Here is a 144,179-nt window from a genome sequence, read left to right as displayed (position 1 = left end):
GTGATCATATATATCTAGTCTTCCCCCAACTCTCCTTGTTGGTATGAATTAACATTTGGCCTGGGTACCAAGTATGCATGTGTGGGTGGGTGGGTGTCCAAGCAGGAAATGGCATCCGTCTTTCTTTGAAGGGGGGGGGGAATAGGTGGGGAAACCTCTACTGAAGAGGATAGGGTATGTTCTGTCTTTTGAAAATGGTGATAACTGCTGTATGGCTCTATAATGTCATCACTTAGAGCACAGTGCAAGTTCACTTTGCAGGAGCAGCTCTCTTTGTCAGTATGAACTGGAGATCCCTACTGCATTTCTGACCCCTGAATGTAATATTTCCTTTGTCAGCTTGAAAAAATACTAGGCAAGGCATCCACCCACCTGTAGATAGCCTGGTTAATAGTTCATTATGATACCTTCAGTTCTCATTTTGCTCTGTCATTCAAATCTCAGGGATGAGCCTGTGCTTTGGGGTCAACTTAATGGTAATGCTTCTGGGATACCCCTCGCCCCTATCCACATACTTAGTGGCTGTACTGTCATGAATCCCACTGGTGTGAGAGAGGGGATATCCCTGCGGCCTGAGGCCAGCTCCCTAGTGGCAAGCATAAAATGGTGGCTGTATCTGGCATGTTCAGCTTTAATTCTTCTGGGCACATTTCAGATCCTGTTGGAGCATACAGTTTGGGTGTTGCTCTGCTAGAATTATGCAACTGGAAGATCCCCCCCCCCTTTTAAATGAATGTTGCAAGCAAGGGGATTGTTTACATAGGTTAATAGTTGAGCTTAATATGGGAAGCAGTTTTGACTTCTCATTTAGGAACTGTAAAAGACTTCTTCAAAATTACAACCCAGTGCTAATTTAGATTGCATTTAGCCTCTAGGGTGAGGCACACCCGTAGCTATGCTGATCCACCATTACAAGTGAGGCTGCTTTGGACTAGTTGGCTGCTACACCAGAACAAGGCAGCACACTAACCCAACGTGGGACCTGCCAGATGTTTTGGACTACAACTCCTATCAGCCCTCACACATTTGGAAAAAAATGGAAGGAAAAGTTGCTTCATGACTGTTGTAAGCTTGTTACTGTCAGTTGTTTTTTTTAAAAAAATACTGCTGCTGTTGGCAAATAGCAAACTTGGGCAATCTTCTCAAAGTGGGCTGGAAGCTCTCTCTGACACACCCAGACCACCTCCGCACTGATCACACGGGGGGGGGGGGGAGATTATTCCTGGTGCTTTTATAGCTATGCTTAGTCAAGCTTCTCACAATGAAGCATCCTGCAAAGGAAGCTGCTTTAACTTGCATCAAACCATTGTCCATCTACCTCACTTATTGTCTGTACTGACTAGCAGAGGCTCTCCAGAGTTTTCAGACCTACTACTTGGCTGCGTTGGAGACTGAGCCTGGATGCTCTCCCTTTATAAAAACGTAAAGGTGCAAGGTTTTGCCTGGGATGTGAATCCAGCACCTCTTGCACCCAAAGCAAAAGGAACCCAACGCCACTAGACGCATTCTGTGGATACAAAAAATGGCAGGTCCATGGGTGCTACTGTTGTTTACGGCCGATAGGATGTTCTCCCTTCCTTCCTGAAGGCTACGAAGGTGGTCAAGGTTGTAACTGTGACAGCTTTCTAAAGTGGTCAGAATTAAAGTTGGAGGAAACCACTCTGTCAGTTTTCTGCCTTGAAGTGCAGGTGGAGATCATTCTTCTGTATATTTCCTAGAGGGACTCCCTGTTAGCCTAAAGCCTAGCCCGCCTAACCAGGTTGCTGCGACTCCTCTAAACACCACCTCCTTTGCAATTTGCAAGAACATGACACTTCTGAGTCAGCTTTCCAATTAATATCACTTAGAATCAGAGTAAGGCTCCCCCCCCCAAAAAAAATATGTTTAGGTGTTGTAACAGCTTCATACCTGTCTTGGCTTTATTCCATCTTTCTTTAGAAGCAGTCCCAATGGTGGCTGTTACACAATGGCCTATCTATATTAGGAAGGGGAAAGTGAAGTGAATTTCCTCTCTTGAATTGCCTAACTCAAGTGAGCCACCCAAATATGAAATCCTTCACTTGATGTATTTCTTAACTCTTGTCCTTACTGGCAAAGGGATAGCTCGGGCGGTAGAGCATGAGACACTAAATCTCAGGGTTGTGGTCATTGGACAGAAGAGAAGGTTGGGCCGCTGGATGAGCCTTGTGCTCCCTTCCAATTCTACAATTCCAGTTGTATAATGCATGGATGGCCACACACTTAAGCCTCGCAGGTGCAACTATTAGGGGCTGGGGTGCAGAACAGAGGCAGGGTGGACTAGATGCATATGTGGCGGTGGCATTAGGTAAATGTTCAGTAGACACACCAATGCTAGGGAATTATATATAGCAGGTGTGGTGTTTCTCTGTGCATTTTATATATAGTGGCAGCCTACGTCTGCAGCAGACAGCTTAGAAATGGCCTTAACAGACTGTGATCAATGCAGCTCATGGTCCCCCTTTTATAGTTGGCTTTCAAAAGTGGTAGGGAGGAGAGGAGAAACACTGTTTTTGCCAGCCTTCAGTCAATTATTGCTCATCCCAGATTGAAGATCCCAATCCAGATATTGCCGTGGATTGCAGCAATCTCCTAGCAGGCGTACCTGAAGAGGGGTATAAGCAACCAGTAGCTCCACATCAGCAGTTTTCAACACATTCAAATGTAAATGAGTAAGGAAAAAAATGCTTGCGGTTCTCAAGAGGAAAAAATTAGTGCACTGTGCCTACTCAAGCCAGAAAAACACTTGGCTAAGTTCACAAACCTGTTCTGGAGCCAAAAAAAAATGATGCCATGTGCGTTGGGTTGCCACCCTTTCTTCTTTCTCCAGGCAGAACTTCTGTAATAGCTGTTGGATCAGCAAAAATGGGAAGAGGCGCAGCTTTCCCCAGTGCTGAGGTGCAGCAATTGCCAGCAGATGGGAACAGCAAGCTGTACCTAATTTAATTTAGAAGGAATCCTGCTTCAATAAGTTTTTGTGTTGTTGTTTTTATAAGTCAGGAAAGTAAGGTTTATTGTCGGTTGCATACTATGGCCATGACAGCTGAGGAGGGAGGAAACATCCAAAGCAGTCTTCCATTAAGTGCAAATTTCAGCAAGCTACAGGATATTGATTGTGGTAGATGAAGAGCTCTTTGCAACTGGAAGGTCCTCTTCCCCCTTCCCTTCCCCCCCCTTTCTATGGTCAGTAGATGCACTGGAAGCAAAAGGCGTAAAGACCTACTTAATCCTTGTTGGTTCAGCATGTCTGCTACTTTTGCACTCACTGGTGCTTGTGCTGGAGCAGAAAGGGAACATGTTTATTTCTCATCGAGCAATTGAGTCAAATGCTGACTGCATGGTTTGCTAGAACGTCTTTGGAAACCTAAGAGAGCCTCCCTCCCTTTGGTTTAAAAGTTGGAGGAGCCTGGAATATATTCCCCGCTGTAGTAGCTGCAGCCCTGGAGAGGGATGAGGAGCAATAGGTGATGCACAGAGGCACACAAGTACCGGTAACCTCCATTTACTCAGTGTGTTAGAGGAGAAAGGCTTATGTATGGACCTTTGTTACAAATGTTCTCCCTTTAACACATAGCAAAAATGGGTGTGGGGAAACCTTGGGGAGGGGTAGTGTGCAAGTTCTGTGCCCTCTCGTAGGATAGGTGCTGTTTCAGTTTTAGTTCTGCCCTGTCACTTGTTGGACCGTATTCAACAGCAGGACCCATCTAGCTGCTGTTAGCACAAACCCATTGTGTCATCCCTGGCTAGGGCTGATGGGAGTTGGAGTCCAGCAGTGTCTCGAGGGTTACAGGTTCCCCATGCCTGGAGGGAATGCAATTCAGTTTTACTCAGAGTAAAACCATTGAAATTAATTAAATGTGGCAAGGTCTACTCTGACCAAAACTTAGTTGAACTCTGCTCCCTCTTTCTAGACGGCTTAATTCCTCCCATCTGGAATGTGAGCCTCTTCCTTGTTCAAGCACTTAAACTACCCTTCTGATTTGAGTGCAAAGGCTGCCAGCCTCCTGCCTGAATGGTGGTTACTTCATAATATAGCAACTATTCCAGGAAGTGCAGGTGAGCAATACATAGGATTTATTGCATTGCAGCAAAGATTCTGCATACTTAAAAAAATGTGTAGAGACCATGGGGCACCTCAACTTTAGCTTTAGGAGCATGGACAAGAATGGAATACTGTATAATGTTTTCTAAATACTGACCCAGGACTTTATTCCTCCGTGTGTGTGTGTGTGTGTGTGAATTCTCACAGATAAATGTTGCATAAAACACTGGCCTTTGTAAACATAAGTTGCTTAAGTACAAAATGAATACCAAGGCAGCAGTCCTGGTTAATTATAAGGTGATTTACAGCCTCTAATTCTCTGCTGTGCTTTAAAAGTAACAGGCAACAACCTAGTATAGGTACTAGGTTAGAAAACACACCCTACCCTAGTACGATAATGGTTTTAATGTGAGATGCCAGGGAGGAGATTAAATTACCTTTAATCTTCATAGTCTGTAGGCACAGAACGCAGGTAACATTTTTGTACCCAAGTAGCTTGACCAGAGGAATGAAAAAGCATCTCCCACCCTGAGTGGTGGAGCTGTTGGCCATGTCATTAGCTGTTGCCTTGGGAGCGCCTCTCATCCACCAGTTTTTGTGCACTTGTGACCAAGGAACTCTGAATAGGCAAGCACATGTGCTGGTAAGCAAAATGAAGTTACTGGCTGAGCCAACTGAAGTTTAAATATTGTCACCAAACCATGGACATTTGAATCTAACTTTGTAAGGCGGTAACACCCAAACATTGAGGATGAAATTGGGTACACCTTCTGTCATTCTTATCTACACACACACATACTTACACACACTTTAAAGGGAGTTAGGCATTTTGTTGCAATATGTGACTTGAAGGTTTGCTGAGAGTTTTGCATATAAATATTGGGCATGTTTGGGATACAAAACTCTGTTTTAAATCCAAGCACACTTTCCCAAGGGAACCAGGAAAGAGGAATGGTGACATCCTGTTCTATCCATCATGGGGCCATCGCGGATGAGCATTGGCTTGATTTTTGGATAGAATCATAGAGTTGGAAGAGACCACAAGGGCCATCCAGTCCAACCCCCTGCCAAGCAGGAAACATCATCAAAGCATTCCTGACAGATGGCTGTCATGTTGGGAATGAACTTGCAGTAAAGAGCTGGCTTAGCCCTTGTTCAAATAGAGCATTTTAGTACTTCCACATAAGGGTATGGTAGCAATTCATTCTTAGGGTTCGAGTGAAATCTCTTGGCTCTGAGTGGCTAAGGCCTTACTCTCGGGGATAATGGAGAGGCATAATGCATCTCTGTGTTCCGAACACACTGACAATTAAACATTGCAGTGTTTAAGCCAAGGATGTGGCTCTCTATATTCTGCTGGACTCTAACTCTTCCATCATCCAGCATGGCCAATGGTCGGGGATGATGGTGGAAGTTGTAATCCAGCAACCTCTGCAGGGCCACAGGTTCCTCATCTAAGCCCCATATGTGATACCAATCATAATGACAAACACTTTGTTAGTTTATAATAACTACAGTGGTACCTTGGTTCTCAAACTTAATCAGTTCCGGAATTCTGTTCCAAAACCAAAGTGTTCCAAAACCAAGGCGTGCTTTCCCATAGAAAGTAATGCAAAATGGATTAATTCATTCGAGATTTTTAAAAACAACCCCTAAAACAGCAATTTAACATGAAATTTACTATCTAACGGGACCATTGATCCATAAAATGAAAGCAATAAACAATGTACTGCAGTCACACAATCAACCAAGAGCTGAACTCGGTTCCACACAGTCACAGAAACAAAACAAAAAAGCCACAAAAACACAAAAAATAACAAAAACATTCAAGCTGGTGACCATTGCAACATCTTGTGGGAGCAAATGAGACTTGCATCTAGAGTTTCCTCATCTTGATACTGCCAGCTCTCCCTTTATTTTATTTTATCTTCTTCCTTTCCTCTAAGGGGCTAAAGGCAACCTTCATTGCCTCCATCCATCCTGCCCCATTTTTCACCACACAAGAAAACCTGTAAGGTAGTTCAGGCTGAGAGAGAATGACTGGCTCACAGACACCCAAGGAAGCTTTATATCTTCATGGGAATTTGAACCTGGGTCTCTTTACTCCTGGTCTGACACTCTGATCATTATTTCTCCCTGGTGCACACTCCTGCTCCCTCTGTCTATATGCAGTTTGACATGGGGGTGGGGTAGTTGCGTAAGCTTGGCGGCTTCTTTTGAGGTAGTCACTGACTTATCTCAATCCTATAGAGAACACTGTGGTAAGAATGATCCCTTGGTAGTAATCCTCCGTACTGTGGGGTAATGAGTATTGTATTTGGCAACCCAGGACCATGAAAGTGATGCTTCTTTTATTTCTTTGTAAACCTGGTGCTAGCCTGGAATGTTCTTCTTACCTTTCATCCTCTCATCTCAACTTTCGTTTTGCAGGCTCAGTATTATGGAGAGATTGGCATTGGGACACCCCCACAGAAGTTTACTGTGGTCTTCGACACTGGCTCTTCCAACCTCTGGGTGCCTTCTGTCCACTGCCACTTGTTGGACATTGCTTGCCGTAAGTAACTCTTCAGTTGACTGACTTAAGTAGCACCATCCATCAATCCTCTATCGTGTATTTATGTGATAAAAGCCTAAGCCAAGCTCTTACTTTGCATGAAAATGACTAACTTTAAAAAAAAAAATTATTTGCCATATCATTGATTGTGTACAGTGGTACCTCGGGTTACAAACGCTTCGGGTTACAAACTCCCAGAAGTAGTTGCTCTGGGTTGTGAACTGTGCCCGAGGATGAGAATGGAAATCGTGCGCCACTGGCACACCGGCAAAAGGAGGCCCCATTAGCAAAAGCACACCTCAGGTTAAGAACAGTTTTGGGTTAAGAACTGACCTCCAGAATGAATTAAGTTTGTAACCCGAGGTACCACTGTACTTCATTTTGAGAAGCCTGGTACTTCCTGTCCACTGTTTTTTTTAATGTTGCTTCCAACTTGACTCCCTACTCCTTGCTGCTTTTTAACAATACTTTGATTCAACTGACCATTGCTTGAGAGGCAAAGAAGTGTACTTCTCTCTCCTGGGATGCATGCTCTTCAGCACGTTGGAAACCGGTCAGCCAGATATATCTGTCACTGTTCTTATTTTGTTTCACCCTTTTTCCCAGAGGATCTGTCAAAGCACTTAAACAGAGTTGGTGGCAACACAGGTCTGCTGATCATTCCACCTTTTCCCCCTCTGAACACCTAAAGTGATGATAAAATATACGCCATCTCTTAACCAGTTTAAAGAGTCTCCCCTGACTATTGAATTAAATGCAGCTTGTTTCTACATGTGATGAGACCCTTGTGCACATTGGTAGAGATCACGGCGATCACGTCTTCTGAACTTACCTGTGCACAGCAACTCCGCTGGCTGAAACTGATGGGAGTTTTAAAACATCCTGGACCACTGGCCATGCTGGTGAGGGCTGATGGCGAGTTTTATTCCAGCAGTAGTTGCAGGGCTGCTTGTTAGCCACCCTTGCTTTAGGTGGAAAACGGATAATGACTTTATTAAAGGTGGTTTGAAAGAGGGAGTTCTACTCTTGTTATGCACACCCAGCTGGTTTTGCGAGCTTTTATTCTGTAAAACCCGTTTGACTAGAAATGCATGGAACAAATAAAAAGTCTGCATCATGGGAAATGAAGCCCCTCAAACCACTTTCAACCCTCTTGAAAAGTGTGTGAGCTCAGCACATGTACCCTGGTTTTTCATGTCTTGGGGATCCTCAAGAAACGAACCTGCCAGGTGTACTTGAATCCCAAAATACACTTTCCAAATCCAATTTAGCAGCCAAATTGGATCTCCACTTAATTCTCCATGTATTCGAAGAGCTTTAGAAAGTACTTGTGCTAATGCTTTCAGGTAAAGAGATGCATGTTGGCAGTCGCTCTACCCTATTCTGGAAGTCCCTTTAGTTCAAGAGGAATGAAAAATTATTCTTCCCAGCAGATGGGACTTGAAACAGGCAGAGTTTGTTGTGCTACAACCATGCCAGATCTAGCTAAGTTTTGGTAAAGACCACCTTTCTCCAGAAGCCTCTGTAGGCTATGATTTAACTGTAGTTGCTTACCTAAACATCCTCTATACCATTGTGGACATGGCATAAAAAGTTCAATTTATAGAGGAAGGCTGGGTTCATATGCTGTCTAGATGTAGAAATAGTAACTTCCTTCACTGCTTCTCCACTTAAGATGTTCAGGAGGCGATACAGCTGTGATTATTAAGTAACCATGGCCTCCATTTATAAAATGAGTCCAGTCCAGCAGTCCCTAATCTTGCACATAATTGGGATTAGCAGTAACCTTGCTACCTGCTATCAGTCAATATTTCACTCAAGCCCTTCAGAACAATTTGGCTGACCTAGAAATTAGTTCTTTTGAAATGAAACCTGTAATTTTCCATATTCTGGTTTGTTGGCTGATAAGTGACACTACAGGGTGGGTAGTGTCCATGTCTGTCCTGGGTTTCCTCTTCCAGAATAAAGACTACATCCATTCTGGGGGTTCCAGCATGAGGTCATCAAGTGCATCTCTAAGTCAGGTCTGCATCAAAGCACAGTTGCCTTTTGCTTGTTTCTTGAATGTAATGTATTTACATACAGGAATCAAGAAAACTGAACGTAATGAAAACCAATTGTTGTTTTCCCTCCAAATAATTAAATGGTGCAAAACTGGTTCCTAACACTAATTAAAAAGCTGCGAGGAAGGGGTTATGAATTGGCTTTTAGTTTCTGTTTGGTCTGGAACACAGAGTTGGTGTCTCCACAAAGATTGGTCAAGTGTTCCAAGTTGGTGAAAACTGGATTTATGTATGTGTGTGTGTTGTGTTATTTCCCCCCCTGCAGTGCTGCACCACAAATACGATTCTTCCAAGTCCAGCTCGTATGTGAAAAATGGTACAGACTTTGCCATCCATTATGGTACTGGGAGCCTGTCAGGATTTCTCAGCCAAGATCATGTAACGGTTAGTACATCACCAATAATTCACTTCTCAAATCTGTTAAACCTTTGAGTGTTTAGCAAAACAACAACAGCCTACCACCACCACCATACAAGAGTACTGAAATATTGCGGTGTGATAGGAACTCCTGGGGATAGTACCAAAAGTTCGTGAGGCATATGGGATGTGCTTTCCACAAAACATAGATTGCCTAGACAGTGATCAGCTTTTATGCTGAGCACTGTGGGTTTGTTTTGCTTCTTCAGAAAGGTAGTAAGAGCAACTCCTGATTCTTCAAGATGCAAAGCAAGTAAATGACAGCATTGTGGTATTTATATATAAACAAGGTAGGAGAAGTTAGTTTCAAATTTATTGTCCCGTGGCTGCACCTTAAAACAACTTTTCTTGTGGTGTGCTGTGAAAGGCCCCAGAGGCTCTCTTTGCCAGTCCTTTCTATGAGCCTGCCATCTTTAGTGGCCAGTTTTAAAGCCACATGTGTATGGAAAGAATTGCTTTGGTTTATTCCCAATCCTCCTAAAGTAAACTACAGCTGCTGTGGCCTTAAGGGAGCCTGTACTTGTCCAGTTTTAGTTTATGGAAGTTGCTAGACTACGGTAGGGTGATACGATTATTTTATGCAGTATTTAGCACCAAGCACTGAAACTTAGTTTCTGAAAAAGCTTCAGCCGTTGTGTCTCGTTATAAAGAAAGGGGAGCAAGGGAGACTTAACTATGATATGCATGTAATCACTGGCTGATGAAGCAACTTTTACAGGGCAAAGTTGTCTTGTCCTTTCTTATTCTTAGGAGTGTTGGCTAACAGAGCAGTAAATTCAGAATAATCATAATCATATACTAAGTTTTTGTCCTGCCCTTCCCCCCAAAGGCAATTAGGGGGGCAAACCATAAAGCAATATAACAGCACAATTAAAAAAATAAAGCATCTTTGAGAGCATCTAAAACCATATTAAAATAGCCGCATGTCCTCACATCTAATAATTTCAGGGTCGCTAGGAACAGTATCTTTCAACCATCAAATGCCTGGGTGAGCAGAGATGTTTTTAAAATTCCTCTTGAATGTTAATAGTGAGGGAGACAAACAAGAGATTAGAAAGAACAATTCTGACATACCAAACAAAATCTTTGCCAAGTCTCACAGTTTCATCATATCTGGTCATAAATTGAGTGGAGAAGAAACAGTCTAGATTAATGCATGTGAAGCCCTGGATGGTATTTCTTTCTCCTTCCCACACTCTGTGCCGCCTTTGGTCAGATCACCTGGTATTGCTCACTTTTGTGGCTCAGAAGCAAGGAAGGACAGGAGCAGAGAAAAGCAGAGCTGTTGCCACAGTCACTCTCAAGGTTTGAAAATTGCTGCCTGGGGGAAGTTCAGACCTTAACATCTCTGCGATTTCAGAGAGGTGATAAAACTTCCTCTTTTCAGCAACCGTTTGGGTCTGTGTCTAGTTCCTGTATTCTGTGTTTGTGGGCTTTTGTTACACTTGCTTTTGTTGCTCACAGCCTTGAGCTTTAGAAAAAGCAGTTTAATCACTTAAAAATTACAGAATGAATACAATAGTGAGATGATAATGGAAGTTGCATGGCTTCTAAGAAGGCAACTCCTTATCAGCATTTATGTTTTTCAAGATTGCTCTGTTTGTTCCATGTGCTTTTATATGGCATGTATTGAGAAGGGAGAGATCCTGGCACCACTTGAGCATGTTTTTAATCTTACTACCAGGGGAATGATACCATATTTGTTCAAATAATGGTGTAAATGTGTATGTTTTGGGTTCTCCCAACCTCCCCTTTTCTCTCTCACCCAGATTGGTGACCTGACTGTCCAGAATCAGTTGTTCGGTGAAGCTGTCAAGCAGCCTGGTATCACTTTCATTGCTGCAAAGTTTGATGGCATCCTTGGCCTGGCATACCCTAAGATCTCCGTGGATAAAGTGAAGCCTTTCTTTGACAATGCAATTGAGCAGCAGCTAATGGAAAAGAACATATTTTCCTTTTATCTAAACAGGTGAGAATGTAACCTTGCTTGAACTTGTGTGCCAAGGACCAAAGGGAAAGGCCTTTCCATCCCCAAAAGGAACGTCTTAATTATTTCATACATGTGGTAGGTAGTGCCTACATTTGCTACGTAAAGATAAAGCCCTTTTAAGAAGATGGAAAGATTATGTGTGGCATCCATTAGGAAAAGAGGGAATATCAGGGTGTGATGAACGGGGAAGAAGTTCCTGTTTGTCTTTTAGAAATGTCCTGATATCCTTTGACTCATTTCTGTCTTGTGACTCACACCCAATTCTTTATTCTTTAAAAAAAACCACAGTACAGTACAGTACTTTGCACACAAAAAATCAGTGCATAACATTGATTACCATATTGTGCAAATCACCTGATCATGAATAAAGAGTCCTGCAGCATCATATGAGCACGACACAGGTGCAGGCTCAGAATGGTCTGAAGGCTTGCAGTGGAGCCCTATGGGAAACCATACACAGACCAGTCTTGAGCTCTTTAGATAGACCATCATGGTGTGCGTGATAAAGGATTGCCACCTAATCTAGTGCATGTTTTACTTGGGGAGATATCTGTTGAGTTCAGTTTGGGCTTTATCACTGGTAGGATAGCAGAGCTGTTGAAATCCAGTCTTAAAGAAACATGCCGAGTACACAAAGGATGGCATTGCTTCTCTTGGATTCTGGGGGCCTTTTCCCTGTCCGGCATCACTTCTGTAACCCTGTCCTTGCGTGCTTTTTCTGCTTTACATTTCCACAGTTCATTGAGTATATTGCTCAGAAGCTATGGATCCCCCTCCGTTTTTGTACTAATGCTTTCTGTCTCCACTTGTATTCTGTGTCTTCTAGGGATCCGAAAGCAGCCACTGGAGGTGAATTGCTTTTCGGTGGCGTGGACCCACAATATTATACTGGGGACTTCACCTGGGTGAACGTCACTCGCAAAGCTTACTGGCAGATCCACATGGACAAGTGAGTTGTTTATCTTTTGTTTCACAGGTGCACAAGGGGGTCCATAGTTTATTAGCATATAAATTGCCTGCAACAAAGCGTTGTTCTATATCCCCAATGGGAGCTGTGTAACACCATGTAGGGGGTGCGGTAAACGAGGACTCCAGGGGGAAAAGAAAGAAAAACCCACTCTCCTAAAATCTTCCATGCTGTGCCATGTAGCACAGAAGGAGTTCAGTCCCCAATGCTGAGGATATTGCTTCACCCAGTTGCGCAAAGGTGGATAGAATTGAATTCTTTTTTAAAAATAATAATCTGGGAATTGTTGTCTTCTTCCAGGGTTGACGTTGGCAATGGCCTGACTGTGTGCAAAGATGGCTGTGAAGCTATTGTAGACACAGGGACCTCCCTCATTACAGGCCCAACAGACGAAATTAAGCAACTGCAGAAAGCCATTGGAGCTAAGCCAATCATTAAAGGACAGGTAACTACAAGTGGGGATGGGGTGAGGTGGTGGGTCTAATGTTGGGACGTCCGTATGTGCAGCCCGACTACTGTTTCTATCAGGGCTGGCTAGCCTGGGACCCTCCAGATGTTGTTAGACTCCAGCTCTACTCAACTCCACGCATTGGCCACACTGGGAGTCCAACATCTGAAGGGTCACAGGTTCTTTAGCAGGGCTTTTTGTATATTGGTTTTGGTCTCGATTGGGTTCAAATACAGCCAATAGCTTGGATTGCTACCTCAAAAGCAGCTCGGTTACCAGTTCAAAGCAGTTCATATGTTGGGTGACCTTTATGTTACACTACTGCAGCTCTCTCTCCCCCCCCCCCCTCACAACCAAACCTGCTTAGGAAGAATTGGCCATAATAAGTTCTGTGCGCCCTACCTTCCTTCCACCTCACCTCCACCATCAGAGGATTTTCAGGACTTCTTACAGTGTCAACATTCCACATGTTGCCCTTCACATAGGCACTTGCGCGTAATGTTAGCATGCCTGTGATCAGCAGCCTCTGCAGGTGCGCCAACGACACCCTGTCATGACATGCAAACAGACCAGTGGCTGAGGGAAGAATGCTTAAAATGTGGCTCAAGGGAGGGCTGAACCCTTAACACTCACAAAGGGCTTATTTGTAGCCTGCATGCTGTGTAAGCCGGGTCTAAGAGAACTCCCTCAGCCAATAGCATAGGAGGAGAAATTCTGCTACGTTCAGCTTCAGCTGCCGCTTCACCACTTTGAGAATTGCTGTATAATGATAAATTTCCTGTCTGTGTAGTTCTTAAAAGGTACAGCAAGGCAGGTCCACTCAAGATATGGATCTTCCATCTCTTTAACTGCCCAGATATACGGCTTTTTTGTGGGAAAGGCATCAGAATGTGGCACTAATGGAGTGTAAGAGGTAGTAGTAGTAGTAATGTTTGGGATTTTTTATAGAGAACTTAACTTTCACTGTAATTCTAACAATGAGCAGTGGCTCAGTGCTGCCCCTGTACTGCAGATGGGGGCAAGATGTTTGTTGCCAGCAGGGAAAAAATCCAAGGGGTGCCCCTGTTCGAAGAAGAAGAAGAAGAAGAAGAAGAAGAAGAAGAAGAAGAAGAAGAAGAAGAAGAAGAAGAAGAAGAAGAGGAGGAGGAGGAGCCTAAACAAGTCCCTTTTAGGGAGAAGTGTGGAGTGTAGGAGTCATTAGCTAGTTCTTGTCTACACACCTTCAGGATTCAAAATTCATAGCTCTGCCACAAGGTTCTTATACTTCCGATTTCTTTTTCTTTTTCAGTACATGCTTCCGTGTGATAAGCTGTCTTCCCTTCCCACTGTGAACTTGGTCCTGGGAGGGAAATCCTATGCCCTCACTCCAGATCAATATGCCTTGAAGGTAAGTTCAAAACTGTTTCTGAGATCATCCTAAGAATGCTCACCAACCTATCCCAGACACAGCAATTTTGGGTCCCCCGGGTGCTTTTATTGATGTGCATTCAGCATCTAGTAATAGATTTGTTATATCTGCACTGGATCCTATGCACTTCGGGGAAATGGCGAGGACTCTTAAAAGCGCAATGGACTCTGCCTTTGTGTCTTTTTACATTGTAGTTAGTTAAACATTAAGACTGAGTTCTCTCATTGCATACCAATTACTTAAGTGAAGGATTAGTGAGCAAATTCTTTCCAAACGGGGGGAGGAGCAGGAAGAGGACTGAAAACTAATAAATATTGTGGGGGACAATAAATGCTGCTTAAGTCGTCAATGAACATCTATAAAACATTGCTTGACCACTACTTTTCTACAAGGATATGTTTGGGCTTTTTTTTTTTACATTGAAGAGGGAGTGTATGCATGATCTTCTTCAACAACTGGTGGCTTTTTAGGTGCTCCTGAACACTAAACTGCAAAAGGAAGCAAACAAAATGCAACTACAGAGAAAACTAATATGCTCTCGCTCACTCACTCACCTTCTTTTCTCTCCTTGTAGGTTACTGTTCAAGGAGAAACTCTTTGCTTGAGTGGATTTTCAGGCTTGGATGTCCCACCACCTGGTGGACCTCTTTGGATCCTGGGTGATGTCTTCATCGGCCCTTATTACACCGTGTTCGATCGAGATAATGATGCCGTCGGTTTTGCAAAATGTTCCGGCAGTGCGTAAATGCAACTGACAACCACCTCCTACAGTCTCTCTCTCCAAATTCACTCACAAACACACTGGAGTTTTCTACTGTCTCTTGTAGGCATTAGGAACAAAATTAGGAAAGTTAAAAGGAAAAAAAATTGACACTTTAAAATTTAAATAAGGAGCAGAGATCTTTAAAAAATAATAATAATCTGAAAAGCTACTACGGTAGTGACCATTGAACAAACACTTCCTTCCTCGAATGACACAGGCCATAGAAAAGTTATAATAAAAACGTACCTAAGGAGCCCCAGCATTGTATGAGCTCTTCAAACATCTGGCTACTTGACATGCTATCCCTTTTTAAGCATAAGAACTATAAATACCATATTTAAATTAACACAGTTGCTTGGGATTGGACTAGGTGAACCCTTTGGTGTTCCTTCCAATCCTACGATTCTGTTATTCGCTCCAAAAGAGAAATCTTCTTAGATTCACTTGCCTAGCTGTTCCCCATTTTTAATTTATTGATATATATATATAAAGGCAACATAGAGAACAGGATCTTTCACAGTTGTTTATGGGGGGGAAGTGCTAGGTAGTTGGGAAGTTACCACGGAATTTGCATTGGGCTAATGATCCCGTAGTATTTCTTGCATTGTGGGGATGTGGGATATAGCAAAATTGTCCCGATTTGCATTTTTAAAAGAAATGTAGCAGGTCCACACCACTTTGGGTTAGGTGGGCTCCAATGAGTAGAGAGTCCTTGGGAAGTTATAACTGGAAATGGGTATTTCTATAAGGTATGATTGGGTTCTCCCATCTCATATTTTATAAACAGCCACAGTTTTGATTTTGGTCTGAGTGACCCCATTCAGGTACTGTAGTTACGCAAGACATTGTTACAACTTCTTTCTCTTGGTTTCTCAAACCTTACATAATTCCATAATTGACAAGATGCATCAACTTGTCAAATAAGGCGTCTCCCCACACCCCACTATTAAATCAAATCACAGCTACTCTGACACTCATATCTCAGTACTGCTGCCAGTACAGAAAAATCCTGTAGATAGGAAACCTTGATAAAACAGGGAACCTTGGGTGTGGGGTGGGTTCAATCTGCCCTTGCAGAAAGCAGGACTGATCTTCCTGCTCATCAGCTGACAAGCAGGGGTTTGAATCCTGCTTGGTCACACTCTCCCTCCAACCCCATGGGCCAACTTTGGCAGGTGGCCAGGATCATCCTCCTGTCAAGAGTTAACCTGTGGGTTGTGGGAAGATGAATATCTGGCACGCCGGGCCAAAAGGGTTCCCCACCGCCGTTACGAAACTTACTCTGCTATGAGAAGCTGGGTCTAGGATCCCAAATTGTATGAACAACTCTGCACAGAGAGATTCTGGTTACCTAGACTTTTATGAAAAGTGTTTTATAAAAAGAGCTGCTTCTGCATTGGTGCCTGATTTTGGCCTGGCAAGCAGAACGCATGGAGCAGCCCTTCAGGACAGGGAGGTGGAGATAAGCTAGGTAGATGTTAGTTGAGCAAACTGGAACGTCATCGTTGGCTTGGTAAATGAAGTCTTCCGGTATCTTTTTAGATAAATTTGAAATGTTCCATGATATTTTGGACCCCAGCCCTAAGGTTGCGAGACAGCACGGATAACACAGAACACAACTTTTAGATTAAACAAAGAGCTGTTCTGATGCAGAGCCAAGCACACTTCGCTGAAGATGCTTTATTTTAAACTAGATGAAATCTGGTTCAAGAAGAGCAACACAATAGAAAAGCTGGTGAACACGGGAGAGTAAAAGGCATCAGGAATTTGAACATACATTTGTGAATATGCTGCATGTCCTAGACTACAAACCAACCCCCCCCTCCTGGTTGGGTTGAATACTTTGGAATGCTGATAAGCATCAGGATATCTAGAGAAAGCTATACCTGCTTGGGAATTGCTAACAAGATGCTGCCATTCAAAAACCATGGTGTGTCTGTAAGCTTGTGAAAGATACAGAAGTATATTGGAGATGTCATTAAAACTGTCGCATCCTTCCCCAACCTGGTGCCCACCATGTTGACTGGGGCTGGTTGGAGTTGCAGTCTAAAACATCTAAAAAAAGTCTTCAACCCTGAACTAGTAATTCAAGGTCATTGAATAGCTTCTCACTGAGTAATATCAAGTACAAATACTCTAGGAACTTTCATTTCAAACTTAAGTGCCCAAAGTTCTTCTTAAGAGAAGCTGTATAGAAAGTGTCTTAAATTTTCTTTAGGTGGTCATTCATATCAGGATAAGATTGGACACAAGTCTTTTGTCTTGAAGAAATTTTATCATGAATGCCGTATATTATATATATATAAAAGTATCTCTCGCTCATTAGCACTGAGTGGGCTGATTGGCCGGTAATAGTATATGTTTCAGTCTCTTAGAGGCAACTGCTAACAGCAGCCTAACACCACCACCCCTTTCAAAGGCGTGTGATATAGTCTATAAAGGAGGAGAGCGTTCTCTGCCGACCTTTGGAAGGTCAAGTACAGGAATCCGTTTGTTTGGAATACATTTAGAGCTGCTGGATCTGTAGCTTGCTACTCTCCCCTTGTTTTTGCTTGCTTTTTCTAAATGTGTAAAATGCTCTTGTGGCTCTCCTGTTGGGCAGATGCAAGTTGTAGCTGATCTCCACTCAATTTGTCATAGAAAAATTGTAATGAAAAAATAAATTTGTCTCCTCTACATTCTATCTTGTGTCATCATTTGAGTGGTTTGGGGGGTATTTTCCCAAGGAGCCAGATTATCCGTTCAGTACAAGCAATGTCCAAACTGGCTGAAAAACCAAGACTAATCCAGAATGGCAGAGAAGGCATAGGTCATTATGTTCACAGCATAATCCTGTGCATCTTTATTTTGAAAAAAAGTTCAAGGGTGATTACATCCCCGTCCCCCTCTTGATGGAATGGCCCTGTAGTTTCCAGAGCTGCTCTACCAGTAGGTTTTGCAATGGAATTGTTGGGTTTCATGTAATTCTATTTAGGCAACAAACTAATCTTTTCCAGGCCCTCAATGCTGCTGCTGGCAACACACTCTGCAATGGCTGTACATCCCACATAGCCCATCTGCTAGGAATTGGTATATCCTTTTAAAAGAACACAATTGACCTGCAGTTGGTTTGACATTTTGTTTATTGAAACTACACCTTCCTTGAGAAGTGCATTGCTTCTTGAAAGATGAGGCGGCTGCTGCTGCTGTGCTGGAGTCTGCAAAATGTTCCTTGTTGCTGCTTAAGATGGGGAGAGCTAGCAGCAAAAGACTGACTGGAGAAGACTGAGGGAGGAGGATGGACAGAGGTGCTTTCTACTCAAGAGTAATTTGATTTATGATGCCTGATTCCCATATGGAGCAAGCAAATCAATTGCCTCTCCAAATACAGTCTTGGTTCTTAATCTAAATTTCATTAAGCCACACGTATAGCGCCACCACAGGCCCCAAACAGAATTGTTGCTTATGCCTGTGCTACAGAAGCAACTTCAAAATTTTGATAATGATAGGCTGTATCTGACTTAAGTAAAATCTGTGAACTTGACAAACTTTCAAGTTCATTGATTTCAGTGGGTCTACCCTGACGTAATTGGATACAACCCGATAGTTTGCTAAATATATGCAAGATACATATGTTGTTTAGTTGTTACAGAGAGGCTATGCTTGTCTTTAAAAAACACGGTCTCCCTACCAGAATGCAGTCACATGACCTATTTCTTCTGTGTCGTGCATGGTTTTTTGGGCCTGTCTGAAATAAATAAACACTTGACAGCCTCAGCAGGAGTACAGTACTGTTTGCTGCCATATATGCTATATCAAATCCGTGCAGTGAAATGGATTCTACTGTATTATTATTTTCTTTCTTACTTTGAATACCTGGTTGACAAATTTGCTGAACATTAGCATATGTGATAGGCACATAAAAGAAAGTGGGCAAGCAATTCTCAGCATGGAAAGAGCAGTTCCAAGGAGTGTTGCAAAACACAGAAGAGAGCAGACCCTATGCATTTAATTGCTGTAGTGTATAGTTCTGCTGCTGTTGCTTAAAGGTCCACTACTTGCCATATGATGCACTTAAAAGTAAATGGGTGAACTTGGTGAGAAGTGGAGTAACCTGAGGTTATTGATTTGCTCTACATAAGACAAGGATGGGAATTGTGTGGCACTCCAGATAATGTTGGATTAAAATGTTGATCCTTGTTCATTGGGGCTGATGGGAGCTGGGGCTGATGGGAGCTGTATTTTAACACTGTCTAGAGCAGGGGCAAGGAACCTTTTCAACCTTCCACAGAACACATCACGCCAGTGGTGAACAGGGCCAGAAGCAAATGTGGGTGTAACTAGAGTTAATTTGACCTTTTGTACAAAACCCCCTTTCTACGCAGTTGAACATCCCTCTCCCAGGCAAGGAGAGGCAAAAAAACATACATGAGGGTACAAAACAGGGCTGCTGGTGAGGGCTGGGACCTAGGGGGAGTGGGTGTGCCTTGGGAGAGTCCTGAGGACCCGAGAATGAGGACCTAATTTGGCCTCCAAGCCTTAAGTTGACTCCCTTGGCTAAGCAAGAGGACCACCAGTTCCCCCACCTCTGATAAAAGCAATGGCAACAGCCTCAAACTGAATGTTTCACCACCTACGAAAGACATTTTATTGTTTGGGAAACTATTTTTACTTGTAAAACTTCCATAAGTGCTTTCCATTTCTTCTGCTCCTTTGGTTTATTTATTATCAGTTTCCTTTGGGATGGGAAATAAAAATGAAGTGTAGTTTAAAAGCCTCTATCTAGAGAGGAGGGGTGGGGTAACACCCAGATACTTCCTGGAGGCAGCAGGCACAATCATGCCCACCTACTGATGAACAGTACAGCATTTTGAGGAGGTGGCAGAAAGGAGAGATGGATTGCTGCTGTTCTGCATTGCTTACCCCTCCATATCTGAAGGTTCTATGAAGCTGCCCTCAAGATCCCATCCTGTGACTTTTTAGAAGACAGCTGGATACTTTACATCAACAGGCATCTTTCAAATTTTCATCCAGCTTTTCCTTAAAGGCACTAAGGTTGGCATAGATGGGGTTATCGGTATCCTCAGACAATAGCTTTATGTGGTTAGAATTGGGTTGATTTAAACAGAGGCTTGCTCAAGGTCTCTATAGCCAAAAGTGGATTTAAACCAAGATCTACATGGTCAGAAATATATCACTATATGCTCACTAGCATACATATGTCTATACATCTTTCTCTCTCTCTCTTGGTAGTACTATCTTGGCTACATAATTCTACAAATCCTTCATGGTAGCCATCCACAAACCCCATGAGAAAGGTAATTGATATATAAAAAATGAACCTCTTGGCATTTATTATAAGCACTTTTTAAAGGAGACAGGCTACAATGAAACTCAGCCTGCCTATTAAATGGAACAAATCACAGCCCCAAGGCTATCAGCTGAGAGAAAATACAGTATCTCAGGAAGTCATATTGGAACTGAAGATATTTCCTGACTATCCTCCCACCCCCAGTTAAGTGGTAACTAGAGACATGGCCTTCCCTTAGTACGATAGAACTTATTCTTTGAGGCCTGCTTTACAGAGCTGTTGCAAGGGTTACTGATGTACGTGACGTGCTTTGAACTCTTTAAATGTGCTATATAAATGCAAAGTATTGTTATCTATTTAGAAGCAGACGAGTATGCCATGCAACAAGGGCACACTGAGACAGCTTCCAAAGCAGCATTTTTATTTTATTTTTTGAGATGCTCCTTACTCTATGCACAGGCTACCCAGTCAGAGCTTTCAGAATCTCAGTGTGCAGCTGAGATGATGATTCCTGGAGGAAATATTGTTAGGCGTTGGGCAATAGTTTCTTCCAAGAGAAGCTAGTCACTGCACACTTAAAATCAAAAGGCAATGTAGTGCATAGTTAAGCAATAGAATCTGTTATCAGAAAATGTGAGAATGGCTACCAATTTAGCTTTAAATGGAGATTAGACAAATCCATGGAATATAAGATTACTAATAGGTGCTAGTCATGTTAGCTACATGCTACCTTCAGAATTGGAGGCAGCATATTTCTCAATACCAATCACTGATGAATAACCCCAGGAGAAGTTGCCAGCATGTCCCCATTGTAGGCTTCCTGTCCATGTCTGGGCAGCTATTGTAAGAAAACATACTGAAATGAAACGAATCTCAAAGTTACACAAGGACATAAGAAGCCCTGCTGGATCAGGCCAAAGGTCCATCTAGTTCAACATCTTGTTCTCACAATGACCAACTAGATGCCTATGGAGGTTCATAAGTAGGACCTGCGTGCAACAATATTTTCCCCACTTGTGATTCCCAGCAAGTGGTATTCAGAGGCACGCTGTCCTCTGACACAACCAATGTGGCTCTGATAGTCTTATCCGCAAATGAAGCACAAAGAATCTGGTGGAACAGTGAAAATCAGTCAAAATACTCTTATCATGGATCTCTTAAAGTATATAGAAAGGTCAAACTGAAGGTGACATACTTCAGAGAATAAAGGGATTCTTATAGGAAACGCATTTTACAGAATCACTCTGGACAGAAATCCCAGTCTTAAAAGAGCAAACCAATAGAAGGACAACAGGACATTATCTGACCAAAACCTTGACAAGAAGTGCAAGAATTCAGGAAAATACCAGAAGCAGAAGCTGTTTAAAAAGAAAAGAAAAAAACAAGGAATGATTGGCACTGCCATCAGACTGTTTGGATATAAAAGTGATGCTTTTGTTTTGTTTTTTAAAGGAAACCCAGAATGGAGCTAGCCAAAGTTACTCCTGCCTTTTGTTTACATTTAACCCAGAATATTTGTTTCAATTCAAAATATTATGAACTTTTCATGCTAGTAATTGTTGGCAATATATGTATTCTCTTATACAGTATTCTCTCCAGTGGGGATGTCAGCGGGGTTTGCTTTGTATTTGGGCGGGTACGGAGAGTGCGCCACCCTCAAATCCCCTGAGGCCTCAACTTTTTTGTTCTCGAAAGAAAATAAAAAAAAATCCTTCCAGTAGCACCTTAGAGATCAACTAAGTTTGTTATTGGTATGAGCTTTCGTGTGCATAACTCTTTGACCTCCCTCATCTTCATCTTTCCACAGGAAACGGGTTCCAGCTCCCATTTCCCCTTCTTTTGTGAGACTTCCCCAGCTCTGTGGGCCAGCGGGGCGCTTCTGACACGGCTGTACAGATACGTGTCTGCGTGTGTCCGTCCGCCGCCCGCGCAGGCGACATTCGATCTTTATCCAATTTCGATCTCTTCCCCATGACTGGAGCGGCGCACAGAGCGCCCCTTGCCCCTCGGCGCTGGCGTCAGCAGGGCAACACCCTCCTCCCCACAGGAGACTGAAGAAGGGGACGGGGCGGGGGTGGCCACAGGAGTCCCTCAGTGCTGCTGGCCACGCACCTCCATGTTGGACGGCGTGCCCGTGTCTGCATGCGCGTCGCTCACGGAGGCCCGGACCGGGCCTGCTGCCTGAGGGACTTTCTGCACGCCCCGGACACAAGCGACCCCTCCGCTTCCCCGTTGCTTCTGAAACACCGCTGTGGACCAACTGGACGGCATTCAGCTGGCGATGCCTGCGCCTGGACGCGGGGGGCGGCCCGCGTTTCCACAAGGTAGGTGGGAGTTGAGTGGGTTTGAGATGGGATTATTACGGGTATTGGTTTCCCGCGTAGAAGGTCGACGCGTGCGCGCCCGCGCGTCCGCGAACACACACACACACACACACACACACACACACACACACACACACCGCGCGCTTGGGGCCAGAAGGGCGGCAGCAGGGGAGGAGAGAGCGCGAGAGCACACCAACGAGCGCGCCTGGCCGAGGTGAAGTGGAGCTGGGCAGTCAAGGCTCTAATCATGAGCGTGTGCGCGCGCCTTGCCCTGATTGGGAATTGAGGGGAGAGAGATGCCGCTTGACCTCTTCCCCGCTCCCCTCCCCTGCGCTCCCCTCTCCCCTTCTCCCTTCCTCCACCAACTCCAGTTGTGGAAAAAGAAGAAGAGCCGGAGGCAGTGCTGAGCTGGAGATGCAGCAACTCCCCGAGTCCCTCCTTGTGAGTAGTCTCGCCTCCTCCTCCTCCTCTGTTCCGGAGATGGATGGATGGGCGGCTAAATGGGCAGGCAGGCAAGCAAGCAAGCGTGGGGATATCAGCAGGCTGCTTTTCCCAGTTGGAAAGCGTGTGGGATAGGGAGAGAGAGGGGGGGTTCTTTCAGTCTTACACCCCCCTGCTCCTCCTCTTCTTCTCCACCCCCTCCCCTTCTCCTCCTCTACCCACAGCCACCCCTGACCGCGCGACATTGTCCAAACGGGAAAACTGCTGACAGGTGAAAGGGGGGTGGGAGGGGAAGTCAATTACATCAGGAATCCAGCAAAGATGAGGACTCAGCAAAATCGAGAGAGAGAGAGAAAGAGACCAAAAGACAGACAAGGCAGGGTTGATCTGTCGCAGCTGTGCAGCCTCTTCCCGCGACAGACTCGCTTTCCTCGCCCGCCCGGCTCCCAGCACCCGGCTTCGATCCTGGCACGGGACAGGAGAGCTCGGATGACGAGATGGACGGAGGGGAGGAGGAGAAGGGTCGCCGAGGGAGGGGGGAGGCAGCGAGGGGGACGCCAGCAGCGGATCGGTTTTGGGAACTGCCTGCTAGTCCCTGCCCAGGCTCCTCTCTTTGGAATTCTTTCTCTCTCATTTTTTTTATAAAAAAAATCCATCCTCATCCTCATTGATAGTGTCTAGGAAGCTGATGCTGAGTTGCGTGAGTGAGAAGGGGCAAGAGAGAGGGAATGACAGAGAGGAGTTGTTGTTGTCAGACAATACCGCAAAGGACTTTGGCAGGGATCAACAGAAGACAGTGGGGAATGGGGTTGGGGGGAGAAGAAGAAGAAAGAGAGAGAGAGAGAGAGAGAGAGAGAGAGAGAGAGAGAGAGAGAGAGAGAGAGAGAGAGAGAGAGAGAGAGAGAGAGAGAGAGAGAGCAGGAGACGGATGGGTCAAGCTCCCCTGCCTTTCCCGGGGTGTTGATGAACTCTGGGGCTGCTATATGTGGGAGGCGAGGGAGGGGAAGCCGAGCAGACTGCGGGAGGGAGCTGGGACACCCAGCTGCAGGGAGACCAGGAACTGTTACACTGCTGCATACATTAATGACTGCTCAGTGTGCCGGAGAAATACTCCTTGGCTGTTGGTACATGTGTGTAAACAGTCTTCTCTCTCTTCCCTCCCTGCCTGGATACGCTGTCCTCCCTCTCCTCTGCTCCTCTTTTTCTCCCCAATTGTGTGCTGCCCTTTCCTCTCCCTTAATCCTCTTCTGCCCCCTCTTCTTCTTCTTCCCTTCTGATTCCTGCATCCTTGCACTCTCTGTTTTTCTCCCACCTCTTTCTCCTTCCTGATCCTGCCTGCCTGCCTCCTTCCTCCCCGTCTTTCTCAGGGGATCACACTTTGCCGGGATATAGTTGTGTAAACTGGGGGCTGCCACCACGGAGAGACCACAGGAACCCCCCTTGGGCCCTCCATGTCTCTTTGACGGGGCCTTTTGGACTCGAAGACCCCCCCACACACCCCAGCAGGGGTGCTTTGCTTGCATCTCCAAGACGCCCCCTGCACAGCAAGGATCTCCGGTCCTGTCTCCTTCTTCTGCCGTTTGCCTCATGGAGACCAAGACCTGCAAAGGGGACAGCCTGCGGCCACCTGTCCAATGCAAACACTCTGTAGAGAAGAAGACGATGACTAACCCCACCACTGTGATTGAAATCTACCCAGACACCACCGAGGTGAATGATTACTATCTCTGGTCCATCTTCAACTTTGTATACCTCAATTTCTGCTGTCTGGGATTCATTGCCTTGGCATATTCTCTGAAAGTAAGTACCGATCTCAGACCCTTTTTAGTGAGGCTCTCTGGGGCCATAGCTGGAGAAAGTCTGTGCCCCTCCACCTGGGCTCGTTATAGTGAAGCTGATTTACTGCAGCTCTCTGATGAGAACTCCTCTTTCTTGCATGTTATCAGGCGTAATGTGTTGGGTTCAGGAGAAGAACTTTCTCGGGGGGGGCATAAATATTTTAATTTGTGGGGCACAAATGTTTTGGCTGTGGAGCATGAATATTTTGGTTTGTGAATGGCATCCAACAGAGTAAAGAAAAGGAGCATTCTAATAACCTGCAGGCATTCTTATGTGAAAATAATATAGGGATCTGGATGGGTAAGATGAGAAGAATCAGCCATTATAGATCTGAATTGGCTTTGGCTGTTGCTGAAGATTTGTGATTATCTCTCTTCTGATTTCATGGTTAATAAGGTTGGCAAATGAGTTTTACAACTGGCAGACAAAAAGCTAGCCAGGGGGAGAAATGTAATTAAAAGTATTTTGGTGAGTTAGGGATTCTTTCGTGCCATCGCCATCCCTACCGTCACCATCCATCATTGTGTCATTTTCTACATTACTTGTAATGCCCTTCATGAATAGTATTGGGTTTTTCTTTACAACAGTCCTATGAGGTAGGTTATAAATATCCCTCCTTTATTGTAGATGATAATCTGAGATTGAGAAATTGTGGTTTTCTTTGGCTTTCCAGTGAATCTATGACTGACTAGGGATTTTAACTCAGTGCTAACAGGACTGCACTAACACTCATATTCCATGAAGCATTATCTGTTCATGCAGGACTTTTAAAACTTTAATACAGCTTTTACTGAATTGTTTCCCAGTTAATAGGCTAGAATATTTTGGCACAGCTAGGTTTTAGAATGTTTGCCCCTCATGAAAGCTAGGAATGTGGTTTGGATTCTCCAAGTAGAAGTTCTGCACTTAACATACTTGAATTTGTTGCATCGGTGTTGTGTGAACATCTGGAGTCCAACTGATGGAGAAGCATGTAATAATAATGTTGCCTACAGTGGAGGGATGGTGAATATTTCTGCAAGCTGAGAATGTGGCTTAGTTTCAGCAAAGGGTAATCTTGGAAAACAATATTTTAAGAGCTCCACAGAAGAATGCTTCATAAGAATCTAATCAGAATCAGAGGGAGTCCTTTTTATGAAGTTGTGGCATTGGGATCTGACCCTCAGTGAGAAGTCTTTTTGTTTTGGGGATCTGATTGGCTCTCGATGGAAAGGAATCATTTGATGAATGCAGCAGCTGCAAACCGGAAGACCTGAGAAACCCTTGGGAAACAGCCTTAAGCACAGATGAATCGCTTGTCAGCTTCTTACTCTGCTCTTCGGGGGACCTCTAGGTCCCTTATAACCCCTGCTGTGTTAGGCCAGTTTCTTCCTTTGGCAAGTAGGAGCAGGAAGGGGGTGAAAGAAACAGCTGCTGTTCTGCTGCTGTTTAGAATACCCAGGCGAGGAGGAGGAAAGCAACTCATGCTTCACTCTCCCTTGGGCCTCGTAAATTACAAGGTCAGCAATGGAGACCTTCTAGGAGAGCAAGATTGCTGGCTGGAGTGGTGGAAGACAGAGGGGATGGTACATGTCATATGGGCAAGGAAGGTGGCTCTAGAAATGGGAGCTTTGATTTAAAAATAAAAAAGGGAAATCAGCAAACATGTAGGAGATGATGCACTCAGGCAATTGAGTTAAAGGGAACCTACAGCCAGTTAAAAGGCTATAAAAGCCTTTTGGCTTGCTTGGTCAAAACAGGAATGGAGATGGCAGGGGTGGGAGACGAAATTCTGGCCATGTAGCTTATGTAGCTTGTGTAACCTTTTCTAAGGTAACACTACCCTCTGAGCACACCAGACCTGCTGTAATTATTCCTCATAACTGCAGGGTGAATATGAGCCAGCTGGGCTCCAGGATTTCACTGCTCAGTGCAGCCAACAAGCAAATTGTGATCATCTATCAAGGAAGAATGGATGGCGACTTCCTCTTTTACATATGGGGGGAATAGCTATCTGGATGTGGGGATAAAGAAGGCCCAGGGGCTGTTGTGCAGCCTCTGATATATCTGAGATCCAGAGGGGAAAATAACGGATGTGTTCTGGCAGACAGCATTTACACTATTCAGAGGGATTTCATCACAGAAATAGATCAATTAATTGCATATAACTCCAGCGACCGTGAATTCCACAAGAGAGCAATAGGGTTGTTTCCAAGCTAGCTGCACCCTCAGTCTCTTTGGTATTACAAGCTGGCCACTAAATACCTGGCTTTGTTTCAACCAACTCCTGTGTCTCTCCACCCCACCCCCAAAAAAATATTATTTGGGGGCCGAATAACTTGCCTCCCTTCCTTGTGTTATTGTATTTCCCCATTTCACTACATGTGAAATAGGGTTGCAGGTGCCTCCCTCAGTCTCATGAAAGAGATTAGGGGAGGTTGGATGCAGTTAATGTGCTGTTGTTTGCCAACAGCTCTACAAGGGCTTTAGCAATTTTTTGGCAGGCGGCTCAAAAGTTATATGGCTCACCCCACCCCCACCTCTTCAAAACATGGCTTCAAAACTTTGAGAGCAGAGTCTCCTTTAGACATGGGAAGAAGGTCATTCTGCTCACAAAGTCCCCTTGTTGCAAGCTTAATCCTCAAGCTGTAGGGTGGGTTGTTGGGGGTTTTTTGGTACCGTTATCTGCCTTCCTCACAAGCACCTTGCAAAATGGGAAATAATGTCAGTGTGGAGCAAACTTTGGGCATAGGCAATACAATGTAGCACAATAGGCCAGCCTTCTGTGTATTCAGTGTAGCATTTGCGTGTGTGTGTGGGGGGGGGGGTAATCACATTTCAAGCTCTCATTGTAAAAGATAAAAAGTTTGAAAAATGTGCAGATCAAAACACACTATTTAATTTTTTTGTAGCCATGGGAAGTAGAGAGGTGAAGATTGAATTTGACCTCAGTTTTGTGTGCCAAGCTTCTGGGCCATACTCAGACTTCCTTCAAAGCTATCCTTACTTCAACCCACCATGGCTCAAGCCTTAGTTTCTTCCTTGCCCTGTACTGCCACGGCCCTTATCAAAATATCCCATGTTCTGCTGAAACCCAAATTGCATAAATCTTACTAATTTTCACACAATAGGGCATACCTCCACAGGTGGCATCTTGGTTTTTTGCTTTCTAGCTCTTGTGTATTTGACCTTCTCATTCCTCATTGTACCTTATTGGTTTTCTGCCCATCCAGCATGTCTTGAGTTCAGTGCTTCAGGAGTAATCTGCCTGCAAACAGGACTAACATGCGAGGGCCGTCAGAGGGCCAACTGACCAGACCTGGAGCAAAAGGAATGTTCTCTGCTCCAAGGTGCACAATGTTTGTTGCTGGGGTTGGAAGCTGAAGCCTGAAGTGCAGCACACAGAGGATACTTTGCTAACCAGGCAAGAGTCAACTAGGTCCAAGCTCCCATTGTTTACGCCAGACCTGGCCATTCCCAGATGTGTCATACTGCCAACTACGGTACTTCCAGGGGCTGATGTTGCAGATCACCACTGTCTTCCTTGATCTGAGGTCTGACCACACACAGTTGCAGCCACCTGACCAAGCCAGGCTACAGGTAGAAACCAGGCCAGGTGATAAGGTGGGGACTCAGGCCCTGGGGTCCCCCGACGCAGCACTGGTAAATGCCCCTATGGCTTTTGGTAGAACTTTTGTGAACACTTCTGCTTTTAAGCAAATTTCTAAGTGAGCAAGAACAGGGAAAATACAACACTAATTAAGAACAAGTAATTTGAATGATAGGGAGAGTAGTATAAATATGCCGAGCATTAGTTATGCGTGAAGTTCCTCAGTGATCTTTGCAGCAAATTCTTATTGCTGGCAGTCTACCATGTAGTTGCATTAGCAATACATGCTGCCATTATTATTTTTTAAGGATCAGAATCCATGGGGTGCTTCTGAAGAGGTTGCAGAAGAGTGTGTGCTATCCTGGTTGTCTATGTTTCCTTCCCTTTCCTCCCATTTCTGAGTGCCAGCCCAAACAAAATTGTTGCACAACAGCATTCAAGGGAAAGGGGGAAGCCACTGAGAATCCCTTTTTTTGTGTCCTTGGAGCATGGATAGTAGTGAGGTGGCAGATTGCAGCAGCTTCTGAAGCACCTGTTGCCTGTTTTTTATATGGCACAATTGCTAGGAAACCTGACCTTCACTTGTCACAGTGATATTAAAGAGCTGAAATTTGACAAATCTTCACACCCTTGCCCCAAAGGACAAGAAAAATCCTGATATTGGATTGATTAAGGGGAGAGGAATCAGAGGTGCAGCTGGCACCTTCAGTAGACAGCTCTTGTTGTATGCTGAAGATGCATCTCTTGCCTTGGCCTTTGACACCTGAGATGTGTGTTTTTGGGTGGCATTAATAACAGTAATACAATGGAATAATACAATGCTGTGCATGACTATCAGCACAGGGAGAGGTTCAGCAGAGGGCACTTTGCAGATGGCCACCTTAAACCTAGAGCTCACTGTGCCCTAGATGGCATCTTGTGTTTATGCAATGGGTTGGAGACAAAGGACAGAGGACTTGCCTGTGGAGGGCAAAGGGTCAGGGTTTGGGTTTTGACAGAAATGTTGAAAAAAGGTTTCTAAGGGAGAAACCAAGGAATGGGGTTATTGTGGAGATGAGTTTCTCGTTCTCTCATTATGCGTTTGTTTGTTTGTTTGTTTTTTGAAAAGAAAGTGTGAACATTTCCAAAAAAAGACTAGTTCTGGAACTCATCTGTGTGAATGTAATGCCAGGCATATGATCTGTAAGCCTTCATTCTTAGTATTTTGTGGGGCAGGGGGCTGCTGATACGCTACAGCTGTTCACTGTCAAAGGCAATGCATTGTGCTCATGGTTAGAGGCAGTTTTCTTTGCACATTCTGGGACAGCCCAAACACATTTTAGGGTTTTATTGGGATGGCTTTTCTGTGCCCAAGAGGTGTGTGTGTGTGTGTGTGTGTGTGTGTGTGTGTGTGTGTGTGTGCAGTTCCCTCACCTCATGGGAAGAAGAGGCCTCAGGAGAGCACGTAGCTTGAAGGAAAGAGAACACACATAGGCAAAGTTAAGATGGCCCATGGGATTTTGGGGTTTAAAAACCCCCTCTCGCACACACCCTGCCTTAAAGTCACAATAGCCTTGGCACCAACAGAACGGGCTAGACAGCGAGAGGAATTTGGAGACTGTGAGCCACGAAACCCAAGAAGTGGCAAGGAACCTGAGGTGGAGATGCAGAATTTTAGGTATGGAATGAAACTTTGGTGGTGAATCATACCATTATTTATTAAGATTTTTCATTATCAATAACAATAAACAATAATATGAATGAAGAAGAATTAGAAATAAAATTAGAACAACTTAGAAGTCATTTGAAGTGTTAACATAGCTATCAAGAAGAAAATAGGCTTATTAAATTGAATGATACATCCCTAGCTCCAATTCTCCACACAAGTTCTCTACACAAAAGAGTGTCTTTTCAGCAATTGCTCCACAGGCATGGTGATTCTCTCCCCAAATAGGTCTTTCTATCTTTTTTTCTTTGCCAGTTTTTCTAGAGGAAAGTTAAAGCCTTTTTTTATATAACCCCCCTAAGCAGTTTGGGAATAAGGTATTTTAGCTGCCTGTTGTTTGACACTGCTGCTTTTGTAGTTAATCTGCTGGTACTCATTGTTTTAAGCTATTTTGCTGCTCTTTTTGCATTTCTTCTGCTTGTGGTTTATTGCCAATTTTATGTTGTATTTGGTATGTTTTTATGACTTGCCTAATTAACAGGAAAAAACAAGGTAGATAGATGATGATTGTTGTGATGACAATGACAACAGTATTAATGATAAACTATTTTAACTAATTAAAAAGGTGGAACTTGAATCTGATGCACACTTGAGAGGTTGCAAAGCCTGCATCATGCACTGGGATGAGCAGTTTTTGAGGTAAGGCGGGGTGGGGTGGGGCTCCATGTTTGCATACTTTCTCCCATAGAAGTCAGTGGCAGCTATTGACTTTTACGTGGAAGAAAAGAAACAAATTCTGGTCAATAAAAAAACTGGGGTCAGGTGCCATAGAATCCACTATTGAAAGCAGAGAGTGAAGATAACGGTGGAACTTGATGGAACTGTTGCCCAGCCTCCATGCAGATAATACAGTGCCTCTCTGTGCAGAGGGTGCTGAGATGGACTGTCCCTCATAGTAGCCCAGTAAACATATACTTTCGCTTCAGAATAAAGCCTCCCTCACACATTAAGTCACGTTAAGGGAATCCACCCATTAAGGTGCCTCTGACCCAACCCCAACATAGAGCAGCTGCTAATTTCCATGTACCCCAGCAATTATTACACATGGCCTTTGTTATAAATCTGTATAGATCTATATCCCTTGAGAGATAGCTCAGCCGGTAAAGCATGAGACTCTTAATCACAGGGTCGTGGGTTCAAGCCCCACATTGGGCGAAAGATTCCTGTGTTTCAGGGGTTTGGGTTTAGATGGCCCTCACGGTCCCTTCCAGCTCTGCAATTCTATGATGATTCAATGAGCTTTCAAAATATCAGTATTCTCGAAGCATTTGATTAGGGAAATGTAAAAGTACTTTTCATTTCTGTTATTTTCAGAATGGTATGAGACATCTTAAATTGAGTTGGTAGTCATTGGGTTGGTTTGCATTTGATGCCAAATCATGGTCTGGCCACCTTCAGGTTTCACACTCCCTCTGATTCTCCCCCTCCCCCCATGCTCCTCTCATCTGTACCAATTTCCCCCACCCCTGGATCAAACTGAGCTGACTGTGGTTAATCTGCAAGTCAGAATTAGAAACCACAGTTGTCATCAGGACTGCAGATGGGATGATAGTAGATGCGTTAAGCATATCTGCAGCGCCCCCACCCCAAAGAATTACTGCTCCTTTTTGCAGCTCATGAGCTGTGAAATTGGAGATACCATTTTGGTTTCAGACCTAGTGAGACATACACATTTGGATAAACAATAGTGTTCCTTTAAAGCAGACATGTCAATTAGAAGTCCTAAGAGGTGGTAGTAAAAATAGTGAAGGGTAACTTATTACTATGTGTAGACAAGCATTAAATGAGCCTTGATTCCAATTCAATCATCTCTGGAGCCTGTTATATTTCACAAAGTTTTCTGCTTTGTGTTATGGCAAGGTGCTTTAGAAACAATTATTTTGTTTTGCTGATGTATCCTTTTAAGGATAATTGCATACAAGATTTGAAAGACCTTTGACAGAAGTTGGGAGTCCTCTGATAATATCTCCAAATTCAATAGGCCGGATTCAACTTACTAGTGGAAACCTGTGCAGGGACTTCTGCTATGGCAATGGGGCTTTCCTGCCCTTGATCCCACTCCCCAATTGGCTCTGGGACATCTTGGGGAGAAGAAAAGGCTAAGGAGTAAACCTTACACAAATCTGGAGTGGAGTCCCTAGGACAGTTGGATGGTGCCTTGTACGCCTCCTTCTGACAACTTCTGCAGCCAAGCTGGTGCCAAATGTATTGCTCTGCTTTCCTTTTGACCACATCACTGAGGCCTGGACAGCCCAGGACCTCCATACACACTGCTCAGGCTTGTGCCCCAGAAAGGACACTGGTGCTTCTAACACAGCAAAAACAATGCAGGAGGCAGCATTTACCAGTCTCTGCTGCTACAGCAGGCATTGTGATTCTCCACTGGTTTGACTTCACCCCTGCAGGTGCACTCCATTGCCAACTGGTGTGTCTTAATGGGAGTTAAGATGACCGAGGAAGGCATAGGTGATGGGCGAAAAAAATTACTTAGTCTTGTTCCTCCCACTATGGCAGGAAGAGAAGTAATGAAACTAGTGTCTGTGAAAAAGAAAAGAAAATTACAAGACTTTAAAGTTTTGAGCCAGGCAGATGAGAAGACAGAAAATTGACCTGGAGATCTGGAACATCTCAGGATGCAGCCTGTTCCACCGAAGCTGATGTAGAGACAGATGAATGTTGAGTGTCTGTTGGAGTTGTTAAGCAGAACTCTTCCATCTATGCTCACCATGTATGGCTGAAAATAAATACAAACATTACAAAATTGCTTAAGCCCCAGTGACTTCATGCCAAAGAAACACAAACCTGGGTAACTGCTCACACCTGAAATTTTGCATCGCTCAGAGAACTGGGACATTGGGGCAAGAGCAGCAATTTAATCTGATTAATGAAGAAGTTGCATGCTGAATACACAGTGCAAATCGCCCATTTGTTCATCTTAACCCATGATTTAAATACCTGGTTAATTAGAGGAATAAGTCAGTACATTGAAACAGGCAGCAAAGGGTTGGCATTGGGTTAGAAAGGAAGGTTTTCTTTAGAACATTCTTGTAGCATAGGTCTTGGAATAGCTTGTTTTCATCCTTCACCCCAATTTATTTATTGTTTTAATAAAATGGACTCTTGTGCACCATAACCGTAGTTTGAAGAATGCTTTCATCTATGGGCAAAGAGTTAAGCCAGATATTCTGAAATCTACAGCCCAATAACTACAAATGTCAGCATGAGCTAGACTTGTTCATTTCGGAGACAGAGAAAATCCTTAACAGGTGTCTTGGATGATGTGTAGTTTTCCAATTCTTACAGTCCTTATAACCTCTTATTTCCTCAAGTTTATAATCCAGGCTTTGAAGAAGAGCTAGCCAGTCAAAAGCTCCATAAAAATTTCATGCAGAAGTGCAGGCTTCAGTAAAGATGGAAGGTTGAAGGAGACACTCCATACTTTGCAGGATCAGAGCCATGCTCACTGCATGTAAATGTCATTTGGATGTAAACCCTACTGGTAAAATGTTTGGAATCCTCCAGAGGGATATAGATAGAAGAAGTCTGTTTACCAAAATTACTGAGAATCTATAGCTCCCATTGACTCTTTCGGAGCAGAGCAATTCTAAAGATCCAAGAAAATGGCTGAAATTAAGGAAAGAGAAACAAGCTGATCATTAAGGTAGTGTTGATGTCTGTCAGTCCATGGAACCACGGGTGTTTGTTATAACAGAGAAATAAACGAAATAACCTGCCTTGCGCACTGATAAGAGCAATATAAGGAATGTCAGCAGGAGCATGTGGTGGGCTAGACAGTTTCTGTATCTTCATAGCTCTCACTGCCAGAAGGGACTATTATGGTCAATTATTTTGACCTTCTGCATGGCACGGGTCAGAAGATTTTCTGTCAGTAATTCCTGCAGCAAGCCCACGGGGCTCTTCTCTCTCTTGCAGCTCTGATTTTATAGCAAGGAAGAGATGGGGAGAAATGGAAAAAAAATGCAAGCACAACATTTTTCAAAGGCACAGAAAGAGAGTAACAAAGGAGGCAGTGCCCATTGCATTTGTGGCTTATGCACAGGGGTCTGTGGAATAGATAGAGACAGAGTGTACAACAAAATGAGCACTTTGGTGAGTGATGGACGTGTTTCAGATTTCTGCTCCATCCTTTTCTCTCATGGAGAGCAGCCTGAAAAACTAAAGTGAGTGTGTATTTATATATCATTTTAAAGTTTGAATTTTAATTTTAAATATTTGTTGGAATGTATCCACTTCCTCCTTTTCTACTGTGCTAGAGTACAGTCCAGTTTTTTTTTCAAAGACTTGCAATGCTCCCACTGCCCTAATTCTATTCAGGCACTTGCTTCCTATGTTAAATCAACATGTGATGGGAGAGAATGGGGATAAAGTGCACCAACTCTGTCCTGCGGTAGTTATTTGCAGCATTGTGCTGCTTACCTGACCCCCTATCACTGTCATCACTGTGATGTACCAGGAAGGGGGAGGAGCAAGGTAGTGATGAGGTCAGCAAGGTGCCAGCACACCTGCAGCAGCACCAGATAGATTCCGTAAGTGCATATACATAATGCCCATCTCAAAGCCACCTTACTCCTTCCCCTCCTGAATTACAACAGTGACAGCAGTGATCAGGGGTCAGGCAAGCATCCCTACCTTGCCCTGATGACTGCTACTGTTGCCCTGGTCACCCTCCAGAAGCTTGCATACTTCTAGACCAGTAGAAGTTTATCTAAATCAAAAACAACAGCTAGAACTACATCTTATTTTTTATCTTTTGGGAAACCTGACAATGGTATTGAAAAGTGGAAGTAATGTCCCAATTTACTACTTACCATCCTAAGACTGATTTAACTGAACTTCAAGTGACAACTTATGTGTGGGAATCACGGATTGATCACTACAGATAACATCTTTTCATTTCGTGAGATTTCATCTCAAACACAATACGTTTCAATGATCACAGTTCAGCTGAGATTAATCAAAAGTTGATTAAAGTAGAATAAAGTGATAAGAAACTGCATAAGTGGAGATCAAGTGCTGTGCATGGCACTTGTGCATGACACAGCCCCTGGTGCTGTGTAAGCTCAGGCAATGTATATTAATTGAGAAGTAGTTTACTCCAGGCAGTACTCAGACCACAGCAGCAATTTCTGTGAAGAACTTTGGCCTACTAACATCACTGGGGCTACATGTTTGCTCAAGCAAAATTAATTGGGGCCTCAGTTGCGAATACAACTAGAGGCTGTCTCTTGAAGAAGAAGAAACCTGTTTTGTGTTAACGTAAGTTCAGAGTATTGTAGCTGAGAGGTAGCCAACATGCCGAAGGCTATAAGGTCCCCGGAGTTTGCTCTTGGAGCTTTAAATAATTTATGAACTTAAAATAATTTTTTAAAAAATATAAAATGATGTTGAATAGCTAAAATATTGCTAATAATAATAATAATAATAATAACAATAATACCGTAATAGTAATAATAATATATTATTATATGCCCATTCAGGGTCAAAGTAAACTTGACATTAAATTCATTGAATTTCAAATGCAAATAATAGCTTCAGAACAGAGAGATTTTCTTTACGACTGAAAAAAGAACGAGAAGGTTCAATTCCTCCTCACTGCTTGCTACAATCTTGATAATAATCACACGCATACCATTTGATGCTTAAAAACAGCAACCCTGAATGTCAATTGCAGAAACACAATTAGCATGAGGTTTGGCTGCCACACTCATGTACTTTCAATTGTTTCTCAACTCATAACATCCCATTCTCAAAGTCACTGAGGTCTAGTGAACATGGAACAATAGCACCATGAATGCCATTCTCAATCATTCCATGTGGCAGTTCTTGCCATGCGTCAAGCTATTTGCGTGCAGCAGCTCCACAATGATGTGGACAAATTCCTCTCTCCACCACCTCCCAGTAATGATCCACATGGTAATTTGCAGCACACAACAACTTGCCACATAAATTGGCAGCATGGAGAGCAATTTAAAACAGCACCCATGTCTCAGCCGCCAGCAGTGAGTGTTATGCCTTATGCCATTGGAATCTCAGAAGAACCTTTAAGTGATCTAATGCAACTTAGCAGCACCGGAACAGTGATCCTTTCACTGCTGCCAAGCTGATGCCTGGTCCGCTGGGCAGCAGAGATAGGTGGGCAGGGCTTCCCAGGCTACATGAAAGGTGGCCAAGGGATACATATGCCTTGTGGCATCTGTGATGGATGCTATAGTGAAGGATATTTACTGAGAAGTAAGCCTCACTTAGTTCAGCTGGACTTATGAGAACCATAGCTCTAGTGGAAGTAATTTTTGCAGTTTCTGCTCTGAAATGAAAGAGAGTGCATCTTCTGGGCTTGCTGGCTTCCTGACAGCAAGTTATCAATGAAGAAACAGGGCCATCAGATTCTCATATTTGTTTCTCTTTGAAGAGCAAGCACTTGTAAGACCTAAACAAAAAAAAATCAAGCCTGCCTCACGAATAGTCTGGCAAGTATAGGCACTCGAGTCAATTATTCACCAGAGGAGGAGGGCTGCTCATATCTTTGACAATACGGAGAATTCATGGCAGTGATCCACAAACTGATCCAACCAGACAGAAGTGGCGGTTTCAGCTTTTGGAGACCCTTTGCAACTAGGTTAAGAAAATTGACTTCAGAGGAGAAACACGTGGCCAGAGTTTTATGGGAGTGTTGCACACACACGCAGAGAGAAACGTCTGAGTGTCTCTAGTGCTATTACATGAAGATTGTAGGGCACGCTCTCACTTGTCTCAAGGACCAGAGGCATTGACCAGGCAAATCACAAACTCCTTGATCTAACTGACAGCCCTGCAATCACCCTGTCCTTTTGACCTCTAGTGCCGCTGTCCATGGTAGTGGCTGCAAATCTTTTGACTCTGATCAGCACTGATCTGACAACACTCTTCAGGGACAATCACAAAAATCAAGGAGTCAGTGTGGGTTCCATGTAGCAGGAAAATGCACAGAACTTTGTGAAATATAAGCCCCCTGCATGCCTGCAAAAACCCCACGGGTCCCAAACTGGAAGGAAATTAAGAGAAAGGGCTGAGGAGTCTATCATCAGCTGACGGGCAGAGATAAAAGTGTTGACGTCACAATGGGCCTTGAAATCAGAGACTGGTAGTTGGAGGGTAATGAATTATGAGAGCAAGCCAAGAAAGGATTTTGAAAGAGTGAACAAGTAAGCAGTCTATGTAGATGCATCTTGAAGAGCAGGAGAGACAAATTAGTTTTAACACATAATTTCTGGCTATGTTTCAGAAAAGAGGGAAGTTTGGTTATTTGCACAGCAAGCTAGCATTTAGAACACTAATTGCAACAGAACTCTAAGATCTATTCTGTGTACAGTGGGGAAGCTATTTCCACCTGGTGTTTCTTCTGTCACTAGGAATCTTATGTTGGTGAATTTCAGTAAATACGTATGTGTAATAAACATGGTGCATTCCGACCATTTCAGACTAGTAATCTGTGCAACACAGAACTAGCCTGTGGCATTCATTGCACAGTATGTAGCAATGAGCACAACTATAGATAATGTTAAAAGTGCATTGGGTGAATTTATGGAGCATAAGCCCTATCAGTAGTTTCTAAGCTAACACCAAAAGCAGAAACTCCATATTTAGAGGTAGTTCACCTCTGATCAACAGATGAGAGATAAAAGGAGATGTCCTGCTTGTGAGCTTTTCATAGGTATCTTGAGCAATCAGCCTTGAAGACAAAATGCTGGAAAATACACTTGTCCTGATCCAGCAAGGTCATTCTTATGCATTTTCTACCCTTTCACTACCTGCATGTATATGCATATTGGAGTTCTAACACATTGTTTGTACTGTACAAGCCATGGAAACAGGGAAGTATGGGGATGGGCTTGGCTTGGCTTCTATCACATTTGTCTCTTCTTTTAGAGCAGACTAGTTTTAAACTTTCTTTTTGGCACTAAAGCATTGAACTGGAAGCAAGTGAGGCTCTCATATAGATGTGCCTTTGCATTTTAAGTAGGATGTAAATTCATCAAATGAGATTTGATAGTTTTATTCTGCTTGCTGATCTCTTGAAAACCTCACACCAAAGGCTGCATAATGGAAACTGGATCCCCAGAGGTTTTACTTTAATTTATTTAATAAATGGCACCTTTTCAGAAAGTCTGGGTCTAGTTTTGAATTCTTTGCACTTACCACAATCTCGTTACAAGCTTTGGGAAACATTTGGCCTTAGGAATCTGTGTCTCAGCTCTCCATTCCATTTTCATTGCCTTATTACAAGGACAAATATATTGGAGTGGTTTTTTTTTTTTTGAGGTTTGATAAGAGTTCACCCTTAGTAGCATAACATTATTTGAAGTCATTTTGGGAAAAGGAGTGATTAAAAGAAAACATGTATCTGCACTTTTATATGCCTGTTGTCTTTGTCCATGGAGTTTTCTTGGCAGGGATACTGGAGTGGCTTGCCAGTTCCTTCTCCAGGTGGATCACTTTTAGTCAAAACTCTCCATTATGACCTGTCCATCTTGGGTGGCCCTGCATGGCTTAGCTCATAGCTTCTCTGAGTTATTCAAGCCCCTTCGCCACAACAAGGCATTGATCCATGAAGGGGCCTTAGAAAGCACTGCTAATAACAAGGCCAGTGGAAGTGATGATATTCCAGCTGAACTGTTTAAATTTTTAAAAGATGATGCTGTTAAGGTGCTGCACCCAATATGCCAGCAAGTTTGGAAAACTCAGCAATGGCCAGAGGATTGGAGAAGATCAGTCTACATCCCAATTCCAAAGAAGGGCAGTGCCAAAGAATGCTCCAACTACCGCACAATTGCGCTCATTTCACACGCTAGCAAGGTTATGCTTAAAATTCTACAAGGCAGGCTTAGGCAGTATGTGGACCGAGAACTCCCAGAAGTGCAAGCTGGATTTCGAAGGGGCAGAGGAACCAGAGACCAAATAGCAAACATGTGCTGGATTATGGAGAAAGCTAGAGAGTTCCAGAAAAATGTCTACTTCTGCTTCATTGACTATGCAAAAGCCTTTGACTGTGTCGACCACAGCAAACTATGGCAAGTTCTTAAAGAAATGGGAGTGCCTGATCACCTCATCTGTCTCCTGAGAAATCTCTATGTGGGACAAGAAGCTAAAGTTAGAACTGGATATGGAACAACTGATTGGTTCAAAATTGGGAAAGGAGTACGACAAGGTTGTATATTGTCTCCCTGCTTATTTAACTTATATGCAGAATTCATCATGCGAAAGGCTGGACTAGATGAATCCCAAGCCGGAATTAAGATTGCCGGAAGAAATATCAACAACCTCAGATATGCAGATGACACAACCTTGATGGCAGAAAGCGAGGAGGAATTAAAGAACCTTTTAATGAGGGTGAAAGAGGAGAGCGCAAAATATGGTCTGAAGCTCAACATCAAAAAAACCAAGATCGTGGCCACTGGTCCCATCACCTCCTGGCAAATAGAAGGGGAAGAAATGGAGGCAGTGAGAGATTTTACTTTCTTGGGCTCCTTGATCACTGCAGATGGTGACAGCAGTCACGAAATTAAAAGACGCCTACTTCTTGGGAGAAAAGCAATGACAAACCTAGACAGCATCTTAAAAAGCAGAGACATCACCTTGCCGACAAAGGTCCATATAGTTAAAGCTATGGTTTTCCCAGTAGTGATGTATGGAAGTGAGAGCTGGACCATAAAGAAGGCTGATCGCCAAAGAATTGATGCTTTTGAATTATGGTGCTGGAGGAGACTCTTGAGAGTCCCATGGACTGCAAGAAGATCAAACCTCTCCATCCTGAAGGAAATCAACCCTGGGTGCTCACTGGAAGGACAGATCGTGAAGCTGAGGCTCCAATATTTGGCCACCTCATGAGAAGAGAAGAATCCTTGGAAAAGACCCTGATGTTGGGAAAGATTGAGGGCACTAGGAGAAGGGGACGGCAGAGGACGAGATGGTTGGACAGTGTTCTCGAAGCTATGAACATGAGTTTGACCAAACTGCGGGAGGCAGTGCAAGACAGGAGTGCCTGGCGTGCTATGGTCCATGGGGTCACGAAGAGTCGGACACGACTAAACGACTAAACAACAACAACATCTGCACTACTCTGTGAAGCACCTGCAAATAATGAGGGGGGGGGAGAGATCAGGGATCATAGGAATGTTTGTCTCCAAACAGCAACCTCATCGTGATTTCAGTGTTTCAAGATATTTCAGGCTACAATCCTATATACACAAACTTACCTGGGAGTAAGTCCCATTGAAAGCAAACTTAACTTGGAATAGACCCATGCAGGATTGTACTATCAGTATCAAGTCAGGATGGAAGCCTGGAATCTTGTGCAAATGTTGGTTGCCATCTAATGGTTCTAGGTTGGACAGTCAATGATATTTCAGAGGCTTTAGTTCACACGCATTGCCACAGCCCACTTTCTTGCTAGGTTAGGGAGCTGGGAGTATAATATTCAACTACCGTATTGGCCCAAATATAAGCCACACCCAAATATAAGCTGCACCTTTAAAATTCAAGCGCAAAAAAGAAAAAAAGACAATACCCAAATATAAGCCGCTCCCTTAAAATTCCGCAGGCGCTCACACCCATTCCGTTTTACCATATGTCTGTTTCAGCAGCAATATTGTAAAATCCAATTTAAGCCACACTTTAACTTTTCATAGTCAGAATTTGGGGGGGGGGGAGGCCAATATGGTAATTGTCCAGCAGAGGTACTGACTACCTATTACTTTGAATTAGAGATGCTGGTTTTAATTTACAAAGTCCTTCATGACCTGGACCTGGTATATCTCAGATCATCTCTGCCCTTAGGAATCTCTTTACCTTTTAAGATCATCTAGGTGCCTCTTTATGAGAGTAGTAAGTGGTCCTACCTTCTTTGCAGTGTCCCCTTAATTCTGGATCACGCTGAGATCTGTCACCGTGCATCCCTGCTAGGGTGTTGCATGAGAGTGTTTTTTTTTGTTTAGGCAGACGTTCCCAAATATGATTTTTACTTGTGTTGCATTGGCTAATATTGTGTGTGTGCTTTGACGTATTGATTGGTTATGACTGCTGCTTTACTTATTTTTATGGTGTGATCTTATGGTTATTTATATTGTTTGATAACAACTTGAATGTAGTGAGATAAGGACTGAGATTGGGTTGTATAATTTCATTTGCATGGAACAAATCTTTGGTTTGTGCTGCATATATGTCTGGGTGGATAGGGTTATATCAGGTAGACAGAGTCATTGGACAGAAGTAGTTCACTAGAGATAATTGAGAATCTGTCAGCAGCTTACCCTGTGCCCAGTTGTGGCAGCTATTCTACTAGTAAATGCTGCAGAAACATTACGTGTGCATAACTCTCGGGACAGGATGTCTACACTGTGCCAGGAAAACCATGAATCTTCCTGGTGAGAGCACAATGCCAAGATCTCCTTTATCGATCCTTATGCAACAGCAGCTAACAGAGAGGGAAAGAACAGCAACACAAGGCTAAATGAGAACAGGGGGGGAAAGATAGTTGCACCTTGAGAAATGCTGCTGACCAGGAGTTCTGCATAATAAAAGGCACAGCTGTGAATCTATTAACCCCCACACAATCACAAACTGGCACATCACCAGAACCACATGGAAACCAGGGGGCCATTTTCCTAAATGCCTAGAATGCCACTTAATAGCAAGATGTGCATGATTAAAAATGCATTCTCTCAATATATATTTACCAAAAAAAACAACAACCACAAAATGATCATAGCAATAGTATGAAGACAGGACATCCTGGAGTGGCCAAAGGACAAAGACGTTAGGGCTCCTGTAGCTTCAAAGAGGGAATTTTACAAAGGCAGCTTTTCTCATCCCTGCAGGACCACCTGCATTTCCAGGAATTCCCTTTTCTATCCAAGCAGCTATTAAACTCACCGGAGCTTCCTCCTCCTTTGAATCTGGTCCCCTGAGGCTGTCATTCGCAACACCTGTCTGGTGCCTGGAAGGAAGCATAGATTAGCATGCATGAGGCCATGGCTAGTTAAATAGGAATCACAAGAGGTAGCAATATAGCGCAGTGCTCTGGTCCTGTGTCAGACAAAATTCAGCAGCTGCTGCTGGTGCCAGAATTGAACTCCTAATATGCTTGGGGGTTGGGGAAGAAAAGAGGATGAGAGAGACCTGTGTGAGCAGCTTTGCTGTGACAGGAGGTGGCATATAGTTCTTTAACATGGGTTGCCAGAAGGGCATGTAAAAGTACGCAAGGTATTGTCAGCTTGATTAAAGAGTGCCTGCTTTCTCTGTTATAATCCCTGCTGATACCCTGCACTATTTCATGAAGCACTAAAAGCATTCAGTGTGGTAGATAATCCATATTAATCTTCAAAACAATAGGAAGTGGGGAAAGGGAGCAATGTGAGAAAAGTGGGGGAAAGGAGGACGGGAGGGAATGACAAAGATACAGATCAAACAGAGGGAGAAAGTTCATTCTGGTGCTCCTGGGAGATGTACATCCCTAGAACACTTTCATTTAAATGCTCCTAATTATCACGAGCACCTGCAAGTCCTAAATGAGCTGCTCTTTTCATTTGTTCTTTTCTGTTATTTCATCAAAAGTGTTGTAGCCCTGCAGCTCCTAGAGACTTGTGCTGAGATTTTGTCTGCATTTCACTGCAAAAATCAGGCTGGCTACAGTTTTGGAATAGCTTCAGGGTTGGCCCCCACCCACTGCCTTGACATAGCAATCTGACAACAGAGAAGCAGATGTTAAAGGAAAGGTATAGATAGAGAATGTGGGAGAAAGAAGAACAGCAACAGGAAGAAGCATAGCTGCCAAGTTTTCCCTTTTCTCGCGAGGAAGCCTATTCAGCATAAGGTAATTTCCCTTTAAAAAAGGGAGAACTTGGCAGCTATGGGAAGAAGAGGTGTAGAAGATTCAGATAGAGAATGAGACAAAGGACCTTTTCACACAATGTGTGGCAGCAATCCTAGGTTTGCCACAAAGTATAAACTGGATAGTAAGCTGCAACCAGTTCTAGATTTCTGATAAGTGAATCTCTATGGCACATATGTTTCCAAACACACATATACATTTTTAGATGCACATTTTTAAAGGGTTTTTTTTAGATCTAAAAGAATAAATAAAGTGCAAAGAAACACATAGTGCTAGAATGTATTACTCAGACAGAGGCAACTCTATGCAAACATCTTCACTACACATGCGAATTCATTACTCAAATGATGGCTTGAATAGGTGGAATAGCCATCACAAACAGAACACCACAGACAGAGCTTTTATTTTACCTGAATCATTACACTTTTCAATGGAAGCAAATTAACCTGTTCACCTGGAAATCATTTTGGGCCCCTCCAGACGTGTGTGTGTGTGTGTGTGTGTATTCTGCAACCTATCAGTGATGCAATAGCAGTGTATTAGTGGTGGATTTATACTGGATTTATACACATTGTTCCATTTTATTAGTTGTTCTGTGATGCACCCCCAGTGTTACCACATCATTGTCATCTGGAGGGGGCAGAAAAGTGGGACCAAAAATCCTTGGGACTTTGTAGTATGAAAAGTTTGGGGGTTTCAGTGCAAAACTCTGGGACATGCACCAGCTGAAAACAACGGCGTATGTTTGACTTAAAACTTTTGCAGTACTGAAAGCAAGATCACACATATAACTGCCCCAATGCCAACCTGAACACAAATCACGATGGATGTGCAATGAAAAGGACACCTAGAGGGGCCTTCAGTGATGGTGTAGTCATGATTATAGGATTGGGTGTTGATGTGGGAAGCCCAGGTTCAAACCAGCACTCAGTTATGAAGGATCTCACAATCTCACCTATCTCAGTTTTTGAGGAGGAAACAAATGTTGTTTGGAGCTCCTTGGGGAAAGGGGCAGAATACAAATGGAACTAATAATAATTGACACTAATGCTAGCTAATACATTATTTAGGGTGTTTTTAAAATGTTTTTGCAGAGATGGCTGCCGCTACTGTGCAGTGGCTGTGAGCTGTGCACAAGAGATGCACACCGCAAACTGAAAAGGATTTAAACTCTTAGGAATTATCCCCCAATGAATTGGTTTATAACTCACCAAATGTAGGATACGATGCCATGCATTACGCTGCTATGGTTCTCCAGCAGAATTCTCACCACAATTACAATTCCCAGGGCTCTTTGTGTGAAGTCATATGATGCTCCCCCATGGAGCTTCTCCCCCCCCCCCCGCAAGGCATGATGCTACATTGGAAAGGGGGGGGGGAGGATTTGCTTCCCTCCCCAAAAAAATTGGGACTTCACCTCCTACCAGCCTCAGCCACTCAGGGATGAAAGCAGTGATGGTCTGACACCATCCTGAAGGCCACAGGTTCCCCACTTCTGCTTTAGGGATAAGTAAAAGTTATGTGATAAGGGACACAGGTGGCACTGTGGTCTAAACCACAGAGCCTAGGGCTTGCCGATCGGAAGGTCAGCGGTTTGAATCCCCGTGATGGGGTGAGCTCCCATTGTTTGGTCCCAGCTCCTGCCAACCTAGCAGTTCAAAAGCACGTCAAAGTGCAAGTAGATAAATAGGTACCGCTACAGCGGGAAGGTAAATGGTGTTTCCGTGTGCTGCTCTGGTTCTCCAGAAGCGGCTTAGTCATGCTGGCCACATGACCCGGAAGCTGTCTGTGGACAAACGCCAGCTCCCTCTGCCTATAGAGTGAGATGAGCGCCACAACCCCAGAATCGTCTGCGACTGGACCTAATGGTCAGGGGTACCTTTACCTTAAAAGTTATGTGCTGTTAGTATTTGTGCAAGAAGTACTAGTCAACAGGTGGCTCTTTCCCCATTATTGTTATCTCCATGGCAAGAAAACTTGACCTGTTGATTCAAGATTGCTTTGAGACTCTTGAAAGGATGCTCATCAAAGGTGGTGAATCTAAGGAAGACTATGGGCCAAAGCTAGAGGCAGATGAAATGGCTGGGTTTACAATTTCATTAAACAAACAAACAAACAAATAAATAAATCCAAACCCACCCAAAGCAATGCAATGGGACCATCTTTAAAGTTGTTTCCAGTGAGTTGTAGTAGTGTTTGCTTTACACTGGGGAGACCCACCCACAGCCACAAAGTTTATTAGGTGACCTTGAATCAGTCGTTGTGGCTCAGACTAACCTACCTCACAGGGTTGTTGTGAATGTAAAAAGGAGGAGGTATGTATGCCGCTGCAAACTGTTCAGAGGAAGGGTGGGGTAAACAATAAATAATCACTGATGTCTTGGTGATTAGAACCAAATTCATGTAGCCTCTTCAATAAAATAATATGATTACAGTTCAGGATAGAAGGGGGCTCACATTTGTGAAATCTCTGTGACTCTGTTAAAGTTTATCTGCAAACAAACAAAATCCCTTCACTTCTGCAGTCTTGGTCACTGTAAATACATTTTGCAAGAAAATGAGACACTGCAAGTGGAAAAAACTAAGTAATGAAAACAAATGATATGCTATTATTCTTAATATATTCAGAATGCATATTATTCATTTTCTGACTGTCAATTTTCAAAATTTAATGCAAAAACTGAAATACAGTATACTCCCCCACCTGCAGTGATGCCACCGTCCACACCATATATTTAAAGCATATGATTTTTCAAAAGAATCCCAGAAATGTGTGCAGCAAACACACATCTGGATCCCCAACAGGGAGATGCTGAGAAAGAGCACTGGGTGGGGAAAGGGTTAAACATCCATCTATTTCTCTGCTGAAAGCCAATCCTTTCTGGACCTGCTTTTTTTCTTAAAAGAAGTTGATTTAGGGAGTTAATATATGCATTTGCATAACAGGCAGTTTCTCCCTACTGCCTTTTACAGTTCAGTCAACATTAGCAATTTCTTTCAATAGCAACTGTGCCAGCAAGCAGGCAGCAGGCAGAGTCTGTGATAAGCAAGGAGTATATTTGTAAAAGAACGGCCTTGCAAGGGGAGCAAAATGGAAGATCCCATGTATTTAGAATGCACGGGATGTTGCTGCATGGCCTGAAATAAGCTGCAGGCTTTGGAAATTGGCAAGCTGGAATCACAGACCGAATATTTGAACTTGTGGCTTTTGTTATTGCCATCGTTTCATTGAGCAATGTCAAGTTCACAAGGCAGTAAACACTCAGGGAGTTATAAAGGAAATCACTTTAAAAAATGACTTGCATGAATTCATGGAAGATTTCTGGAGACACTTGGTCAATTAAAACGTTTAGCTCTTTCTAGGCAGCTCTGCTGCACTACAGCTTGGTAGGTAGGTTTGCCATACATAGTTCACCACTGACATCTGGTGTTTAGCTTGGTTCATTGCAAGTGGGCTTCAGTTTCTTACTGCAATCTTATGACCTGATGCGAGTCAGTAAGGCAGAGGTAGCTAATACTGTACTGTATAGTGTCTTCTATATGTTGAAGGCTCTAACCATCAACAGTCCAGGTTGATGGGAGTTGTAGACCACAACCTCTGAAGGGCATCACATGCCCCCCCCCGTGCACTAAAGCAGTAACTCACTGCAGTATGAATTAGCCATGTTCATGTGTTGCAGCAAAAGCAACAGTCTTGTGGCCCCTGAATGACTAACACATTTACTATGGTATAAGCTTTCTTAGACCAGAGTCCACTTCACTATATACACTTGTGTGTAGAGAGGTGTGTGTGTAAATAATGAGATCGAATGGCAATGAAGAGCCAATAGGACACTCCGTGAAAATTCAACTGAAGCTTAAAATTGTATGCAAAATAAACCCAGTGACTATTCACAAAAGCAGTAATTGGTGATACCCTAATCATTGTTAAATTAATTAATGTCTGTAGTGGGACAAGAACCCATAGTCTCTACTTATGCACAGAACTGATATAATCAACCTTCTTAATAAGTTCTAATTTAGTAGTTTCATACTGGCATCTTCTTTTAAACTTGCTGTGTAATTGAGTTTCAGGTCAGTCTCTATGCAACAACAACAACAACAACAAACAACAACAATAAACATACATACTGTATATTCCAGTGTATAAGACGACTGGACGTATAAGACGACCCCCAACTTTCCCAGTTAAAATATAGAGTTTGGGATATACTCGCTGTATAAGAAATACGACCCAGCATATAAAACGACCCCCGACTTTTGAGAAGATTTTCCTGGGTTAAAAAGTAGTCTTATACACAGGAATATACAGTATATCTGACATCAGGAATGGCAATGTTCGGAAACTCATGAGAGAACATTTCACTCTCCCAGGACTTTCTCCTAATGCTGACTTGAACATTGCTATTCTCCAACAAAGGAAGGATGATTAAGTTATCACAAATTACCGCTGTTGTAACTGATTTCATTGCTTTTTGTGCATACATTTAAACTTTAATTGTACTGTCACAAGCTGTACATTTTGGCATTTCATTGTCCATGGGACTCCATTGTCGTCGTCCCCTATCCTTCCTCTACACCAGTGGTTCTCAAAGGTGTGGCAGGAGAGGGGGGCAAGTGTGGCGGGAAGATTCAAGGTCAAAGAAACATTTAAATATTTCAGTGTAGTATAGTGTCAAAACATTTTTAAAAAAAATTTGCAGGAAACGGACAGGTATATTTTCAAAATGAGAGCAGGAACATCAAGGAATTCTGAGGACAATCCTAGTTGTGTTTTGTAATCTATTTCTTATCAGTAAAAAAATAATAATATCAGTGTGGCACAAGGAGTTTTTTATTCTGTAAGTGTGGCCCAGAGAAAAAAGTTTGAGAGCCACTGCTCTACAACCACTGAGAAATCAAGGCAATGCATCTGATGAAGGGTACTCTAATAACCCATGAAAGTACTATAGCAGAATAACATTAGCATATAGAATGTAACTATAGTCACATCAAGCTTGATCCATATGTGCACACCTGAAAGAATTGCTTAGTGATACTGCTTTTGGATCCTTTCTGTAGAGGCCACCTTCTCTCAGTCACCTATTCCAGAATACAGAGGCACCAGCGGGGCTGCTCCAGAGCATGCTGCTTTATTCTTGCAATCTTAATGGTACTAATGATGTGCATGATCTATTCTGTAGTAATGAAACCTGGAGTCTAGCTGCAGTGGCTATAGGTTAAACTGCATAGGATCTGCATAAGACCTCCATTAGCCTAACCCTATTAATATTAATATACTTACAGCTTCTTGCTGCAGTGGAATCCTATGCCAAGATTTAGTTGAAATAGGAGTGCATGACAGGGTTACGGCCCCACTCTGAACTGTATATATCCCCTGCCATAATGTGCTTTACTCAGAAGGGGCGTTGGAAATTAACCTGGCTGCAGTCACAAAGGAAGCACATAACAGAGCTGAACCTAGTGAAGTCTCAACTTAGAAGGCCACAGATTTTTGCAATTAGCTGTTAAAGAAATGAAATGTCTTAACTATGCACAAATTGTTTCTTCCAGTGCATGACACACAGCCCATGTCAACAGTTAATGCCCAAGTCATCTCCACTCCATCTTCCCCTCCCCATTATTTGCATCTCAATTTTTGCTACCAATGGATAGAGCAAAGAGGAAGCAGCTATACACATAATGCAATACTGCTCTGTGCTCTCAGGGAAAAGCCAATTAGCACTTACCTGTCATATCCACCCCCAGCTGCTGACTCACCTGCTCCCATCATCACATTTGCAGTGCTATTGTTCACCCTGCTGGAAGAAGTATAACAGTAGTACTGTCCTGATCCTTTAAAGTTAAAGGAGATAGATAGACAGAGGAAATAAATGCATATGATGCAGTAGGAACAAAAACTAGATGTTTCCACTCACATTCTTTGAAGCACCAAAAATCACTGGGCAGGTCTTGCTGTGGCTCTTGCTGTAGCCCAATTACTTGGCTTCCATTTTCGACACGTCGCCCAATGGTTGTTGTTCTTGTTTTTTCCAGGTTCGGGATAAAAAACTCCTCAATGACCTGAATGGTGCTGTCGAAGACGCCAAGACTGCCCGTCTTTTTAACATTACCAGCTCAGCACTGGCCACTTTCTGCATCATCCTTGTCTTCATCTTTCTGCGATACCCACTCACCAACTACTAGAACATGGCCAGTAGCTGCTGCCCAAATCCCCGTGCCAGAAGCCGCCATTGAGTTTCTAACAGAAGGGACGCAAACAAATAAAACGACCCCCACGCAACTCCCTCCAAATGGCAAACGCCACCCCAAACAGATCAAAGAAACAATCAGGACTCCCCTTTACACTCCTCCTCTCCCCCCACTCCCCAATATAGCCTGACTGGTATGTGAACTTCCGTAGCAGAGACTTTTACTTTTACATTTTGTACACAAAGTATTTATTTTCATGATAAAGAAATAGGATTTGATGGTGAAATGGAAACGACGCGGCTTAATCGGAGGGGACTGCAGACTGCGGTGGAGGAGGAGGAACTGAAAGAATACACCAGGGATCCCAAGATGAAGGCAACGTAACCAACCCGAGGAGAGTGCTGAACTGAGAAGATGGGGCAGGTTGCACTGTTGGGCATGGTGAAATGCAGACCTCTTTCGGGATATACCCCTAAGTCTGTACACAGTTTCAGAAGCTCAAGAGAGGGAATGGAATAATTAAAAAAAAAAAAGCTTGCTGCTAAGAGTTAGGCATGGCCTTTGCAGAACATATCAGTTGCATTCAGACTGCTTCCAAGTTCCTTCCCTCTCCGCTCCCCACTCTGTGTCCCCAACACACACACACACACCCCTTTGCCGTCTACATTTTTACCTGTTTTCATATTTATTTGATTGAAGCCCATAATAGCTTGCAAAAATGTTTATAAATCAGGAAATTTGGGTTCTAGACAGTTTACACTAGCCTCTCCTGACGAATCCTGGAGCCTTCCAGGGTAAATCCCAGAGGGGAGGGGGAAAGTAATGGTCCTCTTTGGAACCTCATGGAAACACTGAGAATGTAGACAACTTATGGAAAATTTGCATAGATCCTGTATCTCTGTCAACTTTCAATAAAAAATACCTCTAACCATCAGACACTGTATACTACAGGTTGCATGTTTCTGCCTCATAATGCCATCCACAGCAGGAGAAAGCTGGGCTTTGTTGACCAATTTAAAGATGGTAGGATTTCATTTAATATTGCTTTTAACACAAGCCGAACCATTCTTTTTAAATATTACAATATCTAGGTCAGTGTCACAGTGCAAAAGTAAATATGTGTTTTTTTTCCAACTGCCCCAAGATAGCATTGCCATTCAGCAGTTTAGTAAGCCTACAGATAATTTGTATTGTTCACTTGATAAACACTTTCTTTTCACAGGGGCCGGGGGCTGGAGTACTCTAATGGACAACAGAATTCGCCTCTTTCCCCATAGCGGAGTTGTGTTCTTCCACCAAACGAGCTTCAATAGGGCATTTAAAGAGAAATACAAAAATTGCAGCTGCTCCACTATTGTTAGGATAGTCCAAACTATTTGGATGTACTTTGGAGAAGTCAGGGGTTCCGCATCCTGAGCCCAGCCTCGCCCTCTTCTTTATAACTGTGGCTTTCCTAAGGTCCTTTTGCTTCAGTTTAAAAATATCTTTGATTCATGGGTAGTTCATTTGTTTGCCTCCATGGAAGATTTCACAGGCACTTAGCAACTGCCAGCACTATTCCAGCAGTGCTGCTGTGCCCACAAACCATGCTAAGCTCCCTGCTGTCTTGCCCCCTTCCTATTCCAGTAACCAGCAGCAATGCCTGATGTTAGAAAGCCAGCTTGGCAACACAGACCCCCCCCCTTATACCACCAGCTCCTACTGTCTGTTTCCCAAGGGTCTGGAATTAGTCATGGTCATGCTCTGCGAACATATGCATAGCCAATTGTTGGCTCCTCTTCCTTCTGTTTGCTTTCACCATTTCATGGAGCAGCCTTGGAGAAAGATAGAGCATTGATCTATCTGCCTTAGTGTTGTCTGCACACTGACTTGTGCTCTCCGAGAGAACTTTCCCATTAGGACTTAGGACCATTTGCAGGGAAACTACCAGTGAGCTCCATCCCTTTCCCAATGTATGTGCAATGTATAATTCAAGCCTAGGCAACAGCTGGCTATAGGTCAGAACACAGCCATTGACAAGTATAGGGCTTAAATAATGAGCACACAGGTCCAGCTCCGAGGACCCTCTGGTGGTTCCTTCCCTGCGAGAAGTGAGGTTACAGGGAATCATGCAGAGGGCCTTCTTGGTAGTGGCTCCCTCCCTGTGGAATGCCCTCCCATCAGATGTCAAGGAAATAAACAACTATCTGACTTTTAGAAGACATCTGAAGGCAACCCTGTATCGGGAATTTTTTTATGTCTAATGTTTTACCATATTTAATGCGCTGTGAGCCGCCCAGAGTGGCTGGGGAAATGCAGCCAGATGGGTGGGGTATAAATAATAAAATTAGTAGTGGTGGTAGAGGTGAGACCACGTCAGCAGCACCAGGAGCCACTGAGGACCATTCAACCTGGTGTGAATCCCTCTTGCACAATCTGTCCCTATAGTGAAATTTCACTGTTTACTATATAAAATGGGTAGCAGAAGGTATTATTCATGCTGGTGTTATCCCTTGGATATTTTTAACATACTTTCTCCCCCTTTTACACACCTTAAGTAAGAGGCAGCTGTGCTTGTACAAATGGAAGGAAATCAAATATATAACAGGCAGGCACAGGCAAGTCAGCAGAATGAAGAAATGGATACGCGACCAGCATACACAGTTGCATGATGAGAGGGGAAGGACAGGTTGCAGATAATAGCTCTGCAAAGACAAGGATGTCCAAATTCCGTGTTGGCAAAATGCAAGGACAGCGTGAGAGGCTGTGAGTGTCCGCATGCAACTAGTCATAGTCACGTACACATTCATATTCAGGGAGCTGAGCTGGAGAGCAGAGCAAGTGAGATTATATTCCAATCTCATTAGGTAAATATGGCATATTCACAAAGACCCTAGTTGGCTGATACTAAAATACGAATAGCTGGAACAGAATACAGAATGGTTTGCACCAAAACAGTAATGCCTACTATCCAGTACTGTATAGTCAATAGCAATTGTAAAGTCTTAATAACACACGTTTTTTCCATACAGTATAACACCTTCCCCATTCAATGCAATGGATGGGGTAGGTCTGCACATTTCTTTCCATACATAGAGCTTCCTGTCCTGCTGGAGTCAGCTGCAAGCATACAGAATCCGCCTGCATCCCACCATACACAGGTTTCTGAACCAGATGGAACCAGCTCATAAAACCTAACGCCTTTTGTATTAGGGTGTGCTACATGAGACAAATACGGTAGGCTAAACAATCATAAAAACTGGTCTCCCCCTGACGGGTTGCAGACTTTCTCCAGGGAGAAATATTCTACTGTATCCTCATAGATCTGAGAAGAGATGTACTGTAGCTGCTGCAGTTACTGTTGCTGTTGCATTTTTCTCATCCTATTGACGTGCATATTTTTGTTTTACTTATTGCTCCAGTGATCTGAGAATCTTTCATGTCTGATTGCTTGCTCCATTTGTCAGAAGGTTAGCATGTCAGAACCCGAGAAACAGCAAGATGCAGGCTTTGATTTGTGATTTCGTTGGAATATTGCTGCACACTTCCCTCTCTAGTCCTTGCCTTTTGCTCTGCAGTGAGGAGTGTCTTTGCAGCAGAAGCTGATTGTTGCTTCCAGGTTATTGATTAGCAGGGGAAATTGGGCCCACACCTCTCCTCTGTTCCTATTGCTGCTGTTGGCACCCCTGTGTAAAGAGAAGGGGAACAAGCCACTTTTTCAATATTGAAGGCAATCACAGAAATACCGGTATATTAGAAGCAGGAAGCAGAGGGGCTCAACCAATGTCGATTTTTAATTTGCATGTAATAAATATTTGCACAATGAAGGAAAATCCCAGTCCAAGGTCAGCAGAGACTGCTTTCCTTTCTCATTACAGTCTAAATATTTTACAGCCTATATATAGGACTTTGATACAGTTTATCTACTATATATTATAGTACAGTAAGCCTTCAACTTATGCACATTTAATTTGTGTGCATTCAGCTTTATGTGCTTGGCAAAATAGATAGATAGTTAGTTAGATAGATAGATAGATAGATAGATAGATAGATAGATAGATAGATAGATGATAGATAGACAGACAGACAGACAGACAGGGCAGAAAGGAAGTGAGCATGTGGGGGGAAAGACTTTGGCAATCCCACCCGCCATTGACCCCAAAGTGTTTTGATGATACACAATTTTGGCTTTAGGTGCCATCCCTAAAATGTAACCCCTGCATAGGTTTTGGACTTTCTGATGCTGAGTAATCTTTTGACCAGCTGCTTCTTCCAGGGCGAAGCATCAGTAAATTCAGGAATATGTGAAGACATAATGAAACAAACAGTCCCTAAGCATATGCAGAGTGCCTTTCCTTGATCACAAAGAAATTGCACCCTGCCTTCACACCTTTCGGTTTAAGACAGAGGGTTTTCAAGGCTTCGAAGGATGTCTTGCCCAAACATCTTTTCAGGGAGAAATTCAAGACTAAACTGCAAAACATGAAGCCATCATAATAGAATTATTAGGTTTAAAAGATAAACCCAGCAATGGGATTTTGGCAAGGTTCTCAAACCAGACAACCAAAGCATTTTAATCAAAATGTCTCCTTTAAAAAAACAAGGCACACTTAAGTCTGGTGGATTAATAAGTGAATAGCTCTGTGTTGGACTACATCCTATGTTGTTGTTTATTAGTTGTTAATTTGTTGTTAAATTTGGGGTTATTTTATTAATCCCTAATCCAGATATATGCGTTTCAAGGCCCTGTGCAAAATATAATAAAAGCAGCTTAAAAAAAACAAAACATGAAACAGTGCAGAAAATACAGTGGTACCTCGGGTTACAGATGCTTCAGGTTACAGACACTTCAGGTAACAGACTCTGCAAACCCAGAAATAGTACCCCGGGTTAAGAACTTTGCTTCAGGATAAGAACAGAAATTGCATGGCGGCGGCAGCGGGAGGCCTCATTAGCTAAAGTGGTACCTCAGGTTAAGAACAGTTTCAGGTTAAAAACAGACCTCCAGAACGAATTAAGTTCTTAACCCGAGGTACCACTGTAACAGCATATGACTTGGAAAACAATAGAAGGAGGCACAAAATGGAACATTCTGATAGGAATTTGGCCTGTCACAGTTCCTGTGGTCACTGCAAAACCTTGATGGTCAATCCAGAGGTCAATCAAGAACCAGTGGGTTCTTGATTGACCTCTGGATTGACCATCAAGGTTTTGCAGACTGGCCAGGCTAAATTTCACATTTCCACATTTATTTCCTTTTTGGCTGCAGGCTCTTAGTAATACTGTGTAACTCTACTATGTCCTAAGTATGTGATCTGATAAAACATTCCATACAAACCCTCTGCATCCCCTTCTTACAGAGCTCTTGAGGGGAGTGTCCATGTGTGTATCATGAGTAATGATGTTAATGCCAGCAACACACACACATACACACACACACACACACACATGCATACACACAAAACCACTAGAAGTACACAGCAACAATGGAAGTGGGGCAGGATCAGGGCTGTAAGTAAACTTCCTTTGCAGGTTCCTTGAAAAAGAACAATAGCTAAGGATTAGCAAGACAAGCCATTCATCCCAGTATGTTTCCGAGCACAGTTCAAAGTGTTGGTGCTGACCTTTAAAGCCCTAAATGGCCTCGGTCCAGTATACCTGAAGGAGTGTCTCCACCTCCATCATTCTGCCCAGACACTGAGGTCCAACACCGAGGGCCTTCTGGCGGTTCCCTCGTTGCGGGAAGCCAAGTTGCAGGGGACTAGGCAGAGGGCCTTCTCGGTGGTGGCGCCTGCCCTGTGGAACACCCTCCCAACAGATGTCAAAGAGGAAAAAACTACCAGACTTTTAGAAGACATCTGAAGGCAGCCCTGTTCAGGGAGGCTTTTAATGTTTAATAGATTACTGTGTTTTATTTTTCTGTTGGAAGCCGCCCAGAGTGGCTGGGGAAACCCAGCCAGATGGGCGGGGTATAAATAATTTTTTTATTATTATTATTATTATTATTATTATTATTATTATTATTATTATCATCATTATTATTATCCTTTTGTTTCAAAGGATAACACCTGAATGACCAGTCCAGCCATAAAGTTTTTGATCATTAAACAATGCATCACAGAAGTTCTACAAGATTCTGCCCTCCTTTTGCAAACACTTTCTAGAAGGTGCTGGGTTTTGTTTTTGCAATTTCTTGAAGAGATTCATGGGGTGAGTGTGGAATTGGTGAAGACTGAGAGATGGCTCGGGCACTTTGCAGGATTCCTTGCTCACAAGTAGGCCTTTTGTTCCTTGACGCCTTCCTCCCAGGATCACCAAAAACGTCTGTGTATCACATCAGCTGTGGGCTGGTCAGAAAGACAGGCATTCCTGAGGCATCATCACTTATGATCTAAACTTAGTAAAGGGGTGCAGGCAACAGTTCTTTGTCCAAGAAATGGCGATTCTGGCTCTGAACAAACACGGTGCTCATCTACACTTACCTCTTGCCCTGCACTTGCTAGGCGCAGGTATGTGCTTTAAAGTGCCATGCCAGAGTTATTTCTTTTTGTCCAGGGCTTTTCCCTGCAAAAACACGCTCTTTACTGCTGAACTGGAATAAACAACAACAATTCAGGTTTCCCACAGATTGTAGTTTGCTCCAATTCAGCGGTGCAAAGCACTGGGCCAAAAATAAAAAGTGCTCACTTTAAGACCTGTGCCTAGAAATACCCACAGCCAGGGCAGTACCTGGAAAAGAGTGGCATAGAATGGGAGAGAGAGAAACAGGCAAACTGAGGCACAGGATTGTGCGTAGGCAACAGCATGGAGAGGGTAGTGGTTGTGTATAATGGGACAAGAGAGTATATATTAAGCAGAGATACCAATTCTGCCTCTCTCTCTGAGACCTGAGGGGAGTGCAGGGCTTTACCAGTGTCTTAACACTAGAAGAAAATCCATCATGTGCTGTGGGCAGAGCTGTACATTAAACCCAGCATTTCCCTTGAACTGGGCGTGGGGGACACTTGCAAAGGAGTATTGTCAAGTGGGAGGGTGCTCACCCCTTATGAAAAGGCACGTGTCGCCGCCTATCTTGTGAGGTAGGACAGGTTGGGAAGCTCCTTGTGTGTGTGTAATTGACTGCCAGCACCTCCTGGGTTCCCCTGACTTTGAAGGCAGTGGGGTTTCAGAGCTATGGGGTTTCCTGAGACTAGGGAAGTAATGCTTATCAGGTCCACTGGTTGCCACCAGCCCAGACCCCATCCTGCTACTCCTGTTTATCCCTCCATGCAAATGAGTAGCATATAAGCTACAATAGCTTGGCACCTGAGTAAGGCCAAACCTGTGAGGTAGTGCAATACTTATTCAGTTCCTGGCCTATAATTCCAGTTGCTTATTAAATGATTCAAGATAAAAGAGTAAGAGGAATCGGAGACTGCAGAAAAAAGAAAAGAAATGGCAATTTGTTTTCTAGCTAACTTTTACACAATTTCTAAGTCAGTTAAACATTTACATAAAACTCTGCATCCTTTACAGCAGAGATGCACAGGACTCCTTCGGAGGCTCAGACAAGGAATAAGCCATATTCAGGGTGAACAGAGACAAAGACATACTCAAGCTACCTTATTTTTATGCTAGTTACAGGTAGGTAGCCGTGTTGGTCTGCCATAGTCGGAAAAAAAATATTTAAAAAAATTCCTTCCAGTAGCACCTTAGAGACCAACTAAGTTTGTCATTGGTATGAGCTTTCATCTGAAGAAGTGTGCATGCACGCAAAAGCTCATACCAATGACAAACTTAGTTGGTCTCTAAGGTGCTACTGGAAGGATTTTTTTATATGCTGTTTTCCAGAAGGGGGCTATGGGAAAGGGATGCAATCGGTAAGAGGGAACCAGGCAGAGGGCCTTCTCGGTAGTGGCACCTGCCCTGTGGAACGCCCTCCCATCAGAGGTCAGAGAGATAAACAACTACCTGACATTTAGAAAATACCTAAAGGCAGTCCTGTTTAGGGAAGTTTTTAATCTGTGATATTTTAATGTATTTTAATGTGTGTTGGAAGCCGCCCAGAGTGGCAGGGGGGACCTGGCCAGATGGGCGGGGTATAAATAATAAATTATCATCATCATCATCATCATCTTGGGGTTCACCAGTTCCAGCATAACAATACCTAACACCTTGGTAGCTCAGGGAAATAGCTTTAGGAAACTGCAAACCCAAGGCAGTCTCTCTCTCCCTTTCTTGCTAGACACTCTCTGTATGTATATGGATAGGGAATTTCTTAAAATGAGAAGACATTTCTTAAAGTGATAGGAAGGTGGCGCAATTGCCTTCATCACACAGTCTTCTCCCAGGCGCCAGCTCTTCCATGCAGATTCTCACAGGCTGTTTCTCATTAGCCACACACACACTCCTGACTCAAAATATGAAGTAAGCCGTGTGTGTGTGTGTGTGTGTGTGTGTGTGTGTGTGTGTGTGTACAGTCATGGGAAGTGCATTTTCATAACAGCAGACCTAGGAGAAGTTAAGTTCCTCTACCTCCTGCCTGCTTTTGCAAGTGTTGCCTCAGCCCCTGCATGTTTGCAACCCAGAGTCTTCACTGCCAGCATCAGGAAATTTGAGCAAATTGCTCAGTTACATCGTTTGCAATGATGCCTTCCCAGCATTCACAAGTCTGAAGCAGTCCAACACAATGTGGAGGGATATCTTCCAAATGTCACCTTGCTCAACCACCTTCAGCATGAGTGCTTTGTTATCCATTATGGCTTCGGAAGAACTTCCTATACTGTACATTCTGCCTGAGAAGACATAGTGAAACCACATCAGAAACTAACTGCTTTTTGTCCCCACCTTACCTTCAAAGATATGCCATACATCCCTCCTAGAAGATGGACTTCTTCTTCTTCTTCTTCTTCTTCTTCTTCTTCTTCTTCTTCTTCTTCTTCTTCTTCTTCTTCTTCTTCTTCTTCTTCTTCTTCTTCTTCTTCCCCCTCAAAAAATTTTTAAACATGAACAGTGCAGCTTATAAAAATCTAAGGCAACAAAATGTTAACATTTCAAAAAGTATTAAAAACCAAATGTATTCATATTCCTGCCAAAGAAGGCAAAAGGATGTCAGCGAGAGCAAAGGAAAAGAGCAGTCCCTTCTAAGGGTCCCAGGCAGGTGAAAAGCCTTACCCCTTGACTGTTCCAGGAGTCTCTCCCCTGTAGCAAGTATCAGTGAACACGGTCTGACCTGCCATAAGGCATCTACCTCCCTGTTGACCCATCTAATCCAGTGCTGCTTGCCTGGCAGTGAGTCCCCTGGGGTCTCAGGCAGACCCTCATCACCTGCTATCTGATCCTTCCACCCTGAGGAATCCAGGACCCTTTGCGTGCAAATTGTGGCTGCTTTACTGCTGAGCCAGGCCTAGGAGGTGCCAACTCCTTTCCTCATCTCCCCCACCCTGGCCTATTCATTCTTAAGTGACTTTGCCCATGGTTGCTCTGTGAGGGGCTCTGAAAGCCCCTGCCGCTCTTGGATAGAAGATGGCATGGAGGGACAAGCAAAGGAAATAACCTTATCTCCTGAATACCTGTGCATTGGGACAGTTGCCTTCTGAGCCAAAAGAGCGATGGCACCTTTGCCACTTGCGGCCAAGGCTGTCCATTTCTAGTGCCTGAGGTAAATAAAAATATGTCCAGTGACACCCCTTGTGCTAAATGAAATAAACAGGAAGTCCATAAGAACACAATGGTGGCCTATATCAAAATCAATTCGTGTATAAATGTTTTTGCCCTCACTGAACAACAACAAAACTCCCACTTGTTTCCAGACCTGACTTTAAGGTCTGCCACCTCCTTCAGGGCTGTGCTTGTAGTCGTATCCATTTGTGCTAACCGACACAACTAGTGCCTTGCACAGTGTGGGGCTTCCATAGATTCTGCCTGAGGTAGCAAAGCATTTATTGGATAGTGTTATTGATGTGGCAGGCAGAGGGCCCCCTCAGACTGTGCAATCTTTATGTAGTCGGGGAAGAAGAACCTGAAGTGGATTTGTTTACATTTTTTGCTCCCCAAACAGGCCTATGGAACACAAGCCCTCCAAATGTTTCATCTTCTCTTACATCATTTTTCATGGCCCTGGGACTAGGCTGACTCTTCATGTACTCTTCACAGGAGATTTGTCTTCTTCCCTGTCATTTGTGGATGCCACGGAGGGAGAACTTGTTAGGTGAGTGAAGAGCTTGCGTAACTGGTAGTCACTAGAATCCTGTGGCTTTTTTTTTTTTTGCTTTTTTGTAATGCTAATATAAAGATGTTTTGCCACTTTCCAAAACACATCAAGCTCTTCAGTTCTTTCTAAGCCCTTTTGCACTGAATGACCTCTCGTTGTACATGCCTGAGTGCTTGCATGTTTGACAACACACACACACACACACATCAAGATCTTCAATTATACAAATGATGTAGATGATTTTGGTGAAATATAACATCCTTTTATGAAATACTTTGCTGATAACCCTGAAGAATGGCAACCACTGAAATCACAGACTGAACTTTGGCAAACTTAAATAGACTGATCCGTCTTGGAGTGGGAGTGGGGCATAAATTGGGATTTTGATTTTGCATTTTTTCTCTTTTTATTTTATTTTATTTTAATTGCTGCTATATATTGGAAATCAATAAAACCTTTTTTAAAAGAACTCCAATGCACTGTTGGCAATGTGATTAGCATTGTCATGAAATTGAAGTTGAACTAAATGGATTTTGGGGGTTTATCCCTCTGACTGTTTGTGAAAAAAAGACTGCTGAAAGAGACACTGGGTGTACAAGCTTAGCCTGGCAGATTCTCTTTTGCTGGGAGAAAGTGTCTTTGAATGACTTCAATGTTCTTATGCAAAGGCCACCAACCTCACCACTGGTTCTTTCCCTGTCTCTTTTTCCAGGTGATCACAATGTGAGATTATGTCTTTCTGCTGGAAAAGCTGGCAACTGACACCTAAACAATTAAATCTGCTGCTACCTCCAGTGGCAATGAAAGCCACTCGGTTATTGTGGTTCACCAATTCCCCCTCCACTGCCAGTTCCCAGAAGGAATGGTAAAGAACCCCAAAAGTTACGAAGGACCATATGTGCTTCAGGCTCCAGCTGGAAAAGTGAATATGGAACCAAATGCTGGAACCTACATTAGGCCTGGAACCTACATTTCAATGCCATTCACATAAGCATAGCTGTCAAGTTCTCCCTTTTTAAAAGGGAAATTCCCTTATGCTGAATAGGCTTCCTCGCGAGAAAAGGGAAACTTGACAGCTATGCACATAAGGAACAACTGCCAGTCCCCTCCTCCATCAGCAGCTCCTACACAATCTATTCCAACCATTCCCAAGCAGGGAGTGTTGCAAAAGGAAAGGGGGTGGGAAAGTCCCATTTCATGAATGTGAGCTCCGTTCCATTCACAAAAAGGATAGTTCGAATCCAGTCCATAATCTTAAGTGTATTCGTAAATGCACCATCTGTTAAACTTGTGTTGTCATGGATACATTTGTAGGTAGCACTCCAGTGTGAATGATGGAAGCTATGTAATACCACCATTTGATTGTGACTATCACTGTGTGGAGAAAGTGGGGAAGGGCTGCAGGGGAAAGGCAGTTGGAACCCTTTTTCTGTTATCTAAAACCACTCACCCACCAGTGCTGCTATTAGCAGGAAAACACAGGCACACATAGTACTTCTGCCTCTCTCTTTTTAACCCTTGCAGAGCAAACTGCAACCCTACAATGTAGATTGGTGAAGTGGTGAAGGAGAACAGGGTTAAGACCAGTAATACAAAGCACCTGTGAGGGGCTGCTGATTAGCATTGCAAATGCAAGTAACCCTGCTCCAAGGCCTCCTGCAGCACATTTAGTTTGACCTTCAATTGATTTTAGACATTTTCTCAGCCCAAGTCAGGTCTATAGTTGTATTTAACAAATGTAGAATTCTCTAATGTTGTGGTGAGATAAATTCAGGGTGTTCTCCACAAATAGGAAGATTGGTGCCTAGTCCAAGACTCTCCTGATCTTGATAAGGATCTTGTAGACTAGAGCAAGTCTCTTCCTCTTCTTTGGCGATCACTCATAGCTGAATAAGATTGTCTTCCATAAACATGGTTTTAACAATGAGTCCGTAAGTGACTGTGGAGGCCAATTCTGGATTCACACATCCTTCCACAGTGGGGACACTGGTTTCTAGGCAGGAGCTGATCACGGTGTGGATTTGCCAAGCGTGCCTTCCTCTTAGCACGTTTCTCCCTTGCATCCTGAGATTGAGTTTCTTCAAAGCCCATGACACCTTTGGTAAAGGCTGTTCTCCAACTGGAGCGCTCGCAGACCAGTGTTTCCCAGTTGTCAGTGTTTATACTGCCTTTTTAATATTTGCCTTGAGACAGTCTTTAAATCTCTTTTGTTGACCACCAGCAAGTGGTCTCATAGAATCACAGAATCATAGAGCTGGAAGAGACCACAAGGGCCATCCAGGCCAACCCCCTGCCAAGGAAGTAGTATCAATGAAAGCTTCAGGAGAGCAATTTAAACCATCCAAGTTGGCTTTATGCTTTCAGGTCAACCCGCCCCAGGCTCATCCCCTTCCTTAAGAAATGGAAGACCTTCAAGGGACTTGCCCACTCATGAGGCAAGGCAAGATGACCACCTTGGGCAGCAGGATCCACAGAATCCAGCCTCCAAGGAATGCATCATCCCCTCCTCCTGCTGCTGCTGCTGCTGCTGCCGCAGTATCAGCAACAGTTGTTACATGCTTATTGGAGGGAGGTTCTTCTGCCTCCTTGGCGGTTGCCTCCACAATGGCCTCTCAGGGAAGAGGAGGAACTGCTGGCCTCCTCTTCCCCCTAGAGCTGCTCTTTGGGGTCTACTGGGCTCTGCAACTGCCTAGAATGATTCAGAACAGGCCCCTTCCTCCCCTGTAATGTCCTTTGATTCCCACTTCAGCCATTGGGGAAGGTTGATTTTATTCCCCACCTTTGTTCCCAATGTAGATATTTATTCCCCCTTTGCTCCTGGGTGTAGGTCTTCACAGCCCTTCTTCCCTGGCTGGGAGGGAGGTGCCATATTGTGGTTTGCCTCAGGTGCCAAATTGTATTGGGTTGGCCCTGGCCCTGTGGCTTACAGTCTACTACTCCTTCCCCTTTCCGACTCCAAGTTGAGTCATCTCCATAAATGGGTCAGCATGGAGATGCGGGTGCCTGACATAGAGGGAGACAGTTCCTGGTGGGGGGCAAGGCTTGAAGGGTATGGTGTGTGGCTCTCGTCTGGGCATGATGTTTCTGCCTGGGTTACTTTCTAGCACCTCTGGCTCCTGCACTACTGGCCTGAAGGGTCCAGTCAGGCCTACTCTTCTGAGTCGGCAGCTGGAGTGAGGACTGCTCCTCAAGATTTGGGTTCTGACAAAAACTGCTATCTAATCTAGCACTGCAAAGCTGATCCACAAATAAGTTGAGGGAGGCTTAGAGCAGTTCAAGGTCAGTTTAAACCTGCATGGGTTTTCCACTCCCTGTCTCCATTGACATACCTTTCCCTGTTTTGTTTTTTATGAATGTTGGCTACACCCACCATTTTTTCCCAGGGGAAAGGCTGGTTCCTGATAAAAGCAAGACCCTTGCCATTTTGCTTCAGCACAGCTTAAACAGTATATATTCCAGTTAAGTTGTCATGTGGATTCCATATGTATTCTCCTTGCTGAATGTGCGCACACAGACTGAGCATCAGAATTTGTAAAAAGGGTGGTCTGATGAAAGTCAGCATATTGTCTCATTGCAGAACAATCCACAATCTGCTTAAATACATACAGTACCTGACTTGCATTTCTGGATCAGAGCAAGGTCCATTTCCCCACAACTTTATATTAAATGGATTTCCACAGTAGTGACCAGCCAGATCGTCACATGGTGGATCTGGGCATAAATGTGGCAGCATCCACAGTTGTTTGCCTAGTTATGGCTGATTAGAGGAATTCTGCCTTTCCATTTAGGCCATGGGTCTAACAGCCCTGGTAGAACCATCCTATAGCAGTTATCCCAGATGGGAGAAAGCAATTCTGTGATAGGGCATGTCATATGCATGCTCAGTTTGGGAGGTGAATGGGTAAATCCACAGCCAGAGTTAAACACACCCTCTGGGTGGATCTACACACGGGGGGGGGGGGGGAGAAACGCTATGGAAAATCACAAAGACTTTTTTTGCTCTCCAGCGCCATCTGGTGTTGCATGTTTATAACGCATTCAAAACACAGTTTTTTGACTAATGTAGCCGAGTCCTTTGTGTCCCTTGAAATACTACCAGGTCTCACTAGTCACGGGTTGTGCTAGCAACAACACTCACATACTTCCCACACATGGAGGGAGCTAGTGAACCCATGACAATGAGGAGTCTCCCCATCACAAACCCCTATATCAAATCCATGCCCATCACATGCAAAGTAACACTACAGCAACCCTCCTTCCCAATCAGCTCCAGTGGCACCACCGGTAACAACCTCGGTCCTTCCACGTCCCCAGGCATCCTTCAAGCAAGGATCTCAAGTCTACTTACAATGCTCATGTGCTGTGTTTTGGAGCAAGACAAACACAAAGTGGGGAGGAAGGAGAAGACACGGAGCCTAGCACCCACACAGCTTCCTGGACAAGAGTTCTGGGGCAAAGGTTAAAGACCCACCCAGAGAGAGAGAGAGAGAGAGAGGGAGAGAGGGAGGAGAGAGAGAGAGAAAGCCAAGGGAGGGCCAAGACACTCAACAGGGGAACCACAGGCACACCTTGATGACAGCAAACACAGCCACCCCTTCCAGTGACTCACTCAGTGTCACTCTGTAGAAAAGAGGAACTGAGAAGCAGGAGAGGAGTGTTTGAGGCCCACCAGGCAGAATCTGAAAGAGAAGATGCTCCCACTCACCTTTTGAAAGCCAGGCTCAGGGGAACCAGTCATATCAAGGCAAATGGGAGCTTCTGGAACTGAAACCCTTTCTGCAGAGAAGTTCCCTACCCTTTTACCCACAGTAACAGACAGGAATCAGACAAATAAATGGGGAACTAGTCTCTCTCCCACATCCCATAGGTTGAGCACACACTCCTGTTTATTCTGCATCCAGTGTACTCCCACTACTGGTTCTGTAAGCAGTGTTCACCAGATGCTAGCCACAATCCATATCTATCCTGTTGTTTCTTAGAAAATGCAGTACTTATGAAATGCATTTCTTATGAAATGATGCATTTCCTCTCAGCTTACACATCTGAATTGAGATAAAGAATAACCGGGCCACGAGGGAAGCTGTTTCCTGGGCTGCCATTCCTCCCACTTCTGAAGGCAGTGGAACTACCGGTACCAAGAGGACTTCGTCTGCCAATATTAGAGGGTCTGAACAGAAGGAGGCAGTCCTTCAGATATTGACAAACAGTAGAGAAGAACAACACATTATCTAGCTCAGTCTCTTAACACCTTGGATTTGCTAAACTTTAGTGAATCATCGTTTTCTTGCCACTCCCAAACTGTGTTTTTCTGATTTTGATGCCTGATTAAGGAGAAGTGAGTGGTAAAGATCAAAGGCTTTCCCCCTACACCTCTTATGTTATACCGTACTTAGACCCTGTCCAAACTCATATTGCCAGCCTCTTGTGTGCAACTGTGTGTTTTACTCACTCCAAGTTAGTCCAGTAGCCTGTTTTTCTGAACTTGTGGTATTAATCTCTTCCGGGCTTTTCTGGTATCTAGCTACGTCAGGCATCCCCAAACAGTGGCCCTCCAGATGTTTTGGCCTACAATTCCCATGATCCCTAGCTAACAGGACCAGTGGTCAGGGAAGATGGGAATTGTAGTCCAAAACATCTGGAGGGCCAAAGTTTGGGGATGCCTGAGCTAGGTGCTTGAAGGCCAGTCATTTGACCTGATCCTGCATGGCAGTTTATGTGTTTATATTGCACAAGCTTGAAAAATATTTTTGTTTCAAAAGATATGGCACAGATACAGAAATATTTATTAAATATAGGGTGTGCCTGATTTGTTTTTCACATTAATAAAGCAAATGTCCCTCATCCTTACACTTTTGGAACCTACCACACAAGGATATTCCACATTCAGGGCCAGCATTTCAGGTTTCAGCTGTGCCGAAGGCAAACAGATGTTAGTCGGAAAGGATTAAGAGTCTCTGTCTAGTTTAAATATATTTCAAGATTAAATTAAGGCAAGAAGACTGTATTTTAAATTGTAGCAACATTTTTATACCTCATAGTAACTTTAACAGTGTCTTCAACATGTGTCAAAAGCTTCATTCCTTTGAAATGTGAGTCAAGAAAATAGGCCCACTTAATGGTTTATCACAGTAGTCAATCAGTATGTAGTGAGTAATCCAGAAAGGTAGGTGTTCCTGAGAAATCATTGCTTTTGACCTTATTCTGAAACAGAGGTGGGCGGATGATGTTCCCTGACTTCCCTAAATGGAGTCCCTGCCCGTTATCCCGCTTCCTGAGATCAACCCACAGCATCCTCAGCTTTCAAGGGGAGAACAGCCTTTCATCTCTGAAAATGCAATTATTCAGGAAAAACTGATGAGCTCAGAAAAGACTTTTGTCTTTAGCCAGATGGACAGAGATTGTTGATGCCACACTGGACTCTAGGGGCTATATATTTTTAAAGGGGGAAACCTTAAGGGAATTGGAAGGGGTGGGAAAAGGGCATTTTGGGCCTGAGGATTAGAAAACTTCTATTGAAGCTGTGAGCCACTGTCTATACTAGGCATCTGCTTCAACAGGACTTGGCCAGCTGCATTCACTGGGAGAAATGGAAAAAAACCCCAAGGAACCCGGCAGCAAAGGGACGTCTGGAAGTGAAGTTGGGTTGTTCCTCATGTTCTTACAATAAAATGATATTACTGAAATGGGTAACTTTGGGAGCAATATTTCAGTGTTGGGAGTCTATAATATCCCTCATCTTGCAGAAAATCCTCGATTAATCAAAGGTGTTGTGCCATTGCACCTTTAACAGGCACACCCTCATAGCAAAGGCTCTTCCCGAAACACTTGTGAAGAATTTGGGTTGGGTTGTTTTTAACTTTCCCATGTAAGATAAAGGTAAAGGTAAAAGGACCCCTGACTATTAGGTCCAGTTGCGGACGACTCTGGGGTTGCGGCGCTCATCGTGCTTTACTGGCTGAGGGAGCAGGCATACAGCTTCCGGGTCATGTGGCCAGCATGACTAAGCCGTTTCTGGTGAACCAGAGCAGCGTGCTGAAACACCGTTTACCTTCCCGCCAGAGTGGTACCTATTTATCTACTTTCACTTTGACGTGCTTTTGAACCGCTAGGTTGGCAGGAGCAGGGACCAAGCAACTGGAGCTCACCCCATTGTGGGGTTTTGTAAAGTACAGTACCCATGCTTAATAAAATTTAGATGATCGAGCTATAAAATGTACTCTTGCTTGGGGGAAAAAATTCCTACTGTGATTTGTTAGAAACATTGACAAATTAATTAAATGTTGCACATGTAGGCTACTGGGTATGCCCATGCTATTCAGTTGACAATAAAACTGAGGGAGAGGGAACTGGAAAAATTCAGCTGGACCTCTTCAGAACAGCCACAAGGGAAATTAGGGAAATGTCAAAACTCTCTCTCTCTCTCTCTCTCTCTCTCTCTCTCTCTCTCTCTCTCTCTCTCTCTCTCTCTCTGCTCTTTGTTTGGAAGAATATCACAGTTCAAAAGCCTACCAATTTATAAAGAGAAAAGTCAGGCATGCATTAAAACTTTAGTCTGAGCAAGGGAGGAATTAAGGAAGAAACTCCCCCACATTCCCTTTTCCTTATCTTACATTCCTTATGGTTTTGGATTAATAGACTTAAAGGATTATGTGTGGAAATCTCAGGTAAAACTGGCGTATCTGTGACAGAAGGGACTCTCCCTAAAGTATGTCACACCTCTTCAAGGAAAAGCAGGAGGAGCAAAATTGTGACAAATGGGGGTTTGGGTTTGGGTTAAAATTGGGGGAGGGAGTACAAGATTGGTGGTGACTAAAAAGGCCTTAAAAGGGTGACAGCATTTATGAAAGCTTGATATTCAGAAGTCAGTCCTGGATATGTTTTGCCCATATGTTGAATTTGTTTACAGCTTATGCTAAAATACATATACACCACCTTGGAAGGTTATGACTCTCCATCCTTGGAGGTTTTTAAGCAGTGGTTGGATGGCCATCTGCCATGGATGCTTTAGCTGAGATTCCTGCATTGCAGGGGTTGGACTAGATGACCCTTGGGGTCCCTTCCAACTCTACAACTCCATGATTCTATGAGAATACCTGTGTTATTACTATTAACACTGTTTACTTTGTCACACAAAATGTAAAGGCATTTTCATATGTATTGGCCTGCATGAAAAATTCCAAAATCCACACTCGGGCAATACTTCTGTTATGCCAACCAAAATGTTACAGTAGCTTAAGATACTATTTTGCGATATTTTGGTTGGCCTAATAAGTGTATTGCCCTAATATGGATTTTGGAACTGTTTCATCTTCTAAATCTATCCTTCTCTGGGTCATCAGGACCAGCATTTTGCCATATAGAAAAAGCACCGCTAAGGTTTCGATAAAAGAATGCATTTGTATTGGAGGTCATTTGGTACATCACTCCATCTGATGTGAAAATCTTAAGCCTGCTTCATTTAGCAGCCAACCAATTAAACTTTGTCTTGCCTTTGGCACAAGGGAAAAATCTTCCCCAGTTCCTCCTTCTGAGCAGCAGGGTTTATCTGTGCGTTGCTGAAATGAGCCAGCCCTCCCTTTCCCTCCTGCAACAATAAATGCCACATTGATTTAGAATGAGCGGCTTGTTTTACAGTGCTGCATCTCTGCACCAGCTTTCTCCACCGAGGCTGGGGCATTTCCCTTTTAAGTGCTTGCAAAACTGGAAGGGAACGAGGCAAAGAAGGAAAATCTAGGCCATTGCCCCTTTTAAGCTGCAATTCTGCCTGCCTGTCTCCCTTTAATCTGCACCCAAAGCCCCAGGATCAGAGGCTGACGTCATCCTGCCCCTGAGCCTCCCTCTCTGATTGGCTGAGGGTGACGTCAGGTGCTTTTTTTCAAGGCATGACCTCATCCTCAGTTCATTTTTAGTTCTAAAGTGCAACCTTCTGTCTTCCTGGATCCCTTCAGCCCTGTTAATGCTTATCTGTGCTACCTCTCCCCCCCCCCAAACTACCCTCGCCCCTTCTGCAGCTACATGCCTGCCCCTTAGATACTGGGCTGGCATTATGAGCGCATTTCAGTGTGGCTGCGCGCGTGTATTTGCAGAGGGTTAGATCTTGCATCATCAGCACTTGATCCCAGCGTTTTCAGAGCGTTTCCCACCCGACCCTTTGGTAATTGTGGTTAAATCATCCTGACGAATGTGCAGAAATCTGCAATCAGCTGGAGGGTTTAAAGGGCTTTGATCCTTGGCTGCAGAGGAAGTGCCAGGAAGGTAAGTGTTTTTAAATGTTATTAAGGATCCGCGCGAGAGTGGCGGTGGGGACTGGACTTCCACATATCGCTTAATGACCCTGCAGAATACTGCAGTACGGAAGATCCCATGCAGGTTTGAAAGCTTGTATGTGGGGGGGGGGGCGGGCGGGCAGCGGAGTGGGTACTACAACCTGCACAGGCTTTTAATACGCTTATTGGACCTTCCGCATCAAGACGCGAATGCTGCGTGTTGCTGCATTCAGCATGCGTTCCTATGGAATCATATGTGTAATGCCGGCTTCTACTAAATCTGTGACTGTGCATAAATTTAGTGCATGCATCGTAATCTTATCTGAGAGGGGAAGGCTTTGGGGATGGGGGAGTGGGGTGGTGCTATTTTTGAACGCAGAGTAGGTGCCGAAGGTTTTTGCAAGAAATAAATAAAGGTGTAATTCTAGCAGGAGGAGAACACCTCTCAAATGCTGCATACAGAAATGCGCAGTAGTCAGCCGTGCTGCAGGGAAGGGAGAGCTGCGTTCAGCGAATCGCATATTTATGACGTGTGTTTAAGTAACAGGAGGGTTTTAAGAATCTCATTACAGTATACTGGGCTCAAATAAAACAGCAGGCTCCTGCGAAGCGAAAGTCTCTGTGCTTATATATGTGTGTGCGCGCAGTTGTGAGGGGGGGGGACGTGCTTGTGTGCGTTTCTGCTAAGAGGTGGTTATGCCGCGAGACTTTTCCAGGAAGGATCAGACGAGGAGAAATGTTCAAGGCTCGCTTTGGATGCGGAGCGTGGAGTGTCATCATTCTTTTTAGGATTGCAGGGGGCGGGGGGAGAGAGACAGAGACGGAGACGGTCCATAAAGCTTCCCCCCTTTGGTTTGTGAGGTTGTTAACAGCCCTGTGGTTTCCTAATGCCGAAAGAGTTTGGTTTGCCGCCCGGTTCCTTCAGAAGCACCCAAGGAAACAAGAGTCTGCAGAGTTTCACCTTGGCTAGCGCCTTGACTTAGGAACAGCAGTGCGTGTGTGTGCTGTGATTCAGCATTTGACGGTTTGAAAACAACAACCACCTCATCCAATAGAATGGTCAGGAAGGTTTGCCCACATTTAATGTCTTCAGTTCAATCAGGAACAGAGCAGGAAGGGCCTCCCCCCCCCCTTGGTGGTGGATATGGAGGAAATAAGCACTTTTTAATTTTGTTTTTTTGCACGATACAGAATTAAGATTTGATACAGCTGTGGCCAAGAAATACTGCATGCAGACGTTCTTCTGGGGCCTTTCTGTAGGAGAGGGATTGCCGACTTGTCATAATCCATGGATTTTTTGGGTGGGTGTGAAATCACTATGCTGTCAGTTGCAAAGGTTCCAATCCAAGCTTCATTGCTTTAGGCATCACACACAAAAACACACAATATTAACAACCGGTGTCTCAGTATGATTAAAACCATAAGGACTTTTCTTAACATCTTTCATAATGAACGTAAAGAGTTGTTTCTGCCTAGCTCCTGCAAGCATCAGTTTAATAGTATGGCCATCTATAGAAACGCTTGTACAGTACTTTGGGTTACAGGGATCCTTTGTTTTGAAGCCTTCCAACAAATGACCCCCGAGATCTTGCTGCAGTTTGGCTTAATTCTGGCACAACCCAGTTGAATTATGCTAGTCAAAATGCAACAACTGCAGTGTGGAGGGACAGAAGCCCCATGTAAATTAGCAGATGCAAGCCAGAACTTACCTTTTTGTACCTTTTCTTGGTAAGGCCAGTGCAACAACCCTATGAGATAAATTGGGCTGAGAATACGTAAAGTTGAGCAGACATTGATTTGCTTTATCCAGACATTCTAGCCATTGCATCAGGCTTACCCTCTGGGCACTATTTTATAAAAGTATGGATATTTTCACTGATGACACAAAGCAGTCAGCTGAGTCTTTCGTGCCACTTGTGTACAGGTGTGAGCAGTAGGAAAGTAAGGGAAACAGCTGTTTTTAAACCGAATGTGCATTCTAATTTGTGTAGGCTTTGGAATCATATTTTGCATGCAGGGAATGCAAAAAAGAAAAGAAAAAATACTTTCTGCGTCATGGATGAAAATGCCCTTTGTCTGTAATGGAAGTCTAAGAAGGCTATGTGTGAATGGCCATTGCATCCAAGCCAGGGAAGTGTGCTGAGCAGACAGCAATACACATTTTGATAGGTCAGCTGATTAGTTTTGCATCTGAACAATAGCTGAGCTCAAGTCTGAATGAAAGGGTGTGAGCAATAAAGAGAGAAGGGTTGCTAGCTTCACTGCACGAGTGTTAGGTGTCTTCTGTTCACCTCAAACCTTGCATGGGATGATCTCTCTCTCAGTCTCTCTCTCTCTCACTCACTCTCTCTCTCTCACACACACACAGAGAGAGTTTGATCCCCCCTCCAGTTCTTTTCTTGTCATAGAAAGGGCCTAGATACCTCATCATAGGGAAGATGGACCTGCCATCCTCCAGTCCCCCCAGACAAGGCTGCCAGATTTCAACTGGGATATGTTTAACCATTCTAGAGCCGCAAAGGGATTCATCCACAGTATCCCGATCCTCTCTTTCTTCTTTGGCCCCTTTGTCCATCATCTTTCTCCAACTGCTGAGTGGTTAAAAAAATGATAATCCCTGGTGAAAATGGTTGGTCAAGGAAGCTGTGGATTCGGATTCGGAAAATTCAAAACCTCCCCTTCCTTTATGGCTGTGTGGTTGTTAAGAAGCAGCATGATCTCTGGGTTGCAATTTAGCAGCCTGACTAGCAGGCCGGTGTAGATGTTTGAGACTGTGGTGTGTCAAATGAAGAGAGCCTGCGCTTCAAAAGGGAATCCCACAAAGAAAAACGAAAAACACCCCCAAAGTCCAGGGTCATTGGCCCAATAAGATTGTGTTTGAGGAAACACTCTCCCAGTCTCAATTAGAACGACCAGTCAGATTCAGAGTACGGCCATCTGCATCTGTGCACTGATTCAGTTCTCACGAGCTGTGCTGAGTGCCACTCATTAAAATGTCGAGCAGCAGTCCGTGCAGGTGAGAGCAGTGACTGGTGGGAGTTAGGAAGTGGATTGCAAAGCAGCTTCCCGGTTGCTAGCTTGGCACGGCAGTGAAAAGCACTGTCCAGAAGCACCTTAAATAGTATATGTTTAACTCCAGTACTGAGCTGTATGCTTTGCAGAAAACAGAAGGGTCACAGCACCTTCTCCATCCTGAGCACATGCGTCCCTTGTGGCTTGACAAAAATGAAGGTGAGAAGCATAGCTTGGTACTGGAAATACCAAATATGGACAGAAAATGACTGAACCATACAACATTCAATTTCCTCATGCTCGAAAGCGGTTGTTTGTAGATGGGCTATTTCTCCACAGGGGCTTGAGGAAAACACTTGTTTGTTTGTTCACAGGTCCAGCTAGTGTGTTTCTGTAATGAGCAGGATTTTTAAAACCCACACAATTGGCTGTGCAGGATGAAAACGCCAACTCTAAAGATCAAGCAATCCAGGCAACAATTCTCCGACTGTTTAACCCTGAATATTCTCCAGTATGGCATAGTGAAGTTGCTAAGTGTGTGGATATGTTTGTACCACAGATACAGGAGAAAGTGATCTTCAGGTGATGTGGTCACAAGCCATTAAAGGCTCGGTTTAAGACCAGCACTTTAAATTGGGCCTGGAAATAGACTAGCAGCCGGTGCAGCTGACAAACCACTGGCAGAATTCAGTCAAAACCATTGGCTATATACACATTCATATAATATTGTATACTATATGAAGTTAAATGTGGTAGTAAGGTGGTCTTCAGTGAAACGTGGAAAAAGGCAACTACAGATTCACTCTTTTTTCATTATTCCATAGGAATAGCTAAAGGGGGAAAGTGGGGTGATGGTTTAGGAAGTGCTCTAAATAGGTAATGGTATGCACTGACAGAACAGGGTGGAATGAATGGAATATGGCTTGTGGAAACTTTTTATATCCCTTCATCCTGGGCTTTTAATGACACACTGTGAAATTTGCGCAGGCTTAGTGGATTCCACATCTGTGTTTGTGTGTTGTAGCAAAGAAGACAAGAGAGTCTGGCGACTTAAAAGCTGTTATTTCAGCATGAGATTTCACATCCTTGTTTAAAGAGATGGCGAAAGTATGCAGCATGTAAACAAGAGAAACACAGCACTGAGTATTTGTAAAGTATGGCCCTGTCACTGCAAGAAAGCTGCAATTTTTATCTATTTTACTTTTGTACAGTGGTCATATAAAATCCTTGCAAACTGCAGCAACCTTTCACTTTAGCAACAGGACAGAGCCATTTCAATGCTTTCTATTCTAATGAATATTAAGTTAAAAGCTAGTTCTTCATGCTCTGTGTTTTCCCCACCCCATTTTGCCAGATTATTTCATCAAATATCCATTTGGAGTAAGTTAGTCAGGGCAAGATAACACAATGGGAGAGAAGTGGGCCTGTTACTGGTTTTTCCTAAGGCTTATGAATATGATTGCACTCTAGCAGTGGGACAATAATGCCTACTTCATCATAAATTTGTGTTTAACAGCGCATTATATAGAAGGGCAAGCAGTTACTACATTTGTTTATTCATTTATTTAAAAATAGTATTTTTTTAAAAATAGTATTTTTTTCCCCTGTTTGCAATTCATTGATTTATATGTTTCAGTGTGGAATATCAGGAGAATTGGTCAGAGCTATTTTATATGAAATCAATTATGGGATAGATTAATATGGGCTTGATTTCTATTCACTGCTGACAGTTCAACCTTTGCTGCTGATCTAATAGAGACTTAGACCACATTGTGCAGTCAAATTTATACTGACATGGTTTTTTTCTTTAAATGTGGAGAAGTTGGGTGGGCCAAGATAGTTTATTTTGTAGTGAGCTAATTGAGGTTTTTTTGTAGCATTTATGCTGGTTTAACTGCTGTAAATTTATTCTCTGGCATATTAGTGAAAACTGAAAGCGAGTGCACTTGAAAAAATGCAAGTGATTCTGAAAAGTAGGCGGCTTTTGGCAATTTTCCTGTAGACACAAAGTGGTTTCTTATGGTAGTCTTAATGGACTGTTGATGGAATAAAGTACTAGAGTCTTACATCACTTGCAATCAAGCTAAAATGGGAAGCAGAGGAGAAAATACAGTGAATTAAACTCTGCAAAATTAAACACACACATGTTTATAAAATAGCATAAATGGTAAAGATACCTAAAGAGTTAATCAACGGTGCAAATATTTTTTACACTGCTATCTAAGCCATGACTGCCAATAAATCATCTTTCCTACTTTTTATGCCAACATGGCAACAATGTTGTAAAACGCTATTGCAGAGCTTATTAACTGTTTCAATTAATTAAAACTACAGGGAGCCAGTGTGGTGTAATGGATAGATGTGAGATTAGAATTGGCGGTAGGGGTGGGCTGCATAGAAATACAGTAGTAGAAATTGTGGAAGCAAGATAATTGACATTGGAAATTATTTTCTTGATGTCATTTTTATGCCTTCTGCTCATTATCTTTTTTTGGTGGAGCTGTCTATTCCAGATACCTTTTCCAGTACCTGGGGTCCTGGTCACCCCATTTTTCTTCAGATATTTCTTCTTGTTTTTTAAGCCACAAGTGAGGTGGGTTTATACATTTCCTTACTTGTCCCAGATTATGTGGAAAACACAGAAGCAAGAAAGGTAAAATATTTTAGTAGATCAACTTTGCAGGGGAAAGTCTGACCTTTCAGTTGGATTGTTAAAGTTTGCAAAACTTTCAGGACTCAGAGCCCATCTTTTGCAAAGCATTGCTCTTCTAGCAACAGTTAGCAAATGAAAAGTCCCTGTACCATATGTTGGGCTGGTCTCTCCCATCTCTTGGACCACAGTTGCTCTGTGTGTGTCAGAGAGAGAGACTGATGCTATGAGCTATAAACTATTGATCTGCATTATAGTAATTTTCCTTTCTGAGCATTGGCTTCTGTGGAGATACAGTGCTTGGACCTTCATTTGCCTCACTGTCAGCCTGGCTTTGAATTGGGCTAGCTCCAAGGTGCACTAATTTGTTACATTAAGCTGTTCAGTAGGTATGGTTCATAGACTGTGCCAATACAGTCATACCTCGGTTTAATTAAGCTTCGGTTTGAGTACTTTCAGTTTAAGTACTCCGTGGACCCATCTGGAACGAATTAATCCACTTTCCATTACTTTCAATCGGAAAGTTCGCTTCAGGTTAAGTATCCTTCAGGTTAAGTACAGACTTTCGGAACCACTTGTGTGCTTAAACCGAGGTACCAATGTATGAGGAACTCGTGCCCACCACCGAAAAATGAAAAAAGGCAATACAAGATGGACTTCTTTAGGTTCTCAGCTCATGGTCTGAAACACGAAGGCTCCCTTTGTACCTAGGTAGGAAGTGCATAAATAATTTTCTTTACCATTAATATTAAAACTCCCATTAACAACAGTAAGGTCCAAATTCAGTAGTTTCACACATCCTGGCCAGTTTATGTTGATGTGTATAGCAATATGTGCAGAATAAACAGGGGAGAAAACTACTCTGGAGTGGATGTTTACACATTTATTTGGCTACTTCTTCTTTTTTATCAGTTCTAGTGAAATACGAAAGCTAAACAGATCAGTAGCAAAATGGCGTGGGGGGAAGGATTAAGGCTGCGCATCACTGGATTGCCTCAGATCCAACCATGTTTAAACTGTGTCATGGAAAATAAGTAGGCATTGTATCTGTAGTTTTAATTCATTACTGAAACAGGGATGAATAAAACCCTTTATATGAGCATGCCTGTCCGCTTCAGAGAAACGCTTACAGGATGAATTCATGTAATGGTTAATGCATGACAAACTTGCTGTGGGGCTCCTTTCCTTTCCATTGACAAATACTATGCTAAGAGACTTGGACTGTGTTGATGGTGTATATTTATTGATTGCATTTTTATCTGGCTGCCCCTGCTATGAGCTCAGCACTGTGTGTGTTGCTCCCTCCTCCTCCTCCCAGAAGTGTGCATTTGAGCATGGGCACCTTTGAACCTAGTACAACATGAACTGACAACACAGGCAGGCAACCAGTCAGGTCTTGAAAATCCCAAATGCGCTCTCTCTCTCTCTCTTTCTGTGTGTGTGTGTGTGTGTGTGTGTGTTGGGCGGTGATCCTCAAATTTCTGTTTCTTTTGTAAAGGAAATTTGCATGGCTGTGCGCAAGATAGTGCTTAAAAATCTGGTGACAAAGAAATGACTCGATGGATGCAAGAAGCAGTTTTGTTAAGCACGGCACATTCTTTGTCCGGGGAAATGTGTGTGTGTGTGTGCGTGTGTGCGCGCGCGCACACACACACACACACACAGAGTATACTTTCCTTTTTTATTGCTCCTAAAAGGAGGCACTAATAAGGAAATGCTTGCCTTTTGCAATGCATTTTGGAGCAAGTAATAAATAAATAAATATTAAAATATATATTTCTGTGACAAAGAGCTCAACCAGGACTGGGAAACCCGTGGCCCTCCAGATGTTAGAATCATAGAATTGTAGAGTTGGAAGAGACCACAAGGGCCATCCAGTCCAACCCCCTGCCGAGCAGGAAACACCATCAAAGCATTCTTGACATATGCCTGTCAAGCCTCTGCTTAAAGACCTCCAAAGAAGGAGACTCCACCACACTCCTTGGTAGCAAATTCCACTGCCGAACAGCTCTTACTGTCAGGAAGTTCTTCCTAATGTTTAGGTGGAAGCTTCTTTCTTGTAGTTTGAATCCATTGCTCCGTGTCCGCTTCTCTGGAGCAGCAGAAAACAACCTTTCTCCCTCCTCTATATGACATGCTTTTATATATTTGAACATGGCTATCATATCACCCCTTAACCTTCTCTTCTCCAGGCTAAACATACCCAGCTCCCTAAGCCGTTCCTCATAAGGCATTGTTTCCAGGCCTTTGACCATTTTGGTTGCCCTCTTCTGGACACGTTCCAGCTTGTCAGTATCCTTCTTGAACTGTGGTGCCCAGAACTGGACACAGTACTCCAGGTGAGGTCTGACCAGAGCAGAATACAGTGGTATACAGTAATAGTACCCTTGAAGTAATAGTACTGAGCTGGAGTCCAGCTCAGATCAGCCCCAGTCATCATGGTCAGTGGTCAAGGATGATGGGAGTTATATTCCAACAGCATATGGAGGGCCGCCGGTTCCCATCCAAGAACTAAACTCAAGAAGTGCTGTTTTTTAGAATAAAAAATTGCTTGCTTCAGCGTTTGAAGCATTCCTTTTGCCTCTGGATATCCAGTGCCAGTGGCCCCAGAATTTGAGGTTGGTGCCTTAACATTTTGAATTACTTGGCCTTTAAGCAATCAAGTGATGGCTTCTGTTATGTGAGAATTGTGGTCATTTGAGTTCTTTGAATGTCTTCCCCTTTTGTTTGCTAAAAACTGAGTTATCATTTTCACGAGGCTATTCTTTTTTCAGCCTCCCTCCCTCCCCCCTTTCTTGTTCCTAGCTTTGACACCAGCATATGGTTTGATCAACTGGCCCCAAAGATGGAGATGTGGTGCCAAATTGGAAAGGGATTCAAAAGGAAGAAAATTACCCACTTGGTTCTTTCCCATGACCAGTGGGCTTTGTTGCACCTAAAAGACCAGCTGCCCTAGCTGCTTTTCATTTCCCCTTCTAAAGAACTACTGGAACCTGTGATAGGGTTGCCAGCATCCTGGCTTGACCTGCTCCTGTGTCATTAACAGCAGGCTGGTCTAAAGAAATTGGTAGCTTTTCATTGCATGGGCATGGCACGGAGCATATTGCCATCTGCTAATGATCTGTATCAGCCTTCCCTATCCCAGCTGTGCTGCCTGGAGATAACGGAGGGCACCAGGTGGAAAAGGATGGTATAGACCAGGCATCCCCCAACTTTGGCCCTCCAGATGGACTACAATTCCCACCATCCCTGACCACTGCTCCTCTTAGCTAGGGATCATGGGAGTTGTAGGCCAAAACATCTGGAGAGCTGCAGTTTGGGGGTGCCTGGTATAGACCAACCTTAAAGGTGAAGGTGCAATGGCTGATCAAATGTTTACATTCCTAACTGCTAGTAGACCAGGTTATTTACAATCCACATTATTCAGGACTGTGCACTTAAGCAGGAGCTGGAGCCAGTCTCACCTTGGAGTATACCTTCATGTTGGATGTTTCTGCAAATATTCATTGCATAAACACTTTACACTTATAGGTGCATACTGCTAAAAACTTTATAGTGCACCTTAAAACGTAATTGTGAAGTGGCCTCCTTGGGTGGGGCATGCAATCAGACAAAGGAAAGGCTTTTGATAACAAGAATGCCCTAAAAAGTATACAACTTTGGAATCCATTTTTTGAGAACAAATACTAGAATGTTCTGCCTCCCTTTTCCAGCCAAAGTGGCTAATGAGCTGACCCATTTTGCCAGCTGTTACATCAATGATCCCACTGGAGATTATCTGTGCTGGAATGCTTTCCCCCTATTCTGTAAACTGGTGCAGTGAGGAATGAGAGATTTTGTGATGCAAGAAGAAAACCATTAAGTTCCAGCAGTGAGCATTTGCTACTCTGGGTAGCTGGGCTGGATGAGGGAGGAAGAAGAACATGCATTTGGTTGATCTCTTACCCTCCCCCCAAAACACTGCATCAGCAAGCACAGCAATCCTGTTTGTAAATCGCAATTTTCAACCTAAAATTCAGGAATCACATATCTCATAGTGTTGGCCCATCATATGCATGCAGGTGTTCTTCCTCTTGGCATAAAGGTAGAGTATGTAAGTAGGACCTCTCCAAGTTCCCCGATAGTGCCACCCTATGAATCGCTTTGAGAAACTATTGTGCTTACAAGTACTGGTGCATGCAGGAAGTTGGACAGGTCTTTAACTGGATTGAACAGCTAAGGAGCGGTCACACCTATGTCAGTGTTTTGCATTACTTTTTATTATACTGGGGGACTTCTGTTAAATCATTCCCAGAGATTTGCAGCATTGTTGGAGACGATAATATGTAAAAAGTTTCCACAGTGACATTTTTAAGCATAGGAGTGATTATAACTTGGACGGTAGCTCCTGCTAATTTGTGTTCAGTATGAAGTTAAATGACTCTGAGTGCTCTTCCATTTCTCCAAATGTGACTTCAAAGAGTAGAAACTCATTGCCTGTGTGAGTGTTTACATCAGGGGTGAGATTCTGTGGCCTTCCAGATGTTGCTGGACTCTAAATCCCATCTTCCATGACAGTTCCCCACCCCACCCCGGTTTTCAAATTAATTTACAGTGGTACCTCTCCTTACGAATTGAATGCGTTCCGAACGCACATTCGTAAGTAGAAAAAAATTGTAAGTCGAATCCCATAGGAATGCATTGGGAGAAAAAAATTCGTAAGTCGAAGCAACCCTATCTAAACAGCATCCAAGATGGCGGACGCAGCTCCATTCGTAAGTAGAAACATTCGTAAGTCGAGTCATTCGTAAGTAGAGGTACCACTGTATCTTAAGGCCATTATTTCAAGGTCACTGGACATCAGAGACGGGAGTGTATTACATGCAAGGAAGGGACGTCCTTGATTAGTCTTCTTTTTCCTCCCTTCTGTTTCACTTCAGAATAATTGCACCCCCAACCCATCATGGGGTGGGCTATTGAAGTATACTCAAGCCTGTAAGCCTGTTAGGAACCATGTTAGAAGGCTGTGGAAGAAGGGACTCACATGTTGGAGTTGTTATTCGCTGCACAAACTATTTCATTGAACTCTTACTCCTAGATAATTGTGTGTGCAGAATTGCATAGCTGCCAAGTTATCCCTTTTTAAAGGGATTTTCCCTTATGCTGAATAGGCTTCCTCGCGAGAAAAGGGAAAACTTGGCAGCTATGGAATTGTAGGTTCAATAACTGTATATTTGGGGCTTCTTGGTATTGCTGAAAAACCCTTTTGAGATTTCTCTAAATAAATGGTTGTGTGGGAGCTTAGAAATGCAGAGGTCTTTCTGGAATTGCGCGTCATGGGAAGGGTACATTGTTGTCTTCTTATGTGAGTCACTCCTATGATTTGAACCACATCATTGGATAGGTTTATACATGTGCTTACCATATTTCTTGAAAAGTCATGGCTCTGCTGAGAATGCAGGAGTCCAGTGGACCATTTTTGAGTTGGGAGGCTATGGACAAGCTCCCACAAATATTAGACTTGTTTCTTATCTCTGCCTCTTCAGAGTGCAGGTAAGGCTGGCCTAATAGAATATGCTCCAGAAATCTTTCCCAAACATAGAAAACTGTATGTTCAGGGGGAAAGATTTTAGTCTAGTGTACTCCCAAGCATGCTAGTTAGTTTGTATATACAGAAAAGTATTTTGATTCATGTTCTTATTAACAGATTTTGGCTTTTCACTTGTACTTGTCACAGTGCTAAAGAGTATTACAAATGCCAATCAATTTCCGTATGGGCAGCAAGAATGAGGGCCTTCCAGGTCCGCAATGTGTGTTATTTGCAGTTCCACCAGCATATTAGGAAATGCACCTTAAACTCCACTATAAGAAGACTGGGATGTCAACAATGAATCAACTTTGTTCAGTGATTAGTCTTTAATTATTTTTTGTGTCAAATAGAGGTCCAGAACTCAGGTTATATACCAGTAGCATGCCATGCTTCTTGTAAACTATCCATGTTTCCACAGGACAGACTAAGAAAGCTGTTGTAAATACTGGAAATCAAGGCAATTCATGTGAAGTGTGTGGCATTAATTTCCAAAATATTTTTGACCATTTCATTCTTGTAAGTTGGCTTGAGGTCTTTTTTAGATAGGTAGGTTATCCTTTCTTTTTTGAATAAATAAGTAATATAAAATAAAGCTTGATTGGCATGAGCAGTGAAAATCTGCACTCATGAAAGTAACTTCTGTGCCAAACGTCTTTTAATGAGCTATGTTACAAAAATGCTAATTACGCATATGTTGTCCTATTTTTCTAATCGCACCTGTTTTCAACATTGGTTTGCTCTTCAAAAGTTAGCCAGAGCAATTACAGAAAAAAGAAGGTGTGTGTGTGGGGGGACTGGGAGTGGAATTCCACCCGATTTGAGTGGATAAGGGCCATCTCTTGAAAAAGACTTTCAAAGATGCTTTGGGGCCCCAAAGCAGACAAGGTATCTCTGCCCACACACAGTGGGCAACATCTTAACAGGGCAGGCTGTGGAGATGTTGTCCCCTGTTCCAAACTGATGTTCTGGCTGTAGGAAATTGCCTGGGCAGCAGAGAGAACCAGGCTATGCCTGAAATAGTAAGGAACCTGGTCAGCGTTTGCCTGGGCTCCAAGGTATAGCTGTTGCCTGGCATCTGTGCGGTTGCTGTGGAAACACAAGGCGCGAACTTGTTAATAGGACTCGTATCCTTGCTTGCCACTACGGCAAAAATATGAATAATAATTTGGTAATAGTCATGTGGTGTAGGGATTCCTTGTGTGGCAAGGGGGTGGGTGCTAGAGTGAGGCTTGCTAAGCACTTGGAAGAAGAAGGGGCGGGTGGAGGGGGAGGGGGTAGGGAGAGATTTTAGCTCCAGTGCCAGAATTTACATCTTAATAAGACTGTAGATAGCTGCCCAGCTTAAGCCATCCTGCCAGCATTTCAGGTACTAAGCTGACAGTTCCTTGCCTTGGTAATCCTTCCGGCAGATAATAAACTGCCATGCCTGAAGACTGAACCAAGAATTACTTTCTGTCAACCCCTTGCCCTGCACATATTTTATTCTGAAGGCTTGCACACACTGTTACCCTTTACCCTTTAATTGCTGCACCAGGAAGCAAGTGCTACATGTAGCTCTCTTCATAATGGCAACCCTGTCTCCAAGCAGTGGCTACAGAAGATTCACTAAACGGCAGCTGGAAGCCCTAGGGCTATATCTGGCCTCTTACTTGCCAGACTAGAAGCAAATGGGGTATGGAGAAAATAGCTGGGGATTCACTCAGACCATCTCACTATGTGTTTGGTGTCTGTGTGAACAGGCTTTATATGCAAATAGATGTAGATCATGGGTAGGCAAACCAAGGCCTGGGGGCCAGATCTGGCCCAATCACCTTCTCAATCCGGCCTGTGGACGGTCCAGGAATCAGCACGTTTTTACATGAGTAAAATGTGTCTTTTTATTTAAAATGTGTCTCTGGGTTATTTGTGGGGCGTAGGAATTTGTTCACCCCCCAAAAAAAATATAGTCTGGGCCCCACAAGGTCTGAGGTACAGCTGAAAAAGTTTGCTGACCCCTGATGTAGATCCTGAATGGCGCAGGATAGCCCCCACCACATGCTCCACCATTGAGGAGCACATATTCTACATTGCAATATGCGTGCAATTGTGCTGCAGCATTCTGTGCTAACCAGTTTCAGCTATGAAAAGAGCCTCGTGTCCTGTTCATGCAGTAATTTATTCATGTAGTTACTGTAGCAACACTTGAATGAAAAGATAATCCTGGTCCAGCAATGGTCATAGCTCTTATATTGGCCCAAAGTGGTCAAGGGGCTGCAGAGGCTATCTGGGCCTCCAGTAATGTAGCTGGATGCAGCAGCGCTGCCAGATTGTGTGTCTTCTCTTTCAGTGCTGACAATTGGCCAGCTTCTCAGACCCAGAAACCACTCCCCCACAGAGCCTGTCTTGCCAAGATTCTAGCTTGTTTCCCCTCAATCATTCCACCACTCCATCCAGGTATGCATCCAGGACCTGCATGGCATCTTGCTTCAGACAGAGAAATAGAGCTAAGTGTCACCAGCATACTTTTGGTAGCTTGTGTTAAATCTCCTAATGGCCACAAATAGCACTGGGCATAAAGTAGTGCTCCATAGCTTAATTGCTTGGGGACCAGAAAGCACTGTCCTCATGCTACTGACTGACTGTCCTTGGCCCAGCGGATAGGACTGGAACCACTGTAACACAGTGCCCCTGATATCCATCCCACAGAGCTAATCCAGGAGGATACCATGGCCAATAGTATCAAAAGCCTCCGAGTGATTGAGAAGAAGGAGCAAGTTCACACTCCCCTTGTCTCATTCTTGATAATGGTCATCCATCACCAAGACCAGTTGGGTTCCATGGCTAGGCCTGAAACCAGATTGGAATGCGTCTAGATCAGGGTTAGGGAACAGGATCTGGCCAGCTGGCAGGCTAGTTGCTCAGGTCCCTCAGCCCCTTGGTGCTTTATTGCAAACTCTGCTTTGGAAGGGGTTGGGTGCATTTGGGCATGGCTTGCATCTGGTGCCCAATTTAAAAGGTGCTGAATGCAAGCCCTGCTTGTCAAGGAATTATTAGAAGTACACTTTAAGTTTTCTGATTTGTTCTTTCTCAGCCATGGTTTTACTAGCAGCGCATCTGATGTCTTGTACGTTGTTGGGTGTGGGCAGGTGAGCATGGCCTATGGAAAAATAAGGGTGCATAGGTTGGAAGTTTTGGCACATAGGCCAGAAGTTTGCCATGCCTGCTTTAGAATAGCATGCTCTAAGGCAGGCATGTCCAAAGTCCTAATGGGGCCTGTTGGTCAATTCAATCTGGCCTCCTGGGGTAAAATCCTTCAATCCTAAAAAAAGCTCAACAACTTTGGTTGGCCCTCACGCATGTTGACTTCATCAAATCTGGCCCTCTTTGAAAAATAGTTTGGGCACCCCTGCTCTAAGGATTCCTGAAGTTGCATTCAAGGAGCTTAGTGCTCTCTTGGCATGACCCTACTATATCATCTCCTCCCTTCACTACAGGAGCTGCATGTTGTCCTCAGCTAGCCTGTAGTTACCCTAATAGCAATGTTAAGCTGCCCGTCTTGTCCCAAAGCTGCAGCTTGGCACTGCACCACCTCCTTTAATATTTTCATTCAGGTTAACCCTGTGCCCATTTCCTCACTAAAGTCATTCAAGAGAGATGTGGGATTAAAGGATTATGATAATGGTCTTCAGGAGCACTCAAGAAGATTGCAGTGGCTTTGATAAACTGATAAACTGTGGCCATTGTATTAAGGTAATAAGGTACCCCTCATTCCTTAATTTTACCTTATCTTCATAAAATGCCTAGATTTGCAGCTTGCTCATATGAATCGCCTCTGAAGTGTGTAAGATTGTTGCTGGGTTAATGAGGAAGGTCTATTTGTGTTAACTAGTACCTTTGTTGTTGTTGTTGTTGTTTAGTCGTTTAGTCGTGTCCGACTCTTCGTGACCCCATGGACCATAGCACGCCAGGCACTCCTGTCTTCCACTGCCTCCCACAGTTTGGTCAAACTCATGTTCGTAGCTTCGAGAACACTGTCCAACCATCTCGTCCTCTGTCGTCCCCTCCTCCTAGTGCCCTCCATCTTTCCCAACATCAAGGTCTTTTCCAAGGATTCTTCTCTTCTCATGAGGTGGCCAAAGTATTGGAGCCTCAGCTTCACGATCTGTCCTTCCAGTGAGCACTCAGGGCTGGTACCTGGGTCAAGCCAAAGGCCCATCTTGTCCCCTATCCTGTTCTCACAGTGGCCAAACCGATGCCCATGGGAAAGCAGCAAGCAGGACCTGAGTAAAATAGCACACTACCCACTTGTGATTCCCACCAACTGGTGTTTAGTGACAGTGCAGGCAGGACACAGCCAAGAAGATTGTTTTCTTGTTGGTAGTAGCTTATGCATTTGGTTTAACAGTTTTTGTGATGTAAGGCCTCTGGTCCTTAACTTGAAGAGTTTTCCGTATTTGTGGCCTCCAGTAGGATAGGATGTTTTAGACCTGCCCCTTATATGAATGGATATTATTTTAGTTTTCTATTCTCTTTTGGGGTTTTAAGTACCATATTTGGTTTTAATGTTTATACTATTCTGTAACTCAAAAAAAGAGTATTGTGGTTGTATCATTTAATATAAATAGTGTCTCCATGTGAGCCCATTAGCAGACACTGCATACATTTGAACCAATGCCACGAGTGACTCCTCCTATCTGAACTGGACCTCAGAAGACATTCTTTTTCCAAGGCCAGGTAGTGCTTCCTGGTAATATTCTTTTTTTAAAGCTGTGTGAGAGAGATAATGAATAACACAGAGCTTGAAAAATTGTAAATTTTGGTAGCTTATTAAGTTGGGGGTGGGATCAGACTAAATTATATTTTAAAATTCAGCTGTGCCAGAGTCAAGTCAAATATTTTCCCCCTCCCTGCTAGTTCCCAAGAAGATATTGTTTTCCTTTGCTTTGGCAGCCTGATAAAGAAATAGGCTAAACATTTTCAGATTCTTCCCTGGAAATTTTGTTATTTTAAAATTAATAATTAAGAGGGGTTTTGAATAACTTGGTTGAAGCCATGTTGCTTCCACTCTTCCCAGCAGCTGACCCACGAAAGTCAAATTCAGCCAACCAGTCATATCCTGTGGGCTGCAGGTAGTTGACAAATCTCTCCCCCTTTCCTTTCCTTTCCTTTCCTTTCCTTTCCTTTCCTTTCCTTTCCTTTCCTTTCCTTTCCTTTCCTTTCCTTTCCTTTCCTTTCCTTTCCTTTCCTTTCCTTTCCAAGAATTGTATTGAACCTGTGGCTTCTGACTCACTTCTTCACTAGGATGGTTTTTGCTGGCAATTGCTCCTGGGATGGGGAGTTCCTCTGGGGGGTGCAACCCAACACCTCTCAAGTTAACACTTCCCCCCCTTATTTGGGGATGTGTGCATTTCCTATGTCTTGTAACTCATGATTTCTACTTCCAGTTTGCTTTCACTGCTTTTGTGCCTTTTTGACGTGTCCTCTTTTTTTTGTTTTTCTTTGGGGCTGGCTTTGTATAGTCCATGGTTGGGAAGCTTTTGCAGGTAAATGACCACATTCCCCTGGAAGAAAATAGTGGGGTTGGGGGAGGACACATACAGGAGGCTGAAATAGAAGATGGGGGCAAGAACCAAAAATGGGCAGGAGCGCCCATCTCTCTGTCACCTCTCTCCATCCTTGTCTTTCCCTTCATTCATCTGCACCTCCCTTTTCACTCAATCTGTCCATCCCTTCACATCCCCCCATTTACATTCCTCCACACATCCTCCCTGTTTACATGCATCCTTCCTCTAATTAGGGAGAGAGAATTATCCAGGAATCACAGCACGTCTGACAAGAAATGCCTGCCTGCCCTTCTCTCGCTTTCTCTCCTTGCTGTGATCCAGTGGGGCAGGAGAGAGGAAGGGCGGGGAATTGCTGGAGGCAAGCAGGCACTTCTCCTAGGGTGGCAGCTCTGCGATTCCCCCCCCCCATGCTGACCATCCTAAGAGAAACCTTTTCCCATGTTCCATGTTCGCCTGCTTGCATTTCTTTCTCTTTTTCTTCTTGCAGCTTGATCACGGCTGGGGAAACAAGGGAGAAGAGAGCATGGCGGGAATCGGGCATGGCCATGGGGCTGGAGGCTTGACCACAGTGTGCAGTGACTAGAATGCCCTGTGGAAAGTTGCTCCAGGCTGGCTGGGCCTCTGCCCTCGCCCAGGAGGGGCCTGCCTGCCTACCTGCAGTTGTCTCCCTTTCTCTGCCTGTTCTTTACTTCAGTTTGTACTTGTGCTGCTAGAGGACAGGAAAGGCAGAGGAGAGAGAAACAGGGTGGGGGAAGTTCAGGGCCAACCGGGAGCGGATGGCAGGCCTTATGGAAAGAGCCTTTGTGGGCCAGAGCCACCACAAACCTTTTTCATCAATGAAGGCGAGGTCAGAGCACAGGCTGGCTCAGTTCCTATTCAACCCATGGATTTATTTCTTCACTACAGTTAAGCATATGCAAGGCATCTTAAAACCGTGTTTCTTTGAGCAGCTGTGATAAAGTTTTGTTTGGGGTGTGTGTGTTTGTGTGGTTTTCTTTTAAATCTCTAAGTCCTCTTTTGAAAGTCCTGGGCATTTGTCCTTCTTCATAGTCTTGGAGCGGAAGGACTCCATTTCTGTTACCTTGTCCTCAATCTTTGGCCAGCCTTTGGACCACTCCTCCATTCAGTTCTGATCTCTCTCTCATCTCTTTGTCTGTATTATCTCTGTCTCTTTAAAGAGAGCCTCTTTGTCTATCTGCTTCAATTAATCTCCTGGCTGCAATTTGGAGAAATGGAGAGAAATGTGCGGCTAGCTTTTCCCCACCAGTGGAGAGAGATGGGTTAAAATCAGGAGAGGAATGTAGGGGGAGAAAGCCAATTAATTTGCATCCTTTCTGATTACCTTCAGTTCTGTAGCTCAGGTGCAGCAGGGGACCCTCAGCAAGGCGGGAAGTGCATAATGAAGTGTGTCATAAGGGTAGCAGGAGCCTCTGTCTTCCCCCTCAGACCCCTCTTAATTGGGGCTGTTTCAGTTTTAAAAGCCTGCCCTGAAGTGCAAAAGAAAATCTAACTGTGGAGCATGAGAGGGAGAGAGAACTGAAGCTGATGGTGCAGAGGGGTTGTTATGCCAGCCGACTGCCAAAGCAACTGCTGTAATTGGTATCTTTGGCCAAACCTATGGATAAATAAATAAATAATAAATATTGTGGAGTTGAGGCATGGGAAAAGATTTAAGCAGAGAGAGTTTATTTTCTTGCCTTGGCTTCCAGTATAGTTTCCAATGTTTCTTCTACAAGGAAGAAATGAAGGCAATGCTATGATTTCTATGATTTAAGGATTACTGGGCCGTCGTCCCCTTGAATCAATATACGTAGACATTCAATTCAGTATCTTCAGGCAGAGTAGACTGGGTAAATCAGAACAAAATCCTATGCATGTCTGCACAGGAGTAAGCTCTATTAAATTCAGTGGGACTTACTCTTAAGCCTTAAGTCTGAGGTAAATATGGAAGGAAGAAGGTTCAAATGGGATCTATGCTGATTGGATTACAAACTGGGCCTGCAGTTTTTGTTTTTTTAAAAAAACAAATCATAGGGAGAGTGGGAATTGATCAGAAATGTGAAGAAAGCAGAAAATGTGTTTTCTTCTCTTTGAACTTGTTGTTTAAATGATGAGCTGGAAATGGTTTACTTTTTGTGATGGTTTTCTAAATAATTGGCAAATTAAGCCATGCCAGGTAAGATTTTCAAGTGGTTAGTTGCAACGTGCTAGATTTAAGTCATAAGGGTGAATACAGATATTGATTTCTTTACAGAGAAATCTCACTATGAAGTGATAAATTTATGTATATCTTCTCTGTTTTGTTCTCCCCCCCCCCCCCCCGTATAACCTTTACATAGGGAAAAATAGGGATACAAATTAGTATTTCTTCCAGTGTAAACTTAAACAGTACATCCCCCACCCTGTGGTTTTCATGACCTATGTCAATGGCTTTCAAAGTTTCTACTAGCAGGGACCCCTTCCCAATAGTGAGTTGTTGTTGAAAAACCGTAGCACATCGCTCTCTAGTCCAGAGCATATGGTGACCATGGCTGCTGGGTCTTTCGCATGTAAATTAATAGAGTAATCTAGAGCATATTGACTTGCAGCTACATATTACAGGGTTTGATCCGTAATGGTGAGCGTGCTTTTTTTGGTAGCTCCACCATTACAAACCTTCTTTTTTTAATGGTTCATGATGGGTTTAGAGAAGGGGAGAAAATCTGTGTTGATGGTGTTGAACTACAGCTCCCAACATCCCTGATAAATTGACTTTGCTACCTGGGAGTGACGGGAATTGGAGTACAATAGCATCTGGAAGGCCACAGGTTCCCTTTGGTGTAGAGCAGGCACCCCCAAACTGCGGCCCTCCAGATGTTTTGGCCTACAACTCCCATGATCCCTAGCTAACAGGACCAGTGGTTGGGGGAGATGGGAATTGTAGTCCAAAACATCTGGAGGGCTGAAGTTTGGGGGTGCCTGGTGTAGAGGCTCCCTGGAACATACTTTGAGAACCCTTCTCCTACACAGAACAGAGTGGGATTGAAGATCAGTGAAGCATCCAGAAAAGCTGAGGTCTTTTCTCTTTTTCTTTTTTTTAAGTTGTGCATGATGTACAGATGATACACTGATGCTCAGCATCAAGGTCAAAAGCCCCAGGCTGTATCATTTCCAGGCTGCCGTCTCTAATTTCAGGGTTTTCTTTCTCTCTTTCTCTGGATGGCTGATCCATTAAGCCATTCAGTGCACTGTGGTGCCTGCTTTAAAAGGGTTGGGGAACATGTGGCTCTTCAGATGTTTTCTTGACTCCCAGCTTCCATCATCCCCGGCCAACATGGCCAACGGTCAGGAATGATGGAAGCAGTAGTTCAGCAACATCTGGAGGATCCACCTCTGTTATAGAACTCTTATGTAGCTTTTGTCAAACCTAAGCTAGAGAAGAGCAAAATAGTACCAGTTTGGTATACGATACTTACAGCATCTGACTACGTTTTCCACCTTTCTCTTTTCTCTGTCTGTCTGTCTCTGTACTTCTCAACAGGTTTGGCACAATGACTTGCTATACAGGGCCTTAGCAACGTGGCAAAAATTGGCTGTTTTCAAGCTGCCTCCCCCCTCCCCCCTGCCCCCTTCGCTTCTGGGAGATCTGAGCTGGCTTCCCCTGCCCTGGGCATTCCTCCCCTTCTCCCACTTGCTACGGAAGGGACAAGTCTACCATGGCTGGGGACAGACTTCCACGCAAAGTGATGGATCCCAGGAAGCTTGCCAGCCTCTTGAGGAGTGGGTCCGAAAGCATGCTGGTCATTGACAGCCGCTCCTTTGTGGAGTACAACTCGTGGCATGTCCTCAGCTCCGTCAACATCTGCTGCTCCAAGCTGGTCAAGAGAAGGCTTCAGCAAGACAAAGTATCCATCACAGAGCTCATCCAGCCAGCCTCCAATATCAAGGTACTTAAGCTTGGGGCTATTGGTCACCCTTCAGTCCTGCTGTGACTCAGCATTCTTGTCTAGCCTCAAAGGGCAGTTGACATATGAAGCAATGCAATAAATGATCTGATAATGCTGTTGCATTAAGCTGGGACGTATGTTACCTAGTGGTCTTATTAGAGACCTTTTCATTTACAAATACGCACCAGCCCAGGTTGCAGTTCAAAAGGTAGGCCAGTGCAGAACCAGCAAAGAGGGGCTTCTTAATCCTCTCCCCATGCCTCTACTGAAAGTTGCCCCACACCAGATGCTTTTATCCTTATTGGAGAAATATGAGTATAAGTGGGAAAGGGTTAAGAAATTGCTCTCCTCCAGTGCCAGTGTTCTGCTTCCATCATGGTTGCATAATTCCCAATTCCATTGTGGTTAACCCCCCCCCCCAAAAAAAACATACTCAAAGAGAATACTGGGATTACATAAAATGTGTAGTTCTGCCTTTAGACCAAAACTGTTTCGGGCATAGTGGGGACCAAATAGAATTAATACAAGCATAGTATTAACTAACATATAAGGCTGCACAAAAGGGGACCCAGGTGGCGCTGTGGGTTAAACCACTGAGCCTAGGGCTTGCTGACCAGAAGGTCAGCAGTTCGAATCCCTGCAACGGGGTGAGCTCCCGTTGCTCGGTCCCAGCTCCTGCCCACCTAGCAGTTTGAAAGCACATCAAAGTGCAAGTAGATAAATAGGGACTGCTCCGGCGGGAAGGTAAACGGCGTTTCCGTGTGCTGCTCTGGTTCGCCAGAAGCAGCTTTGTCATGCTGGCCCCATGACCCGGAAGCTGGCTCCCTCGGCCTATAGAGCGAGATGAGCGCCGCAACCCCAGAGTTGGACACGACTGGACCTGATGGTCAGGGGCCCCTTTACCTTTAAGGCTGCACAAACAATGAGAATGCTGCTTGCAGTTCTCTTGCTGCATATATTCATAGGCAATGCAAAAGTGTTTTAAGATTGGTTCTACACAAGCTCTTTTCTCTGAAATTACCTACCTACTTTTTTTGCTTTGCTGTATAAAAATGAAACCAGAGGGGGGAATAAGAGGAAATATAATTAACCCCTCATCAAAAAAGAAAATTACAATAAGAGAGGCTGTTCGAGGGGTGATTAGAGGGCTGTTCATCATTAATCCCCAGGATACTCAATGGTCGGCAATAAAATAGGCTGAACCTGCAAACAGGAAGTTTTTAATTAACATTGAAAAGAGATCTTTGCTGAATAGGGTTTACTATTAAGTAAACATTGTGAAAGGCTCTTGGCCATGAAATAGCACATTGCCTGATAATATAGTGCTATTTAAGTGCTCTGAGGAAACTCTGTTTTAATTTTGTTTCCAGAGGATCACTGAAAAACCCACCAAACTCCACAGCATTAAAAATACTTGTGTGTGGAAGAAACCTCAGAGTGTCTGTAATGCAGGCAGTGTTTCCTCTATTCATTCATCGCCGCTAGTTCTAGGTCTCTCTGAACTCAGTTGCCTGATGCATAATCTATCCTCAAGAGCCATGGGTTAGCAGGGATAATCCTTTGAAGTAGGATTTATGTCAATGAAAATAATTGCATGCAGAGCAAATTGTGTGCAGAAGGGAGGAAGGAGCAGCGTTTTGCTACTGGCGAGCCATCATTCTTGATCCTTTTTCCTTACAAAGGGCAGTGAATGACACAGAGGTGGTATAACTCTGCATGCCCATTTGGCACGGTGTGTCTTCTGCTTGCCAATGTTCTGAAGCAGGAGAGGTTAACTACTGGTGCCTCTTCTTCTTCCTAGAAACTTGAGGGCAAGCAATTCAGCCTCATTATCTAAATTGTTGATCAATTCCATCAACCTGCCTTTCCAGAGTCAACCCCTGCTCACATCTACTTTGCCTTTTTACTAACAAGTTTTGTTGTACTATGCTGCTTGGGGCTGGCATGCAGCCTCCTTCATCTTGGGTGTGAAGGACACAAGAGCACAACACTAAGGTTTCCTTCAGATTTAATAGAGCACACCCAAAAGGGAACTGCCTATGTTCACCATAGAGAACACCTGATTTCACAATCAGGTGTGCAGATAGTACCCTGTGAAATGAGGCATACGTTTCCCACTGAATGAATCCCATGTTCATCACAGCCAACCAGCTGTGTGGTTCCAGTAGAGGAGCAGAATAGGCTGAAGCAGGCTGTGCAGCTGCACTAGGAGATCTAAAAATAGGTGTACGTGCAAGGCTTCACCATGCTGCCCTATAGCAAAGGCAAGCTGGAATTCATACAGCCGAGGAGAAGACAGGTGGAAGGGTAAAGGAAGGAAACTTTATAAAAATGTGTGGTTTTGCTCCACCCAGGGAATTTAGTCTCAATGCTGCTTACTCCCAGGGAAGTATACACACGTATGTGATAGCAAATCCCTCTGCATTCAGTAGGCTTTTCTCACAGATAAGTATGCATTGTATCGCAGGCCTCTGGTTGCCAGCATCTTTTGTATCGGTCATGCTTATTTGCCATCGGCGCATAGAAATTAAGCAGGTTAAGCAGCACATCAGGCCAAAGAGCACAGCTAACAGCAAGTCTGGCAACCCTTGTCAGGTATGCCTCGCTCTTTTTGACATGCTGGGTTTTAAATCGTTGGTACCAGCCTTACAAAACAGAAAAGCAAGGAGGCAAGCTTTTATCTCATGACGTATAGACCCTGTTGTCTCCCGCACAGCCTGCTGCCCTTCTTCCAAAGAGCTCAGGTACAGCCTATTCAGTTCAGCAGCCATCCTTTCACAATAGACCCTCCCCTTCGGCTCTCTATTTGTGGGTAGCCCTCAGCAGCTGGATTGCTTTTTAGTGTTTGTTCTTGCTTTCCCTTCCCCCATTTTATTATTTTGTAGCAAAGAATGGTAATTCAAGCGATTAATCAAATGCTAGGCCCAGCTGGAGCCATCTGTGGAGTCCTCATAATCTCCCTCCTCCCCTTGTGTGTGTGCACACGGCTCATTGCAATTGGCTAGCAGTGACATCACCCCTGCTTGGATGTGGGGAGCGTGGAGTGTGTGTGTGTGGGGGGGGGACACTTCTTGCCTCCAGTCTGCTTTACTGACGCTTCAAGGGAAGGTTACAGAGAATGGTTCCTGAATTGCTTTTTAAAGCACTACGAAGAACACTGGATAATATACAGCATTATCTCTTTTCATTCTTAACTGCTTGGGGAGCTGTAGGGGCGTGTGTGTGTGCGCGTGTGCGTGTGTCACTGCTGCCGTGCTTACAGCTAAGCTCAATTCTGAGAGAGCTGCTTGACCTAGAATAACTTGCTAGTTATTCCCAAATACAGGGAAATTGACTTGCCATCTGGTAACTGTTGCAAGGAGGGCAAGAAATGAGTTAAGGAGCTACTCTCAAATGAGACAGCTCAGAAGGCATCTGCAGAGATACCTGTATTCCATGATTCTGTATTCCATGCAGGTACCACATAAGCATGGGCAATGTCCTGAGAACCTTAGCTCTGCACTTAAAAAAAACAACCCAAAACCCAAACAAGCCTACAACAGGTTTCAAGCTCTTTTGATTACACATGATAGGCTTTAAATGTGCATGTGACCTGGTCAAAGGTATACAGTATGTTGAATAGGATTTTTAGTGATCAATGTAGAAAGGCAGGAAAAAATGGTATGATAAGCCAAAGTTACACACATTTCTTCATTTAGATCCTTCATGCATGTTGAAGAACTGGTCTCTTTGGGAGCCGGATTTTGGGTTACATACGTGTAGAAGTTTGATCTTGCTTTTATTTTTTAGTGGAGGGTGGCCCAAACACCCAGGCAATTAGTTGGTGATTGTGGAATGATTGCAAGCTTCTCTCCCCGCTCTCCAAAGGTGAAGAGTTGGAGTAGGGGGCCTGATTTAAATCAGGACCACTGTGCAAAACAACATCTCTCCTGTACCTCATGCCAGTGCCCTGATCCAGATTGGGCCCCCCAAAGCTGCCATTTATTTTTTAAAATCCATTCACACAATTGGTAACTGTGTGATGGCTATCTCATCTATAGAGTTTGTCCCTAAATCTTCTCCCCAGAAATTATTTTTGCCAGTTAAAATTTTTAATTAGATGGTTTAAGAAAAAAGTAACGAGTTGAAAGCCATAATTTTTTTTAATTTAAAAATATTTCTGTTTTTGCTTTATGGTTTTCAAATGCTGCAGTTTACAGGTTTTGATTTCATAGAATTACTAAAATAGCAAATATGAATATCTGCAGGGGAAAGAACTAGAGTTCAAATGCAGCAACAGTAAAGGAACTTGTGGGAATTTTCATGGTGACTTTCACAGGAACAAAACATTTATTGATTCAAATGATGTAATCAAAGACTTGCACAGGTCTTTTGTATTCATCATGCTGGATTTCTCAATGTAATAGTACTGCATACTACACCTGTTGTATTATTGATCATCATGTGTAGATATGGATATACAGTGCTTGATTTGTAGATAAATTCTGCAGCCTGAACAAACTATCCCAATCTGACAAATTTGCTTATTTTGCTTATTCTTGCATAATTTACTCTGCTTCAGAGACTCTTAGCCCTATCCTTTCTGAATCCTTTTTAAAGCTGTCTGGCCATCATCATATCATGTGAGAGTGACTTCTACAAAGTAATTATACATCATATGGGGGGGGGAATTCAATGGAATACCCACCATTGCTTTCAGTGGGAGTCAGTCAAGATTCCTCAAACCTGTGCTTAAATTCCATTGATTTCAACAAAATGTCATTAACAAGAAGTGTTGTGTAGTGGTTAGAATAGGACTTGGGAGACCAGGGTTCAAGTTGTCACTCGGCCATGAAGCTCACCTTGGGTCAGTCACTGTTTTTCAGCCTAGCCTACCTCACAGGGTTGTTGTGAGGAGAAACCAGGGGAGAATACCATGTATGCCACCTTGAGCTCCTTGGAGTAAAGGTGGGATATAAATGTAAGTGACATAAATAAATAAACTTCACATGCACAGAACAGGATTCTGTGCCAAAGTGACCCAAGTTCAGTTGTTAAAAAAAAAAAGAATTCTGCAGCAGCAATAAATTATGCACATCTAGCAAATTTGCATGCACTGCTTGTTTTCCATATTCTGCTGCTTCTGATCATGAGTATAGACTAGGAGCTAGATGCAGGATGGTGAAGCTTTGCCTTCTGATGGCTAGAAATGCCATGCAGCTACTCTCTGGCTCCTGCATCTCCTATGCTGGCCTCCTGAACCTGTCCATACCCTCACCATCGCCCTGCTGTCCACACATAGTGGCCAAAGATCAGAAGAGGGGAGCCTGCTTGACACACATAGGCACCCCCTCCCCCATGATCTACCCTGTGCTATCAGGGTTTTAAGTCCACCAGGGAGCTCCCATGCATAGAGTAGGCCCCTTTCCTCAGACCTTACTCTCAGTGCATGGACAGCAGTCGGGGCATTCAGCCGGGATAGGGTGCAGAGTCAGAAGCCTTGATCTCCTTATGCAGCTGTAATCACGCACGGGGTAAGTGCCCAAACAGGGCTTATATGTTGTCAAGAGGCTTGTAATAAAGGACACTCATATATTATAATGTAGTTGTAAGCCTTTGGGGTGCTGGGACTAAGGGGCTTTAGTTGTTGTTAGAGGTAAGTTCAGAGGTAGCGGGGGGGGGATAAGGAAATCTCTTTGAGGGTGTTGATTATTGCACCCTTATCTTCTCAGCTACTCATGTAACAACTGCACGAAATACAACTAGTTCTTCTTTAGCTTTTAAAAAATATATACCGTATATTAATTGAATATGTATTTGCTCTCCTTGTGGTCAGAGAGGAGAAACTTTGGAGGACTGTCAGCCCATTCATGAAGTTGCAGCCCTCCTCCTTTAACTTGCAACCACTGAATCAGTCCCATGTGTGGCTTCTGGTGGGTCGATGGGAGCCTGATTATGTTTAGCTCAGGTAGTATATTTACGTGAAGCATTGAGTCAGAAGAATTTGAGAGCCCTATTACATGGCTCGATCGCTCACCTGCAACCCAGGGTCACTATTCTTGGGACAATAAAAAACCCCAAACCAATTACATTTAAATTGTGAGTTTTGGCCTTCTTTTGTAACCGGTGATGCTTCTTCAAACTCTCCTGGATGGACATGTGGAGAGCAGCAGTGTTGTGAATTACCCTCATGTTATTATGTGGGGTCTTTTTGTTTCTAATGGGGGGGCAGGGGGTGAGTGGAGCTGCTGCTGAGTAGCAGATGGCAGGAAGGGTGACATCATAGACACAATTGTCCTACCCCATTATTCTTCCTGACAAGCTCCTGCCCTCCTTTTTGGTTTCCTGCTGACAGAATTTGAAATTGTGTGTGTGCTGGGAGGCAGCCAGAGGTCCTCCCAAATTCCTCCCTTTTGGGTAAATTATGTTTATCTAGTACTAGTAGTATTTTATTATCACTTCTAAAACAGTCAGGTACTGACCATAAAGACAGGCCCTCCTCCCAATTTGCAAGTGTAGGGAATGGAAAGAGTAAGAGCAGATCAGTATGGCCTATATAATTTTGGTTGGTATGTGAGACAGGAAGGTTATGTTTTTACACATGTGCGCAGGCCAGACGTGGACATGCTTTCCCAGGGTCAGGTTCCTGTGAGTTCATTGTGACTTACTTGAGATTTAGGATTGCACCCTTGGAGTTGTCAGCTCCAGGCTCTACAAGGGCCCCTGTTTCTTTATGGTTTAAGTCTAGAAGGAAGATAATGTGCTGTGTGTTATCCCACCTCCCGGCAATGGTCATTTCAGTAATGTGATGGGGAAACTGCATTGGGAAAATATGCCCTTCCCTATAGCCAAGGCTGGCATCAAGACTCTGCAATCTGCTGCTCATGCCAAGGCCTCTGCAGTATGCCTGCCTCTAACTTCTGGCCCTGGTATTGCCCCTTCTTGCTATGGCTAACTTTTCACCTTCCCCCTCTGAATGAGCAAGTTGGGGCAGGAGAAGGAGCACCATCCTCTGCCTACCTCACCCTCTGGAACAATATGCAGGTTGAGCCCACAGAAAGAGGGCAAGTGAATGGGGCATTCACTTCTTCTTTGGCGATCACTCGTAGCCGAGTAAGATTGTCTTCCATAAACACGGTTTTAAGAGGAGGTGGTCCCATTCAAAGAGATGGCTTGCTACGGCTATTTTGCCCAAGGACCCCTCCATACACACTGTAACGATACAGGAGAGTTCTCTAGTTTGGAATGTCACTCTTAGTCTGTGTCCCTTGCTACTGGGTTGGCGAATTTGCATGATGACATTTGTGGGCTGAGATCCGTTTGCTGCATTAGCAACACTAAAGGGGGGATAGGATCCTTTCATCATGGCAAACCAGTTTATACGTAGGGATTGATTTGTTACTCTGCAGCTTGAAACAAACTTGATGTGGAAGGTGATTTCCATGACATTTATATTTTCATGCAAATGTGCTTAGGATCGCAACCATTTGAATGAGGAAGAATCAAGGGGGCTCTTGAGTTAAGAAATGTTGCACATCTCTGCAGTTAAGCTTGATTATTTGATTGTGGGTTTTGCTTTGATGCTATGGCCTCATTCAGCTGCTGCTGCTGCATTGTATAACCCAGGTATGTTTGTTTAGAAGCGCATCCTTTTTTCAGTCTTTCTCACAAGTCGGGACGAGGTAGTAGGTGATGAAGCCTGAGCTGGAGACAAAGTAGAAGGTTTTGGTTATGACAAGTGGAAACTGCAGAGGTTTGGTCAGGGAAGCATTCTGGGGGCAAAGAAAGGAAGAAAGGGTTTGGGAACCCTGTGCAAGCAGGCACAAAGAGTTGAGGCTTTTAAACATAGATTCATGTCAGCCATCACTCAACACTTTTATAGTGGAAGGAAACGCCATCCCGTTTAGCCAAAATGTATTTGAAACATCCACACCCCTTCCCGCTATTCCCCAGTTCTGAACTCAGTCCAGGCAATACCATGTTTACTCGATGTGGCTTGCTTCTGTGCTGCCAGTGCTTGTCTGGGATTTCTATTGCCTGAAACCTTATAACTTTAATAAGATATAAACCGTGTCGCATCCATCTGCCGTTGCTCAGCAACCCGTCAGTAATGCCCAAAACAAAGCTCCCCGTGTGGAAGGAACACTAAATCCTACTGTGGGATAATTCTGCTTCCAAAGCTGTTGTTTCCTTCACTGCTAACAGCCCTGTCCTGGTAGCGAATCCTCCCACCTGTGGCAGCAGTGCACATTGCATGTGGGTGAGTGACTCTCCTGTCACCTTTGCCCTCGTGGCCAGGGCTGGAGGGATTACTTTGCTTGCCCTGTTGGATGTGCTTAGGTTATGTCACAAGAATAAATGCCTGCTGTTAGCTTTAAAAAACACAGGGTACTTGTATTCACATCCTGCACTAAATTTTTCAGTACAAGCCAGGAAAAATGTTGTTGTTGTTGTTGTTGTTGTTGTTGTTGTTGTTGTTGTGTTTTGTTTTTAAGTCAGAAAGGCCAATGAAGTGTATCCTTTGGTGCTTCTCAGCTAGATCAATAACTCGATTTCTCAGTATTCGTCTCAGGTGCAAAATGAAAATGATCATTGCAACACTGCATGTCACATGCATTTTCTAACCAGGTTATTCATGCTGAAACCTTGGAATTGGTGTTCGGGTTAATGTGCGTGTTGCAGGGGGAATTAAAATGGGAATGGGCCACTCTGTATCTTTTGGATTCTGATTACAGGGTTTCAGAATACTAGGGAAAATTTCAGGCAGAGAGTAAAAGATGTGGCATGTGTGAAGGTAGGATCAGCCAAAGAAGAAGGCTGCCTTCTTCTGAGAACCTCTCTGTTTAGAGCATTAAAAGGGGAATTCTCTCCCTCTCCCTTTCCAGCTGTAATATCCCACAGTCCTTCTGCTGCTTAACTCCCACCCCTCTTGAGTTTCAGATGCTACAGACAAAACCAAATATCCATTTCCACTGGAAATATTTAGTGAGGCATGACATGCTTGGCATTTATTTATGCTGCTCTCTTATAGTGGTTTGTTTTGACAGTCATAATTGAGGGCTAAATTAGCATCAATAGCATCCCTCAAGTTTCATGCTGGCAGCCAGACACGAGTCAATCAGCAAGGGATGTGTTGGAAGTTGCCAGGCAACTACACATGGTTAAACAGGTCCAGTGAACTCAAAACAACTTGGAATAGAATCTGTTTTCTCTGTGGATTTGCAAGTTGGTTTTGCACACTCTTCTATGTCCAGAGGAAGGTGCGTGGGATGTAGCTTTTTGCTCATCTTGTTTAGGCTTGCATGAGCTTCTAAACTGGCTAACATAGAATTGTAGACTTGGAAGGTTCCCCAAGGGCCATCTAGTCCAGGCATCCCCAAACTGCGGCCCTCCAGATGTTTTGGCCTACAACTCCCATGATCCCTAGCTAACAGGACCAGTGGTCAGGGAATTGTAGTCCAAAACATCTGGAGGGCCTAAGTTTGGGGATGCCTGATCTAGTCCAACCCCCTGCAATGCAGGAATCTCAACTAGATCATACATGACAGATGGCCATCCAACCTCTGCTTCAAAACCTCCAAGGAAGGAGACTGCAATTAAACAAAAATCTGATGTGACATCTAAGGATCCCTTCCCTAGCTTTTTAACTTTGAGGATGCTTTTGTTCCCCACCCCAGATTTGTTAGTACAGAGGGGAAAATTAGAGGGATTAGTGTGGCATAAAAATGGTCAGCCATAAGGGCTCCATAGGCTGCATCCAACTGAGTTAAAACAGACCTAGTGATATTAACGGATCTAATATAGCCATGTCCATTCATTTAGTGGGCCTACTCATGAAACATAGAATCATAGAATGGTAGAGTTGGAAGGGAATGAAATTAGAAGGGCAGCAGGACTCTCACAAAAGTGGTCTCATATAGGGATGGGTGGCATGGTTCCCATGGCAATTGCACACCTGGCGTGTGCTGCATGGCTGGACTCTTTCTGCCATCTGGGCTAGTGGTAGTCTGCATGGGCACTGACATGCCAGACACTTGAAAAATCATGCACAGAAGCAGCATTAGCTTCTATCCACAGATAGGTTTTCTTATTTTCATGCATCTAATTAACTAGGCTAGTGCATTTGATTTAAAAAATGCAAAGGAATTTGAAGGTAAAAAGGAAGTGAAAGGAGATTTGGAGTTATTAGCATTACAGCAAGCCCTAAAAGCTGCAGTCAGAAGTCTCTCCCATCCTGACCCAGAGATGCCAGAAATGGAGCCTGGAAACTTCTGCAAGTAAACTAGATGCTCTAACACTGAGCCATGACTCTTCTTCATATTGTGCCTGTATGCCTCCCCCCCCCCCCCCGCAACCTTTTTTGCTAATAGCAGCTCTGGAAGGGGTTAGGACAGTTCTGCGGTTTTATAAAAAGAAATTTACTGCTGCAATCACTGATCGGCTTCATGTCTATTTGAGTGCATAGGCTTGTGCCAGAGATTTAGTAACTCCCTCTCCTCAGGGCCTGAGTTAGGAATCTGAAACAAAGAATTACAGGTATTGGAGTTCTCAGGAAACTACAATTCCCAGCATTCCTTGGTCTGATACACTGAACAGCGGGACGGCAGCATATGAAAGCAAACTTGATTTTAAGTGTCTTTCAAAGCTGACCAAACACATACTACGAGACTATCTGGAATGTAATGGAAAGAGCTGTTTAGTCCTTTCCCCCATTTGGCTAGCGCCCTCTCTCTTTCTATCCATCTCTCTCTCTCTCTGGCTTCACCACAGCTGCTGCTCTCTGACAGCAGAATGATAGATGTGCTTTGCGCCAGAGGGCGGAAGGCCGCCAGCTCAGAAGGCCGGCGTATGCCACCCATCAGCCTATTCAGTGGATGCACTGAGCCGTGGCACTGTGAGGATTTTATCGGCCTTTAATGCATTAACCTTTCATTAGGCACAGCAGCCCCTGACTGTGCCTCGCACTCTCCGCCTCTGCTCCTGCCATGGCCTAGGTACTCCACGGAGGCTTGTCATCGGAGGGAAACCCCTTTTGTCCCTACTCAGGGATCAAGTAATACATTCTCGCAAACCTGGTGAACCTCATGCCTTCTTTCCTGCACATGTGCAAAGTTCCAGGCTCTGGTCTGCTTACTTGTGCTAGTGTAAAGAAAATCATTTACCTTCCTCACCGCAGCTCCCTCAACCTGAAACGAGATGAGTGCCACACCCCATAGACGCCTTTGAATGGACTTAATCATCCAGTGGTCCTTCACCTTTTTTTAAAAAATAAACTTTATCTTAGAGAAAATTGTGCTAGAGAAATCGTCCTCCGACCTTCTTCTCAGGTCTAATCTGCATGCCCCACCCCCACCCCACGTGGCATTTTGTGCCATGGAGAGATCCTGTTAGAAACCGAGAGAATGCAACTGATTGCAGGCCAGATGGCAAAGAACAGCTTATTCTGATTCTGGGAATGTGAGTAGATATGTTTCCTGCAGCCTTTGCTAACCTAGTGCCCTCCAGATGTTTTGCACTGTGACTCCCAGCCAGCATGGTCATTGGGAGTTGCAGGCAAAACACCTGGAGGGCACTGGGTTGGCAAAGGCTGCCTTAGGACGTGTGTGCTTTCTGTCCTTGTTCTGAAAGGGGGCTTAGCTTAGTTGATGAAGGCTGAAGTCTAACGCTAGCCCCCTTTTAAGGGCACCCACAAACACATGATTTCCCCTCCTTCCTGACAACTCCCACCGAACTCATCAGAAATGATACCACTGCTATTGGGGTGGATGGTTGGGAAGACTGTGGTACAGGATAGACGTATGAAAATGTGGGATGAAGAGAAAGAGTACGCATTTCTACTCTGGTTGTCCAGCTTTAATTTTGGTGGGTGGGTGGAGTTAGCATAGTGGCTTTGACCCCCCCCCCCCAAAAAAACCAACCCACTGTAGAGTGGAAGCCTCTGTTCATGCTTTGTCTGAAAAATATGTAAGGGGACTTTGCACGTCTGCTTTGCAGAGAGAGAAGTGTGAGCTCCACATAGATCTATAATTACTGTATCTCCCCACAGATGCAGTGTGCAGATTCCCACTTCACACCTTCATAGGAAGTGTGAAAGAAAGCATGGGTCATTTGTACTTCATCTGCTCCTGCTTATTGCTAACATCTGTAGTAGTCCTCAGTCTTGTGGTAGCGGTTGTGTTCTTCATAGCGCATGTATCCCTGCCCATAATTAGTTCCCTGTCCTCGTCTATCAAATGGCTCCTATTCCTTTAAAAAAAACAAAACCCAACAACCTCTGCTTTTTCTTCCTTCCCTGAAATTTCCTCCAGAGCACATATATGACACCACTTCTCCAGATCTCTCCTCTTCTTCTGTGAAGCTGCTGGCTTAGCCCAGCTTCCTCCAACCTCCAACATACTCATTAGCCATTAGTCCTTGTCTCATTTGGAAACTAAGCCTTGGTGCAATGTAACTGAAATGAATGCATATTCTTCTGCTGTGAGCTGCCTCCATTTTCTTACCCTCCCTTTTTGCCACCTCTGTTGTCAAATTTTGGGTTATAAGCTTCAGAGCAGGGATCTGACTTTCATTTTGCAAAGCGGCGCACACTTTTTAGTGTTGCTTTGTAAATAATCACTGAATGCATGGGATGCTAATAGCACAGAGACAGGGGTGGTTGATGACAAATTGGCTGAGTTAGTATTGCTGCTATAAACATCCATTAACGTTTGTGTCATTGAATGCTATTTGTTCTGCGAGGGTCCTGAGAGGACCTCTTCTCCCTCCCCTGGCCTCCACAAACTTTAGATAACTGAGCACTGCACTGTACCGTACAGTTCCTGAATACAATTTGTGCATTTTTGGAGTTTTGTTCCCTGCTCTGTTCTGGCATGGCTTGACCACAGTTTGCTAGCATAGGTGGATAACAAGAGTTTCTGTATTTTACATATGAAAGAGTAATAAATTCTGTCAACACTTTCTGCAACCACCACCAACAGCTATCTCACACGAGTCCTGCTCTCTCCTGCTTTCCTTCAAAGCATTTATAAATGAGAGATCACATGAAGGAGTGGGGCAAACCATTGTCCCCCTGGGTGGGGACAGTGAAGAGATCCACTCAGTTTTCTTTGTTTTGAAAGCTGTAGCAATTTAACATTTATGGATTATGGAATAACGTTTGTATTCTTGTGGCACTTCTCTTGCAGGTAGAAGCAGAAGAGCACCAAGATGTGGTGGTCTATGACCAGAGCACACGGGATGCCAATGGACTGGCGTCTGACAGTTTCCTCTCCATCCTCCTAGGCAAGCTGGACAGCTGCTTCCACAATGTTTCCATCCTCACAGGTAGGAATTTGTGACAGTCATAGTGAAAGGCCAAGGTTTTGCCTGTTAAGTGTATGGGGAAGAAGCATTTCAAAGGACAAAAGGTGGCGGTAGAAAGCCACAGACTACTCTGCCTTGCCATTTAGTGTTCTTTTCATGTGATTTACGTTGGACACAAGCCCCAGATGTGATGTTTGCTGTAACTAATAGGTCTGCATCGGTGGACCAATAGTGGGAACTTTACCAAGGGGTTGGATGATGTGTCATGGCATCAAGATGGATGCTAGAGTGTGAGAGAGGAATCAATGGGAAGCCTTTATTGCAATACCTTTCTAAGTCTTGATTACCTTGTGGCCTGAATAGCAACCTGTATTCCTGAAAGTGCTTTACTGCAGCCACGTCACAGTTTTTTTTTTTGTAAGTCCTCCTCTTTGATTATTATTGTTTGAACGGTAACATCTGAAGTGGAATGTGCATGCTGATATGAATTTTTAAAGAAAAATTATGTTTTTTAAAATGTTAGGCATAGTGAAAGTTGCAGAGGTGATATGCCACTGCCTGGGTGGGGAGCTTGTGACCCTCTAAATATTGTTAGACTATAAATCCCACCATTGGCCAGGCTGGCTGAGGCCTTAAACAGCTGAGGACGGCAATACCTCAAGGACTGCCTCTTTCTACATGAACCTACCTGGACCCTGGAATCCTACCTGGATCATCTTCTGAGGCCCTCCTTTGTGTGCCCCCTCCTTGAGAGGTTCAGAGGGTGGCAACACGAGAATGGGCCTTCTCTGCAGTGGCTCCCCGTGTGTGGAATGTTCTTTCCAGGGAAGTTCGCCTGGAACCTTCATTATACACCTTTAGGTGCTAGGCAAAAATGTTCCTTTTTAACCAGGCCTTTGGTTGATTCAATTTACAGCCTATGCCCTTTTAAAATGTGTTTTTTTGGGGGGGGCTCTCTTGGGTTATTTTTATTTTTATTAGGTATTTTGTGGTTTTATATCTTGATTTTATTCTGTGAAGCGCCCTGAAACCCCTGGGTATAGGCTGGCATATAAATTCAACTAATAGTAGTAGTAGTAGTAGTAGTAGTAGTAATAATAATAATAATAATAATAATAATAATAATAATAATAATAATGGGTGTTAGTCCAACAACATCTGCAGGACCACAGTCTTCCCACTCCTATGCTACTAGATACCTTGACTGCCTTGAGCAGGGATTCAACTAGGTTTCAAGAACTTGCAGACCCATGGAAGGGCTTTTTAAGTGACCATCACGCCTAATGCCTGATGCGGGTGCCTGATGATGCTTAAAGCAGGCATCCCCAAACTGTGGCCCTCCAGATGTTTTGGCCTACAACTCCCATGATCCCTAGCTAACAGGACCAGTGGTCAGGGATGATGGGAATTGTAGTCCAAAACATCTAGAGGGCTGAAGTTTGGGGATGCCTGGCTTAAAGTATCATATAGAGAAATAGACCGTGTTCCTACAAAACTCAAGCACTCATATGATTGCACCTTCTAGGGTTTCTTTGCCATATACCTTTCTTCCCAAGTTTTAGTTGCCTTGCTTAACTCTGTTAAGCTATTGTGTGTGAACAAGATTCATGGCCTTCTCTTTTGCCCTCTTATATTGGACAGGAATTGATGTTAAATATGAATATGTGTTGTGGACCCAGTTAGGGACTCTAAGGATACAGTTTGTTCCAAATCTTAAGATTATCTTACAATTTTTATTCAGTTGCTAATTGTTATGACCCTTTGGGGTTTTGTAAGACAGGAGTGCCTGGCGTGCTCTAGTCCATGGGGTCACAAAAAGTCGGACACTAGCAAACGACTAAACAACAACAAATCTGTTCCTCTACTTAGAGATGCAACATATCAGGGAATATAAAAGCCTGGGGAGAAAAATGTTTTTGAAGGTGAGGGGATTGGAAATTGAGGGAGGGGAATGGAAACTGAGGGGAAAAGAATGGAAATATACAGAATTTTTATCCAACCAAGCTTAAGTTATGAACATGAAATCCATTATGTATGTTTAGGTAGCAGGGGAAAGTGTGGTGTTTGGCATATTTATGAAATGTGAAAGTATAAGTTCTTAGTTTTAATTCAAGCAATAGTTTAAAATATTCTACTGCTGTGAGCTTTTACACCCTAATGTGCCTGAGGAATTGTCTGCCACAAAATGTTGCAATGGCCGCGATGTCAATAGCTTTACAGGGGTATAAGTCAAAGGCATAGAGAGTGTATAGGCCCATCAATGGCTAGTAGTCATGGTGGCTAGATAGAACCTCACATGTTCAGTTGTTGCGCACCTTTGAATATTGGGGAACACCATTGGAAGAGAAGGCTGCCTGATTTTGGCCATGGACTGGTTGAATAAATTGTTCTGAAGGAAGCAGGAGTAACTATAGACACATATTCTACTGTCCTGTGCCATTGACCATGGGGGAGTTCTGTATGTTGTGCTGGGGGTGGGCAGGAGAAGGATTGCTGCATAGATGCTATGTTCCCCCAATGTCAGTTTCTACAAATCCCGTTTTGCCCAGTAGAGGGGAGTGTTGCACATCTGGAGGAATAAGCCTGAGCTCCGAGCGAGCCCAGGCTTACTGAACAGGAGTGCATTGTCATGCCACTGCAAAGCTTTCTTCTTTCTGTGCCTTTCCCTCTTACCTGTGCCATAACTGCTGGTATGGATCCTGCATCTTGGCTCTTGTTTGGCGTCATTTCCATGAAACTAGTAACCAACAGATTTTGTAGAAGTGGACAATCAGAGTAGAAAAGTAGGTAGGATTTCAGGGAGTCAACAAATCTTCCCCGCTAACCTTGTTAGTATTTACAGAGTGAATGAATGAGCAGGGCTCTTTTCCAGAACACTTAAAAAAAATAATCAATGGATTCATTCGGAAAGAGGAAAAGGAGGGTGGTGGTGGGGGGTTCATTGCAATGAATCAGGGTCCCTGAGGGACTCTTATCCCAAACCACAGCCCATATGGTAAAGTGGCTAAGTAAGCATGATATTCTAATTATAGCTTTCTGCGGAGTGCATACAGTTACAGTGCTAACGAGCTCCAAAGGAAAGGCGTGTGAATGAATGAAATCTTCCAAGTGGACAAAGAAAGGAAAAGGCAGATGAAGATTAAACCCGCTTATTCATTCCATAATTCTGGGAGCCAGATCTGCTGCTTATATTGTTACCTAGCACTCTGGGCCAAGTGACACATGGCATTTACTCCATCTCTCTCTCTCTCTCTCTCTCTCTCTCTCTCTCTCTCTCTCTCTCTCTCTCTCTCTCTCTCTCTCTCTCTCCCCCTCTCTCCCCCTCTCTCTCCCTCTCTCTCTCTCCCTCTCTCTCCCTCTCTCTCCCTCTCTCTCTCTCTCTCTCACACACACACACCACAATATGGGTTCAGATCCTAGCATAGGAGTTAGGGAGCTTTAACACACACACCCTCATGCAGTGGTCCGCTTCCAGGGGAGCTTCCAATATCAATAATAAAATTTTCATCCCCCCTGTGCAAATCGCAGAAGAAAAACTTGTGATACTCAGCATGCCTTTGAAAATAACAGGCAAAACATCTGTTCCCCCCCAAAAAATAACACAGATAAGGAAATCAAGCAATCAGCACCCTCCTAAACAGGAAACACCCACAGCAACTATCCAAAGAGGCCCCCAATCTCAGTTTTAAAATCATAAAAAATTGGGAGGGGCAGGGAACCCTGGCAGATGCCAAAGGGGCTGTCTGAGATTGCCACATGCCTCGATACCCAGGGTGTCACAAAAGACACCCCCGTACTAATGTCCTTTCTCTGTTCAGCTAACTTTTTCCACATTTATGTCTGGCATTAAAGTCAAGCAAATTAGTTACAATATAGCATGTGAAATGTTTCTGTTTTAGCCCTTGCATTATAATGTGTACTGCCACCGTAGATTGAACCAGAGCTGCTGTTGGTATAGCTTTGTTTACAACTCTGCCAAACTTGTCCAACCAGAAACGTCACTCGCAGTACCAGATTTGTGCCATGATGGTTGTTTTTTGTGTGGAATGTTGCATTTATCTGGATGCCTTGAATGTATAACTGCTTTGAGCAGCGTACACATTTTATGTAAATAATATTAATTAATAATAGTAATGATGAATATGATGTCACAGGTGTGGAGAGGGGATAGAATTTCTTTAGATATGAGATCACAGGAACAAGCATGTGATGCAAGGAGAATCTCTTGAAAGCAACGTGAATAAAAATCTCAGAAATACAGTCAGGGTGTCTTCACTGCAGGATTTTAGTCCACTCCTAAGCATATACTGGATCCCTGGAGAATAGCTCTTACTATGAGCTTGCTGTATGCTATTGACAAGTTGAATAATCTTTTCTCCAACACCTATAAAATGGAGAATGCAAATGTCAGTGTCTTATCTGTGGATGCCGGAGTCCTTCTGGACAGAGACTGTTGCTCAGCAACAAACAACATTTGGCATAGCAGAGCTCTGGTGTTATATTGGCTAAAGATGCTTACTCTCGCTACAGTTTATAGCCATAAAATAATCGCTAGCTTAGGAAGATAGTATCTGTAATGATGGCTTTAGAGTCTGTTGCCCATGCCCTGCACTGCTTTAGGTTTGATTGTTGCAGAACACAAGCAGTGGGGAGAGGAGGAAGGTGGTGATTCAGCCAAGTGTATTTGCTGTGCTCTGAACAATTTTCACATGACAGCAATTCCCCATGGAAGGAGAACGGATGTAGGCAAGGCGGGACTTGCGGGCGGCAGACCGTGTGCCACGGTTGCAAGGTCACTGTGGTATAAATCAAGGACAAGCAGCCCCTGCACAAATTAAATAATTCTGGGTCTTCTGTGAGCTTGTTTAAGGTGTGGGGCTGTGCCAAGCACATCCAGAGTATTTGTAATTTACCTTGAACTCCCAGAAATCCCTTTTGCTTTCCTGGGGGTAGAGTCTGTAAAACAGTTCACTGGCCATACATTTCAGTACTGATCTCCTAGGCACAACTGCAAATAAAGAGCAGCCTTTTTACCCTGGAGTCTTGCTGCCCAAGATGTAGCTGTTTATTTCCAATCAGTATGTGAACTTCAGCCTCTCTCGTGTCCCTGCAGTCCCTGACCATGTTTGCCTTTCCTCTCTGCCCATTCTCACTGCCAGTATGTATAGGAACACAGGAAGCTGCCTTATATAGTGTCTGTCCATTCAGTTTTGTCTACACTGACCGACCAAACCATGGCTTAGCACAAACACATGGGATCCTGAAGACTGTAGCCGGAACTCTCTTCCCCCAGCCTCCCGGTACCGTTTGACTTAGTTTGTTGTCCGTACCACAAGCTGTAACCCAGGTTTGTTCTTGGGTTTGCATCTTGTGGTTTGTCTGGATGAGACAAACTGAGCCCAGATTTAGATGACACACTAGCCCAAATCATGAGGGGGGGGAGTGCAGTGGCCAGGATCTTTCTGGGAGCTTGTGGGTTCACTGTAAGCCATGGTTTGGCTTAGTTTAATGTGCAAACCAACTCGCTATCACAGTCTCCCTGTAGGTGTGGACAGGCAGGAGGCCTGCAGGATCATTTAATTTTTACTCAATGCCTGAGGTCCTCCAACCAGAGCAAGCTGCAAAATAGTGGCTCAAGGGAATAGACAGATGCAAAATGATGGCTTGGGGGCAAAGCCAGTTACTTGCGTATAAAATTAGCTTACCTACATCTGAGTTATTACTGAGACAGGATTCTAACAACCCAGTTTAACAGCAGAAGAAAGGCAGTTTTCACTGTTAAACATTTGAGAGTCAGACACCTTTGACAATCTAACTGAGAATATGCCAAGAGATCCTGATCTACTTCCATTCGCCTGACCCCAGGGTAAGAGATTGGATGTTGGGCTTGGATTTGGGATTAACAGGTTCAAATCCCCCATTAAGATCAATGTCTAGTCAAGCACACGGCAGAATTATGAGGATAAAATGAGCTGCCTTGAGCTCCTTAGAGGACAAACATGATTTAAAAAAAAACCCTCATTTTTAACTAAAAAATCAGTATAAGTGTCTTGTAAATGTTCTCTCAGTGTTCTCCAATACAATCCTTTGTGTATTTAGCAGAACTTTTGCCATTGAAGAAAAAGTGGCTTATCAGACTCCATATACGTTTCTGTTTTACATTCATATATCCTAACTCGCACATATACTCGGTTTCTCAGCCGGGTGCATGCACACACACCCCATTCCATCCCATTCAGGGAGGGGAGTGAGCCCGTTCCCAGAAGTTGCTGGTAATTTCCTTCCTGAGGTTTTGGCAAAGATTCTTATGTGTGTTTTTGCTGTGGCGTCATGAAGTGCATGCCCTGGAGCCCGCCAATTCACTAATGTCAAACACAGACCACTAATGTGCTGGGTGGAGGAGAGGAACTGAAATGTAGAACACTGGGTCACGGCTGCTGAGTTTTATGTGGAAAGCATGACTCAAAATAAGAAAAAGGCTGCTGAAAACTTAAAAGAGGAAGGCAGAGCAGATTTCTAACATGCGCGCGCACACACACAAAATTTCCTCTTTGGTCTAATATTCAGGCTATTAATTTAGACTAAATGGTTCAATGCCTGGGTGGTCTGAAGCCTACTTTGGTGTCAATTTCCAAAGGTATACCTGCACAAACATGCAGACATCTATTTTAAGATATATAACATTGTAACATACATCCATGACTACCAGAAAAGGTTCTTCACATTTGTTTCTTTATAGAAGCTTTCCTATGCAAATGTATTGTTCTTCTGTGGTCCTGTTTTCTAACATTTTATGTTTCAAGAGTGTGAGCATGTCTTATGTTGAGAAGTGGCTATAAGGGGAATATTTCATGGATTCTGTTGAAACTGTAATGGATTCATTTATTAAAATTTCAATTGAACAGCTATTATATGCTACAATTGGCATACATAGTGGTAATCCATAACCTCCTCCAGGTGTTTTCCCCTTATGTAATCAAGGTTCCAGATGAGAGGGAGAGCCGACATGCATTTGGCAGGCTTGCTGGTTGCAACCATTTTCCTGGTGAATGGGTGTTGTCCCAGTGCAAGGATGTGTGGTCTGTTAGGGTGGCCCTTTTCTCCCTCTCAAGTAATTGAATCACACGAGCAGGAATACAGGAAGGGAGCTTATTTCTCTGGTATGAGAAATGTGGGAGGATTATAGCAACCTTCACAATGAGGGAAGTAACATCCAGTACCTGCACTTACTTGACTTACACCCAAGTAATCATGCATAGGATTGTTCTGAGAGCACCCACAAATAAGTCCTACCAAACTCAGTTGGGCGTATAGGAAACATGATTAGTATTAGACAGCTAGTCTGCCAGGTAGTACCAATAATGTCAATATAGTGTAGTCATGAGTACATCAGTAATTGAACCAAGATAAAAATAATAATAATCTCAGAACTGTAACTCCAGATTTTTTAGTACTCTGGTATGAGTGCCCCCATGATGAATGCATGTGGAGACAATTGGATATGAAGGCAGCATGCATGCATTCTTCAGGTGTGCTGTTTCCATACATGTCAAGAGAGACCTGGTTTGTGCCTGACCATTGCTCACCTATATTTTAAATTCAGGTAGGTAGCCATGTTGGTCTAAAGAGGGCCATTGCTTGCATTGATGGGTGCTTCCTTCATACTGGATGGGCTGTACCTGTGCTTGGTACTTTCACTGAGCAGTCATATCTCAGTAGAAAAAGGAGGAGGAGGCCTTCAAGAATCTTTGTGCTAGCATTTCTTCTAGGGCACAAAAAAATGAAAGAAAGCCAAAGAAAGCCAAAATTGTGTTTTTAAAATCTTCTAGGTAACTTTTTATTATTACTTAAAAATCTCGTTAATCACATGCAAATGTGACTATGTTTCCATGGGCAAGAAGTAATATCCAAAGCCCAGATGGTTAAGCCCATAGATAAAGATCTGTTTCAGATAGACTAGTCTTCATACCTATATAGAAAACCAGCAGAAAGGCTGCTGGTAAGCAGCAGTATCCTCTTTTACCCTTGATATCTTGTGGTAAGGATACAAAGCACTCCCACTGGCCTCAGAAACCCCATTTGGAATTTCCCTGCCGCTGACAGCCATTAAAATCTATTGGTTTATGCAACCGGGTGAGCTTTCTGCAGTGAGAATTCCCCACTTGTAGCAAGAGTTCAATCGCTGCTACAGCTCCGCAGTCAGCAGGGCTAGGACTCCAGGCTGTCTTACCCTCGATGGTGTTGGTGCTTGCTGTGATGCCTTGGGCACACACACCTGCTGTATGGCTCTGCTTTGCTGTCTTTCATAATGCTTTTATCATACCTCATACCTCTGCATGTAGCAACTTGGTGCCAATGTTACCTGCAAGGAATACAGCAGCTCATAGTGCCAGAGGATTGACATGGGGTAGAAGGGATTCCTCCTGCAGCCCCAGCACTCAGCAAGCAGGGGGAGGTGGGAGGATGGGAGATGGGGAGGGGGAGGAGATTAAAGTTTGCTAGTTGTTCTTCTTCATTTCTCAGGCAGGAGGTAGGTTGCCAATACTGCTTTACAAGTACTTTGCAGGAGGAGCAAGCCTGTTGATTTAGATGGATTTCCTGACGTCATAAGAAGCGGAGAAAAAGTGAATGGAGCCAACATTTTTTCTGCATTACGTACCCCCCTCTCCCTCCCAGCGCTGCTATTCCTGCAGGAGCCTGACTGTTCTTTAACCTCTGCTGATTCCAGAGCAACATCTGCAGCCCCTCCCTCAACACCTCTGCGCTTTTATTATAATTGGCTTATCAAGCATGTTGCCTGAAAGTCCTCTTAAGTTCATGCTGTCAGCAAGGATGGTGTTGGGCTGGAGGAGGCAAGGGAGTCCTCACCAGCCTCTTTCCCCTTTTATGTTTGCTTACAGGAGTGGTGAAGAGTTGGCATGTGCAGGACCCAAGTGCGGACACCGCAGCTGCCTTTGGTCCTTCTGTGCAGCTCGGCAGGGGCCATCGACTCCGCTCTGGAGAGAGGACCAGGCGTGCATTGTTTGATTGCTAATAGGAATGGGAGAGACAGATTTCCTGGGGAGGGTGGGGCAGAGCTAGTCAAGAATAGGATTGTGCTTCAGCATCGGTGGCACAAATCACAACTTACGTCACTGGTGCTTGAAACAGTTTATGGAATTGGTTATTTAAAGTCTGAGTCAAGTAGCTCTTTTGAGATAGTTGGCAGCAGAGTTTTCCCTTGCTTCCTCCTCTAACAAAAAATGGGTGCTGTGAGCCAGGGTGCACTGTGATGAGGGCCAGTACCATGGGTATAGCCAGGATTTTTTTGGGGGGGACAGAACCTCAGATTTGTATTGTTTTGAATTGATTTAGGGGGGGCAGCTGCCCCCCTGCTCCCCCTTGGCTACGCCCATGGCCAGCACACTTACATAGCCATGCTAGTAGAACCATTAGCCTTATCATGTCACGCTAGCTTGAAAGATGCTCCAAATAGCGTGTGTACCCCTGGCTCTGTTAGTACCTGACACCAATGATAAATGAAACTAACAACACATGTATCTCTGTAGGACTTGTACTTCTTTACAGTTGGTCAGTGCTAAGTCAGATGTATTCGCCTCAGGTGGAGGCCCAGAAGGCCTGTTATTTAAAACAAACATTTAAAACAAAAACAAACAAGCATTTCCAACTAGAGGTCTCTTTCTGTGTTATCCTGAAGCAAGCAAACCAAATCCTGAACTTTGCCCTGAATATACAAGACAAGGTTGTGGGTGCTGAATCTGTCTGATGCTAGCAGAGGGGAAATTGGCTTGGTGGAGACCAAAAGACTTGCTGAAAGTATGACTCTACTCCCAGTTTCCCATAGCTCTGAAGTAGCTCTTGCTTGAAAATTAGGGAGCATAAGGTGGTGGTAGCCTACTTAGGACTAAAATGTACAAATCCTGGCTGGTTCTGCATCACAGGACTGTTGGGGTGGTTCTGACGGTTGGCTTTTCAAGTGCAGCATCCCTTGTGCTTTCATAGGTGCAGCCTGGGAGTGTGGAATAGCCACATCTTTCTCATTGGAGGGCACACTGCAGGCACACGAGGAGTAACCTAGGGCAATTCATGTGAGAAGCCTAAGGCAATTCACGAGAGAAGTGGATGTGTGCACAGCCTAGAAAAATAAAACAGTTAACACTAAGGGTTGCATGGAATTAGACTTTGAAGTAAAATAAAATAGAGGGCTAAATTCAGCCTGCATTTGAGCGCAGGATGAATAGTAGCAGTTCAGAACAGTTCAAGACATAGGTTATAGAGAATTCAATATTTTGCAACTGAATGAGCTACTTCTGAAGCTCTGACTGAGTCCCCACACACCCACACTCTTGGGCACCAAGCAGTGCTAGAGCCTTTTGTACCTTTTCTCAAGCCAGTAGCTTTTCATCTGACCCTGGTGTACATGTGAACTCATCAGCCATCTTCTTCCCCACTCTAGAGCTTGTACCAGTACTGTAAAGAATGTTTAGATTTTTCCATCCCTCTTTTTTTCCAAATTTAGAGCACCCATTTAACACTCATGATTTGGAAAGAATGTGGCATGGCAATAATTGATGAGTGATCTCTCCATCCCCCAGCTCTTCAGCAAACACATTGCCTTTGACAGGTCTGGCCATACTCCCAGACCACTTGCAAACCTGCAGTGCTATGGAGAGCCTGTGTCTTTCAGAGGCAGATCATACATGCCTATTTCTCCTCCACTCCTATTTCCCTAAACTCAGTAGATCCGTTTATTTTCTTTACCTCCTGTGGGATATATATATCAGGAAGGGTTGAAAGCACATTAGCAGCTGTGAAGAAATACTTCTATATTCACCTGACAAGTCAGGAGCCAATATTTGGGTCGGCCCATTTAATTCCCCCCCCCATTTGTTTATGTGGGGTTGTTTAATGGTGCCTGGTAAATGAAGCAAAACAGGGCCCCAATATTTGCAAGTATGTGCAAAGGAAATGGTCAAGCCAGTAGCATAGAAGTATATAGTTTATTTGAACTTCCTAAATGGGCCTATAGATGTCCTTCTCTGGAGTCTATTAAAAAAGGTAAGTATCATAGCGGTAAGAAGTAAAAGGTTAGTAATGGGTTAGAAATTGGCTAAGCACTAAAAAGTAAAACAGAAGAGAAGGGTCAGATCCTTAGAGCAGAAAGTTATCAGTTAATCAGGCCTGTAATTCTGATACAGCTTTCAAAAGATGTACTAATTGTTGATCACATGGCAGCACATTAAGGTAACAAAACATCTTTCCACTGCATCAAACTATACTGTTTTTGAGATGTTATTTAAAAAGAAACAAACAAAAACAGCTTTTTCAAAACCGTTCACTTTTCAGATACTTGGAAAGTTATTTTTTTTAAAAAAGTTTAGCACTGTGAAACGGTCCATTGCTGCTGTATACATGATAACTGAACATCTAAGCTTTTATCTTACCTTGGGCCAGCAATAAGTAGAATGTGACAGTGAAAGAGGTATAGACAAGGTTTTGGTATTTTTTTAACTGCAACTTTTTAATTAAATCTTAGTAAAGCTGTCAACACAAACTTGATAAACTGTTATTTCAACTGGCAGAGTCATTGTGTTGACTTGAGATGTTGGTGTTACTTTTTCATGCACTGCTTAATTGGCTAACTTGTATGTCCAGCTTTTGATCTTCCTTGCAGCCATGCTGCTTCAGGGCAGTGATACATGTTGTGTATCAGTCTTAATGGACAAGATACTTTCAAGGCAAGTGCAGGCTATGATTGAGGAGGTGGCACTCAGTACCCCATTAATGCTGGAGAGCATTGTGTTGCAAGTCCAAATATGGTGGCTGACTGTGCAGAAAGGGAGACTTTTGAAACTTGGCATCCTAATTTAATTCCATCTTGATTTAATATGCTGCCAATCCATGTTCTCTGCACTGAATTCCATTCTAGCTAATGTTTGGTGGCAGATTATATCATGCCTTTAGATATGGTTTGTTAAGGGATTTGGCATTTCCAGTTTGCTACGTTTTCCACAGGACAGGCCTGTAAGGAAACTACAGGAATGTGGACTGGGAGATTTTGAAAACATGTAAATACTGTACTCGGGAACCACAAGGCATTATTGGAAATTTTTACAGAAGAAAGCTTCTGGGCTTAGTTTGGATTTGTCTAATAAATCAGTTTCCAGCAAAAAATAGTGAAGCACGCTTTGCATAGTGAAATAGTGAACGTTCCCTATGACATAAGCTTTCATGAACAAGATCCCACTTCATCGAATGCATGATAATAGATATAAGTTCAGGGGTTTGTCAGATATGACCATTAAGGTATCAGTTTAGTTTTCTAAAGGAATTATCTTTTCTGTATCCATTTTTCACACTTACGTTAACTCTCAGGACAGGAGTGGTTCATCATTGACATGACTGCTTACTGTACTGAGATAGAAACATTAGTTTGTGCATAAATGCTGGGGAAGAGAATGGGGATATGTTCTTGGGTTGGCCCAGAAGCTGAGGTTGCAGCTGCTGTCTGCTTAGGCAGCAGCCTCCTTAAAAGCTTGTTAACAGCAGGTGTTAATGAAGTGCTAATGAAGCAGTTTGCCAGAAGCAAACCAAAGGCGCTCACTAGCCTCTTAATCTCAACAGGAACCTCAATGGTCCCCTAGTACAAACTGGTTTATTAGATGGAGTCAAATAACCTGTAACAGATGCAGCCTTTACTTCTGGAAAGTGGGTTAGCAACACATTGATCATTTGTAGTTGCCTAGCGACTCTCTCTCTCTCTCTCTCTCTCTCTCTCTCTCTCTCTCTCTCTCTCTCTCTCTCTCTCTCTCACACACACACACACACACACACACACACACACAGAGAGAGAGAGAGAGAGAGGCCCCAATGGAATACTGTCCGAAAGCAGGCGGTACTGATACTTGCGCAATTCTCTTTTCCAGTGAAATTCCAATAGAGATTCTTCCGAGGGATGTTCTTCAATATCACTGAGCATCCACAGAGAATCATAGTTGGTGGTGATGGCTTTCAGTTTAATACTGAAAGTTCAGGTGATTGCTTCCGCATTGGTCATGTACTGTCTTGTTGCTATGCTTTGTTTGCCCATTTTTTGTGGGGCATCTACATGATATCATGTACAAAAATCTCCCTGTTAGCCCTATTCATCTTTGTTCCCCCCCACAACCAAGTTCAGAAAATCTGATTGTCGTTTTTAGAGCTATGACATAGCAGCCCAATTTCCCCTTATGTACACAGCATATCATGCTCCTATGCTGTTCATTTGTGATGTATCTTTCTACTCGTGTGTGGGCGCCATTCAGCCAGTTATTTGGCATCTGTGATGGGGATTAATGTGGACCTACGGTAGCAGCACTAGTCACAGTGGCCTGGAGGTATGGCCTTTGGTCCATTGAAGCAGAGACAAGAAGTCTTCCAGAGGATACCCATATCTGTTCACAGTCAAACAACGGATTGCCTTGAACAAGCATGTGTAAGTGAAATGTTTCATTGCTGCACACCGCCCTGATATTACAGTATATAAACGGTGGCATATCATTACTTTTAAATAAAACTAAAGGTGAATTGGGTAGTACTAATTTTTGAGCAAAGCACAGCTGCCTGCCCAGCAACTTGGAAGAAGAACTAATTCTCAGCTCTGTGCAGAGAATTATTATTTTAGTGTTTTCCCCTGCTGCCCCCCTCTTTTAAAGTAAGCTCGGGAATATGCTGCAAGCTCAAGGCTTGGTAGCGTGGCCTTTTCAAGGCTAGACCCACAATGGTAGAACTCCCTTATGCCAAAAAAAAAAGGAGGAAGAAGGGGAAAAACCCCACCAGTCCCACTTGGCTGGCCTCCTTTTTTTTTAGAGCTATAAATGTTCTTCTCTTCTCTTCTCTTCTGGACACTCTCTCCAGTCAGTCGGTGGTTGGGAGTTGCCATTGTGACCTCCAATTTTACATGGAAATTGATATGAATTTCTTATATTTTTACATTCATAATTCCTTTATTCATTTGGATTAGAAATGCCATAATATTTTGTTATGCTTTGAGGATGCTTTGAGCATACATGTCAGTAAAAGCCAGTGGCTTCACAGAGGAAGCCTTAACCCATCAGGTATCAAAACGGCACATGAAAAGCCCCTGTCTTTGCCTGTCCTATTTAGGCCCCTGAAACACAGCTTGTAAACTACAGGTCCTGCATGCAGAATCTTGGAGCTCTGACAAAGACTGTTTTAGCTCCCAATCTGCCAACTCTGCTGTCTTCCCCCCACCCTCTATCCTCTTATGCTTCCTTAAACAACTCAGAGAGGGGTGCCTGTGTGAGCACACCCTGATCCATCCCTCCAAGGAAAGGAGGTGGATTAAGGCAGGCATTCCCAAACTTCAGCCCTCCAGATGTTTTGGACTACAATTCCCATCTTCCCCGACCACTGGTCCTGTTAGCTAGGGATAATGGGAGTTGTAGGCCAAAACATCTGGAGGGCTGCAGTTTGGGGGTGCCTGGATTAAGGTGAGATGAATCAGGAAGAGGGATGTCTTCCCTGGTTTTCTCTTCTTTCTTTTCTTTTCTTCTAGAAGCATCATACAGAAGATAAGAGAATGGTGGCTATGTTTGCTGCCAGGGGCTAGACAGGGGTCAGCAAACTTTTCCAGTAGGGGGATGGTCCACTGTCCATCATACCTTGTGGGGGGCCGGACTATATTTTGAAAAAAAGTATGAACCAACTCCTATGCCCCGTAAATAACCCAGAGATGCATCCTATATAATAAAGTGCAAGTGTCTCTGCGTCCAGTTGTCCCGTGTGTCCCTGGGTTACTGCGCATGTGGCCCAGGGACACAGGGATTGGACGAAGAGACTGCACGTGCGCACTCCCCCCCTCTGCCTCCTCCAACTGTCGCTTCCGGCCGGACACCGCCTCACTGCAGGGCACGTCAGGGAAGCGAGGGTGGAGGCCGGCAGAGGCCTCCTCCTCACAACCCTCCCTGGCCCGTGAGAGGAGCGGCGGCGGCGGCGAGGTAGGCGTTTGTGTCCCGCGTCCTTCCTGTCGGCGGCTGGGGGAGAGGAAGGAAGGAGGAGAAAGCAGCGCTTTCTCCTCCTCCGTTCCTGTCCCCTTGCCACCGACAACAAGGACAGATCCCAGGGTTCGGAGAAGCGCTGCGCAAGCGCTTCTCCGAACCCCAGGATGTTCTAGCGCCCGTTATTGAACGGGCTGAAATACACTAGTTTTAAATAAAAGCACACATTCTACTCATGTAAAAACACGCTGATTCCCGGACCGTCCGCGGGCTGGATTGAGAAGGCCCCTGGGCCTTAGTTTGCCTACCCATGGGCTAGCCTGTCCTTCACTCCTGTACAAAGTGCCCCCAGTGGAAGTGTAATCACCAGCCAGAATCTTAGATGTTTCTGAGTGCTTCATTCAGAGAGAGAGAGAGACTGAGCCAGGTCACATGACTGAGTGAATTGTATTCCAAGCCTGTTTTCTATAACATTCTGTTTAGCAATGTCATCATCAGAAGACTTGTTTTCCTGATTCTATAATTATTCTTTGGAATGCACTCCCACCCACTGTCTTCCCTCCCCCCACACCACCAAGACAGCTTTTGTAACAATTGGACCAAGAGCAAGAAACTCATTGCGTGGGGCTGCTTGGGGCAGGGGGTAGGAGAGGAGAAGCATTCAGCAAATTTCTACATACAAAAATGGCAAAAGTACTGTGCCATGTCATAATTCAGTGCTTGCAAATAGAAATGAGGTGTGTGTAAAACTAAGAGCCTGTTCCCTGTTAATATTTGTTTTCTTTTAAGAAAACTGCTTTTTTTTGTTTTTTCTGACAGAGCTACCTAAAGAAGCCATGCAATGGAAAGGTGGGAAGTTTCCATTGTTGTAGATCATGGGAATCCTGTGAACTGCAACTCCCAGCACTCTGAACCAGCATGGCCAATAGTCTGGGGTGGTGGAAGTTGTAGTCCAACAACTTCTGGAGTGCCAGAAGTTCCCCACCCCTGTTGTAGATGTTCCTTCTCACCAGCTGGAGCTTTTGATAAACCAAATGCTGAAGTACAAAGTGCTTTCAGTATTGCAGACACTTTTTGATTGCTTTCACAAGTTGTGTTGTGCCAGTCCGTGTCAATGTTGCAGGGAGCAGCGCTGCTGTAATGTTTGCACGGGCCCTGGTTGTCTGCATGCCAGGAGGACTTGCACTGCAAATGGGCAACAAAAGATGCTTATTTTTCTTAAAGTACCTGCAGGATTCACCCAAGTGCTAAAGAGAGAGCATAGGAAGTCCTGATAAGAAGCAGTGTCTACTGTCCAAGGGGCTTGCTCAGCTGCAACAAGCCAAGGAGTGAATTAAATAACATTAAAAGATAAGAAACTGAGCTCATACATCTCAGTGTAGTGGCTTCTCCGTTGATAAATGGTATATTTATGGTACCTTAGTTCTAGACCAGGTCTTTAAACACATTATCAACACTTTGCTTGATTGTTCGGAGGTGGACTTTTTTTTAATTGGAGGAATGTCTAATTAAAAATTGGAGGAAGGTTAATTTTGAGCAGTTCAACTGGAAAGAGAATACAACTGGGAAGAGAATACATACATAGTATGTTATAAAATATGACCTGATTTTTCATTAAGAAACTCCAGCCATAATGCAGAGGGGACATCGCCGCATATGGTACCCCCCCCCCTAAAAATAGATTCAGGAAGCAGTGTTCAGAAATAGAGTAAATAACAGGTTTGCTTGGGTAAACCTATTTTACCCAGTGAAAATGTTACTCAGTTTCAGGAAGCAGTTCAAAATACTAGGAAAGCAAATGCAATTGCCTTTAATGTTATGTTCTTCTACCCCAGTTTTGCTGCAGTACACTGGCATGATACATTGACTGGGGGTCAAGCGATATGTTCCGAGGGCTAACAGGAGCAGCATTCAGTGTACCGCCTCTGTTTAAACACTGCCCCTTTTCTCCAGTGTAGTTTCATTGTACTTCTCTAAACTCCAACCCACATATGATAATAATCAAACCCATATTTGTTACAATAACAAGTCTCATTAGAACACTGGTTCCAATCATGGAGTGGTGGGTGGGAGGGAGGGTTTATTTAATGCTGGTGACTTCATCTGGAGTGATGTCACTGTTAAGGAAAAACACTGAACTCCCATGAAACAGTTCAGCCTTGGATTCCTTGCCCTTGTAAACCATTGGCTTTAAAGAGACAAAGCATCCCATCCAGTACATCTAATCCTGGACGGTTTTCCATAGAACTAGGAACCATTCAGTCCATGAACAGACTTAGAAAGCATCAGGGCATAAAAGGCAATTAAAGAATACTGAGTATACGCTTGTCCAGTGCCCTTGTCACAGTAGAACAAGGCTGCCCCACTGCCTTATCAAGCTCTCCTCTGTCACCAGTGTGGAGTACCCTTACCATAGTCCACACAGGTTCAGGACTAGGAGCCAGGCCTCAATATCAGCTTCTTCCACTTCTCCCTTTATGATTGTTGCATTGGTGTCAAAAAGCATGAAATGTAAAGGAGAGCAGAGCAGAGTGCAAAGGCCATGGAAGCTGGATGCAGAAAGGGTGGCAGTCTGTGGAGCAGGAGATTTGGATAATGGATATGTTTAGGCCAACGGGTTAGGAAACTAGGAAGGTGCCGCACACTGAGTCAGGCCCATTGGTCCATCTAGCTCAGTATTGTCTACACTGACTGGCAGTGGCTCTCTGGGGTTTCAAATGACATTCCCAGTGCTACATGGAGGTGGCAAGGATTGAAACTGGGACGTTGTGCATGCAAACGGGGACTGGAGGGCCAGCAGTGGCAAGTGGCAAAGAGCTTACACGTTGGAGAGTTGAGCGTGCAGTGGGGTGCTGACACCACCAGGGTGTCTGGGGATGGAAGCAGTGCCATATTTTAAGAGGCAAAATGTGGAAAGGTGACACATTGGGATTTGAAAGCAAGAGGTTTTTTTCTGAATTAACCGCTGGCCTTACAAAACCTTCCTCACCCCCATAAAAATGGATAACTTTGTTGCCACAATTAATTTCATTTAAATTGTTCCCTAGCTGACTTGGAATGAATACCTGTGTGCATTCTGTTATATGCATTGTGTGGTTGGTGTTGGGATGAAGCAAAGTCTAGTTGAGCCCTGGTTCCAGCTTAACGAATGGGCAAATGTCGTAGTGCAGATTTGCTGTTAAAAGCAATGCTTTCATGATGGAGCAGAAGCTGGGCAATGACCAAAAATAAGGACAGCATGGGACTGCTGTCCAGAACAGTCTTTAATGAGATACATAGTTTTCTCCTAGGTGTGGAGGTGGTGGAGAGGTGAAGTTCAAAGAGTTGCAGGAAGAGGATGTAACGTCCTGCACTGCCACCCCTCATCACAGGGGAGATGCAATGGATTGTGCAGGAAACTGCCAGCTCAGACGTTAGCTGTTCAGGCTAGTACTCTGCCTACTATACCACACTTCCTCCTGCTTTCTGTTGGTGCTTTGGGACCAAGCCATAGAACGTGTATCAAATGGATGAGCAGGGCTGCACAGCCTTCTAAAGCTTCAGTTTGCTGTGCAGATATATTGACTTGCAAAAACAAAAGGCACCAGAGCTGTTTCTTTTACCCCTGCCGCCTGCCATTCACTAGGGTGGTTGGAGGAAGCAGGGGAAAGGGATGTTGTCCCTTTAAGCAGCTGAGTGAACCATATGCCAGTACCGTAGCCCTTGAGTTAAACTGCATGTCTGTGTGCTGAGTAAGGAATGCGGTTGCATGCCTGACCCGTTAGCTATGACTGCTCCTTAGTGGATCAGCACGGCTGTTGCTCATGTGCTGATCTCATTCAGCCTCATTGGAGCTGGCGCTGCACATACACAAGGAGTGGAGAGAGGGGGAGAATCGTTCTGCTGAGAAGGAGCAGGAATATTCCTGTCCTGCTCCCTCCCTCCCCTTTTTTATTTCTCCAAGAAGCTGGATCTAGGGGTGTTTCAGGCTCCCCTACTTTTTTTGGAAATAGGAGGCTCCCAGCCACCCACCTCCGGCAACTGTTGTTTTGCGAGGGCAGGAGGTAGCTCTTGGAGAGAGACGCAGCCCAGCTGCCTGGATGCCTTTGGATGTTATGATTGCTTCCTCTGAGGACCAGTTCTGGCCAGACATGCACAAAGAGCAGATGAAGCTGAAAATCAGGGTGAGACGGATGAAGGAGAGCAGGGAGATGCGAGGTTGGTTCTCTGGATTTCCCATCTCTTTTAGACGGGGGTGTGAATGGGGATGGGACTGGGATGTGCTTGGGGGGGGGGTGTCCGGGTGTGTGTGTGTGCAGGATGGAGGAATAGATTCTGTTGCCTGAACCATGTATCCTGCCTCCTGAGTGTGCCAAGTGGGGAGGGGGTTAGCAGCTGGCATCTTGCCATCACAGGATTGGGACAAGTTTAAAATTCTGATGGCAGGAGGGGGGGACAATGCGCATCATTTTTCCAGCCTTCGCAGATGCAGGACACAACAGGCAGCAATCTTAAGCACGGGCATGAAAATCTCATTTGTAAGACTTACTTCTGAGTCGACATGTTCAGAATTGGGCTGTTGGAATGTGACAGAACAATCAGAAAAGGTGCTGCTCTTTCAGTGTAGGTCTTCCCCCCCCTCTCTCCCTCCCTCCCTCCCTCCCTCTCTCTCTGCTGCAAGAAGATGGGCATTGGGTGGTGATTGCCTTGAGTCCCTCTGTGGTCCTACATGTGCAGTGCTGCAGCACTCATCTAGAAAAAAAGAGTTGCTTCCCCTTTAACAGGGTATGGATTTTTTTTTATTAAAAAAAGGATTGGGGGGGGACTTAATTTCACAATAAACTGGGATCATTAAAACTGGAATATAATTGGAAACTCAGAGGAGTGAGGCAGATTCTTCCTTATGTAACTCACCACATTCTTCAGGGCAGAAGGGTAGGGAGCTGTGGAAATTTCCTGGGGACATCTCCATGCATGAGAAAGCATCATGCATTCACTGCTACCTTCTTTAGAGGTCACTTTCTATCAAGTGGATGTGCAGATGGAAGGAGAGGGGGAATTACCTTCTAGACAGGCAAAATAAAAAAGAGGCATCGAGGGAAGGGGGGCACTATGCTGTCCCTAGCTTTGGATCTTGGGCATTTGCTTTGCTGCTCAATATGCCTGACTGCATTTCTCTACTGAGAACAACTCCTTTATTGAAAAGGCATCCATAGTGGTTTATTACTTGCAGGGCTAGCCCAAGAGGTGAGAAGAGAAATGAAAAGCAGCTTTAAAAAGTAGAATGACCTACTTTTACAAACGATGGAACCATGAAACTTTCCCACAGCCCTTGCACTCTTCGCAAAATCGGAATTCTCCTGCAGCGCTTGGAAGCCCTTTTATGTCATGAGATGCATAGCCCAGCGATTGTGTCATTAGTAATAAGTCATTTATGGAAATGACACATTTTTCTTTACTTAGAACCAGTAGAGCTGGTCCTGGTGAGGCACATTTACCAGAGGAAAATCTGGACTGGCAACTCATGAGGGCCGATCCTTTCAAGGGTGTTTTTGCCCAATGCTTTTAAAAAATAATAATAATATTGGTGTTAATGGTTGCTTTCCTATTTACGTAAGGTCTTGCACCTTGGAGAAATATAACAGTTGGCAAAGATTCAAAAAATGAAGCATGACTGACTTGAGGACAGGGAATGTAGAGTTTTCCCCCATTCTCCCTTATGGATTTTTCTTTCTGTTGTACACGCAACCCAAAACTGCCTGCCCAACAGATGTTAGTTACCTCAGTAAAAGCAAGAACCATACTTACCTCTATCCTCTGATACTAGTATAGACAATCAGAATTGGCTATATGCTGCATATGACATGCCTAAAACGTGGTTTTGTTTTTTTGTGGTGGGGGGAGCATAGAATGGGTAGTAGTGAGCATAAACGGTTTGGATCTTTGTATGGTGGTGCTCCGGTCCATGGGGTCACGAAGAGTCGGACACGACTAAACGACTAAACAACATGGTGGTGAACTAAGGTTCCTGTTCCTTTAGCTAGGAAGAATTTAGGTGTGATAGCCTTTCATCTGACAAATAATTGAGCTTCCTCACACAATGGTGGTGTCAAAATTGTCTGAATTGGGGGGAACAGAAATTGATCACCCCAGAGTTAAAGATACCTGATGGTGATGGTGATGATGCCACCAGCAAAAATGCCACCAGCCATGGTTACAAAGGCATGAAAACAGAGATTACTTGATGCAGCACAGGAAGATGGTGAGAGTCAATATAGCAGGGGGCTGTGAGGGGAACAGCTGTGAAGACCAACCCAAGCCCTTACACTGCAGTAATAGAATTCAAATAGGAACTTGATGAGGTAAGACCCTAAAGCCATTTAAAATGAGGGATCAGGGGAGGCAGTCTCCAGGGACCTAAGAGAGAGTGTCAATTCTCCCCCCCCTTTCAGAAAGCTGCTTTAACTGCCATTTTAGAAGCCAGTGTTTGGCTCCGGCGAAACAGCAAACGTTGCCCTTGCAAAAGGGGGCCAGTGAGGCTGCATTGAAAAAATGTGCTGAACATTCCATCCGCTTTGATACATACGAAAAGGGGCTTTATGTGGAATTGGCCAATGTCCAGCAATGGGTGAGATAATCGAGCTGATATAAGGAGTAGAACACCATTTGTTACTTGAGGAAGGAAGTCAGAACTGACTTTTGCTAATCCTAGAAGGGGTGGGGGTAGGGAACGCAGCCAAGTGTCCCTTCCTCGTAGTGAATTTCAGAGAATATTTTGCTGTTTCAGGTCTTGATATATCCCACCCACACTCTTCAGTTCTGACAGCTCTCCCTTACTTACCCTAATAAGAACAGAGGCCAAATTCCCATAGCAATAAAGCGTGATCTACCTCTGTCACTTGCTAGTTCTTCTGTTTCTCCATACTAAAAAATGCATACCTGTGCATGGGATTGAAGGTGTGAAGTAGCCCAGGAAGTGGTGCCACCGCTTTCCTCCTACTTATTTAGCTATGTTGAGAGAGTAACAATGCTCCAGTGTGACAGCTAAGCAGGGTTTTGTATGTGACCAAAACATATAACTCATGCTGGAGAACTCTGCTTTGTGCGGGAACAAAAGAACCAGAATCAGGGCTGTTGTCTTGCACGTAAAGGCAAGACAGCAGAGCAGACAGCAGAGCAGACCATCTAGCTGCAAAAAGGAAGTAATGGTTGTGAAAGCCAAGGAATTTTCTATGGCAGGACTGAGTAAGATTTTCAAGTGCTGTGATTTCATCATTGGCGAGGCTTGTAATGGAAGCCGCCCTTAAGCAAAAGTAAACCCCCCACCGCACACCCCTAATGTAAGAGATCGAAGCTGGAATGTAGGAGACTGGGATTTTCTCAGACATTTCAGGAGGAAACAAGAGAATGAAGGTGTTTTGATACAGGCACACAGTTCCCCTTTTGTGACCTATCTGTTCCTGACACTTATTTACCTGTTCATCTCTTCCATACTTATGGCACTGAGTTAACTGCTGTTGAATAAAGTGTGTGGTGAGTTGTTAATAATAATAAATAATATCAGCACTACCACTGGTTTGGTAATAGATGATTTTCACATATGGGGAGAAGTGAAAAGGACATTGAACAGTATATCTTGAATTCAGTAAGCCTTTTGACAAAGTCCCCCACGATATTACTGGGAAGAAGCTGGTAAAATATGGGCTGGACAAGGTCACTGTTAGGTGGATTTGTAGCTAACCGAACCCCAAGAGTGCTCACTAATGGTTCCTCATCATCTTGGGAAAAAGCGGCAAGTAGGGTGCTGCAGGGTTCTGTCTTAGGCCGATTGTTGTTTGGCATCCTTATAAATTACTTGGATGAATGAATTTCATGAAATTTTCAGACAACTCCAAGCTGGGAGGGGTAGCCAATGCCTCAGAAGACAGAATCAGGATTCAAGATGACCTTAATAGATTGGGAAAGTGGGCCAAAACTAACTAAATGAATTCCAATAGGGAGAAATATCAGGTTCTACACTTAGGCAGAAAGAACCATCTGCACAAATGTAAGATGGGGGGGCACCTGGCTTGCCAGTAGTACATGTAAAAAGGGATCTAGGGGTCTTAGTAGACCACAAGCTGAACATGAGTCAACAGTGTGATGCAGCAACAAAAAAGGCTAATGCTATTCTATGCTGCGTCAACAGAAGTATAGTGTCCCAATAAAGAGAATTTATAGTCCCACTCTATTCTGCCTTGGGCAGAACTGTGTCCAGTTCTGGGCACCACAATTTAAAAAGGATATTGAGGAACATGTGCAGAGGAGGGTAACCAAGATGATAAAGGGTGTGGAAACCAAGCTTTATGAGGAATGGTTGAGGGAATTGGGTATGTTTAGCCTGGAAAAGAGGAGATTAAGAGGAGATATAATGGCCATTGTCAGATATCTAAAGGGCTGTCACATAAAATATGGAACAAGTTTGTTTTCTCCTGTTCTGGAGTGTAGAACCCAAACCAATGGCTTCAAGTTACAAGAAAGGAGATTCCAACTAAACCTCAGGAAGAACTTTCTGACAGTAAGAGCTGTTTGACAGTGGAATGGACTTCCTCAGGCAGTGGTGGACTCTCCATTTAATGGTTTCAAGCAGTGGTTTGGATGACAATCTGTCATGGATGCTTTAGTTGAGATTCCTGCATTGGTGAATGTCAGGATCACTTCAGTCCTACAATTCTATGATTCGCCAGTCTGAGGTGCCTTTAGTGCTCTTCAGTATTTTATATTTTTTTCTAAAATTATATTCAAGGGCTTAACTTGGTGGAATAGTTAGAAAATTCATTTTTAAACCGATAGACTTCATTTTCTTCATTGTAGATGAGCAATTAAGGGACATATATTCTAACACAGGCATAGGCAAACTCGGCCCTCCAAATGTTTTGGGACTACAACTCCCATCATCCCTGACCACTGGTCCTGTTAGCTAGGGATGATGGGAGTTGTAGTCCCAAAACATCTGGAGGGCCGAGTTTGCCCATGCCTGCTCTAACACCACATACATAGCATGATACATACCTTTGTACTTTGTATCAGTCAATATTAAAGAATTACCACCCTGATTTCATATGTAGTATCACTAAAGTTATTTAGAATCCCCTGGGGAAAGTGCACCTTTTCACAAATCTGACTCTGACAATGGTATGGTGGTCTAAGGATTTACGGTGTCACTGAACTGAGTTCAAGTGATTTTAAGTAGATGCATTTTGTCATTCTGCCCACCTATGGCTTAAATTGTGTGTGTGTGTGTGTGTGTGCGTGATCTCAGGGTCCTAGCTAGGCAATACAGACTTAAGTAATAATGTTTAGTTTTGCCTTAGGGTAAAGGAAGATTTTCAGCAGTACTCTTGGAAGAACTTCCATGAGTACACCCAGCAGACTGCTAGTCCATTGTTGATGCTGCCAAGCGCATCAGGAATTGACACCAGCACTAAAGTGCAACTACAACTGAAAGGCTTAACAGTTTGCATTGTTTTTATGTTCATGCAAGGAAATCACTGTGGCAATAGCAAATTGTGGGACAACTGCTGCAGGATGCGGAGAAATTGAAATTACACCACAAGGTCATAGGGTGCCATTGAGATAATGTGTGTGCGTGTGCAGGCATGCACACTAGTGTGTGTGTGTGTGTGTGTGTGTGTGTGTGTGTGCGCGCGCGCGCGCGTGCGCACGCACATACACACAGTTCCATATATCCCTTGAGCATCTTTTCAAGAAGATAATTCTCTGCAGGAGCTGCAGAAAACCTGCACACCGACAGCTCTGTGGTGGGGTGGGGATGGAAGTTGAGTCTAAATCTTACCCTAGGGTAGATGCCCAAAACTCTAGTCACAGGTAGCTTTCAATGCTTTATCAACCAGACTTGCCTAGCAGATGGCTTGAAGCTCTATTGTCTGAGGAGATCACATACCTTTAAAGTACATAAGATGAAAGGTGATATACCACTATCTGCAGTTAAACAAATACAAGGCCCTGAATCATTTGACATCTGTTTATAGTTGCCCAGTCTTTGCTGTCCAAGAGAAGCCACAATATATATTATTTCTGAGCTAGCTGCTGAACCCAAAGCCAAACTTGTCTCAGCACCTGTTTGCTGGGGAGATCTTTCTCCACTCATTGATAGGCAGCTGGCTGGTTGCAGTGGCTTTTTCACCTCAAGAACGGTGTGAAAACGCATGTGCACCACATAGAAAGCTAAGGCTGCATCTGCTCCCTCCACTGCCGCTACACTGACATGACAAAAAACATGAGGGGTTTGGAGGTACATATATTGTTCTCTAGATAATGGACTGTGAAGTGCAGGCCTCATTCAAGAGTTCCATACAGATGCTGCCACAATGATTGCATCAATGGCTGAGCAAGTCTTTTGTGCAGATCCTGTGGCTTGGTTTTAAATTGGTGCAGGAGTGACGTACAATCGATCAGTGCCACAATGCAGATTGCAAGGGCTGGTTGCACATCGGCGCATAATGATGTTAAACTAACCTGCTGCTTTGTTCCTGTGTAAAAACAGCTAGAGAAAAAAAGAGATGAATTGTGAATAATCAGTGGATTTATCTTGGATGCTGTGATTGCTGGCCATTATTCCTATATTTTTAAGGGATATTTCTGACGTGTAGGCTCAATGTTAGTTCCTGGTTTCATAGACCAGGGATCCAGATACTATATGCTTTATCCAAATGAGCCCAATATATTTTAATTGTTATAGCAGCCAAATAATAATGTATGCTTGTTCAAGAAATACATTAATTCATGGTGAGTATCTTTATTTAAATCACTGATTTAAGACTGTATTTTTATTGGTGATATAATTCATGTTTTTAACAGCCTTAATTTAAATCAATCCACCTTAGGGGGGGAAGGACATTTAAACATGGAATCCAAGTGTAAAAGATTAAAGAACAGAGGGCACAGGGCAGGGGAAAGAAATGTTTAGGATTAAGGAAGCAAATATTTAAAAAACTAAGAAAGATGTTCAATCTCAAAAAAGGGAAGGAGGAGCAAGGAAAGAAAATATAACAAGAGGAGCATGAGTGAGATGAAGGAACAGGAGAAAATAAAAGAAACACATTTGTCAAAGTAGGAGCAGTTAGCAGCTGTTGCATGGCAGATAGATACCACCAAAATAGACAACATCATTAGGAGAAAGGCAAGTTGGCATGGCAGGGTTAGGAGATGAATAAAGAGAAATCATATTTGACAAAAGGTGGCAAGGATTAGATGATGAACAAAAAATTGGGGATGTGGGGAGAGAACCAGAAAGAAAAATGAATCTATTTTGTGACTAAATGTTCAAACATGACCACTGGAAACCAAGAGAAATCAAGAGCTGATGCCGAAGGAGGAGATTAGTGGACAGGTTAGAAGAAAAGTGAAAAAAAGAATGAGCTGTAAAAGAACTGACTTTTCAAGGGAACACAGAAGAATAAGAAAAAGAAATCAAGGGCAGAAGAATAGATTAGGAAGAAAAAGGGAAAAAAAGAATCCAAATCAATACAAAACTAAGCAGGAGGGTAGTTGAATTTAGAAGTAGAAATCACAGAGGTAATTAAATTGTAGTTAGGAAGAGGAAGATGGAATTGCAAAGACAGCACTGCAAAGTAATAACTAAATCAGGAGCAATCTTGGGGAACTAGGGGATTTCCATGGAACTGTAGGGAAGCCAGTATGTGCCAATATTTACAGAGGCAGACAATCTTCGCTGTAGGGGAATAATAGATTGGCTTCCGCATGATCAAACAGATGCTAAGTGCTTAAAACATAAATAGCCGCCAGGCACCAAATTATGGTAGAAACTAGTTCTTTTCCAGCAAATAGACTTTTTGATACTTTGATGATGGTGATGATATCTCTTTCACATTTCTGGTTTTCATACTATGGTTATTACAGAAGAGAAGGCTTTCTTGGTGGTCAGGCACTAACCTGGGGCTTGCAAGTCTAGCTTTGTTGACTTCAGTCTCATGGATGGAAAAGACAGCATCTGCCTGAACTCTGGGGATTTTCTTCAGAGTTTTCCCAGGCAGCTGCTACCAGCTGGGCTCACTAGGCTGAGAAAGTGATAAACCACGAATGAGTTAGTTGGGTGTTGTGTCTGGAGAAAACCTTTTCCGTGTGTTCTTTGGGAGTGCAGCCATTAGCTGCTGTGCCACAGATTTCCTGTGTGGCCTTGGAAAAACCTGCTCTGTGTAACATGCGAGATAACGGTAACATTTCCCCCTCACTCTAATGCTATGAACAGTGATATGCTCAATATTCTTACCCCTAATATTCTTAAGAGGCTCTTTTCTCCAGTCTTCAGAGAGTAGCTGGAAGTGGGGAGGCAAAAAAGGCCCTCCTTTCCTTCCACACTGCAGTTTTAATTTGAAATCTTAGGCGCAGTACTGCACCCAGAGCTCGCGCTAATGAAATTCCCTGTCACAAAATGCCCCTAGAACAATGGGAGTTTCGAACACTGCACTTGACCCGATGCAAATTGCCATAAGAAGCCTTCTTTATGTAGCTTGAGAGACAAAGTGCAAAATTTCCAACTGTACCTGTGGTCCAGCAAATTTCCAACAAATCATTTGCCATGAGCATGGTGTAGTGCAGACTTGGAGAAATGATGTTGGTTGCACAAAGAATGATTGGGTGAATCAAGCCTCTCTAATGGCCTAAGCAAGACATGGATTAAGAAAGCTGTCTTCTGTGTCATTTAAAAGCATGCTCTTATTTCTCTTGGATGGTGTGAGTTTGGATTCTTTAATGTCTCCAATATGCTTTAAGATGCTTAAATAGAGAGGTTGGTTCATAAGTAGCTTGATTGCTAAAGGTCCCAACCCTTTTCTGCTGACACCCTGGTGGTGCCCCTGTGACGTCCTAATCGCTTGTAAGAGGCCAGGTGTTCTCTCCATATTAGATCCCATATCTACTCTCAGGTTATAGGGCACTTTACTATGCAGGCAGACAGCATTTGCATTTGATGAAGCAGCACTTTCCTTCTCACAGACACTGCAGGCTGAAGGCTTGTTCGCTCACAAGTTGCTATCAGAGGTAAAATAAAGGGACTATGAGCACTCTAGTGCTTGCAAATGAGACATTTCAGGCACCCACCTGGGCCATTCAGAAAGCTGTTTGTGCAGTATCTGCAGAACTTTGAACCCCATTCATCACAGAGAGCAACCGTGTTCTTGATTATATAACTCCTAGATGAAAGAGGAGCCAGTGAAGAAAATTCTTTTTGAGCTTTCCAGTGGCCACGGATTGCTTTTCATCTCATTTCATCCATTGATATGTTTTGGGGACATGTAAACACATTCAAAGTTGATACATAGCAGGTTATTGTTATTTTTTAATTATGTATTAAATTTGTATACCACCCTATACTTGGAGGTCTCTGTTCTGGTCACCACAGTTTAAGAAGGATATTAAAAAGCTGGAAGGTGTGCAGAGGAGGATGTCCAAGATGATGAGGGGTCTGGAAACCAAGCCTTATGAGGAATGGTAGAGGGAGTTGGGTATGTTTAGCCTGGAGAAGCGTAACAAATCAGGGTGGGGTGTTCGGTCTGCACCAAATTTGTGGGGAACTTAGGCCGGTAAGGTGGTCTGTAGGGCGGCACGAAGGCTGCTGCATGTCAGGGATTGGGATTCTGTGTGGCAGGGGAGCTTGTGGGTGGCATGGTGGTTCCTGGGTGTTATGGGTGCTCTGCAGTCCCTGACATCAGCGGTTGCCCTTAAAAAAGCTCAACAACTTTGATTTCCCCCCGAAAGCTCAAAGCTGCTGCTTGCATTACCAGAGTTTGGACTAGATAGCCCTTGTGGTCCCTTCCATCTCTACAGTTATATCATTCTATGACTGGTAATCTTGTCTAAACCCTCCAGGAAATCTACAGCTCTGGCCGGCCTCAGGAGTTTTGACAGGGCAAGGTATCCTCTCTTGAAGCCTCAGCCAGATCTCCTATTGAAGAGAGCACTTATAAGTAATCTGAGAACTCTTTCCACCCACGCTGTCCCGCATACAGATGCACTCCCATTCCACTCATGCCAAGATAATACCACTCCTAGGCCATATAGCTTGACAAATAAAAGAACCACAACTGTACAAGCCCAGGGCTTTTGTTATTCCCTTACCCCCACTTGGTTTATCTGATGCTAGAAGGGCAACTAACCTGTGTTAATTGCAAAGCCAACCCGATCATCAGTCATGTCTGGAACCTTGCTGGTGGCCTTTGCATTTTTTTGCATTAAGCTACGTTGACTTCTTAAGATTAAAAGAGGTTTTAAGGCCACTATTGTGGCTGAGAGGTCTGTTCCCCCCCCTTTCTCATTCCTTTGAAGGATTGCTTAAACCCCCGTTTAGATTAAGGAAATTAACTATTTAATTGGATATTTAACCCCCACCCCTGTTCCAATGGGACTCAGGCAGACTTAATGTTTCTTTATTCTATCCCATAAATTAGCTTATACAGCCTTTGCAACATCATGCTCATAATAAGGCCTGTATCTCTGAAACAAAAGCTTGTTGGGATAGGAGGACGCGAGCCAAGAGTAATATCAGATGCTGGGCCCTCCTTCCCTCAATGAATCCCCACTGGGATTCTTAATAGACCCTGCATGCTTGCTTGCATTTTCCTGAACAAAACTAGCAGTGAATCTGCTGACAGATAAATTCCCTCCGCCTGTATTTTCTGGTAAGGCTGTTACAGATAAGAGCAGCCTGGGTCTAAGCAGGTTTCTCAGTGCCCCAATTCCTCCCAGTTGAAAATGGGCATAACAGGCAAGTAAATAAATGGCATGTTTCTCCATTTGCAAAGATTCTAAAACCTCAAGGGGGAAGTTTTTGCTGAAATGAATGGGAGCTGTGCAAGAGCTTAGCAGTGCCCAGTGGACTGAGCCCTAAGACAGAGCTACTGCTCCAACATGGCACAACCCTGCACTACATGACCTCCTTCCTATGACACCCTGCAGGATAGTGACAACTGGCAACCGCATCACTCTGCAATACAGATTACAACAGGGCAAGAAGGAACAGTGGTGCATAGCACATGTATGACCAATTCACACCACAGTACAGATTATTTAGCACATGCCCAGTGTAAAATCAACCCATAGCGTTGTACTCCAGGACACGCGACCTTGTTTCTTGGTCTCTTGCATCTATTGGGAGACAAAAAAGCAAGCAAGCAAACAAGCAAAAAAACAACAGCCCTCCTCCCTGCCTGACAGACACAATGAGTGCTGGTTATTCTTAGCTTTTCTTCTGAGTATTCAGAAAAAAACACATTAGGGAAGGAGGGAATTATGGCTCAATAGCATGCATAAGGGTGCCAGGCTCAGTTTCTGACATCTTCAGTTAAAAGATCATGAGTAGAATAGATCTGATGGCAGCAGACCTGTATGCTTAAATGTGGCTCAACCCCAACCACATGGAAGAAAGAAGGGGTTGTTTTTTGGGACAAATACATGGCAACCCAATGTTCACAGTTTCTGTGATGATTCTCTCCTCCTTTCCTTCTCAGCTAAACTCCAATAGCAGGAGTGTGCTCAGCTGAGAAAAGTGCTTGAAGAGTAAGGACCCTGTACAGGGACATAAGCTGCAAGCAAGGGGAGGATTCTGCACCCATTTTGCTGTTAAAAACAGACCATTCACTCCCTCTTTCTGCAGTTCTGTCTTGAGGGGGTTGAGTGGAGAGATCTATATCTAAATGCACAGATCTGCCACTGCCAGAGCTAGTTTGAACCTTAGCCTTGGAGAGCCTCTACCAGTCAAATTACCGTACACAATTCTGTCCTCTAGATCAGGGGTCAGCAGTGCCGGCTCTATGGCCAGGCTGGGTGGCGCAGGGCACCACGGCGCCGGCCCGCTAGGGGGGGTGCCATGCAGCTGCTCCTGCCCGCCCACTCCGCTGCGTGCTAAGCCCGCCCGCCCGCCCGTCGCGCTGGAAAACGGGGCAGCGGGGGGTGGCGGAGGGATCCGTCGCACCACGGCACCAGGGCGCCAAAGGTGCCTAAGACGGCCCTGGGGGTCAGCAACCTTTTTCAGCCATATGCCGGTCCACCGTCTCTCAAACCATGTGGTGGGCTGGACTACATTTTGGGGACGGAGGGGGCGGGGAATGAACAAATTCCTATGCCCCACAAATAACCCAGAGATGCATTTTAAATAAAAGGACACATTCTGCTAATGTAAAAACATGCTGATTCGTGGACCGTCCGCAGGCCAGATTGAGAAGGTGATTTGTCCACATCCGGCCCCCGGGCCTTAGGTTGCCTACCCCTGCTCTAGATGGACCAGTTGACTCAACTCATCATAACACTGCTTCATCCATTTTCAACAATACAACAAGCTGTGTAGAGGATTACTTCTTTTGTCTAGTCTTTCCAGATGCCCAGGTCTTGCCTCCTGAATTATTCGCCAACACCCCTCAGACCAGGAAAAAATAGAGAATTACATATACACACTTCCCAACCCCATAATTTATGCTGCATGGTGAAATTGATGCAATTGTGGTGCGGAGGTAGGGGGGTTGGGGTTGGGGTGAGGGAGGCAGCTAGGAGTAACCAGAGCTCATGTGCACCTGTGCTAATCTTGTTTCGTTCATTCTGATTTAATATCCCAGTTGAGGGGTGATGTCATGCCACAAAGAGCCACAAAGGAAGTGGTGTTGCAAAGTGCATTTAACTCCTCACATCCCAAATGGACAAGACTTGGTGAATTTTTTTATCTGGCAGCAGAAATAGTATTGTCCACCAATATTATTAGTGTTTGGGCATTGGGGTTTTGTTTGTTTACTCAGTTGCCAGATTATGCAGGGGAAAGAAAAAAGATACCCTGTGAAGCATTAGATCAGAATTAGGCCTGCCTTTATTGAAAGCAAGGCTATCTCAAGCAAGATGCTTGCATGAACTGTATGGTCAGGCTTTACCTTCTGGTGAGAGTAGCCAGGAACAGTATTTTACATAAAAGGTGGCTTTTCAGTTGTGCCTGGCACAGGGGTGGAAAACACAAGAAGTCCTTTGTAAAACTTTTTTTTTGTCAAACTGTATTATAAATGGGTGCTTAAGCAAGTATTTCCTCCTACTGAACCTTTGTAGCATTTTTTCCAATTTAGTTGTGTCAATCCAATATAAGATGTACAATTTGGAAAGTAAACTTCACAGAATCTCGCTACTAAACGTCAAGTGTTTCAGAAGAAGCCATTATCTCTGATATGCCCTTGCTGCTCAGTTTTGGGAAGCTGATCAGAACAAGAACAAGACTGAAGCTGTAAGCTAGAACAAGATCTGTTTGATTCAGGTGCTGCTTGCTATGCTATGTTCTGCAACGTCTTGGGGGGGGGGATCACTGTGATCTGTTAAGAAATTAGATCCTGCCATCTATCTCAGCCGCCCACCCAGTATATGGGCTCACTTTCCTAATTAGTATTGTACACGGGGCCGCTTTATCGGTCATCCACTCGGGCATGAAATAGAAAAGAGCTCTGTGTGCATGCGTGGGAGCCACAGAGAGAGACACAGACTACTGAAATGCTGCCTGACTTTGACGTAGGTCTGTTTCAAGTACAAAGGCCTGCAGCTATGTTAGCTGTGATTCAGCTGGAGATTACGGATGATGGACCGGGGGACAGGGATCTACCAGTAACAGACTGGCGCGGTCGAAGGATCCTGGGAGTGATTTCCTAAGCCACTGGTTTTCAGGTCATTCCAGAGGGAACACTAGAATGAGCGCTGCTTTTACCCAATATCACAGTTCTTCCCTCTGAATATGCGGCTTCAGCAAAGTCTAGGATGTGTTTGAGGTCGGTAGTCTTGAGTCTTACTAGGTCCAGGTTCTGTCTTTAAGCCCAATGTACCTTGGGGGCATGTCCCGCTTCTTAATTATGATTTTTTAAAACATATATTTGTATGGTGGCAGTGCCGTTGGTGCAACCCAACTTAGTATCCTAGGTCACATTCTGATTTCACTCAGGGTAGCAGGGAGGCCCAACACAAACAGCCACTGCCCTGAAGGAACTGGGGGTGTGCTCTAGAAAATGCCCTAAATTTGTCTACAGCACACTGGGTTATCCCCGCAGTCATAGCAAGGCTTCCTTGGCAGAGAGGTCAACACAGAAAATGTACCAAAAGGTAGGCAATTTGAAGAAACACTGCTCTGGGCAACGCTTTTCCATCAGTCACTTCTAAACTTATAACAACACCACTGGCAACTGCCATTTCTCAGATGACAAGTGTTGCTCACATGTGGCTGCTAAAGATCCCAGGGGGGCTATTTATAAAAGAGGAATAAAATTAGCCCCTAGCATCCTGGCCAAATTCCAGTGCAGGTAATTTATTTCCTGCCTTCCTAGAATTACATGCATACACATTCTCTCTCTCTCTCTCTCTCTCTCTCTCTCTCTCTCTCTCTCTCTCTCTCTCTCTCTCTCTCTCCACCCCTACCCCCTGCAGATTCAATTTATTTTATTTAGCATGGTGTGTTTATCTGCTGCTCTCCCGTCACTAAGATACTTGGTTGCTTTGTAATCATTTAAAAGTCTGCAGGCTGGAATCAGCCTATGCTGCTTGCTCATGCAGCTGGGAGGCGACAGCCTCCTAAAACGTTAAAGGGTAATGTGAAAAATAGTTTATCCTGTTGGTGAGTTATTGGGGATTGACAGTAAACAGCACATGTGAATCGGCTGTGTGTCGTCCCATCCCTCCCCCCCCCCCCCACACACACATACAAAAAAAAATTCCAGTACTGAAAGATATGCACAGTAATCGGAAGAGAAATGGTGAATGGTAAATCCACCCTCTGTTTACTATTATAGTAAGAGCTGAAAGAATGAAGCGATTAATGGATATGATAAATGAGCTGATTCATTAAACTCAGATTTAAAATGTGGGGTTTTTATTGGAGCGTGCAGCACACTCGATTTGGTGCTCAGTGCTGATGACAGCACTGTTGAAAGCATTGCATGTCTCAGGATTTCAGCAGTGTGTTTATTTCCCGAAGGGAAAACGATGTGATGTTGTTGGTTAGTCCAAAGAATTGTTTGCCTTCGTTTCAATATCCACAAAACAGCACACTTCTTTGTGTATTTATTTCAGTCGGTTGATTAGCTAACCTAGTAATAGGTGGAGAGCCCTAGCCCTTTGCAGAGAGACCACACACAATGCTTCATGCGCCAAGGGATGGGGGCAGACGGCAGAACTGCAACAAAGGAGTGTGGCAAGGGAGGCGGGTTTAAAAGCAGGGAATGGGAAGGCTGAGGCACTGGAGCTGATGATGGACTCCAAGTACCATCAGCGCCAGCCAGTGTGGCCAGTGGTCAGGAATGATGGGAGTTGGAGTGCAACACCACCTGGGAGGTGTAACAGGTTCTCTAGCCTTACATTAGATAACAATGAATTGCCTGTCTTTGTAATAGGTAAGTGAGCAGGGAATTTTATAGATTCTAGGGGACTAATCATAAAAAGATGAATTTTACACACCCAGACAATCTGTGTCAGCAGAGGTCCAGTGTTACCACCAAGAGTGTTGCTTTATTTTTATTTTTGCTAATGAATAGAATTGTTGCCTTTCCCGTCCTAGAGGACAGAAGGGGACATGGCACCAGAAGCCCATTGTGTGTAACCAAGGCAAACGGCGAAGGAGCTTGCTTTTATATGCATCTAGTATCTAACGCTCTTGTGGGAGCTTAGGGTCTTAATATGTAACAATATGCGAGAATAAAATATAAGGTTTCCCTTCAGTGTGGAAGAATGGAGTTTAATGGTCCTCTTTACTACAGGATTGGGGACTTGGCTTCCAGTTTTCTGATTCAGTTCCCTAGCTGCAGAATTTTCATAAAAATCAGTTTGTGGGGGGAAAATGGGGATAGTTGCTCAATAACCTTATTTCTTTCACTCTCTTTCTCCAGGGGGCTTTGCCACCTTCTCATCTTGCTTCCCGGGACTTTGCGAAGGGAAACCTGCTGCTATCCTGCCAATGAGCATCTCCCAGCCATGCATGCCAGTGGCCAATGTTGGCCCAACTCGCATCCTGCCTCATCTCTACCTAGGCTCCCAGAAAGATGTCTTAAATAAGGTACATCATGTAAAAAAAAAGGAAGGAAGAAGAAGAAGAAGTGGGGGTGGGGTGGTGTAGCTTGCCTTGAAGAAACCCTTCCCCTTAAACTTGGGAGAGCAGGTGGGTCACCTGTGTGGGAAACTGTAAATTGCCATTTTTGAATTGTGCAGCAAGACAGAGCTGTAGACGTGAGCTCCCTTTTGAAGTGCTAAGGACATTAGCAGCAGGAGCATCCAAACTGCAACGTTGACCCTGGGAGATCTTTGTGACAGGGGAGCCAGCTGTTTCTTGCCAGAGCCCAGTGCCAGCCAAGCTAAAGAATAACACTGACCTCAGCTCTTCCATGTCCACCCTCAGAGCCAGAGGATGAGGTATTAAGCTTGGCATTCAACAGTGACTGATGGTGAGGTGAGGGCAAGGGAGAGTGTAGGGAACGGCAGCCCACATCTGCAAGCAAAGAAGCCTTTGAGCAGGCCCCAAAATGGACAAAGATCTGCTTTGGGAATTGGAGAGGGGAGGGAACAGGCAGCATCCTTTTCAAAGGACACCGGAATGCTTGGGCTATGATATCACATCGGGGAAGAGAATTTCATTGAAAGAAAAATAATAATACAAGTTAGAAGAAGAAAGAAGTTGTTAACATACCAGTGGCTGTGGGCACAAATCCTGGGCAGGAGGGAGCCAGTTGGTCATTCCTGCCTTGGGGGGAGGGTTAGGTAGAAGCGCCTGAACTAGAAACACTGAAAGGGGAAGGGAAAACATTTTACACAGGGAGTAGAAGGAATTGGGGGAGAAAAATGCCAGGAATGTGAGCTTGGGAGCTTGGCTGGCTCCTAGGGACCGAGGTGAGAGTTATTACACAGAGATTCTTGGGAAATGCAGCCACAGAACTCTAGGGGGGGCATAGCATTGGGCGTCAGTGGCTGAAAACAGGAGAAATGGAATATGAGCTGGAACCCCAAAGGACTTTGCTTCAGGTTGCCTCTCTGGGTATTTTCTGTAAAACTCTGCTTTTAGAAGCAAGTCTTGGCTTCCCTACAGAAGTCCTGCTTTTTTCATTGTGGCAGCAGCCACTGGTTTTTCCTGAATCTTCATTGACTTCCGGCAACAGTGCCCAGCTGGCAGCCCAAACACCCCCCTCTGTGATAGCACAGCAGGCTGGGCAGCCTAGTAGCCAATGGAGGAGAAAGAAGAGGAGGCAATGACATCCTCAGGGCCTCTGGAAGAGTGGGTGAAAACATCCTGTACTGGACTGCCAAACATCCATTGATTCTCTCTCTCTCTCTCTCTCTCTCTCTCTCTCTCTCTCTCTCTCTCTCTCTCTCTCTCTCTCTCTCTCTCTCTCTCTCAGGACCTGATGACCCAGAATGGGATAAGCTATGTCCTCAATGCCAGCAACTCTTGTCCCAAGCCAGATTTCATATGTGACAGTCACTTCATGCGCATTCCAGTCAATGACAATTACTGTGAGAAGCTTTTGCCCTGGTTGGACAAGTCCATTGAATTCATTGGTAAGACTGCGGAAACAGCCACATTTGGGGCAGTGGGGGGGGGGAGTTCATTACTTCTACTGGTTCTGTAACCTTGGTTGCTGCAAAAGGCATCTGGGCAATAGTGACTGGGTGGTCACTGCACTGCACATGCACAGACTTCTGGTTTTTGTTTTTTGTTTAACTCTGCTGTGTTCAAAACACTCAGTCTGCCCTTGGGAGGCACACTTTCTCCCTTTGTACAAAACAACCATCCTGTCCCCAGACAGCAAAGCTACCAAGACCATTATAAACCCATAGCATCACCTGAGGTATAGCTAACACCACTTGGGAGAGCAGTTGCTGCTACAGAAAGAAATGTCTCTTGCTCTATCAAGGTGCTTTTCTTTACCAACAACAACTATGCTCTTTCTGGCTCCAGAGATGGTTGATTAAATGAGACTGGGAGTTCAAATAGTAATTTTCTTCCTAGCAAATAGAGAGGGTGGGGAAAATACAAAAAAAAGAGTCTCTTTAAAGCATTTTAAAGAATGGTTTTCTTTAAAAAAAAAAAGAATAATAATCTGGTGCTTTATTAGCAACCCATTGCAGGCCATGAAGTCCCTCCACTATTTCTCATCAGATAAAACAGCAACATTATTGACAAGCCAAGAAGCCAAATAAACAAGTCATGGTTTCTAGCTTCCACTTCTTAGTTGCACATATTTGACTTACTTAAACCATTTAGATTTGTGTTTTTCTTTTTTATTTACTCTTCCAGTTTTGTTTAAAAGTGTCTTCCTTCAGAGCCGTTTCCAGAGAGGTAGCTATGTTAGCATGCAACAGGAAAAACAACCAAGATGCTTGTGGTGCCTTAAAAGACTGACAGATTTATTACGTTCAGGCTTTCGTGAAGGGGCTTCTGGTCCACAAAAGCTTATGCTGCCATAAATCTGTGAGCCTTCAAGGCACTGCAAGTCTCTTTGTTGTTCAGAACAACGTAGAGATAGTAGAGTCCCAGAATATTGACCTGAAGGCTGTTTTCTCCTGCTGCAGACAAGGCCAAGGTGTCCAGCTGCCAGGTGATCGTTCACTGCTTGGCAGGGATCTCCCGATCGGCCACCATTGCCATTGCATACATCATGAAGACCATGGGAATGTCTTCAGATGATGCCTACAGGTAGGTAGCTTTCTGAAAAAGAGGGCACTAATGTTTTTCTTTGCCCAGCTAAAGGAAATACATTTGACTTTGGGGTGTGGCTTTTTTGTTTTTTGTTTAAAGTGGTGCCGTTTATCATGAAGCATACTTTCCATGTGTCTCGCTCAAGAGTACTGGCTAATAAGCATGAAATAACATAGTGCCATATACATTATAGGGTTGATTCCAGCACAGGAGTAAACCCATGGAAATTAATGGACGTGACTATCTCAGGTCCATTAACTTCAGTAGGTCTAGTCTGATAATACCTTAGTTAGGTACCTTCCATAATCTACCTGTGCTGTGTTTTTAGTTACTCGTTTGCCATTTATTCATGGTAAGCTTACCAGGCTGATTTGCATGACTGTCAGACTTGTAGTTGCCACTTGAATCTCATCTGCAAGTTGGCTCCCAGCCTGTGGCCAGCTGGTCCCCATTTTTGCATGTGCCAACAGGCTCGCAGCAGACGTAAGTGTTTAGCTGTTAGTGGCAACATGCAAAAGAAAAAGAAAGAAAGAAAACACCTTGGTGTGACATGTGGCAGTGGCAGTATGGGGACAAGGAGCCAACATCCACAGACAGATCCCATGGCTACTGCCGTGAGACTTAAGGTTGTCCGAAATGACCATTGCATAAACAAGGAGCAATCTTTAAAGCGTCACATTACACCCCCTACTCCTTAATGTCCCAAGGTGTGGGGGGGGGGAACAGATCCAGCCGATTTCCAGTGCTACTTTGAATCATACAATTCTTGCAGCATCCCGCACCCAAATCCTTAGAAGTAAGAAAGGGCCCAGTAACAACTGCAGCTGTCTCGTTTGCCCCACAGGTTCGTAAAAGACCGGCGTCCCTCCATCTCGCCCAACTTCAACTTCCTGGGTCAGCTTCTAGAGTATGAGAGAAGCCTGAAGCGGCTCAAGGCTCAGAAGGCCCAAGGGGAGAAGGGCGAAGGGGAATCCCAGCAAGACCAGCCAGAAGCACCTGAAGGCTGCAGGCACCAGACTGGGTCTACCTCAGAAAAGGCTGAGGAGCTATTCAGAAGCACAACCTCGGAGACCTCCTCGCTTGACTCCGAGAAGCCAGCAGGAGCCCACAAGGTTGTCTCGCCTACAGCACTGCAGCAAGGGCTCCGTGGCCTCCACTTGTCTTCAGAGCGCATCCAAGACACCAACCGGCTGAAGCGGTCCTTCTCCCTGGACATCAAGTCAGCCTACACCCCTAGCCGGAGGCAGCAGGACCCACCAGGTCCGACAGAGGCAGGAGAAACCCCCAAGCTGTGCAAGCTGGACAGCCCATCAGGTCCCAACGGCACATGCCAGTTCTCCCCTGTCCCAGACAGCCCGGACTGGCCCAGTGGGCCCGACTTCCTCCTCGAGGCCAAAGTACGGCAGAGACGGAAGCACAGGCACCAAGCCGGCTCCCCTGCTCATGGGCTGAGCCTTAACTTCAGTGGGGTGTGTGCCATGCACAAGAGCACCAGTGTGGAGGACAGCCTCAAGCAGACACTTCGAGCGGGCCTCCCCGGTGTGGGGCAGCAGCCGGCGCAGCCAACTGCCACCCCGGCCCCCACTGGCACTTGGGGGGTGCACTTGGAGTCCCCCGGCACTCCTTCCTCTGAGAACCCCTGGTACTTCAGCACAGACTCGGCGGCGGGCAGCAAAGGCAGCGGGAGCGGGGCTCTGTTTGCCGGCGCCGCCACCTACTCCTCGTTCAGCTGCAGCACAATCCAGGCGAGCTGCGAGATCAGGCTGAGGGACAAGCAGCGGGGCGAGCCGCGGGACGTGCGACACAGCTGGCACGAGGACACTGCGGCCGAGAAGCAGTTCAAGCGCAGGAGCTGCCAGATGGAGTTCGAGGAGACCCTGTCGGAGAGCAGGTCTCGGGAAGACCTGGGCAAAATCAGCAAACAGTCTAGCTTTTCGGGCAGCATGGAAATCATTGAGGTGTCCTGACACTCACCTTGTGAGATCTGAGAGCAAGTTGCGTGTGCATCAGTGGGTGGGTGGGGAGGGACAAGGCTGGCGAGATATTTAACTAGGGAGAGGGAAGGGAGGGCGGAGGGTATTATTTATATGCCTGTGTGCATTTCCAAAGGGCACACATGCTGAAGCAAAGGCAAAGCTAAACGAATCCAAAGTCAAGAAACATAACGGTGCATGCTTAGTGCCCCCCCTTTATGTTCCTACCTCCACCACAAAGGCAAAACCACACCGCATTCCCTTTTTTGGCTGGTGGAGGGTGTATTAACTCTTTAAAGCCTGGATTCCTTCCTTTCGCATGTAGTGCTCTCTCTGCCCGCCCCCCCCCCAAAAAAATGCAGGGAGAAGGGGAGAGCTGAGGTGTAACTTCAAAGGTGGGGTGAAATAGAAACAGGGGAGATATTAACATTGTAAAGACTTCCACTTGTGTAAAAGCTTTTTTTTTTCTTGGAAGAAGGTTGTTGTTATTTGATCTGCAGATTTGCAGTGGGGGAAGTCTAAGGGAAGCAGGTTCTTTTCTTGTGAGAGTACATTAGCAACTGTTGATATTACCCAGCCACTCCCATTACAGGAGGAGAGCTTCCCTCCCATTCCATCAGCGTTGGATATTATCTGTGGATGGCTCCTTCCCAGATTGGGCTGCAGAAAACTGGAGGGGCTAAATTTCAATAGCTTCCCTTGGTGTGTCTCCCTTCCCATACTGAGCATGCTCCTCTTGTGTTTCTCTGGCTAGAATTCTTAAATGCTGCACAGCGGCAGCCCTATACATATATAAATATATATTATATATAATATAAGAGAGAGAGAGAAAAAACACAAAGAAAAAAGTTTAAATGGTTTTACTACAGTTTTTATTGAGACAAATAATATTTCAACTTTTCTTTTTAATTTATTTGAAGCTGTTCATTCTGGCAATGATTTTCAGACAATGTAGGGGTGGTACTTATCAACTCTATTTTTACTGTGTATGGTATTTAAATCTGAAACACGAGTTTCAAAGCAATATCCTAGGCCTGCGGCTCCTTCTGTAACACACGTCAGTGACGCAGACACCCCAAAAAGTGGGATGAGATATCTGTGTGTGAGAGAGTGAATGAGTGAGTGAGTGAAAGAGAGTGGGAGAGTATGCATGTGTGTGCACTTTTATTTAAAAAGAAAAGTGAGAAGATGTTCAACACAAACTGAGCCAGGAATCCTTCTTAATGCTTCTTTACTTCCTACACCTGTCGCATCTGCAATCAAAGCCATAAAACCTTTCTCTTCCTGGGTCTGAGTGGAGGATCATGGGGTTCCTTATAAGAGAAGGAGAGTCCTGTTCTAAAGTCAGGAAGGGGCATCAAGAGAGCTTGATGAGTATTGGGTTTTCTTTTTTAATTTTCTCTCTGGAGGAAATGTATTGGAACTGGGGGTTAAATTCCCAGAGGATGAGTCCCTTTCCAGCAGCCCAGGATATCTCCCAGATGAATGATGGTGACAATAGGCCATTCCCTGCCCTTCCGAAGGGGGGTGGATTATGGTGAATGGCCATTCAGATGCTGCTCTTATTCAGACAGTGTTCCACCCAGTCTGCATCAGGCTTTGTTGAAGGGTTTGGGGAGATGCTAGAGGCCTAAAACCTTCGCAAAGGATGGCTTTAGCCAGCTGAATGCATTCTGTTATTGTGGTACTAGAGGGGAAAAAAATCATTGAAGGGTCTTAGGGATCCATCCCACTGTAAGGAAGTGTCCACTTACTGCTGCATGCAGGAATTTCTTCCCAGACTCAGTTCTCCATCATAAATTTGTGCCTACTCTGAAGTACGTGTTCACTTTCTATCAGGGAGCTGCTGCCATACAGAGACTTCATAACGAATGCAAATCAGCCAATGAGAAAACAGTCCAAAGACAAATATATAAACCAGTAAAAGACCAAACTGAACAGCCTTTTGAGAAAGGAAGTTCTAGGAAAGATAGAAAGTATTTCAGCTGTAGTGCAAAGGACCCACTGATCCATCCCCAGCTCTCCCACCTTCAGCAGTCATCTTCCAACCGATGTGTTCACAAGGAGATTAGCTTGGCTATAGAACCTATTTGTCTTATCTTTGAGAAATTGCGTTCATTGGCTGTGATATTACCCACAAAAGAAACCTAGTCCTGAGATCCC

The 144,179-nt window shown here is 44.1% G+C and overlaps 3 protein-coding genes across 7 annotated transcripts in view; all 3 read left to right on the top strand.

Annotated features, from left to right (window-relative positions):
* The window catches only part of CTSD (cathepsin D), a 27,027-nt gene extending 9,676 nt beyond the window's left edge, over nucleotides 1–17,351 (top strand). Inside the window, exons 3-9 of the mRNA XM_035121628.3 lie at nucleotides 6,491–6,614; nucleotides 8,943–9,061; nucleotides 10,864–11,063; nucleotides 11,911–12,033; nucleotides 12,352–12,496; nucleotides 13,788–13,886; nucleotides 14,482–17,351. Of these exons, the coding sequence (XP_034977519.1) occupies nucleotides 6,491–6,614; nucleotides 8,943–9,061; nucleotides 10,864–11,063; nucleotides 11,911–12,033; nucleotides 12,352–12,496; nucleotides 13,788–13,886; nucleotides 14,482–14,652 (981 nt within the window). The 3' untranslated portion in view covers nucleotides 14,653–17,351. The remainder of the gene's footprint in view (nucleotides 1–6,490; nucleotides 6,615–8,942; nucleotides 9,062–10,863; nucleotides 11,064–11,910; nucleotides 12,034–12,351; nucleotides 12,497–13,787; nucleotides 13,887–14,481) is intronic.
* Nucleotides 17,352–22,411: 5,060 nt separating this feature from the next.
* IFITM10 (interferon induced transmembrane protein 10) lies at nucleotides 22,412–49,870 on the top strand. Of its 4 annotated transcripts, XM_088666165.1 has the most exons (4): nucleotides 22,416–22,725; nucleotides 24,093–24,525; nucleotides 30,424–30,497; nucleotides 48,781–48,874. In XM_088666165.1, exons 2-4 carry the CDS (start codon nucleotides 24,313–24,315, stop codon nucleotides 48,809–48,811), a joined length of 318 nt encoding a protein of 105 aa, XP_088522291.1. In that variant the 5' UTR covers nucleotides 22,416–22,725; nucleotides 24,093–24,312; the 3' UTR covers nucleotides 48,812–48,874. The 4 variants fall into 4 exon arrangements, with proteins under 4 accessions (XP_088522287.1, XP_088522291.1, XP_088522280.1 ...); XM_088666161.1 differs by lacking the exon at nucleotides 30,424–30,497 and having other exon boundaries at nucleotides 22,412–22,725; nucleotides 48,781–49,870; XM_088666164.1 differs by lacking the exons at nucleotides 22,416–22,725; nucleotides 30,424–30,497 and adding an exon at nucleotides 22,956–22,996 and having other exon boundaries at nucleotides 48,781–49,870.
* Nucleotides 49,871–68,224: 18,354 nt separating this feature from the next.
* On the top strand, nucleotides 68,225–142,078 carry DUSP8 (dual specificity phosphatase 8). Of its 2 annotated transcripts, XM_060276325.2 has the most exons (7): nucleotides 68,225–68,362; nucleotides 88,668–89,073; nucleotides 102,237–102,375; nucleotides 137,243–137,409; nucleotides 138,743–138,902; nucleotides 139,917–140,040; nucleotides 140,888–142,078. In XM_060276325.2, the coding sequence occupies exons 2-7, from the start codon at nucleotides 88,843–88,845 to the stop codon at nucleotides 142,008–142,010; spliced, it is 1,944 nt and encodes a 647-aa protein (XP_060132308.1). In that variant the 5' UTR covers nucleotides 68,225–68,362; nucleotides 88,668–88,842; the 3' UTR covers nucleotides 142,011–142,078. The 2 variants fall into 2 exon arrangements, with proteins under 2 accessions (XP_060132308.1, XP_060132318.1); XM_060276335.2 differs by lacking the exons at nucleotides 68,225–68,362; nucleotides 88,668–89,073; nucleotides 102,237–102,375 and adding an exon at nucleotides 121,183–121,550.
* The last annotated feature ends 2,101 nt before the right edge of the window (nucleotides 142,079–144,179 follow it).

The sequence above is a fragment of the Zootoca vivipara genome, chromosome 1, assembly GCF_965207765.1.
Source record: "Zootoca vivipara chromosome 1, rZooViv2.hap1.1, whole genome shotgun sequence".
Lineage (NCBI taxonomy): Eukaryota > Metazoa > Chordata > Lepidosauria > Squamata > Lacertidae > Zootoca > Zootoca vivipara.
Note: the sequence above shows the minus strand (reverse complement) of the source record. Positions and strands in the feature narration are given on the sequence as shown.

Bases quoted from the DNA above. Each gene is read 5' to 3' on its own strand.
- IFITM10 (XM_088666161.1), top strand. From the start codon at position 24,313: ATGGAGACCAAGACCTGCAAAGGGGACAGCCTGCGGCCACCTGTCCAA. The intron at 24,526-48,780 runs GTAAGTACCGAT...TGTTTTTTCCAG, and splicing joins CCTTGGCATATTCTCTGAAA to GTTCGGGATAAAAAACTCCT.
- DUSP8 (XM_060276325.2), top strand. From the start codon at position 88,843: ATGGCTGGGGACAGACTTCCACGCAAAGTGATGGATCCCAGGAAGCTT. The intron at 137,410-138,742 runs GTACATCATGTA...TCTCTCTCTCAG, and splicing joins AGAAAGATGTCTTAAATAAG to GACCTGATGACCCAGAATGG. The intron at 140,041-140,887 runs GTAGGTAGCTTT...TTTGCCCCACAG, and splicing joins TCTTCAGATGATGCCTACAG to GTTCGTAAAAGACCGGCGTC.